General features: G+C 39.5%; 3 protein-coding genes across 5 annotated transcripts in view; 2 read left to right on the forward strand and 1 right to left on the reverse strand.

Moving 5' to 3' along the window:
- The window catches only part of ankrd55 (ankyrin repeat domain 55), a 25,198-nt gene extending 6,220 nt beyond the window's left edge, over window positions 1-18,978 (reverse strand). Inside the window, exons 1-8 of the mRNA XM_079861731.1 lie at window positions 18,700-18,978; window positions 17,704-17,823; window positions 14,854-14,984; window positions 12,376-12,485; window positions 11,433-11,493; window positions 9,756-9,884; window positions 9,051-9,235; window positions 6,790-6,957 (exon numbers count right to left, since the gene is read on the reverse strand). Of these exons, the coding sequence (XP_079717857.1) occupies window positions 6,790-6,957; window positions 9,051-9,235; window positions 9,756-9,884; window positions 11,433-11,493; window positions 12,376-12,485; window positions 14,854-14,984; window positions 17,704-17,823; window positions 18,700-18,739 (944 nt within the window). The 5' untranslated portion in view covers window positions 18,740-18,978. The remainder of the gene's footprint in view (window positions 1-6,789; window positions 6,958-9,050; window positions 9,236-9,755; window positions 9,885-11,432; window positions 11,494-12,375; window positions 12,486-14,853; window positions 14,985-17,703; window positions 17,824-18,699) is intronic.
- Window positions 18,979-52,902: 33,924 nt separating this feature from the next.
- map3k1 (mitogen-activated protein kinase kinase kinase 1, E3 ubiquitin protein ligase) lies at window positions 52,903-120,448 on the forward strand. Of its 2 annotated transcripts, none has more exons than XM_079862157.1 (20): window positions 52,903-53,332; window positions 91,071-91,221; window positions 93,116-93,310; window positions 94,622-94,816; window positions 96,119-96,235; window positions 96,312-96,460; window positions 96,678-96,799; window positions 98,221-98,302; window positions 99,173-99,368; window positions 100,184-100,432; window positions 104,959-105,080; window positions 105,615-105,706; window positions 106,355-106,547; window positions 107,552-108,809; window positions 109,649-109,801; window positions 110,066-110,228; window positions 112,908-113,039; window positions 113,413-113,555; window positions 116,036-116,167; window positions 118,907-120,448. In XM_079862157.1, the coding sequence occupies exons 1-20, from the start codon at window positions 52,950-52,952 to the stop codon at window positions 119,054-119,056; spliced, it is 4,377 nt and encodes a 1,458-aa protein (XP_079718283.1). In that variant the 5' UTR covers window positions 52,903-52,949; the 3' UTR covers window positions 119,057-120,448. The 2 variants fall into 2 exon arrangements, with proteins under 2 accessions (XP_079718283.1, XP_079718284.1); XM_079862158.1 differs by lacking the exon at window positions 52,903-53,332 and adding an exon at window positions 89,043-89,181.
- Window positions 120,449-124,901: 4,453 nt separating this feature from the next.
- On the forward strand, window positions 124,902-140,982 carry hmgcs1 (3-hydroxy-3-methylglutaryl-CoA synthase 1 (soluble)). 2 transcript variants are annotated; one of them, XM_079862192.1, is made up of 11 exons: window positions 125,771-125,952; window positions 128,675-129,132; window positions 129,911-130,036; window positions 130,217-130,381; window positions 132,165-132,333; window positions 132,615-132,785; window positions 132,886-132,992; window positions 135,330-135,455; window positions 135,557-135,705; window positions 136,601-138,700; window positions 139,941-140,982. In XM_079862192.1, the coding sequence occupies exons 1-10, from the start codon at window positions 125,942-125,944 to the stop codon at window positions 136,685-136,687; spliced, it is 1,569 nt and encodes a 522-aa protein (XP_079718318.1). In that variant the 5' UTR covers window positions 125,771-125,941; the 3' UTR covers window positions 136,688-138,700; window positions 139,941-140,982. The 2 variants fall into 2 exon arrangements, with proteins under 2 accessions (XP_079718319.1, XP_079718318.1); XM_079862193.1 differs by lacking the exons at window positions 125,771-125,952; window positions 139,941-140,982 and adding an exon at window positions 124,902-125,046 and having other exon boundaries at window positions 136,601-136,796.
- The last annotated feature ends 3,197 nt before the right edge of the window (window positions 140,983-144,179 follow it).

A 144,179-nucleotide genomic window follows, 5' to 3' on the forward strand; every position in this document is an offset into this window, starting at 1 on the left:
AAACTCCTCGGCAGTCATCATGAAGCGGAATTATGCTTCAGGAAGCCAGAAAAGAATGAAGAGAAAGGAAGAGGAGGATAAGAAAAAACAAGATAGTGGTAAGTAGGGGTGTAACGATACACGTATTCGTATTGAACCGTTCGGTACGAGGCTTTCGGTTCGGTTTTCGGTACGCATTTTCAAATCGAACGGTTCGTTGGACCATTTTTCCTGCCGACCAAAATTTCGTCATTTCAAATGTAGGCTCATAATGTAGAGACGCCGGCGCGACCACAACATTGCCCAACATCATGGCAAACGTTATGCAAGTGGAACGAAACTGCTCGTTATTGTGTGGTTGACGGACCGTTTATCAGTTTGGACCAAAGCAGCGCGAGCCGATCTTGATCAAGCGACACTGTTACACAGCGCTAATAAGAGATCCAGTAAAGAAAGCATTTGAATTCGCCACAGAAGTAATAACATCGCTGCGAGATCTATAGTGAGAAACATTCACATAGTTTGGCAGGAATAGTAGGCTATAATGCCTTCAAGTAACATTACGTCGGTTTTATTTTGACATTATGAATACAATGCCCTCAAATGTTAATCTGAACTAAAATAAACATTTGTTTATAACTAGGCTACTACAATATTACATTTCATTTTTTCCAAGGAGCTGTTTTGTTTTATATGCTCCTAAGAAGAGTCAATTATAGCTCCAGAATTGCTCAATATCATATTTTATGATGTTAGTTTTAATTAAAAAAAGAAGAAAAATAAATAAATCAAGGAAATTTCTCTGGCATTTCTTTCTTTTTGCTGTATCGAAAACGTACCAAACCGTAACACAAGTGTATCGTATTGAACCGAACCATGAATTTTGTTACACCCCTAGTGGTAAGTGATAAATTACTCTGGATAAAATAGCTCCACTTGTCTTGTAGCCTACAAATAGTGTAATTTTGCAGCAGGTAGGCTAGAAAAAATATGTTTATGTTAGCTACCTGCCTGACGGCAAATGCTGCTTGTAACAAACAGTTAGTGCAACTTTTTTTTCGAACGGACGGAATATGGTTACATATATGTTTTTTATTGGGGGGGCCTCCATGTCCATTTTGCTTGGGGCCCCCAAATTCCTTCAAACGGCCCTGATTACACGGAACGTGAAAATAGAGACACCAGCCACCATAGTTACATGTTTGCCGGGAGCCATTGCTAATCGTAAATTCTCTAAGATTATTATTCACGTCGGCACTAATGATGTTAGACTCCGCCAGTCAGAGATCACAAAAATTAACATTAAAGAGGTGTGTGAACTCGCAAGTATGATGTCAGGCACTGTAATTTGCTCTGGCCCCCTTCCTGTTTGTCGGAGTGATGAGATAGTTAGTAGATTGTATTCACTCAATGGCTGGCTGTTGAGGTGGTGTCCGCAAAATAATATAGAATTCATAGACAATTGGAAAAGTTTTTGGGGCAAACCTGTCCTGTTGAAAAGAGATGGTATTCATCCCTCCTGGGATGGTGCTGCTCTTCTCTCTAGTAATATGGCACATAGTCTTAGAGCTCAAACATGACAATCTGGGGCTCAGGTCAGGAAGCAGACAGACTGGCTAAACCGACCGTCTGCTAGCGGCCTCACGTCACCAAGGTCAGATAAATCCCATCACATAGAGACTCTTTCACCTAGCTATCATCATATAGAGACTGTGTCTGTTCCCCGAATTAGGACATACCAAAAATTCCTAAACCCATTCAAGGGTAAAAATTTAATTGATGTTCAACAAATAAAAAACAGATATAATACGGATGAACAAATGATAAAGCTCGGGTTGCTGAATATTCGATCCCTTACTTCAAAAGCACTCATTGTTAATGATATGATTACAGATTATAACCTAGATGTGCTGTGTTTGACAGAAACCTGGCTAAAACCAGACAATTATATTACTTTAAATGAGTCCCCCCCCCCCCCCCGCAAGATTACTGTTATAAAAATGAACCTCGTCTGAAAGGCAAAGGGGGAGGTGTTGCTGTAATTTATAGTAATATCTTCAGAATTACTGAGAAGTCTTGTTTTAAATATAATTCTTTTGAAGTGTTGTTGCTAAATGTAACACTATCTAGTGTAAATGATAAATCACGTTTAACATTTGTGCTGGCTACTGTATACAGGCCACTAGGGCACCATAAAGACTTTATCAAAGAATTTGCTGATTTTCTATCAGAGTTAGTATTGGCTGCAGATAAAGTACTAATTGTTGGTGATTTTAATATACATGTAGATAACGAAAAAGATGCATTTGGGATTGGTATTTAAAGACATTCTTAACTCTATTGGAGTTAGACAACACGTGTCAGGACCTACTCATCGTCGTAATCATACTCTAGATCTAATATTATCACATGGAATAAATGTTGATGGCGTTGAAATTCTGCACCAGAGCGATGACATCTCAGATCATTATCTAGTCTCATGTATACTTCATTTAGCCAAGGCTGAAAAGTCGACTCCGTGTTACAAATGTTAGACCTATCACTTCTGCCACTAAAGATTGCTTTATTAATAATCTTCCTAATCAGTTTCATCATCTCAGCATCCCAGATAGCTTAGAAGAACTAGATATTGCGACAGAAACTTTTAACTCTCTCTTTTCCAGCACCTTAGACACAGTTGCTCCTTTGCGCTTAAATAAGATAAAAGAAAATAGTCCAACGCCGTGGTACAACGAGCACACTTGGGCCCTTAAGAGAGCAGCCAGAAAAATCGAGCGCAACTGGAAGAAAACAAAATTAGAGGTATTACACATTTCATGGAAAGAGAGCTCGATTGCATACAGAGAGGCCTTAAAAGCTGCTAGATCTGCTTATTTTTCAACCCTATTAGAAGAAAATAAACAAAACCCTAGGTATTTATTTGAAATAGTGGCTAAACTAATGAAAAATAAAGCTTCAAGCCCAGACGTTTCCAAGCAACACAGCAGTAATGACTTTATGAACTTCTTTACTAACAAGATTGATAATATCAGGGAGAAAATTATAACTATGCAACCGTCTACTACAGTATCGCATCAGGCAGTGCATTGTAGTCTCCTTGAAGAAAAATTTGATTCATTTGTTGCTATAGGAGAGGAAGAATTTACTAAACTCGTTAAATCATCTAAATCGACAACATGTACGTTAGACCCTATACCGACTAAGCTACTGAAAGAGATGCTTCCAGAGGTCATAGATCCTCTTCTTAATATCATTAATTCATCTTTGTCATTAGGATATGTACCGAAAACTTTTAAGCTGGCTATGATTAAACCGCTTGTTAAAAAAACGCAACTTGATCCTACAGAATTATTCAATTATAGGCCAAACTCAATTCTACCTTTTCTGTCAAAGATACTAGAAAAGGCAGTATCCTCACAACTATGTTCCTTTTTAGAAAGAAATTATATCTGCGAGGATTTCCAGTCAGGATTTAGACCGTACCATAGTACTGAGACTGCTCTCGTTAGAGTCACAAATGATTTGCTCTTATCATCCGATCGTGGTTGTGTTTCTCTATTAGTGTTACTCGATCTTAGTGCTGCATTTGACACTATCGACCACAACATTCTTTTAAATAGACTCGAAAATTATGTTGGCATTAGTGGAATTGCACTAGCATGGTTTAAATCATACTTATCTGACCGTTATCAGTTTGTAGCAGTAAATGAAGAGATGTCTTATCGATCACAAGTTCAGTATGGCGTACCACAAGGCTCAGTACTAGGACTGCTGCTGTTCACTCTGTACATGCTACTCTTAGGAGATATCATTAGGAAGCATGGCATTAGTTTTCACTGTTATGCCGATGATACTCAGCTCTATATTTCTTCACGCCCAGACGAAACTTACCAATTCACAAAATTAACTGAATGCATAGCTGATCTAAAAAATTGGATGACTCGTAATTTCCTACTACTTAACTCTGAAAAAACAGAGATTCTAATTATTGGACATAAAACGTCCTCACGTAATAACCTAGAATACTGTCTAACACTCGATGGCTGCTCTGTTAAGTCTTCGTCGTCGGTTAGGAACCTGGGTGTGCTCTTTGATACCAATCTTTCATTTGAAAGTCATGTGTCTAGTATCTGTAAAACCGCATTCTTCCATCTTAAAAATATATCTAAATTACACCATATGCTCTCATTGACAAATGCGGAACAATTAGTTTATGCATTCATGACATCAAGGCTAGATTATTGTAATGCTCTACTGGGTGGTTGCCCTGCACGCTTAATAAACAAACTACAGCTGGTTCAAAACGCAGCAGCTCGAGTTCTTACCAGAACCAGGAAGTATGACCATATTAGCCCAGTTCTGTCAAAACTGCATTGGCTGCCTATTAAACATCGCATAAATTTTAAAATATTGCTGATTACTTACAAAGCACTAAATGGTTTAACTCCGCAGTACTTGAGCGAGCTCTTAACGCATTATAGTCCTTCACGTCTATTGCGATCTCAAAATTCCGGCCAGTTGATAATACCTAGAATATCAAAATCGACTGCTGGCGGTAGATCCTTTTCCTATTTAGCACCAAAACTTTGGAACAATCTTCCTACCATTGTCCGGGAAGCAGACACACTCTGTCAGTTCTTTGTCTGGACCCGATGACAACGCAGTGCTGAAGTGCCAACTAGTCTCTCCCTATGGAGGATCCCTTTACCACTCTACAGATAAAGTGCTGTCAGGAAATTCGTTTCGCGTACCTACCCCAAAGTGACAAAATAAAATAAAATTCTGTATCAAATTTTATAAGGAAACGCCAGTACTTTGTTTAGGCTTGGTTTGTAGGGAATTCCAAACCTGCGTATATTCAAACGCACATAACTATAGAACCAATTCTTAATGCGCATGTGAATGCCATCAGCGTTTCTCAGGTTCGCGTTTAAAGTCTGTGTAGAGAGAATGGTGTCGTCTTAGCGGCCCCTAATTTAATAACAAATGATCGTTGCGACGGAAGCGAATCAATCAAAACTAACTTTAGCTGGAAAATAACTTTATTAAAGAACTGCTATAAAGCCAAAACAATCTCTGTTACCATAAATTATACATTTATCTCTGTAAAGATGCTTTGAAACAATCTACATTGTTAAAAGCGCTATATAAATGAGGATGACTTGACTTAATATCTGCTAACACTTTATTGTGATGCTCCTCAACAGACATCAGTAACTTTGCAAGAACATGTCAACTTATTCTAACCCTAACTATCGTCGCTTTATTAGAAATGATAACCACCAGTTTCCTTCCAGTGGTCTTAAGGCACATTTACTTTGGCCCCGGTCTTGAGGACTACCGAGTGAGTTGGGCCAGTTTTCCGAGTTTCCCGGAGGATGGTAAGGTCACCAATGCCCCTACTTCTCCCAATGCCTGCCTCCCCACTAAGGCTGTCAAATCAAAATTACAATTTTGAATATTCGTCAAATAAAAAAATGTAAACAAAAAAAATTTGCATTCGAATTTTCAGTGTGTCAAGAAGCACGAGACATGATGATGACGTAACTGAAGCAGTTTATGTTAGCTTATGTTAGCTTATATGTTAGCTTATCCAGTGCAGTGCGGCTGCGTTGTTAATTAGAAAAATGGCGGGAAAAGGCTTCCTGCGCAGCTGGCAAAGACACACTTGACCATACCTGCCACATCGGTTAGAGCTGAGCAAGTTGAGCATCTGGTGTTTTTGATGAGCACTATGTAGATGTAGTGAGTGGAAATGGATTGTTTCTGAATGGCAGTTTGCTATTTTGTGTTCATGTAGTACATTACGCTGTTAGAGTCACAGTTTTACAGCTGTCACACTGTTTTATGCACTTTCGTTACCTAATTTTCCTTGCATGCACATTAAGGAAATTACATTTCATTTAAGAAAAATAGTTTGAAAGGTTAATGCACTTTAAAAAGCGAATGTCATTTAATTTCAATAAAAGATGCAATGCTTGATTTGGCCTATATTTGCTTATTGCGCTCACTTGCGCCCTCTTGTGGGCATAGGACTAACATTAAGTATTGCCTTTAGAATTCGAGTATAATTCATATTGTGCTAATATTTAAGAAGGAAATTCAAATTTAGGGAGTTTTTGGCTGGCTCCGGGTGAGTGGCGTCACTAGTTGGAAGGGTCTGTGGTCCCATCTGTGGTGTGGACCAATCACAGGAACCTCAAATACATCAGGTCAGCCAAAAGACCAAATTTGAGGCAGGATTGATGGGCACTTTTCTTTGGGCACTTTGACTTGTGTTGTATTATCATCCGGCTGCAAAAATACCAATCCAGATTCTCTCTCCCACTTCCTGATACCATTTTGCCTTGTGTGGTGGGAGCCGTCCTCTGTCCCGCCCTGCTCTCGCTCTCCAGCTCTGCCCGGTATTCAGTGTGCTCTCCCTGGTTATGACACACTGCCATTCTCTTGATGTCTTAATGGACTATTCTCTTGGCTCTCAGTTGTTTCTCAGAATCCCATTCCTCTCCGCCAACGTCCGGCTTTGTTTCGTTCTCTATGCCTGGGGATCTGCCTTCTGTGCGCTTTTGCCTAACTTTTCAATAAACTATTGGGGGAAGTTTTGCTAAATAGTTTCGCCAAAATTCCTCAACAGCAGTGTGAAACTACAGCGGTTACTGATGCTAATGGGGGGGGGGGGGCAGTTATTGACACTATAAGGGGGCATTGCTTCCTTTAAAAAGTGTCAGTATGTACTCAACATTTTTTTTACATTTTTTTTATTGCCAACAAAATAGAACAAAATTTGAACAAAAAAACTAAATGACCAACCTGTTTTCAGTGGAGAGGAGTTTGATGCATGCAGTATGACCACAGTACATGGCGTATGTGAGTGGCGTATTCTCGTTAATATCTCGGGGGTTGGGCTCCACTCCCAGCTCCAACAACACCTGCACACAATCATCTTTACCTGCAGCGGCGGCCCAGTGGAGCGGGGTCCTGACACAAAAACAGAAATCATGCTGTATGATTATAAAGAACATGGGCGTGTTGGGCTTATGGTTAAGAATGTGACATCATTATGATAAGTACACTCAGGAACTGCAGCTGTTACCCATCACTAATGTGCTCTAGAAGTGAAGTATTATCAACTAAGTATACTGTAAGTAACTTTGAAAAAAGTGTTCAGATGTAAAAATGCACTATGCTTACTCATTTTTAGGTACATTTTAAAGGGCTACCATAATTAGATTCCTTTAGTGTGTAATGTTGCTTTTTGAGCAGGAAAAAGCTCTGCAAAGTTCAAAAGCACAAAGTCCCTCCCGCGGGAGTTATTCTGTATATCAGTGTCACTGTTTATGAACTCCCTGAAACGCCTCCATTGTAGTCTTGAGTTTTCGTCGGGGAACAAATACGTCACAATATTACTCATTATAATAATTCCCGACCAAGGCATACGCAGAATAAAGGGGCGGGGCCTGGTTCAGTTAGTTAGTAGTGTGTTCAAACTGGCGGTTATGGTAAGGGGCGGGACATTTCCCAAACACGATCAAAGCGCTTAACCAATCACAACACACTGATCCAGCCGACCAATCAGAGCACAGTGTGCTTTTCAGAAGGAGGGGCTTCATAGAGACAAGAACTAAACAGGGGCGTGTTTCCCGAAAGCATTGTTAGCCAACTATGGTCGCAAGTTCTGTCGTTATCAGCATAGTTCAACCAATCTGTGTTTCCAAAAACTATAGTTCTAATGAACATTTGCAAAACGCATCGCAAAGTTGTGTGTTTGGAGCGACAGATCTCGACCTGTGGTTAGAAGCAGAGTTTCTTGTTTGCATGACATGTGGACTTAATAAATCCTTATCTTGAGTAAAATAAGCAAGCTGACATTCAGTACAATCTGTATTTTTTATTTAGGATGCATACAAATGTCATTTACGTCTTTTAGTTTCTCAAAAGATTAAAATAGCCGTTTTTGAAGAGTGTGCATGTGCGAACGTGCTCTAGAGTCTAGAGCGTAAGAACGAGCCTATGATTGAATCTGGAAATAAATCAAAACTAAGAAAAATGAGAAACAGTCCTCAGGTGCCATGTCTGAAATTTACAGCAAAACATCTAGCATTAATTCGATCTCAAACGATTTATTAAAAGTAGTTATAACTCCACCACCTGTGTGACATCATTAACCAACCTGGTTGAACGACCAATTTGCGACAATATGGTTTCGGGAAACAGTTGCGACTATCTAGTTGATTTCTTCAACGATGCTTCGTACTATGGTAGTGAAGCAGCGAGTTACGTTGTTGTTCGGGAAACGCACCCAGAGCGTTACTGACAGACTGGGAAGAGACGAGCTGCAACAAAGTCAAATATGTATAAGCATTCAAGCATAGACCCCAGAAACAAAATCAAGACTTTGAAAATGCAGCAGTGCGATTTCTGAAAGGATGTAAAAAAATCCCCTTCTGGAAGACCTACATTGGCTGCTAGTTAATTATAGAATCAAGTTTAAAATCCTATCGCTTGTCTATAAACCTTTACATAATCAAACGCCGAGCTATCTGTCTAATTTACCCATCATGAAGCCTAAGATCTGAAGATCAAAACTTACTCCAAATTACAAGAACTTGCTTAAAGTGAGATTTTTCTGTGGCCGGTCCCAAAACACATCTCTTTTCGTTGGCTTTTAATACATTGTAATGTCTTGTTTTATCTGTTCTCTTATGGTCTTTTTATTTTGTGTTGTACAGCACTCTGGTCAGCCTTGCTGCTGTTATTAAATGTGCTTTAGAAATAAACTGAAATGAAATTTAAACTGAAAAAGGGCATAATATGTCCCCTTTAAGAATTTTGACATTTTAATCAAATTTCTGCCACAATGCTTCTATGGTGATACTAGAGTTTCATTCTGCCCCATCACAGATAAAAGTGACATGATGTCCTCCAAACCAATGGCAAAATTTCTCTGTTAAACACTCCTTCTAGCAAAACCAAGTTTTGTCTTAGCTGTTCCTACGGTGAGCAAGATAGCACTTGAACGCAGACTCACTCACACACCGCCACTCACATATCACACAACACGTTTACTGTACCGTTCATCCACGTCTAAAGCTTGCAAGTTGGTCTCAGGAATTCGAGACAGTTCATAGATGATGTCGCTGAATCCTGCAGCGGCGGCGATGTGAACGCAGGTCTTCCCATTCTCGTCATCATAATTGATCACAGAGGAGCCCAGATTATGGTCAAGAATGAGGGAACACATTAACTGGCTGCCACTCTGCCACATAGTTATAAAACAATGAGACATGTAAATTAATAATCAACTTGCACGTATAAAATGTACATATAAAACATTGTTTACAATGAATTTTTAAGAGATAAATAGCATTAAATTGCATGATGAAACTTTACATTTTTCTACCTTACAAGGAAATGAAATTTCTGCTATTACAATTGAAGAGTTCAGATGCAAAAGCCTCTAAGTGCCATCTGAAATTTTCTTCAAGAATGATCATTTTTATCAAGCTTGTATATTTAAGTTCAATAATTTCACTTAAATGGCAATGCAAATTACCTATTAATTGTCATTTAAGTGAAATTACTTCACTTAAATATACAATCTTTATAAAAATGATCATTCTAGAAGAAAATTTCAGATGGCACTTAGAGGCTTTTGCATCTGAACTCTACAATTATAAATATATTATGTAAATATAGATCTCAGTACATTATTTATAACAGAGTATGAATTAGTTTGCTATAATATACCATTACAATGTTATGTTTATGATTTGTACCTGCACAGCCCAGTGGAGCGCTGTTTTAAAGTCTTTGTCCACAAGTGTCGGGTCGGCTCCTTTCTGCAGCAGGGCCTGCACATGCTCCGGTCGGTTGTGGAAAGAAGCCCAGTGAAGAGCTGTCATTCCCTGCCCAACAACAATCAGAGCGTTACACAGGTTACACAAGTGCTCATGGCTGTTCATTTATAGTAGCAAATGGAGCATGAGTTGTTCAAAATTAATCGGATCAGATTGGATCAAATCTTGAAAATTCTGAAAATAAGATTAGATCATAAAATCCAATCTTGGTTTTGATCTGGATCCAATCATCAGTTTGTTTTGTTCAAAATTTTTTAGTAAGATCGGGATACCTTTGATCCAAAAAACAACAACATCAGGATTATACTGATCCCATCAGAAGGGTGGATTTCAGGAACAAAAATGTAATAAAACTTTAAAACTGGTCAAAAAATACAACATTTGAATCATGTAATATATATATAAATAAATACACACACACACACACACACACACACACACACACATTGTTTTATTTTGCTCTTGATTATTTTAACTGTTGAAGTAATAAATTAGAAGTAGACATTAGGGTACATAATAAGCCTCAGTAGCCTAACTGTAAAGTAGAAAAAGAGATTTTGGCACCATAAAACAATCCCCAAACAGCTATAAATATCAAACAAAAATTTATATTTAATTTAAAGTGTTTTTTTTTTTTTTTCATCACTTTTCTGAAAAGCATTGAAATATGTAAGTGTGTATGTGATCAAGGTGATCCAATCCAATTTTGCTTTGAAAAAGTAAAATGGATTATTTGATCCTGGATAGCAATGATGTCCTAGTACAAACCGCAAAAATACAACAACCCTACTGTTATCTAAAGGCCAGAATGACAGTACAGCATGATACAATGATGACCATGCTTTTTACAAATAGATGTAAGTGTATGAAAAGCATTTTTATTGCTGCAAGGGTGACTCTCATCAAATCCCAGCAATATGCATCCAGGTCATCAGTATTTGTCACCCTACAACCAAAACAAAGGAAGAAAAAGAAGCCTATTATAGACGTTAAGATTTTTTGCCTTTATGAAAATAGGTGGGTTTGCCTTAAATACACCTATTCCATAACCGCCAGTTTCAACAAACTACTAACTTACCGATCGTTGTATGACATCAAAGTACCACGAGAGGGATTGGACAGCACACAGAGCCGTCTGTTCTCTAAATGCTCTAGCGGTACTTTAATATCATACACCAATCGGTCTGAACAACGCCGCTTCAGCCAATATGCTGTCTTTAAAAAGAGACCAAGCTCAAAGCCTAAAGTGTACTTCGCCGGTTTGACAGTTGAAGTTGGAAACTTAATCTGCAGGTCCATGCTCAAAAGGATGCTCATGGTTATAAATGGAGTATAACTACTTCATAAATATCATTTAGTACCATAAAATCCTCTAAAAATACCAAATATTACATTAAAATATAGTGCATTCATTTCTTTGAAATGAAAAAAAGAATTCAGCCATTTTTGACTGCCACGATAGGGACACCAGAGGGTTAAGTGTTCTTAATTATGTTTTAAAAAAGTGTTATTAAAGTATATCACCTGCAATTAGTTTTTTAAAATAATATAAATTTGTAAGATTTGAAGTACACTAGTCGTAGTGCTGTGACTCACCTCATTGTCTTGATGATTGATTTCACACAGTGTTGACTGCTGTAGCAGCACAGCCATGAGCCTTCAACAAACAAACAAACACAGCAAGTTTATAACTCCATAAATACACCATTTTAATTCCATCATAGAATGCGAACCAGATAATCAATGAAAAAAAAAAACGTAGGCCCTGATTTTCTAAGTCAGGAAATGATTTGGATGGTGGTTGGGAGGGGTTGAAAATTAAAAGTGATTGGTGACATCAGCTGAAATCGAGCATTCATTTCAGAGGCAGAGCACATTATTCTCACGATGCATGTAGTTTAAAATCCCAAAAACGATGTGTGACGCAGAAAGAACGATAAAGATACTTTTAATTGAACACCAAGACCAATAAACAATGCACATTAAAGATTGACAGTGCAGAACAATGACAGCTGATAAGCTGATTAAATACACAATGAATGATAATCAATGGAACCAGGAACAGGTGTGAACTAATCAGAAACCATGACAACCAACAATCAACAAGAACTGGAAGTGAAAACTATAAACAGAACATGACAATGAACCTAAACACAACATGATCGTGACAATAATTATTATTTTGAAGAAAATTTAAATTTTCCTCCTTTTTTTCAGAATAATGTGCACTGATGAATCAAGGAATGGTCATTAAGAAAATACATTTTTGGTTTCATGTTGACTTTAACAACATATCGTAACTCATTATTTCCAGCACGTTATCTACTGATGGATGTTTATAGCAAGAATATAATAAAAAAGAGGTTTTAGTTATAAAAATCCACATTTTTTGTTGGCTGAGATTTGATTTCCTCCTGTTTTCTAATTACCATCTCTTCATCTTGTCAAATGCACAGCAAGTAATTTTACTGTACTTCTCGCTACCTCTTGTTTCATTAACCTATTTGCAATAACAGCTTCTGTTTATTTTCCTTGTTACCTGAAGTCAGTTTCAGCAGTAGCAGCATGAATCGGCAAGCGTCCGTTCTTATCGGGAATGTTCTGCTTGGCCCCGTTCCGAAGCAAACACACACAGCCTTCCAGCCAACCCTGCAGAAGTTAAAAACAACAGATTACAGTACAAGTCATACACAACAATAAGCAACCATTTCATTCAGCCAAAGAAATGAAGGTCACTGCAACTTTGTACATGACAGCTCATAAACATGCTGAAGAATCACAATTCACTGACAATAGCGCACACAAACAAGGCAGAAATGTGCATTTTTAAAGATGCTTTCTTCCATGTTCATCTTTCTTTAGTCTGTGTAATGTTGCTGTTTGAGCAGGAAAATGCTCTGTTAAATTCTAAAACACAATATTCTCTATATCAGTGTCACTGTTACTGAACTCTAACACTCCATTGTAGTCTTGAGTTTTCTTCCGGGAACGAACACGTCACAATATTCCGCATTTAAATAATTCATACGCAGAATAAAGGGGCGGGGCCTGGTTGAGTTAGTTAGTAGTGTGTTAAACCGGCGGTTATGGTAAGGGGCGGGACATTACCAAACACACTCAAAGCGCTTGACCAATCACAACACACTGATCCAGCCGACCAATCAGAGCACAGTGTGCTTTTCAGAAGGAGGGGCTTCATAGAGACAGGAACTAAACAGGGGCGCATTTCCCGCACAATGACGTTATTCGCTGCTTAATTACCATAGTACGAAGCATCATGAAGAATTCACTAGATAGTCGCGACTGTTTCCCGAAACTGTATTGTCGCAAATTTGTCGTTCAAGTAAAAACGTCTTTTATTAAGTCCCGCTGTGGTGAAAATCAAGGTTTTAATGTCATTATTATGTCTATGTGATGTTTTTAATATGCTTTAAGACAAACCATGTGTAAATTCATAAGTCGACACCATTGCTGATTATTTTCTCCTTAAAACTGCAGTGAACTAGACTGGGTAAACCCAGCCTGATCTAGCGGCGATTTGATTTCGCCCTGCAGCTCAGGCTGGACACCTGTATATTCATCTCTACTGCTTCCTTTACAAATTTGCGGGAGCCAATCACAAACTGGCTTATCCACCTGGTGCGTTATTGGCGGGTTTAATCAAATCCAATTCCAGAGCCGTTACGGCTCTGTCCAAGTCCTTTTAACCTCTCGACGATGCTCAATGGCTTCTTTTTAGCAAACAACTCGCTCGAGTGGGTGTAAATACCACTAACTTTCATGTTTTTTTTTGCACAACCTGCTAAAATCGCTGGATTCCATCACTGCTTCTGCAAACCGCAGATCAACACGTTTGGTTACACATTTCCTGCCTGGAGTTTTCGCGTCGCTCTGCAAAGTACGTCACCCTGACGGTCTGATTGGTTGAAGGACTATCCAGTTGCGTACAGAGTCATCTGAACTCTGCCCGTCGATCACGCCTCTTGTGCAGTAGAAAATACAGAGCAGAATCCCAGACCAATGTTCAGTCTTAACAGATTGAGCTTGGTCTGGTGATAGCCAGACTAGCATTGAACCAAAGACAGTCTCAAAAACACGCTTTGAAATCGCTGGTGTTTCTGACGTCACAAACTACCTTGTAACCAATCAGATCAACGTGTGATCGTCAGCGAGTGGATCTCTGAGCTGAGTGAGTGAGTGGAGACGGGGCTCATTTGCATATAGAACCGCGCATACTAAATAAGGCAAGGGTGTCGAGTTACATTCAAGCTGTATGAAGACATTTCTTTTAAAGAAAAAACTTTTAAATATGTAATTTTGGTGATCAAAGATGAGTTTTAAAAGATAAAATTATTGACTACAGGGGGACTTTAATGAATCTATTCGAGATTGAATTAATACTATATTTTTTGCTATAAATTACAGATATGGCATCTGAAGACTATTATTTTGCTTTATTTCCAGATTCAGTCAAAGGCTCGTTCTAATGTACTAGAGCACGTTTGCACATGCGCACTCTTCAAAAACACAGCTTTAAATCTCTTGACAAACTAAAAGACATAAATGACATTTGTATGTATTCGAAAAAAAAGACACAGGTTGTACTGAATGTCAGCTTGCTTACTTGGCTCAAGATAAGGATTTATTGAGTCCACATGTCATGCAAACAAGAAACTCTGCTTCTAACCACAGGTCGAGATCTGCCGTTCCAAACACACAACTGTGCGATGCTGTTTGCGAATGTTCGTTAGAACCATAGTTTCGGGAAACGCAGACTCGTTGAACTATGCAGAGAACGACGGAACATATTTGGCTAACGCCGCTTTCGGGAAACACATCCCAGAGCGTTACTGACAGACTGGGAAGAGAGGAGCTGCAACAATGCCAGACATGGGGAAAAGAAGGTGTTTTTTGAACATTCAAGCATGAAAACATATTCTAGTACAAAATCAAAACTTTGTAAAAGGGCATAATATGGCCTCGTTAAAGGAAGTGGATCCTGAGAGTGTTTCCATACAAGGTATGTGGCTAGAGAGAGGGAGGTCCGTCCACAGGCGTCTTGTGTATTGATAGAAGCTCCCATCTTCAGCAGCAGTTTGACCGTATCCAGCTGTCTCCCAGACACAGCATGCATCAGCGGCGTGGAGCCTGTCGTCAGAAACACACACCTTAACAGCAGTTCTCATCAAAACTTCAATGTAGGTTAGCCCTACTGTAATCTGTTTATGATGGTGGATTATTTCTGTCTCAGAAATATTTGTGACTGATTGTTTGACAATGATCAGAGGTTTTCAGATTCTGAGTGATGAATGCTCTCATGAAATATTTTTTCCTAATTAGGTTTGTGGGTGGGTGTCTGCCAGCTGGTGGCTGCTCGGCACAGCAAAACACCCCACCCTCAATCACGTATCTCTAAGTATTGCACAAATGTAAAAGCACAGCTCTCCTCAACATTCTGCTTTATTTGACGTATCTCATGTGAGCAGCATTAACAAATTATGCATCAAAGTTCAATACTTAGGCTGAGGGGTTTGTTCAAATTGGTAACCCTAACTATGAGCAACATGATAGTTGCCTTGTCAAACACCATTAATAACACAATCACAATGGCCAACTTGCATCTGAAATACCACAGCCTTTAGTTTCAGGACAGTGTTGTATCAACCCTTGTGAAAAAATTAAAAGAGAACTTATTACTGTAATAATAAACTTTTAAATATATACAGTACTCAACTGCATGTTTTTGGACACAACTGAAAATGTATTATAGTTTACATTTATATTAAACTAGCTTTAGAGTGCTTTTTTGACCTGCTTAAGAATGCATATTCATGTAATTTCATAATTACTTCTCTGTCATTTCTTTTGAAAATATTTTTGTAATTTTATATTTGCAATGATGAAGTTGCAATTTAGTAGATTTAAAATATATTAACTTAAAATGTAATATTGAATAACATAGTTAAATTCTAATCAAATACTTTTAATCAAATACATATTTTAGTATGATAGCTAAAGTTTAGTTAGTAAACTAAACTTTAGCTATCATACTAAAATATGTATTTGTAATTCCAACGTTTTGAATGGAATTATGGAAATAAATCAACTTTTCCATGATTTTCTAATTTTTTGGAAAGGGTCTGTATGTTCAAACACCATGTAAAACGTTAAACTTCCATAGATTATAGATTCAGGGCCCACAACTTCAACGATTTCAAGTATTTAGTTGTTTATTTGTACATAATTTGGGCTTCCAGCTCATAAAACCCACGAAAACAGGATTTCAAAAAATTAGAATATTACATGAAATCACACAGTAATTACACAGTGATACCATGGTCATTGAAGCAGGTTTTGGTTATTTTGGCAGTGTGGGCAGGTGCAAATCCTGCTGGAAAATGAAGGAAGCATGAAGTGCTCTGAAAATGTCCTGGTAGACGGCTGCGTTGACTCTGGATTTAATAAAGCACAGTGGACCAAAGTCCTCTTTTCTGATGAGAGCAAATTTTGCATCTCATTTGGAAACCAAGGTCCCAGAGTCTGGAGGAAGAATGGAGAGGCACACAATCCAAGATGCTTGAAGTCCAGTGTGAAGTTTCCACAGTCTGTGTTGGTTTGGGGAGCCATGTCATCGGCTGGTGTTGGTCCACTGTGCTGTCCACTCAACGCAGCCGTCTACCAGGACATTTCCAGAGCACTTCATGCTTCCTTCAGCAGACAAGCTTTACGGAGATGCTTCCTTCATTTTCCAGCAGGATTTGCACATGCCCACACTGCCAAAAGAACCAAAACCTGGTTCAATGACCATGGTATCACTGTGTAATTACTGTGTGATTTCATGTAATATTCTAATATTTTGAAATTCTGTTTTCGTGGGTTTTATGAGCTGGAAGCCCAAATTATGTACAAATAAACAACTAAATACTTGAAATCGTTTAATTTGTGGGCCCTGAATCTATAATCTATGGAAATTTAACGTTTTGAATGGAATTATGGAAATAAATCAACTTTTCCATGAAATTCAAATTTTTTGGAAAGGGTCTGTATGTTGTGTGTCAAAAAAAAAAGTGTGTACACAACCCCCTTATAATGGTAAAAATCCATCTTTTTAATCCCTATAAATCGTGCAGTGGCTCAGAATAAGCCGTTTGCAGATTTTGGCTTTTGTGACGTCACATTGTCCAGGCTCCGCCCAATTAGCATAAACCCCGCCCTCAGTGAGCTGTACACAGTCCGCCATGTTTATCTCCTCACCAGAGTGTTTAATAGCAGCACTCACATAAGAAATATAGTCTTATTAAAGCTACTAAAGTTATTCAGTCAAGAGCAGTGAGTGATTTTCTGTTTTTCTTTTGTTTGATTCATATTTACAGTAGGTACTGTATATATTACGCTGCTTTCACTTTAATACACAGATCTAATATACACATGCGATTTCTTTACTTGCTGTTTACGTTCACAGACATAACTTTGCATTTAAAGATACATGCACGAAAACAGCATGTTTTTCCTTCCACTCAAAAAATGGGCATTTATAACATGGTGTAATAAATGATCTGTAGGGTATTAGGAGCTGAAACTTCACAGACACATTCTGCGGACACCTGAGACGTATATTACATCTTGTCAAAAGGGGCATAATAGGTCATCTTTAGGTACACTTAAGTGGCCTTTTATGTCATCAATATACATGTGTAAAATATACTTCTGAGATATAAAATATACTTTAGTAAATACAATATACTTTTAAGATTTAAAGTACCCTACAAGGGCACATTCAATACAATTAAGTGTGGATCTTTTCACAAGGGTAGAAGAGTTATCTTGAGTATATGGCAGAAGTGCAGTGTGTGGTGTGAGAGAACACCTTCCCCATCGCAGCACTCGAGGATGGAGGGGTCTTCTCGGATGGTGGCGGTCAGCGTGTTGACGTCTCCGTTCGCTGCCGCCTGGTACACCACATTCAGATCCACCTCCTCCGCAGCTTCTGAGAGGGAAACGGATCAAACGGATCACTCAACAACATCTGTTGGGTGTAAATAAAATGCGGTGTACTGACACATTTGAGCTTGAACATTTCAGGACTGAGTTACAGAAGAACAAGGGGAAGTTGGCACAGCTTCACATTAATCAACGTACGCTACAACTATATTTCCACTCCTAATAAATCAACAGGTCGAGAGAAGCAGGTGTTTGACGCCATGGGCTTTCCTATTGAAAAGAATTTAGATCTCTCAGATGTTTCTTCTAAAAACCAATGAGATTAAATAGACTGGAGATTTTTCCTGCAATCAAAAGTAGAGAAATCTCAATATGAATTCAAACGTTTCTCTCCAAATTCTTCCAAAATAATATTGTATAGGTCAGTACTCTTACTGTTGTCAACAACTGGAAAATTAATTAACTCCTAAGGAGATATGGAGACAACGTTGATGAATATACTGAGAAATCATTACGGCTTTAACAACCACAGAGAAATCCAATCATGTTCCTTTGAGCTTATATATATTGTCTGGGGAGCTTGTTGGGTATATTGCAAAGGAGGATCCGCTGACAGAGACCTCATCAGACTACAACAGAAACCCCTGGGGTTTCTCATGAAGCTTTTGGATGTTGACCCTCACCCTCATGTTTTACTCAACATAATCATAGTCGCCAGTATTCTTCATTCTGGTGGGTTATACCTACACACAAACAGATGGCAAGATAAACAAATGATGGGCTATGGCAAACCCCACTGATAAGCATTACCATGGCAACACCTTCTTGTTATCAGTTCGTGCGTGTGCGTGTGCGTGTGTGTGTGTGTGTGTGTGTGTGTGTGTGTGTGTGCGTGTGTGTGCGTGTGTGTGCAGTGCTTTACCTTTGTGCTGCTCAAATACGGATGAGGTGTTGAACTCCATAATCAAAAGCAGCTTTCAGAGAAATCCCTCCAGTGCCCACGACATGATGATGTCCCTCGGCTCCTGATTCCAGCACTGTCCGCTTACACACACACACACCGCGACTCGACCCGCTCGCGTGGAGAACCCCGACGCGACAGCACGGACGCGCAGAAGACGCTGCGGGGACGCGAGAGGCGAGAGCGCGTCTTCAGGTGTCGCAGATGCGCGTGCAGCGGCTCCGTTTGATTTTGCGGGATGTGATGATGGGGGAACACACTGAGCATGTGCAGAAGCCTGCTGGCATCACTAGTGTACTGCCTGTGTGTGTGTGTGTGTGTGTGTGTGTGTGTGTGTGTGATCACTTCACAACACGCTGTAGAGACAGGACTGTTGCTGTGTGCTCTTCACTCTAGCAGTTTTTTAAAGGGTAGTTTATCCAAAAATGAAAACTCTGTCATTAATTACTCACCCTCATGTTGTTCCGTAGACTTTCATTCATCCTCGGAACACAAATGAAGATCTTTTTGATGAAAAGCGCTTTCTGTCCCTCCACTGACAGCTATGCAACTACCACTTTCAAGCCCCAGAAAGGTAGTAAACACAGTAATCAATGTGACTCCATGTTTACAAAATATTATCCTCCAACGCGCGCTCACGCTGTTTTCGCGTCATCACAGCACGCATGCGTCGGGCTCTTGTGAATGGGCATTGGAGATTGATATTTTGTAAATAAAGTGGTAAATTATGTTTGTTTGTTTTTTGCACAAATTAAGCACTTTCGACGCTCCATAAACACCTGTAGTCACATGGATTACTTGAATGAAGTCTTTACCTTTCTGGGGCTTGAAAGTGGTTGTAGACTGTCAATGGAGGGACAGAAATCTCTCAGATTTCATTAAAAGATCTTCACTTGTGTTCCGAAGATGAACGAAGGTCTTACGGGTTTGGAACGACATGAGGGTGAGTAATTAATGACGGAATTGTCATTGGGTGAACTAACCCTTTAACCAGTGATTCCTTTAACCAGCACAACCCAGCGAACTCAAGCTAGTTCCAGGGGACTAAAGTATTAATTAGCAACTTTTTATTATATGCTCATCATCATTTTTTACATTCTTCTGTTCTATTCTGTTGTTCTATGTTCTATTCTATATTATTTTATTATGTCCTATCTTAATTTTTACATTCTTCTGTCATTCTGTTGTGTCATTATAGTAATTTCATGAATTGTCAGGTTTTAATGTCAAGATTAAACCGGATTAAACCTGTTACGATCTTGTCAAAACAGAATCACCAGCACCAGTCCTTCACACATATTTTCATTTCATTCATATGTATCATGCAGCCTGTCACCATGGGAACCCTCGAGGACATCACGAGAGGCAGTCATTGAGCAGCAGTGAGTCCATGTCCTCACACACTGATTCCAGAGATATATCTCACGACCTCCACATCACAGTTCTCTGTAGGAATCAGTCACATGTCGAATAAAGCCCGTTTTTGACAGGGTTCCAATTCAATCCAATTGTGATTCTAATTACACTCTGTGACAGTGACGTGACGTCAATGGATAGAATGAAATGTTTCATTCATAACAGCAGCAGCTGCATTCTGCCAGTGGAAGGGGGCGTTCCAGAAGTGCGCGCGCGCGCCCCAGTTTGTGTGTGGGTGTGTGTGTGTGTGTGTTCCTATATTTTTGGGACAAATGTGTACCCAGAAGTGACCAAACTCTCCAAAAACCTCCCTTTTGGGACGTCCTCATTTGTAAATCTGGTGTAAAAAAAAAAAAGTAATTAAAGTTTTTTTTTAATGTAAAAATGCAGTAAGTTTTCTGTGATGGGTAGTTTTAGGGGTAGGGTTAGTGCAAGGGGAGAGAATACAGTTTACGTCTATGGAATGTCCCCATTTAGATAAGTAAACGTGTGTTTGTGTGCGCGTGCGTGTGTGTGTGTGATTTCTTTCAGATTAGGTTTTTTTATTTTTTTTATTTGTGCAGATTTTTTTCTTTTTTTTTCTTCTGTTTAATAAGAAACTAATTTGACCTTGCAGCATCTTGCTACCATTATAATAAGCTACTCTTAATGCAGCTACTCAGGTAACTGGACACACACACAAAAAAAACTATGATCTTAAAAAACTAAAAAAAAAAAAGTCAACAAATGAATTCTTTACGCAAAGGTTATTGGCATTTTAGCTGCCATTAAACAACGAACGCTTTATAGTGCAGAAACCGCATGATCCCCTTTGGGCCAGCAGCTGGCGCAATACACAAGCAAATAAATATAGGCCAATCATGTCAAATGTCAATAGATGATATATTCTGACATGGCTATGCAGCCGTAAATAAAACGTATTATTCAGAATTGTATTCCCCATATCAGCATTTGTCTGTGTGTAAATGAGCCCGAGGTTCTTTGCAAAACTCATGGCTGAAGTTGCTTCAACCCGCCTTTATGAGCACACTGGAGGTTTGAGCAATTATGGTGAATAAACATTGTCATATAAACAGATGAAATCAAAGAACACCAGAAAGTACAGAAAAATGGTGTCATTGTAAAAAAAAAGAAGAAAAAAAAAAGAAGAAGAGAAGACTGATATGATATGAACAATCCGTAAACATATAATTTTACAATTTTTTCATGGAGACACGCTGGTTGAAATACCAGTGAATCTAAATATCCTAAAAGGGAATCAATAAATAAAAATATTACAAATTGTTTTACAAATCCAACAAAGATCCAATATCACAACTGCTAGGTCTTGAATAAACTGTATAAACTGTAAGAATTACACTTTGATGAGTGTGAACAAGGCGCTATTGTGAGCATTTTTTAGCAAACAGTAACTAGAAATCTTCAAAACACTGCATAAGTACTGCGCACTGGAAAGAGACTTTGAGACATGTTAATGTTTTCCCCCTTCCTTGTCATATCAAAGGCTCTTTCATCTTTATGAAGTGAATTATTAACACATTCCTCTACAGAGGTGGGGGTCTCTTCGTGTGGACGTGTTCCTCTGGGTCTGTACAGCGAGTGGCTCTCTGCCAGGGCCGGTGTCCACTGGAGCACTGCGGGCCGGCTGCACGTCTGTGCCGGCTGTGGGCAGACGCTTTTGTTCCTTGGAATTTGAAATGGGAACGTCAGTTGTGTGGGAGATGTCTGGCTTGTCCCAGATGCCAGACGGAGCAGGGTGGGTGTGTTTTAGGGGGATGGGAGCAGCACAGACGCTACAGTGGGTTTACAGTACATGCATTTGTGCACATTCAGTATGTTTTTACAGCAATAGTGATAAAACTCCATTATGTGATTAAACTTATTATGCCTTTCCCCATTCTCCTGGACATTCATTCCTGTGCCAGAAATATTTACATGATGAGAGTCTGAAACTGACTTTCTAAATAATAATAAATAAATAATAAAGATAATAAATGAAAATAGACAACTGTCCCTAGTGACAAAGTACAATTTAGCATACTTTTAAAATGTATACTTTAAAAAAAACATTAGAAATGCCAATGCCTTGCCTTGCCTTGCCTATATAATATACATTTTTTATAAAATAATATGCTTTTGTTCAAACTGAAATGAAAATGAAATATTACAACATTGAATATTAGATAATTAAATGCAACTAGTTCAACAAAGAGCTATTAAAAGCTACTTAAAAGTAATTTCATAATTATTTAATTATTTTTTTTAATGTAATTAATTTCATGGTAAAGTAAAATATACTTTAATGTAATTTCCATTGAAACACGTATGTCATGCATTTAAATATATTGGTAATTATGCATTTGTAGTGATGAAGTTGCAATTCAGTACATTTAAAATATATTAACCCCAAAGGTACCAACGAATAACACACTATACAGTTAAAATGTTAATCAACTTATCAAATTAAGTGTACTTAAAAAAAAATGTAAATTGCATTTATTCATGTTTTGTCTGGGGTATCATAAGCATTTCAAATTATTATTTTGTTTTTAAAATAATTTTACATTATACAGTATTTTTACAAAATTTGTATCTAATCAGTGCTCATCTGCCTGATTCTTCAAATAAATGTAAAGTATATTTTTAAGCTCTTAAAGGGCCTTGGGGTCTCTCAGATGCAAACCAGAACATGAGAGTTGAACAAGGAAGGAATGTTCCAGTGTTTTGCATCTGACCAGAGTTGTTTTTCAGAAATGCCTTTGATATTCCCTCTCTAAGCATTTTTTTGAAATGGCAGTGCCAGCACCACTGGGACGTTTTTGGATGCACATCATAAAAAAGCTTCCAAAATGTCTGCCAAGTGAAATGGGGAAAACTCTTGATCAGGAAGTGTGTGGAGGGACGTCCTGCTGGTGGATGTAGCAGCACACATCCTCTTCTCATTAATACACACCCCACTCTTATCTGCACAAGGACATGCACATCCATGGTCACTATATCGGGGGAATGTTTATGCTGTATATGAGTATGTATATGAGTTTCGAATCTGAGGTTGAACAAGATCTTTGATCTCTCAAGTTGAATTTGAACTTACCTCACTAACTGTTCATCAAGTCATATTTCAGGGGGAGTTTCTATCTGCTAACAAAATACTAAATATTCATAGCCAAATTAGCTCAGCATTCAGTCTTGGTATGTCTATGCGCATTCAGAGTAACAAGTAAATCTGGTGGTCATTCACAGAACCTCAGTTACCTTTATAACTAGTGCTCTGTTTCATTCTTCCTGACCACCAGAGGCAGTGTGTAAGCACTAGTGGAGGATTCTTACCACATGTTGAGGAACGCCCATAGACAGTAAAAGAAATGGACAGAGTGGATTCAACGGAGAAAAGTGAAGTCAATTAGAAGCACTCACTTCCTGATGGCTGAGCGTACTGCGCAGACTCAACCTGAGCTTGACGACGTAGATGTGACATGAGCAACCTGTCTGTCTTCTAGTAGCTGTGCCAAGAGAAATCTGAATCATTCCCTTCCGAATCTTGCAGAGACGGAGAGCGTTTTGTAGGAGCTGTCCAAGAGCTAGGAGCAGGAGAAACTTTTGCTAAGTATTCTGATGAATTATTTTGTCATTTTGCCTCCACATCCCCCCGATTGCCCGCGAGCTTCTCCTCCTGTCCATACGGTAATCTCTCTACTGTGTGACAGAGAGTTGCATGGTTATGACGCAATCCTTAGCCTATTTTTACATAAACTGCTTCTACGGGGCCATAATGTAAGATACAAGGTAATGGAGCCTTTTATAAATTTTCGTGTTTCTTTAGAAATAAATAATGGACAAATGGAGTCTTTAAACACCTCAGATGTAAAGTTATTCGCTGTCAAAGTGACGCCAAAATGAATGGGAGTCAATGGAATGTTAACAGCAGAGGAGGGAGCGAGGGTCTGTCCATATAAACTTCCCTCGTCCACTTCACTTCACGATCCGATCGACCAAAACTCATCTTAATACCAGCTGTAAACAGGGCCTTAGAGAAGCAACAACAACAACAAAAAACAGTTTTCAAAGCTGTACACTTTATACACTTAAGGCTATCTGTATGCAAATGCTCAAATGGTGACAAAGTCAAGTATAAAAGGTAAATCCCACCCAGGAAAATGGGGGCTACAAGCTGGCCTTAACTGCTTCACTCCCTTTAAAAAAAATACAATAAGGAGTATGAGAACCAAGAAAAGAACAATTCATTGGTACATGATACGCAGAAATGCCCACAACATATGCCTTTAATGTGGAGGCTGCTTTGCCCGAATCTAAAAGTTGCTGCAAAAGACTCCGAACTCTTGGAACTTCACAGTGTAATAGGATCCAGCTCATGATCCTTGCACCATGAAGAGAAGAAAATCCAATGTACTGCATAGAGCAGACGTGTAGATGCAGCTCTAACACTAGTGATGGTATGAACAACGGCAGGTTCACAATCAGTTAAAAGAGAGTTTTGCACCCAAAGCTGCAGGCAGGCTGGATCCGGGTATCAAACAACGCCGTCCATCTGTGACAACAAATGATTCCAGAGCAGAAGCAACCATGGCCTGCCCACCAATAGTCTCAGACACATGAGAAACCAAGGCCTGGATGGCCTCAGCATCGGGCCGGTTGTCTCAGTTCTCACAAACCACAAGCGACAGTGAGTTGCTCGACCCTGGGAGGTGAACTGCCTTCAGCAATGCTAGTCGAGGAAGAGATCAAGTGAGAATCTTGTGATTGAAATGCAGGGACCTGAGCAACTTTGTGCAACCTTAATGGTTCAGGTTAAACAGTGGTTTTGTCAGACCGAATGAGCACATGACAGCCTGCCAGAACAAGAAATAATGAAGGGCTGGGAAAACCACACTCAACTCCAGTAGGCTGATGTGGTCCCTGGACTGAACTGGAGACCAATGGACACAAGCCCCCACTGTGATTCCACCCAAGGAGAAAAGCGTTGGTTGTGACCACCTCTCAATAGGCGCCTTCACACCGGAGGAACCTTTTCATAGTTCCTAGAACTATTGGCGGAAGTAACCGGATTTTCTCGTGTTCGCACCGCAGGAACTGTGAAAGATTTTAGCTCTAGGAACTCTTTTGGAGGAACTAATTTACTCCTACTTCAGAGTCGATCTAAACCAGCGCTATAGGAACTACAGTGACTTTAGTGACGCTGACTGGCCGAACGCACGCGAAAGACCAGCACCCGCCATTTAAAAAAAAGCTGTGTAAACACACCTATATATTTACTCCAGAAACTAACTCTACGAACATGGAAAACAGTGATAGATGGGTAATACCTTTAAACATACTGTCTACTCTATATGTATAACAGTTCTATCTAGTAATGTATTAGACAGGACTGTTAGACAGATCGTACACTAATGAACTCTGTGAGCGCTGTGAGCTCAGGCTCTGACATTCTCAGAGCTGTCAAAATAAAAGTCACAACAACAAGCGCGGCTTACGTCACTTCAGAGTTCCTACTGGCGGTGCGAATGCAACCAGGAAAATGTTCCTAAGGGAACCTTTAGTTCTCGGGGAACTGGTGGCTAGTTTCTAGAACTAAGTTCTGTCAGGACCACTATTGTCAAATACGATTGACAATTACATACATTTAGCGGTATGGTACAACATAATTAGAGAACTTTAGCCTGATTCAGGGGGATCCGGAATGCCAAACGAGAGGAGGAGCTGGGGATGGAGAAGGGTAATTGGCTCCTGAGAAACACAATAGCTGCTGATAATACTGAAGGAGCTTATATATGTATACAGTGATAGGTGTCATATTCCTATAGGTAGACGTGGATCAGCTGAGAGTCACTGATGCGAGTTGACTAACGTGACCTGCCAGAACTGACGCTACGCTTAATTTCCTAGAACTACCCGGTTTAAAAGCCCCTTATGACCACTAGGGGTACACCAGACATCAGAAACTCTCAGTGATTCTGTCATGTCAGTGGCTGAATATGACGGTGTGAGACAACAATCAACCGACAGCGTTGTCTGGTGGGGTTCAACCACAAACTGTTGTTCCACCGCTGGAGAAGCCCAGTGGAGTCACAGGAGTTTCTGCAGTGTTAGTAATTGTTAGGCCATTGTTAGGTTGTTTGTAAGAGTCTCCTGTGTCCCAGGTATTAGCCCACCGCCAAATATATCTGTGTGTTTCTTACAATCCCTCCTTTCTTCCACTTTAATTCAGTTGGAGACACTCTGGGGTTCAAGTTAATGGAGTTACTTATTATTTGGCTGAACCCAACTTTTGATCTGGGTGAACAAAACAAGGCAGAACTCCTATTTTCCTTTGTGCTGTTCACTCACCTTGTAACCCTTTTGAACCCCTTCAATCAACTTGCTTCACCTGGTCCTTTTTCCCTTTTCAATGGCTAACTGATGGCTAACTGAGCCAAGCTTTTCATTGACAAGGTGTGCTTCTTTTGTGTGATTGTTATATCCCAACTCCACTTACTTGTAGACCCACTACCATTCTGTACATACGTGAATGGCCTGATAATAAGTAGATTCCTTATACATTTGTTTGTTCTCTCATGAAAACACTATATACTATGTATTCATTGGATATTTTATTGCAGTGATTCCCAACTTTCTTGACTCCAAGGCCCTACGCTGTCCAAAACCTCCAAAGGCCTCCAAAGATATTTCTGGTACTCCTGCTGTGAAGACAAAGCTGCTCATTTTGTATTTACAGAAACTATGACTAGCAATACTTTAGCACAACAATTAAATAAAATAATTATGATTCATTAATTAAAATACATATATTTTCCTAGCGTTAGTCTCGTTCATTTGCAGGGTCCGCTTCATTGGAATTATCTGCAAATACGTTGGATTTGGCACTGGTTTTATGCCAGATGCCCTTCCTTACACAACCCAGCACTGAGAGCAGGTTTACATTTTACATTTAATTAATAATAGTTTACTCAAAAATAGCAATTTCTTCCTGCTAAAATATTTTAAAGTCTGACGTAACTAGAAAAAATGAATACAGAAAATTCTACTGTAGTATTCCTTTATATTAATGTCCATGACATTTTCAGGTCTAGAAATCACACTTTTTAATTTCCCTCACAAATCCAACTTTTCCAAGACCGTGGGAACTAAATGACAGATGTTGAGGGAACACGTTAAAATAAGAAACATGCTTTTGAATCTTAATTTTTAGCTGTTTTACACTGAAAAAAATTGTAACCTAAAAATTGTAACATCTAAATTAACTGGTTGTATTAAAATCCAAAATAATCCCAGAACCAATCAATTTATACCAACAAAACTCATTTTTATGGGAGAGTCAGGTAGAAATAATTACCACTTTTTACAGTGTAGCCTTTTAGAATTTAAAAAGTTTCTTTTGTCTGATTTTAAATGATTTAAGCGGGGGTCCCAACTCTCTGTTTGAGAACCACTGTATAATTGGTTTTGGCATATTTCTTCCATGACTATACCCTTGCTCAAGGCGGTCCTGCTCCTAGAGGGCCTCTGTCCTGCAGAGTTTAGTTAATTAAATGCTCTTGAACCAGCTAATCAAGGTCTTCAGGATCAGAAACATCCAGGCATGTTGGAGCTAATCTCTGCAGGAAGGCGGCCCGCAGGATCGGACACCCCTGCACTGCACTTACTATATGTCAACAAGTGACTAATTCATGTCCATTTTTATTTCCCATAAGAAATTTGAAGAGAAACATCTAAAACTAAGTCAAGGTCTCCAATAAGTCTAAGCTTCTGAGCCATAAAAGTTTCCTCAGGGAGGATCTCAACTCTTAAGACATTGTATAGTTGCTGTAGTTCAATAGCATCACCCTCAGGCCAATGAAGGGTCATTATCTCACAAATGCAGCCGTACCCTCAACCTGTGGTATTCTCCCTCAAGACAAAGAAGAAACTGATGTCTGCTCGTTTTACATGACCTGACCTGAAGCTGCCACTTTTTTGTGATTTGTGTTTCAGAGAAAGAAAGGCAAGGGGAGGGAGGAGAGAGCGTAGGCTGGGCGTGGAGGAGAAAGAAAGGAAAAGACAAAAGGAGGCTTTGAAAAGGGCCCTTTTCCCCTGCAGTAAACTTTGCCAACCTCTAGATGATTTGCAGTCAACAGAGTACAAAGGCTGCTTAGGGCAGCACAAAATCCTGCAATGAAAGACAGAGATTTAACGAGTGGTCATATCGATGCAGGAAAGGCTATCATTTCTGGATGGTTTTCTGGGTGAATGCTTGGTTACACTTTATTTTGATGGTCCACTTTAGACTTTTTACAAGCTATAAGTAACTTGTCAACTACATGTCAACTATATCTCTCAGTACGGTATTAGACTGTAGTAGACTGTTAGTAAACTGTTATATTATATAGGGCTAGGTGTAGGGTTAGTAGAATAAGTTGTAGTTAGTAGAGTGTATAAAGTGGACCATAAAGTGTAACCAATTCTTTTCTATGTATCATTGCAGTAGCTGCACACACATTGTAAAGGTATATCAGCATGAAAACATGGCCTGTGGCCAGAGTAAAAGAAAAACATAGAGATTATAGAAAGCAGATGCCGTCAGAAGTACACACTGGCATGCTTGTTTACTTACAGACAGTTCATTATACAACTAGACATTGCCAGACACTTTCAGTGGTCGAATGGACCAATGGGTTGTTGGTTGAGACGTTTGGTCAGGTCTGGTTGTGTTGCTACAAAGGCTGCCACTTGATTGAAAGGTCGTTTACAATATACAGACACAGCCCCACTAATAGACTACTAGAACCAAAGTCCCCATCAAGACAAGTCAGTTCACTTGGAGGCCATCTTGGAAACGCACTTAAAGTACAACTTCTAACTAATTGAATGGGGAAACACCAACATTTCAAAGCTATAAACATATTTAAAATAAGCAATTTCATATCAAATGGTTATTAGCTCTTTTATTTTGAAGGTGGGACTTAAAGGAGCTGTATGTAAGAAATGTATTTCATTTAATCATAAAATGGCCCTGATATGTCACTAGACATTAAGAAATCATGTTCATTTCAAATACTTATATCACTGACAACAGTAGTCCGGCCAGGATATTGTCATTTAAAAAGTGAAGTTGCAGCCCTCAACTGATGTTGATGTTGTCATCTTGTGTTTTGGCCTGAAGCGCCGCCCTCCACCTATCTACCAATCACGAAGTCAGTTGTGTTTCAGCATCCGGGTTGCCAGCTCTGCTCTAGTTACCACAGCTGCATAGCAGCCTACTTTCCTGCTGGATCCTGCAGCCTATCTGGCAACCTCGAGTCAGGGGGGAGGGGGAGGGGATACACCACTCTACAGTAATTTGAAAGTGATTGCAGTACCAGTTTTGGCCACAATCTTACATACGGCTCCTTTAACTAAAGCCATGATATTGGGCATTTATCCCAATCATTGTAATTCCAGTGGTCTGCACTGAGCTCTGTCACTGGCTTCCGACTTCAAGTAATGCGACTTGATCATTTCTAGTTAGGAGAGTGGGGTGATTTGTGCCAAGGGGGAAGTAGTTCCACCCTTGTTTCTGGAAAACCATAGAAGAAATTGGTCATGTGACCACATAATTTTGAAAAGCAATCACTTTTACTCGTCCTCCAAAGAAGAGAGACACATGGCATGAGAGTTAAGCACATTTTAGTGCAAAAAACTGTTTTTTCCCTTTCAAAGTAAAAATTTCTATGATTAAGGTTTTTTGATTGTAGTGTCTGAACAATTATAGACAAGTTTGAAAACATTTCACACATGTTTTAGTGCTTTAGTAGGCTACACAATGAGTCTATACAGTTAGCATGATGTTAGATCTTAACTGCTGGATCATGCTAGTTTTTCAAACTTGTGGGTCTGGGGTGATTTGTGCCAAAGGGCCTGGGTTAAGTTGTGCCAGATCCAGACCAACTAGACCTACATACTCACAGGGGATAATCTTGAGAAGTGAGGAGATGGGCATGCCTCATCATTGTTTGACTTAGGCCTGCCTGCTATTTGTTTAATTTAGCTAACACTGATTTCAGTTTTGAGTTTGCACTATGTTATTAAAGAGAAGTTTTATTCCGTTTTTAAGTGGCCTATGTCACAATAGGATGTTTAGAAATTAGTCTAGTCACTTTATTCTTATATGTTACATAATTGACAGCGCTATGTCAACAGGCATCTATTGCCAAAGCCTTTTTGCCTGAAATGATTCACAAATATCATATATTGTGTTGCTATGGTGCTCTAAATGGTTGCTAGGGCGTAGCTTGATAGCTTCACAATGATCCTGAGAGACTGATTGGCCGTCTGAGTAAAATGAGCCCGCCCCCTTGTCTCTATGACACTGTGATCCAGAGTTATGTTCAATACAAAATCCCTATGCAATTGACCATAGTAGGAAAAACGCATGCTATGGTATTCCAGGGTGACAATATCTAAATAAACCTTAAATTAGTAATTTTGTATTGAATTTATCTTGCTTTCATATAGCATTACGGTTCATAACATTAAAATGTTCTGTTTTACTTCAGAAATCACTGGCACAATTTACCCCCAATGTATTCCCCCATAGGCACAACTTCCCCCGCACCAGGGGCAAGTTGTGCCATGAGACCACTTTTTTCCCAAGAGCTATATTTCTGAAACAATTTATTTCAGATCCAAAGTTATTGTTCTCAGGGAAGCACCACATCCTGAAATATATGTACATCCTTAAGTTGAAGGCATTACTGCCATGGCCTCACTTTAAAGTCACTTTGAGTAAAAACTGGCACAACTCACCCCACTTTCCCCTATGTATGTTTTGGATGTGCTGTAGTTGCCTAATTTCATGAACACCACTTAAAATGAGTGTCCGTAAGATTACTCTGAATTCTCTGAACATTACTGTGTCCAACAATTCAATAAAACATGAAGTTTTAATCCAACCCAAGCCAATCTGAGAAAGAAGTGGCTGGTAACCATTTCACCACAGATCAGTTTGAAGCACAAATCACATACATCTGATGAAGTCCATTGCAGTCTCCCCTAAAATCCCCTAAAATCTGGGAATCAAACCCATGACCTTAATTAGCATTGCTAGAGTCATGCTCCACAGTTTGAACTACAGGAACACTGACCTAACACCACTAAAAAGTTTTCTTCATGTCCAACAAGTAATACCAGTAAAATGGCATACGTTTATCTTATAATAAAAAAAAATAAAGGAAATGTTTCCACTCAATGAAAGTGTTTTAAAACATCGCTGTTTTCTCCAAAGCAGCTTTATAGCTGAATTAAAGGGATACTTCACCGATTAGCATTAATGAATGTATTTCCTGCAAGTACAGATTTTTTAATATACTTTTAAGACTGTAGTGCACAAGTGCACATTCAATGCAATTACCCACCTGTATTGCACTTGTGCTCATCAAAGCTTTGCTACTAGGCTACTGTTTGCCACTGCAAACTTTTACCACAAATCTCATTAGCATGTGAAAATATGAGCTTGCAGGAAATTTACCAGAAATGTATTTTTTTATAAGGGAAATATAAATGTAATCCTACAGCAGTGTTCTCTGGACATCTTCTAAACTGTTTTGTTAGTGTATGTAACAGTCGTGGCAAGTGAATAAATCTTCCATTCTTATAGACCATTCACAAATAAACATACATGGTGATGCATTTGTTGACATTGTATTGTAAATACACAGTTAAGATAAAAAAGACCTGCCATTGAGTGTTCATGTACACTTTTGTTCCTTTACCGTTAATCCATTAACCCATTATTATTATTGTTATTCCAAAAATTGCTTACATCTTAAATAAAGCTGTAACTTTTTACTTCAGTTGTCATGCAAATGACCTGCATCTTTGAGAAGCGCCACTAACTCTGAAGTTTATTAAATCATGACACCCTCTCATCAACTACTTTTTTATTTTAAAATATGAAACTAACTCTCTCTCTCTCTCTCTCTCTCTCTCTCTCTCTCTCTCTCTCTCACACACACACACACACACACACACACACACACACACACACACACACACAGAATTTTATAGCTTTTCCTCCCATAGTGTCTTTCTGTAGCAGTGGCTTATTTCACAGCTGAACAAATAAAAGCTGTTTTATGTGCTAGTGAGAACACTGTATTTTCCAGTTTTTCATCAACATCCCATAAAACCAGCACAGGTGTTATCTTAGCAACAGAAGGCCAGAGCAGTTTGCTTAAGCAGAAAGCAGAGTTTGAGCACATATCTTGGCATAGCAATAATTCAGCATGTTCCAGTGGTGTATGGGCCAGAATGAATAGGTGATAACAGCCATATAAAGGTCTCTTGACCTCTGCTGTCACTCATGATTATGATAAAATTGAGGGATTCATCGCTGTATAGCAAGAGTGACTCATCATATGCATACACATAATTTTATCATGATAACTATGTATAGGCTATTTAGTGAATATCAATGAAACGTGGTGAGTTTAAATAATCTGTTATCATATAAAGGTGACATGAAATACACTTTGAAAACTAATAGGTCTATATGATTGTGTTGCACACAAATGCAGTTCAAACTGCCAATATAATTAGGCTATATATCAGGCATCCAGTGCTGCTCTTGACCAGTATTCCACAATTTCAGAAATCATTTCACCATTACCATTGCAAAAACAATTAAGATTCAATAAAGCGTCACCGACAGTGTTTACACTGTTCAGGAAAATCCTATAAATGTCATACTTAAAGCTGTCTGAGCCCTATTCAGATGGGATTGAATTTCATAGAAGATGTTAGAGAAATTTGTGTTTCACAGGCGTACTTTGACCAGATTTACACAGCTACAGAATATGGTTGTCAGTCCAGCATTTGAGTCCTTAATACGGTTACATTCACACACAGTTCAGTTAACGAGTTTGTTTGCCCATAAAATCTTTAAGATATTAGGTTAAACTTATTTGGCTTGCTGTCCACTGATGAGGGGCTCTGCAATGCTTGGCATTTTTCAAGACAAGCCATGACCAAAGTTAATGTAAGAGATTTCTTTGTAGCCACTGTTTCAATCCCGCATGTAATGCAGCTCACAGTCACCGAACGTGTCATTGATTGATGATGTAAAACTCTGGACAAATTTTCTTGTTTGCGTCTGTGTTTAACGTGTCTTGACTGTCGTGCAGTCTGACATTAATGACAACTGAGATCTTACAGTGTGACATGACTTGTCATGTCAGCGATGATCATGTTCGTACAGTCTGACAAGCAACAATCGTAAAGGACTATTATAAATCGCACAGTGTGCCCCTGGCTTTAGACCCCAAAAGGAGGTGGTTTGTTTGCGAACCCGTTCAGTTGTAGAGCACCTCTGGTACCCCTTTTCCACCAAAAAAGAACTGGTTCGGAACTGGTACTGGTTCAAAGTTGGTTCAACTTGCGAACCTTCTCAGAACCTGTTTGTTTTTCCACTGACTAGAGAGCCCAGCGAACGACGTCGTTACGTCACTGTGTACGTTGCCATACGTCTTAGCTTTCCCAGAAACGCTTGCGCCAACTTCAAGCATAACAATTACAATGGAGGACTACATCGTTTCTCAACAAATGTTTCTCCTGGCTTTGCGATCCTATATTGGGGTCAGAAGAAGACGTTTAGAACACATTTGTGCTGCTCGTCTGGATTACTATAGTTGGAGTTACGTTCAAGAAGAAGTTCGACAATAACCCCGCCCCCAGCCCCCGACGTAAGCATGACGTGGTAAAAGAACGGCTCTAGTCCAGCAAAGAGTTGGTGCTGCTTTGGAACCAATTTCCCTGGCCGAGAACCGGTTCTTTGGCTGTCGAAACACAAAGAACTGGTTCGCGAGTAGGCACCGGCTCCGAACCGGCACCAACACTGCCTTGCTAGAAAAGGGGTATGGGAGTGCTGGAGTCTAGAGACAGAATCATACTGCAGGTTTTACATGGTTTTAGCTAGCCCTCTGCTCGTGGAGCGTACGTGATCTGCCTCTCTTCAGTGTCGAGGCAAGATGAAGGAGAAGCTCCTTTTAGCAGTCAGCAGCAGTTCTACCTCTAGGGGGAGCAAATACAAGGGTTGCATTTAGAATCATTATTTACCACCCTCGTCACATAGAACTCCAACCCCTAAGGAACTGCAGGGAAGCTTCAGCTCTTCTACCACAGAACAATCGGGGGGGAAACGCTCACACCCTGCCTGGACTCATCAAGGATCCCAAGACTCCAATCCCCTGCAAAGGTACCTGATAACAAGAAGGATGCCATAAGGCAAATTACCTCCTTCGATACTGCTGCCCTTTTAAAAGAGAGCCACCGGGGAGCAACCCTACTTAAAGCCTACTGGGGGCAAGCCTACTAACCCTATTGGGGGAGGCAGCTCAACCCTCTTAACACACTCATCTAGGGCCAATACTTGATTCAATTAGCTCAACTCCTTTAAAGAGGATGCATCACCTTGAGAAAGATAGCCTGCAAGCGTCTCTTCAATAGGAGACATCCTTACACATCCCCATTCACACAATCCCTCCAGAATCGAATAATTTAAATGCTGAAAGGGATAGATGTGAGCTGAAAATGGACTCTTCCACGACTTAAGGAAGGCAAGAGAATGGGGCCAAGCACAAACAGAGCTTACTCATTGTGAATCTCTCACAACAGGCGCATTCAGATCCCTTGAGAACTGAATGTGTTCTCCTCACCCAAACACATAATACACAGGTTGTGTGTGTCCTCCGGTGTCAAAAACCTGGGACACGTGGCACACACTTCATGGACTGTCGTCGGCCAGTAAAATTGTTGTGTTGGCACAAGTTGTCACTGATTCACCAGGCTCCACCCTCACTTCAGCACACGTCCACCAACTCCTGAATACTAATCACATGCACCTGTCCCTCATCAGCACTGCCATCAACCACAGCATTTAAGCACACACCTCAGTTGCACTCATTTTACCTGATTTACCTGTATTTCCTCCAGCATTTCCTGATCCAAGTGTTCCTCGTTATTTTCCTCTGCTACTCCCAAAATTCTCCAAGTCATTCTCCATCTCCATTGTTACTTCTCCAGGGCACCATTCACTCAGTCACTTACCTGGATTTCACCTACCAACAGCAACTGAGGTGTTTGCGCTTCCATCCAGCTGTCACGATCTCCAAACCAACCTGCAAAGATAAAAGACTGATTAATCCATTTGAATGCACCATTCAACCTGCTCAAACTCACAGTCATTTACATGTTTGTTTGTGCTCCGCTTTCTATAAATGGTTAAACGTCATCTGTGCATCTCTTCTCTGAGTATACTTATCGCTACACACATGCTTCAGACACAGGTCACGATGATGGCATCCCTATAGAGTCGATCCAAGACGCAGTGTTGAGTTACACTTCGAAAGGGAACACACACTCCCACCTCTGTAATCAACAAGAATAACAATTGTAACTCAAACATTGTTTAGAAAACTAGTCCCGGCAGAAAGTTTAGGTGCATCGAAAACGACACACTTCACCCTTAACTAAAACCATAGAAGCAACTGTATTTGTTCTTTTTCAAAACTGTTTCAGCGTGGGATTGCAGATAATGAAATAATCAAATGTAATGAGGGTATCAAGAGGTAGTTGTTAAGAAGCAAACTGCCTTAGTCAGGTTTCTTTTGTGTGAGTTTTTCCACTTTGTGGCATTCCAAAGTTTTGACGTCTTTGCTAAGATCAAAAATAAAAAGGTCTTTAAATTCAAAACCTCAAACTTAGGCTGTAGATTGATGCATGTTGTAACTTAACCTCCCAGGACAACTATTTAAAAACTTCCTGAGCCCATGATCTCTGTACTAAACATTTTGTGAACTATCATACTGATTCACATGCATTGACGCTGAAGCAGCTGTTATGTTTGCATTCAGCAAACCAATCAAACAAATGCTATCAATCTACAGCTCCCTTTCTGCAGGCACAACTGGACCAACCAGTCAACATCTTTAACCACCAGTACCACCACAGTCTGATGTCATGTCTTGAATGGCAAGATTTAAATCAGCATGCTAAGTTTACTTTCAAGTTTTCGAGAAGTACATCAATCCAAACAGCTTGTAAACAATGCATACCAGGCACACTGAGTCACTTTTAAGTGTCTGCCAAATGATACAGTAAACGTAATTTAATAAATAGACAAACTGCATAACCACACAATACGTACATGAGCATGCACTGTAGTGAAATTGTAACAAGATCATGTCACTTCACATGAATTGATGGAGCTGTCGAACACAAATTTTCTTTTATTCTGAGAAAATTATTCAGTCACATAAAGTTTTTGAATATGAATGTAGTATTTTATCATAGTTTATGTGCATTTCTTCTTATCAAACAAAAACCATATCCACCTCAAGTGAATGTAAGTTTTTTTGTTTTTTTAATGAGCATTTTATTCAAATCTTGGTGTTTTCCATCGAAGTGTACAAGTATGTTAGTGGAAGTCACGAAAGTGTACTGTCTTTAAGTACACTTAAGCTGCCTTTTATTTCATTAACATTATATTACCTACAAGTCAAGTTTAAAAAAATATGTTTAAGATTTAAAGTACACTAAAAGTGCACAATCAGTAAAATTAAAATGTATTATTGCAGTGCATTTTGGGATTGAAAGAGTCCGCTATGGTTTTGGACACCACTACAAATGGGCGGCGATTTCAGACACAGAACAAGACAATGCAACTAAACATGACTGTGACAACTGCCTTCTGTCTCAAAGTTCCCGCTCTGGTTCTGTTAGGACTCAGAAAAGAAGGACAAGGAAGTCCTAAGTAGTGTACTTTAAATATTAAATCTAAAAATTATATATTTTTTTTTTAAAAACTTGACATGTAGATGATATAATATTAATGAAATAAAAAGCAACTTAAGTGTACTTAAAGAGGGTACACTTTAATATTAAACCAACAGCACCATCATTGTCAGCTCAAAACACATTGCTATGTCAATATGAGGCCAGACCAACTCCTCAGGAATAGATACAACTTTTACAGATGCAGAAATATAGCTCATTTGCTGTATCTCCTGATTGTAAAACTTTTTTCCGACTGCCCAACATTTCAGCCTGTTCAAACATGTATCAGCAGAGTTCCTCTATCAACAGTGCACAACTTGACAAATAATACTCCTTTTATTGCATCAAACAATGATGTCATTGACGACTGCTGTGGAATTAAAACCTGCCCGACATATATGGCCCTTGTTTTGGGAGAAAATCTGTCTGGACCAGTTGGATAAGATTAGTTTGTCGACTAATTGGCCGAGCCAAAAGAACACGCTGTCTGTGGGGTATGAGTTTGAATCTCCCCACCGCTGTGATTAAAGCTGATTAATTGCAGTTCCCACCTAAACCCAGGCAGCCCTTGAGCCGATTCACTCTCTCCTCACTGATCCCGTCCAATTACACAACATCTAGAGACGGACTGAAACTGCGCTTGAGTTAAGTTTCACAGAAATACTGAACAGTTCAGGAGACAATCAGTTACATTTTAGGTTTTGAGAGTCAGTTATTCTCTAAATATTAGAGTAAGTTTGTTTGTTTGTTTGTTTGTTTGTTTGTTTGTTTGTTTGTTTGTTTTTTGCTTAGTGGCATTTCTTCTAAAATTATCAATCAGTGAAAAAAATAGCATTCTTATTACTGTGATAAAAGAGAGAGAGAGAGAGAGAGAGAGAGGGGGAGAGAGAGAGAGAGAGAGAGAGAGAGAGAGAGAGAGAGAGAGAGAGAGAGAGAGAGAGAGAGAGAGAGAGAGAGAGAGAGAGAGAAAGAGTGAGTGTGTGTGTTTGTGTGTGTGTGTGGGTTAAATCTACATTGTGCAGTCCACAAGGAAAGTAAACCTGAAATTACACTCAGTTTGCAATATTTGTTTTGCAAAAATCTAAACACATTTTTCTACATTAGACACATCATACAAAACAGCTCATTTGTTTTATTTGGAAAACGCTGGTGTCATGGTTCATCGATCCGTGTGTTCATTTTGTGTATCTGTTGGTTGTTATGGGTGTGGGGTCTGAGTGTGTAGTCTTGTTTGTTGCTTAGTAACTAGCTGATCATTTAATCAACCCGCAGCTGCAGCTAGTTAATTCTGTTGTTATCTGCCTATATCTAGCAGGAGTGATTATTGCCTGGTGTCGGTTCGTCACTCTTGTTTATGCTCTCTTACCCAGTTCCGGTGCCTGAGTTTCCTTAGTTATTGAGTTATTTCCTCGATCTCGTCTTTGTTCCCAGACTTCTGGAGATCGTTTGGAGTTCTCCTCATTCCAGTTCCCGTTTGGCATCCACACAGGATTATTCATATCACTCATCCTCTCCGGTGTATTTGTATCCTGGTCGCCCGCCTGCTATACGTGGTGTTTTGTGTATTATCATCTGTTCAACCTGCCTTCAATAAACTGTTTGCTTGCATTTGGATCTACGACTCTCATTCTGACAGCTGGCTTTCAAAATGACACATTCATTTACCAATTACTTACACAATGCTCATTTGCCAACTTGTAAACTCCACTAATCTAAAATCATTAAGTGCTCAGAAAGTGCTTCTGTGTTCTTGGTTGTTGTTTTCTTCTTCTTCTTCTTCCATTTATTAAAATCTCTTGCAATTAGATTCACTTTTCCAAGTCAAGTCAAGTCATCTTCATTTATATAGCGCTTTTAACAACGTAGATTGTTTCAAAGCAGCTTCACAGAGATAAGCGTATAATTTAAGGTAACAGAGATTGTTTTGGCTTTATAGCAGAGTTAAGTTATTTCCATCTAAAGTTAGTTTTGATTGATTTGCTTCCGTCGCAACGATCATTTGTTATTAAATTAGGGGCCGCTAAGACGACACCATTCCCTCTACACAGACTTTAAACGCGAACCTGTGAGAAACGCTGATGGCGGTCACATGCGCATTTAGAATGGGTTCTATAGTTATGTGCGTTTGAAAATACGCAGGTTTGGAATTCCCTACAGACCAAGCCTAAACAAAGTACTTGTCTTTCCTTATAAATTTTGATAAAGAATTTTATTTTATTTTGTTGCTTTGGGGTAGGAATGCGAAACGAATTTCCCGACAACGCCTTATCTGTAGAGTGGTAGTGGGATCCTCCATAGGGAGAGACTAGTTGGCACTTCAGCACTGCGTTGTCATCAGGTCCAGGTGAAGGTCCTTCGTCAGATCTGGATACGGCCCGGATCCGGCAGGCTGCAGGAAAACCTCGGGATAAACACAGACACTAAAATTAGCGTAGATGCCATTCTTCTTATGATGTAACGAGTACATCAGGATTTATGGGAAGTGTTCCCGGTTCCGGCTGACCTAATCTATGCAGCCTAACATTAAATTATAGAAGTCTATAATGTATTATGTGAATGCTAGGTCAAAGAGATGTGTCTTTAATCTGGCTTTGACAAGCCTTCCTTGCTCTCCTCGATACAATAATAGTTTTATTATCATTCAGTCATTAACCTTTTCAGTCATGTCTGACTCTTGGTGATTCTGTGACCATCTCTTGCCAAAAGCGAGAGACTCCATGAAATGTTTTGGCCATGATTTTTTCCAGGGTAGGTTACATGGCTTGGGACTCACACACACTCACACCTACGGACAATTTAGCATCTCGAATCCAGCTAACCTGCATGTTTTTGGACTGTGTGGGAAACCAACGCAGACTCTGGGAGAGCATGCAAACTTCACACAGAAAGACCTCCTGGCTCAGTTTTATTACAATCTTGTTGAAAAGATATGCAATGTTTTGCATGTTGTGTGTGAGAGTGGGACAATGAGTAAATGTAATGCATAGGAGCCCCCACCCCATGTGTTTGTTTTGGGGTTTTGTGTGTAGAGTTTAAAGAAGTTCTAGAAATCACGCCTTGGCCATTGTCGAAAGCTGTAAAAGCAGAGCTATAGCACACTGCTGTGTAGCCACTGTATAATCTGTGTGATGCCGCTCTACATGCTCCACTGGTTGTTCTGGTAACAGGCTCTGGTGGAGGACAGAGGAGTGTGTAGACGAGGCTCGGCTGTACCAGGCACTGAGCTGGGGGGGGGGGGGGGGGGGGGTGCATACCACTGCTTTGATATTAACCTCCCCTGCAGTCCCATACGGCAAACAATATACATAGATTTTCACATGGATTTCAAAATATATATAAACAAAATTTTGCCAAAAATGTATTGCCAAAGTAAAAAAACAAACATATTTTCAATAAGTTTTAGTTACTTATATTTCCTCATATAGGCCTATTTTTGGGACATTTTTATATATTGTCAATACAAATAAGTGTTTTGCTGTTGTTGCTGTTGTTGTTGTTGTTTGTTTGTTTGTTTAAATATTAATATATTTAGGGGGAAAAAAATATTTACATATATATTTTTAAGATTATAAATGTATTTACATGCCCATTGAATTTTATAGTATATTTTGATATTTGGTTTAAACAAAATATATTTTATAATATACATGTTTGAACAGGCTGAAATGTTAGGCAGTCTGAAAAAAGTTTTACAATCAGGAGATACAGCAAATGAGCTATATTATAATATTTTGCTGTTTTTAAAAATATATTTTGGACAAAATATATATATTTTTTTTCATATGGTTTGTCACAAAACTGTAGAATGTATATTTTTTCTCTTCTTGTTTCTCTTAGTTCACGGTAATGGAGTCAACACAATCAAGCACTGAAATCCACTGTTGCACTCACTGGCATGGGGGAGTTCGGTTCATCTTCCCCCATCTGTCATCATGGCCTTATTTCCACGAGCAGTAAAAGAGCAACTGCTGTTATTATATAAAATGCCAGAGTCTCTCATGTCCTCAGAAGCTTTTCTGATACGAAATGAGCATGAAATGAACTTTTTGCTTCCAGTACAGGCTGTCCTGCTCAGACAATTTAGTTTTCATGAAAGTGCAGTTGTCCATTTAGATTAGTAATTTACGGATGAAACCGAAACGCCAGTCACAGAGTGTGTTTAAGTCTTCCTGGGAAGCTCATATTTACGAGTTGTGAATTCATAATTATGACTTCAGGTGTGTTTTAATCAAATCAGTGAATTCTTTGATTATAAATTACAGAACTGCAAATGATGCATATATAAATGATTTTCTGAAGAGAATCCTAATGGTAAATTGTGATGCTAAACTTGTCATCCTGCTCGGGTGTTGTGGGCAGTTGCTAACAGAAGAGCCCAACCCCAAGTCTTTAAAGTAGTTGTACAGGCGAACAATCAACATAAAGTTTGTATGTGTATGTGGCTAATCATTTTATGTTTGTGTAAAGTTACTACACAAAAATAGCATTTTTAGAAGAGTTAATATAGTTTTGAATGAAGTGTTTGCTTTTGCAAGAGATGAGTGGCATTTTGCATCTTGTGTGTGTGTTTTGTGGTTTTGTGTGTAGAGTTTTGAGAAATGGTGCCATAATTAAAAAAAAAAGTGTGTAATCATTTTTGAAATACTGTAAGACACAACATGAAGTCCAGACCTGGTCCTCTCTCATCCTTCAATAGGCGCGTTTCCATTACAGATTTTGTGCAAAACTTTCGACAAATTGCGCAAAACTTTTCGACAAAATGTCGACAAAAAACCATTGCGAAATGACGGCGTTTCCATTAACCGACGTTATTCGACTAAAACTACATTTTTTCCTCTCGCGATAAGTAAAGTCATTCCAAAAACCATGTCAACGGACGTTGGTAGGTTTATGTACTATATCCCAGCCACTGCACTAGCCATTATTATTAATGGAAGGAGATGTATGTGTGTTTTCCAAGCATTAATGGTAAGCAGCGCCGGACAGTAACTGAGTACATTTACTTGAGTACAGTACTTAAGTACAATTTTGAGGGATCTGTACTTTACTCGAGTATCATTTTTGGGGAGTACTCATGACTTTACTCAAGTACATTTGAGAGGCAAATATTGTACTCTTTACTCCACTACATTTCTATCCATAACTGTGAGTACCCATTACTTCTTCTAAAAAAAAAAAAAAAAAAAAAGGAAAAGGAAAAAAGAAACATCTCGGAAACCCTCTCAAATGTGATTGGATTGTGCAGGCGCCACTGATTGGGACAGCCTATCAGCAATCACCTTCAGCTTTCCGCCAAAGTCAACTCCATGGTCAGATTTAGATAAGAGAAGAAACCATGGACGAAACAATGGATGAAGACGCAGCAGGTCCATCCTGGGAGCGATATTTTTTTTCCCAGGATGGTAGGGGAAGACTCATGAACATTCATTAGGGAAGTCATCCCTGATTGGTCTTAACCCCAGTGACGGGTAGGTTTAGGGGTGGGGTTAGGGGTAGGTCATCAGACCAATCAGGGATGACTTCCCTAATGAATATTCATGAGTCTTCCCCTACCATCCTGGGAAAAAAATATCGCATCCCGGGAATGTGCCAAGCCGTGGCCCCACCTTGCCAGACTATTTCAATTTTCTGAACAAGTTAATGATAGTTTTCGCTTCAAGTGTTTGCTGTGTTTACCAATGTAAGCACTGTGGCAGTAGTAATGCAATATTTAGAAAATGTACTCTTGTACTCTTGATACTCAAGTACTTTTAAAAACAAGTACTTTAGTACTTTTACTTAAGTAGACATCTGACTGTAGTACTTTTACTTGTACTTGAGTAAAATTTAGCAAGGGGTATCTGTACTTTTACTCAAGTAATGAAGCTGTGTACTCTGTCCGCCTCTGATGGTAAGGAACAACCCTTATTATACTTGTGAGTGGCACAAATGAGGTGTTTCTGGGTGTTTCTCCCTCAGATCTGCTTCGAGGCCTTGATTGTGGCATTTATTTGAGGTTTAGAATCCAGTATTCCTGTAATTCTTTTGCCTTATATGAATTTATATGAAGAACTCGGTCTCGTCTTCTGTCCAAACACACCGCGTCATCTACGTCAGGTGACTGTAAATGCGCAAAAACTGTTTCCATTGCAGTTTTGCGAAATATTTCTTTTTCGAACTGCCTGAAAAACCACCTCATGCGAACGTAAACAACTTTTTTTGCAATAAATGGGAGTTTTTGTGAAATTGACGTGTTTCCATTGGGCGTATTTTCAATTCGTAATTTCAATTTGCGCAATTTGAAGGGTAATGGAAACGCGCCTACTGTCGTCACTCCTCTTTTTCTCCTTCAGGAGCTCCTCCGTGAGACTCGAGGCCGGTGTGGGGCTCAGCTGACGCTCATTACTTCTCACGGCTCTCAGGCTGCCCTGCTCGACACATGGACCTCTTTAACATTAACCTCAACTCAAATCTGAAAACCAAACTGAAATAAGTCAAATTAAATAATTAACTAACAAAATACAATTTTATAGAATTATCTTAAATTAATCTTTTGTGCTATGAACTAAATGTCCACATTTTTAACAATATGTATTGCAGGGGTTCTCAACTCTGGCCCTCAAAATCCACTGTCCTGCAGAGTTTAGCTCATTCATGCGGTTTCAGGCCTCGTTCATACAGGTATGTGGAAATACATCTGATATGAATCGAAGACGTGCATTTGCATCTGCCATGTAAGCAGACAGATCTGATATTTCCGTCAATGCGAGTTGTACGTCATTTAAAAAAGCAACGGTGGTCCAACTCCGTGGTCACATGACTCTTTTAAATGGCACAGTGGAGGACAAAGGCTCAACCCAATGTTTTGCTGACCTTGAAAGATGGTGCGGAAAGCAAAAGCTTGTATTATCATTTTGTCTGCGTCCATTGCAAATCGCACCTTTTTTACTTCCTTCCGGATAGAGTCGACTGTAAAAAGTGTTCAGTTTACTTACATACATTTTTTAGTAAACCCGTTGCCTTAAAATTATTAAGAAAATAAACTTAATGCTTAATTGAAAAAATTAAGTTATGTGAAATTGACAATTCCACATTACTTATAAAGGATTAGTTCAGAATTAAAATTTCCTGATAATTTACTCAACCCCATGTCATTCAAGATGTTTATGTATTTATTTCTTCAGTCGAAAAGAAATTAATTTTTTTGAGGAAAACATTCTTTTTCTCCATATAGTGGTTCTCAATGGCAACCAATGGGTTGAAGGTCCAAATGTCAGTTTCAGTGCAGCTTCAAAGGCTCGACACGATCCCAGCCGACGAATAAGGGTCTTATCTAGAAAAACGATCGGCCATTTTCTAAAAATAAAATAAAAATGTATTTACTTTTTATCCACAAATGCTCATCTTGCAGAACCCACGCATTACGTAATTACGTTGGAAAGGTCAATTGCGACGTAGACAAAAGTACCATCCGATATTTACAAAGCGAACGTGCAAAGACTAAGTCAAATGCCCTTTTCAAAAAAGGTAAAACAACAGTGTCGGACGATTTTAAAGTTGGAGGAGAAAATTATATGGGAGTTTTTCACCCTACTGCGGTACTTCTGCATACGTCATACGTGACCTTTCCAACGTAATTACGTAATGCAGGGCGCATCGCAGAGAGACGAGCATTTGTGGTTAAAATGTATATACAATTTTATAATTTTTTAGAAAATGACCAATCGTTTCTCTAGATAAGACCCTTATTCGTCGGCTGGGATCATGTCGAGCCTTTGAAGTTGCACTGAAACTCACATTTGGACCTTCAACCAATGGTTGCCATTGAAGTCACTATATGGAGAAAAATAATGTTTTCCTCAAAAACCTTCATTTCTTTTCGACTGAAGAAGAAAAGACATAAACTTATCGGATGACATGGGGGTGAGAAATGTTTATTCTGAAGTGAACTAATACTAAATGTAAAACTAATAAAAAAAAAATATATATTTAAAGTTAAGTCAACTGATAACTTTTAACAGTGGGGGCATCAAGACCAAGTGCAGCCATAGACATGATGTTTCATTAACAAAGTTCGGGAGGAGCATGTTCAAATGATCTACCCAATCAGTACGATTGGAGGCCTATATAAATAGCCGACTCACTTACGTTCCTCGACAGTTTTTTCTGCATCCCTCCTCCACCCCGACTCCTCACTCTCGGCTGGTTCCTATCCCAGCCAGGTATACGGGGGAGTACTCTGGGTTTGGGTCACATTCCCAGCTCGGAGCCTCCCTCGGACTGCATGCCAAATACGCCTACTCTTTTAATCTATCTGATGATTTGTAAGTGTGAACTCATGAAATGCTGATATGCGAGTCATAAAGGTGCTCAGAGGTCACTGTCTGTAGAGGAATATGAAAAGATATTTGTGTCTGGACCTTCATGCAGCTATTCAAAATTAGACAAGCCTTTTTTCCTGACAATGCTCTGTTACGTAATTACAGGCAATAATATAAAATATGAATTCTCACAATAATTTGAATCATTCATATTACAATCAAGATAATAGATATTAGTAAGAATTACAGTCCAGGTGATATTGGTATTTCAACCATCATGATTATCAGACAAAACATTGATATTATCTTCATTATCTTGACAACCTTGATATGATATTAATTTCTCACTAATGAAACCGTTTTACTTTATATTTTTAGTATAATGCACTACTTAAATTGGCCTGAGTTTGAATCACTTAGTTATGCTACCAGTCTGATGGAGTCTCATTACTCTGATATTACAGACACATTTCACCCATCAGGGGTCCAGTTTAACCTTCCAATTTATGAAGAGTATCCAAAACTATCCCACAATTCTTCATGAATGTACAACCACCCACTCCGATTCACATCATTTGCGTCACACTTTTCCTTTCATTAGCTGGAAACAATAACATCTATCCACAAAGCTGTTTCCTGCCTTTGACCAAACTGGCCTCCTATTCCTTTGAATGCTTTTGTGTATTGGTGCACTGTTTAACTTATATTCCACAGGAAGATTTCCATTTTTTTATTTCCAGTTTTTTTCATGTGAAATTCACTTTCACATCAAATAATAACAGGTGGATATACTTGGTGGATACTCTGTGATCAGTCAAATGCTGTAAACTGCTGTATAGCTTCTAAGTCCCAGTTAGTCTAGCACAGTACTGTCGCTTGTTCATGTGTTTTGATTCATGTGTGCAGTTCTGTTCTAGTGTTAATTGGTTCAGTCTTCCTCAGTACCCTGTCTGTTTGTATCCTTGGTTAATGATTGAGTTAGTTAGTTCGGTTCAGGTGTGTCTCTTGTTTGCTGTGTATTTAAGCCCCGTGTTTAGTTTAGTGTCTGTTGACGTATATGTGAACCTGTTAATGTCTAGGCTATGTTACCTGATTTCTGTTATATTTGGGATGATACCACAAGGTGCCGTTCACTTGCAGAATGCAAGGCTCTGAAGGGCACATGTAGATGGAGAAGAGAAGCGGTCCCAGCACTGAGCCCTGAGGCACCCCAGTAGCCAGATGTTGTGTCTTATGCCCTTCGTCATGAGTGTTGACAGGAGGATCTGCTGGTTAACTGTTACAAGCAGCAGACAGATCCTGAAGGATGAGTACTGAAGATGTGGAAGCTGCTCTTGCCGTCTCAGAGCTTCAGTAACCGAGAGCAGGGCCGTCTCAGTTGAGTGATCTCTCTGAAACCAGACTGTTCTGTGTGAGAAAGGCAGAGATTTGGTTGAACACGACTCATTCAAGTGCTTTAGCAATGAATGGAAGAAGGGATACTAGTCTGTAATTTTCTAAAAGTGATGGATTTAGAGTGTGTTTCTTAAGCAGTGGGGTTACCCGAGCTTAAATGCTGTGGGTGTTGCTCCAGAGAGGTGTTGATGATATGAGTGAGTGCGAGAGTGTGTGTGTTTGCTGTTAAGATTTGTGTTTGTCGGTCTGTGGCGTGGAGAATTGGCCGCTGATGGTTGTTGTTGTTGTTGTTTTATTTATGAAGAATGTGGCAAAGTCATCAGCTGTTACGAGTTGATGAAGGAGGAGGACAAAGGAGAAAGGAAAAGTTTTGAAAAGCATGTGAGAGTCAAAAGAATTGTTAATTTTATTGTGGTAGTAAAGTTAAACTTTTTCAGTCATACTGGATGTAACTTAAAGTCATCATGAAATCGAATTTGCAACCTATATTTTTAGGTGCACTCAGTATGAAAAAGATTTAACCCTAAAGAAATAAGTTGTACTTTTGAAAAGCATTATGAAAATATTATACACTCAAAAATTGTACTAAGAAAACTCTAGAGTCTAGACTTTATTACAAGCTAATCAAGTGAAATGGATATTGAAGAGGGGGAAAAATCTAGGGGAGTATTTGGTATTATACATTAGTTTTTGATTGGATTGTCAAAAGTGAGTGTTGCATATTGAAACTAAGGAAGGTTTCAATGTGATTGGCTGAATTTAGTGAGCCTCGCATAGTGTCATATCACAGGAAGAGCTAGTTATTACACTTTGATTACAAGTTACGCAGTCCAAAAATAAAAATAGGCTAATAAAATAATAAATGAACAGATGAATTGCTCACAATAAATAATGTCAGTTTTTATTTCATGCAGAGCTTAACAATACAAACTGACACCAATATGCAAGTAAATTTGAGCCCATTGCATCTTTCCATCTGCAGTAGCATTCAAATGTCATTTGTACTTCTGCATATTCACATTTTAAGTATGCCAGCATTTCTGATTAGTCTAAATACAAATTTAGTTTGAGAGCTACCGTAGAGGGGAAGATTTCAATTAAAAATTGTTCTTTTCCTCAAAAATGAAGCTATTGTATGTCTTCAGAATATGGAATATGTAGTTGATTTCAGTATGTGTATTACTGCAGAAATCTTGCATAGATCCTGTTAAGGAACATTTGCTTCAAACCATCAGATTACCATGGCAGTCAAGCCAGCTCTTTGTTTGCAGTCGAGTCGTTTACTGTGGGAAGTCCAGGAAGTCTTTTGTCTTTTTTTCTTTTTGCTGAAATGGCATTGTATTTTACTTGGACAGTCATAGAAATGTAGAAATCGAAGCAAAATTTCGTTATTAAAGAAAAAAAATCAGAAAGGTTGAAATATGTTTAGTGTAACCTTTTAGAACAGGCCTAATAATTTTTGGCAGTTTTCTCTGTAATTCAGTGCAAACAAACCTCTAAAAGAACTGTTATGCATAATTTATGCTTAATTTTTTGTTTAACTCATTTTGTTCAACTCTAATTTGGGATTAAACTGCATTGCAAGTTGGGGCAAAAATATTTTGTGTCGTGGTCAGCGTGAACAGGAAAACACAGAAGCTGCAGGAAGCCTGACTGGCTAAGAATAACACTTACTGATGAAGTGGATCTACTTTAACAGGAAATTGCTTCCTCTAGCAGCCCTCCCCCTAAACCAATGCTCTGCTTACTTGTGTTCAGCCAACAGAAGCCCGAACCACTGGACTTCTGCTTTAAAAGGCTCATTTTTGCTGATTCAGGGACTTGCTGATTGCAGTTAAAGTGATTTTCCACTCTCTCGATCTGGACTGCTTGCAATTCAAACACGTACAATCAATTTTTAACCCAGAAGAAAAGGAGGGATTCCGTTTTAGGTTTAATACCTATACATTAATCTTCAAAATGTGGTCTCTTTCACGAGGTGGAACTGTCATTAAAATGTATTTGTCATTAAAATAATGCTACATTATATATACTTGTGTGAAAAAGATGTCTTCTTAAATTATTGAATGTGCATTTGTCGTGTACTTCAAATATATAAAAGAAATATTTATATTTAAAAAAACTGTACTTGTAGATAATTGTCAGGATTATGTTTTGTTCTTTGTGTATGTTTCTGTTCCTGTCTTGCCTATATATCTTATCTGTGTTCGAAATCGTCTCCTATACCCACATTCACTAACCCCTACATTACTCAACTAATATAGTCCACTTGAAGGAGTGAATGAAAACGAATTCGGACACTCAGTGCGCCAGAAGGGCTGATACTTTTGCATTGTTTGTGCTTGGTGTTTAATTATTACTTGATACTTCATGCTCCAGTAGTAGCTAAGATCTGCTTCCTGTGATGGTAACCGCCATCTTGTGTGTGTGGACCATTCACACTTCATCTACTCCTCAACCCGCTCATGAACTCAGTCTACTATGAAATGACCACGGAGGTCGTCCCTGTCCCTGTGCTCTCTATCGGCCCTGTCACGACCACAGAGGTCCCCTGGAACTCGTAGCCTGTTCTATTATGACCACAGAGGTCAATCTGGAGCGCCCTGCCCTGTTATGGCCACGGGGACCGTCACTGAACGCCCTGCCTGTTTCGCCTCGGACATCTCCCCTGTGAAGACCTCCTTCCCTTTAACTCTGCACAGATAAAATGTTGTCAAAATAATTCCGGTTCACATGGTTACGCGGAAGAGTAACCTCCCTGATCAGGGTATATGGCTGACTGCTGAAGTAGGGAGCTGTTTGTGACGCACCCATAGAAACTTCCAGACAGGTGTGTTGAGGCAAGTTGGAGCTAAAAGGGGGTCGCACACTAGACGAGAAGCGCAGATCCAAATCATAAACACAGATTATTGAAGTACACTCTTAAAAATAAAGCTTCCAAATGGGTGTTTTAGCATCAGTGCCATAGAACAACCATTTTCGGTTCCCCAAAGAACCTTTCGGTGAACAGTTCTTAAAAGAACCATTTTTTCCCCTTAGTGTGAAGAACATTCTAAAAAACATGAGAACCCTTTTCCTCTATAAGAGTCTTTGTGGAATGGAAAGGGTCCATGAATGTTAATAGCGGTCCTCATATACAGTTAACACTTAGGGTCTTTGGGGTCATTTAGACCCCAAACTTTTACAGAGCGATTGTATAAAAAATAAATAAAATATAATAATGCAAATGAAGAATCACATTTTCTATTTACTTCTTAACTATACGTTTGTGCTGTGTTTAAAAAAAAAAAAAAACTATTTACCGCAAAATTACTCAACTAGACCATTGCTTTGCTTATGCAATATAGAATTTGTATGCATAAAGCACTTTAATGTTGATTTAAAATAACAGTTTTTCTCAATCGATTTGACGCATTTCTCCAAATGAATGTAGTTGCTCTCAAAACAATTATTGCAGCAAACTAAACACACTCTTATGTTGGCAAAACAGTATTCACTTACTGCATATTAATGAAGCACTGCATTTTATTCTAGTAATGCGTTTATCAAAAATAAATACTAACATCAAAACTACAAGTGTGCTCTCTTCAGCTGTAATACAAGAATGAAAATACATGTTTTTCGTGTTCTTTAATCATGTTCTTCAAAGTTCTGTAATGACGAGTTTAGTTGTATAACGATGAGTTTTCGACCCCCCCCCCCCCAAATAAAATAAGTAATTAAATAAATGTACTGCAATCATTGAATCAATGAACTTTACAGATCTTGACTCTCATTCTCTGCCTCCACTTCTCCACAGACCTCTTCCATCACTTGAAGACTTGGTAGTGATCGTATTCTTTCCATCTCCAAGAGGAGAATGTGCTGGAGGAACACCATGCTGAACTGTGAGTGATGCGCCAGTGCTGAATGGTGAATTTGGACATTGTCCCAAACAACTACACAATTTGGTGCTCCTGATCACCCTGCTAAAAGTGGATTTACTGAGAGTTTAAAAACATTGAGGAGCCTTCAGGACTGCAGCATCTGTACAGGGACATTGACTGTGAGCCGATGTTTATATTGGGCTGAACTCTCTGTCCTCTCTTTTCTCTCAAGGAAAGACCATCATTAAAGACATGGTAAATTGGCTCTGATTTAATTTGAAACCCGTTTGTACCCTATCCTTACCTCCCCTGCCCCCCTCTACCATCTATTCTCCCTCTACTTTCCCCTCTTCTCCTCTTTCTACATCTCAGCTCTTCTTGCTTCCTCTCCTCTTCCTATACCATCTGTTCATTTCTCCTCATCTCTTTCTACCTCTTCCTCTATTCTCTCCAAAATATCTTACTCTTACATTTCTTCATTTCCCATTCTTCTCCTTTTTTTTTCTTTTCCTCTTTTATAGGAACTCATCAGAGATTTAGTTGGGGCTGATTGAGGACATTCCACGTGCAACTGAGAATTTAACAAATAACAGAGTTTTGTTTGTTGTGTTTGGAAAAATGGTGCACAAATGATTGTGATTCTTGTGAAACCAGTAAAAAAAGCTGCAATTGTTTTACTGATATATTAAAGTTTTGGCTGGTTGTATGAACTACTGTGAAAACATTTGAGAATTTTGTGCAGAGTTTTGAGAAAATGATGCATGTGATTTGTAATATGCATGAAATGGAGGACAATTTACAACTTGTTTAGGACAATTACAAGTGTTCAGGTTACTGTGTTAACTGCTTTGAGAACAGAGATCTGAGTTTAGAGAAATGTGTCAAATCGATTGTTATGAGCAAATATGAGTTATTTCTGGATATTGATCCAGGGGCAGAAATCTGCATCTGCTGATTAGAGGAAAACCTGTAGGAATTACAGTTGTAGAACAAATGACCATACAGAGTATATCCAGCAGAGGCTCATAGAGATCCATTCATTTATCTGGATGTGGCCAACTGCTCCTCTCACGACTTTTGTAATATATTTTGTGAATATATATTTAAACATTTAAAATACATTAAAATCAGTATTTTTTCAAAGATTAGAATTAGTTGTTGTTGTTGTTGTTTGAGGTCTTTTGAAGTGTCTGTTTTTGCAATAATGCCTCATAAATTTGCAGAAATGCCACATAAGTTGCCAGTAAAAGACAAGACTTGATTGTAATCACATATTATTTGTTTTAATAATTCAAATGTAAAAAAATCATTAACTTTTGAATAAGAAATGAATAATAAAAAAGTAAATAAAACCAACAATCAGCAAAAAAAAAAAAAGAGTGTGCATGTGTGTGTGAGTGTGTGTGTGTGTGCATGTGTGTGTGTGTGCATGTGTGTTTGAGTGTGTGTCTGTATGTGTGTGTGTGCATATGTGTGTGTGTGTGTGTGTGTGTGTGTGTGTGTGTGTCTGTATGTGTGTGTGTGCGTGTGAGTGAACATGTTCTTTCCACATTGCATTTATGCTCTAGTACCAGGCCTTTATTTCTTTGTGGAAATTGTCTGATTTATGCTGGATTTATTTTTGTGTTTTTCTGACAAAAGAAAAATAAAAAACTCTTTCATCTTTCCCATTCATTTTAAATGTGGGGTCATTTTGATGTGGGACCTTCAGAACAACCAAATCAAACCCAGATGTTTTGTGTGTTTATAGATAGGTATGTCGCAAAAATACAAACTCTCATGCCACTGAGATGAAGGAAACCATGTTTTTCAAAAAGGACAATTCAAATGAGGTCAGCCTGATCCCAAAGACCTCGAAATGGTCAAATGTTCTTCACAGAACCATCAATGCCAATAAAAAAACTTTATTTTTTAAAAGAGTGTACATTTTACAAGAACATGTCATGTTTAATTCAATGTGTTACTTGCCATATCTTTGTAATTATTGCTGAAATTTACAAGCAATATCTGAGTGAATTTTTGTGAAAGTAAAAAAAAAAGTCAGTGTAGTTTTCAACTTTCATCTTTAAAGGTCAAGAACATTCGAATTATATCTATTTTTTTTAATAATGCCAAGGTATCAAACATATAACTAGGCCTACATAGCAAAAAAGTAATAATTACATAAATGATAAAGAAAGCAAAGCATCTCATATATACATACACATGGTTTATAGCCTATATACACAAAACAATTCGAATTATTATGACATGGCCCTTGAAGTTGTATGACACCATGCACGTAAGTTCCCAAAAGAGGTCCCTTGGCCCCTCCCACATTGTATACGACTCCTCCCATCTATCCGGAAGCCCCTCCCTCTCATCCTCCCCCAAATTCCCGCCACTCCCTCTCACATAGAATCTATTAAGTGGCAAATATTCAGGTCAGAAAATGGCGACGGCGGGGAGCCGGACGTCGTCGTTAGGCGGATTATTGGACCCCAGTAGCGGCTCAGGCACCGGGACCGGAGCCCAGGACAGTCCCAGTGGCTCCAGCGGGACCAGTGTGTCGACCAGCAGCGGGAAGGCGAAGAGGAGCGCGGGCGAGAGCTCTCAGTGGAGGCGCAAGGTGAGGAGTGTGGATCTGGATAAATGCGAGAGCGGCTCGGTCCAGTCCGCATTACTGCAGCACAGCCTCGGCGACAGAACCAGCTCTCATCTGGGTGATACTAATGGTGCTCAGGAGTGGATGAGGAGCTCTTTAAAGAGTCCGAGCTCCGCGGATCATGGAGCGGCTTCTGCTGCGGTGGACGTGAACGCTTCACACAACAACAGGTAAAAATAACTGCGAAACTACTTCAGGCAAACGGGCTTCCGTTCTTCGTGCATTTGGGGAAACGTTACAAACTTGAATTATTAGCGATATACATGAGCTTCTCTCTGGCAGAGCTCCTCCGGTGTGGATATGGGTCAAGTATTAAGGATATAGATGTTGCAAAATGTGATACAAACTTTATGCAAGTGACACTCATAATGCAAGTGTTTTTAAAAAGTCGGTTCCACTTTATTTTAATGTGTCCCTGTTACAGTGTAATTATGCATTTTAGTACCGAGGAATAATAATTAACTAAATGTACTTTTAGGGTTAGGATTGGGGTTAGTTGCATCATGTAATTATGTATCATTTATAGTTATTGCTACAGTAACATGTAAGGTGTAACAAGGACACTGTAAAATAGTGTTACTAAAAATTCTTAAGACACTTAAAAAGATATTCATACGGTTGATTTGTTTTTGCTTCTACTGAATTAACGCCTTAGAAGTGCAAGCTAAACTAAATAAATTCTAATCACAAGTTATGTAAATTATAATTACATACTCGAAATAGTTATTTAGAAAACAATAACTGGAAAAAAACATGCGTTTAGTATGTTTTCCCCTTTGATTTGAACGCATTTCTCAGTTGTTCTCCTGTATGACATTTGTTATGATATTTTGTGTTTCTGATGTTGTATATTTTCAGTTCATATTTGAGTGTGGTGTTGAAAACAGAGTCTTTAGGTTAGACCTTTAAAGGATTTTACAGAGGAGATTTTGGATATCTTCATATATTCCTTAAATCAGAATATACTGTCAAAACCCAGAAAAATGTCCTCATATTTTTGGGTATAAAATGCATAGGCTAAAGTATAAAATCAGGCAAATGGTCGCCTATATGAACAAATTCCTCTGTAAAATACCTCCAGAATATGAATAAAACTGTAAAGTTTGGTGTTTGTTAGAGCTGCTGAAGTGGAGATATCTGAGAGAATGCCTTTAAAGATATGTGTTTGTAATTTGACACAAATAGGTAGTGTAATAAAATAATTGTTTATTATTGTTGAGTTCATATTTGAGTGTGGTGTTGAAAACGTTGTGCTCCTCGGCTGAGTGTGTGATGATGACGATGTGTGAATATTATGGTGTGAGAAAGTTCAGCGTCGGCTGGTTGAATGGCAGTTGTTTTCAGAAGGAAGACTGCGAGCGCAGTATTTGATGCAATATGAGCTGCAGGCTTTGAGACTGTGAAGATAATGAGAGATGAATGGAGCTGAAACCTAAAGAATCTGCTGGAAAAAACCTGCATGCCTGTGAGAGCTCTGCTTTCCCCGAGAATAGTTGAGTTAATGCACACACAGAGGACGTACGTGGGATTTTGTTTCATGTTTCACAAGCATTATTATTATTTTCTTCTTCATAAATAACTAGGCATGACGCATGTTCGTGTATCCAGATTCTTCAGCATATTAATTTTGAGATTGATAATGAAACCCATATATCACAGTGTGTGCCTTTCAGACTATAGATATTTTTCAGGTTAGTTGTCTTTCGTTGAGTGTTTATGAGCCATTCAGGGATTCTGTGAGTTTTACGTCATTGAGCTTATTCATTTCCCGCCGTTCCCCCTCAGGTGCGAACCGGAGCGTCACGCGTCGTGTGTGTTTCATGTGTGCTTGTTAATGGAGTGAAGGTTACAGGCAGAAACAGTCCTGATGGCCACAGCAGGTGTTGAGCAGGTGTTGAGCAGGTGTTGAGCAGATGTTCTCCTGCTTGACTAAGACGCCTCATCCTCTCAAACTGGTTTTGTTAAGAGATCAAAGTAGTTTTCTTTCAGCGTCTCTTGAGCTGTTAAAGGAACAGCTGAAACAGCGGAGAAGTGTGCAGTCTAGGGGTGTAACGAGACCCTCATGTCACGATTCGACACAGATCACGACACTGAACTCACGATACGATATTATTGCGATACTCCAAGACATATGATAAAAGGTTCACAACAAAAAATGTACTGTTGATTAAAATGCTAAATTTGGTGTTACATTGAGTGTGTAAATGAACAGTCTTGGACTTGGTGCTGAAACCCAAAGCTCAGGACAATCGAGACACCAGAATAACAATATTCATGATTCTGGAGCTGAACATACAGAATTATTTTAGACGAATATACTTGCACTCTTTCACTGACTAGATATATTTATAATAATGTAGGTCACTTTTACTGGTAACATCAGACATACTGGCATTATCAGGACACACAGATATTCCCCCATTGCATTATTACACATTATATTCAACGTAGTAGTTTAATGTAGAACTGACACTAAAACTCTGTAAACTTGAATTTTTTTCTCACACCGTAATTTTTATTTTGGGGGAACTATCCACAATACATATTGTTGCATTTTTGTATTGCGATATATTGTGACACAATGTATTGTTACACCCCTAGTGCAGTCTCTCTGTGCCACTATCGGCACCAAATGAAATGAAAAAAGATTCTCGAACTGGTTTTCCAAACCCTCTCCCAGTCTTGAACTGAATGCTTCTGCCTCTCGCTCTCGGTCGAGCTGATGTTGTGTCTGGCTGGTTGGGATTCTCAAACAAACTGAGTAATGTTTTGCTTGTTTTCAGAGTCGCAGTGTTTTGACTTTTCACGGGAATCCGCCTGGCTGACTTAGTGGGACAGGTGAAAGTATTTATAAATACTTGGAAAAAAGTGACATATTTCACCTTGAATATTTTGGGTCCAGGGCTTGACATTAACACCCGCCAACCCTCCAAATGCGGGTCCATAAAATACAAAGACTAATATTGGCTTGACACCTGTTTAGCTCACAGAGAAAGCCTTAAAGTGCCCCTGTGGTCAATCATTTTATCCCTTAAAACTCCTCTTTCATTACGAAAATGACATATTTAAAAACGTTTTTTCCTTGAAAATTCTTCATGCCTTAAAATATCCTGAATGTAACTCGACACCCTTGCCTCATTTAGTATGCGCGGTTCTATGAATATGCAAATGAGCCCCGCCTCCACTCACTCACTCACTCAGCTCAGAGATCCACACGTTGATCTGATTGGTTACAAGGTAGTTTGTGACGTCAGAAACACCAGCGATTTCAAAGCGTGTGTTTGAGACTGTCTTTGGTTCACTGCAGTTTTAAGGAGGAAATACTCAGCAATGCTGTCGACTTATGAATTTACACATGCTTTGTCTTAAAACACATTAATAACACCACATAGACATAATAAACAATATTAAAAGCTGGATTTTCACCACAGAGGGACTTTAAAAGCTTGTTCAGACTATGATATCGGCACGATTTTCGCTCGATATGTTTGGCGGAGGCCGTCATGGTGATTCCTAAACGACAATGGTTGTCGGGACGCTGAATCTGTCGGATTATCTCGTATAGTGTGTCATAATGGATGACTTCACCACGTCCAACTGTCACATCTGTGACCAATAGGAGCACAGAAGCTCTTCCGTACGCGGCTTTCAGACGTGCTGAGACGAGAGAGAGGCGATGGTGTTGGTGCTGCGGGGTGGGATTATGCAATGGAGGAAAGTTTAGTGCAGCAATGGCAACAATACCTCTTCCTTCAATCCAGGAACATGTCCACTGTTGGGGTCTTCTTTCTTTTGGGGCTTTTCTGATGACAAGACGGCAAGTACAAAACCCGACGCTTCGTTTACGCTAGTTCTGCCTTTTTGGTGACATCAAGCACATCGTTAAAGACCGCAAGCAATAATTGGTCGGGGAGCAACGTGTAGTCATGTTTCTTGTACATGACAGACAAGAATTAGCTGAGGAGTCAAAATCGCTTAATCTGACGCAGTGACACTAGTAACAGACAGAAATGTTGTATAGTCTGAACCCAGCATTAGGTAACGTCACTTTGTGATTTGTTTACATTGTTTCTGCGAACTTTGCTGCTTTTAAACGAGTCTTTGGCTAATGCTTGTTTGAGATGATTTCCAAAATTGTTCTTTTTTAAGTCAAGACACCCTCTGTGAATTAGCTTATAAAATATGCATACAAATAATTATCAACATACTTCCCCATTTGATTGATTACATTAAGAATTGCAAACAAGTTTTCTGAAATGTTAGGTGTAAATATGATAATGAGAACTGCGTGTGTGTGTGTGTATATATATATATATATATATATCTCGAGTTCTCAAAATGGGTTATGTCCATATATATATTAGTGTTCTCAAATTAGTCCATGTCCATATATATAATAGTGCATGAAATAAATGTTTAGCCTGTGGTGTCTTGCTGCCCTGAGCAGAAGTTTTGGATGTGATCTATTATAGTAGTCATTTGCTCTGTGGTTTGTGAATGTGGACTGAATTGCTTAATATATCTTCGCAGATCTGCCATTGGAGCTTGGCATTGTGAAAGAGCTGTGTGGTTTTTCCATCATTGTCCGGTGGGCTCCTGTGTGAGTGTGACACAGTTGGTGTGCTCCCATTGGGTGTTCCCAGCCCACAGAATCGTAATTAATTTGTTTGCGTTTCTAGCGGATGTGGCGGGGTTTGCCCGTTCTCGTTACGCATAGATGGCTGGTCCAATGCTGGAGAAGATACTACCCCCAGAAAAGAAAATGACACAGGCCTTTCATCTGATAAAACGATAGCATGAGGTTAAATGTGTTTATGTCAGGATCAAGAAAGAGCAAACAGCGTTTGAGGATCTTATTGTGAAATATTGTGTATGCTAGGGCTTAATTGATTAATTTAGATCTATATCAGGTTCAGTAAATGGCAAAATTTCTCAAGGAAAAAACCCTCAATACGGTAAACAATTCAGGGAGTGAGTTAGTACTACATTAATGTAATACTAACGATTAAAATGAACTGATTTGTATTCAAACACTTATCCTAAATTACACTCAAGGCAGTGTTTATACAGTTATAATACTAACTTTAATTACATAATTATGTTTCTACTCATTCGTTTTTTTTAAATCTAAACCGTGGCTGTCGTAACTTGTTTTCATGACAGATTTATTCTTAATTAAAGCCTATAGAAGAACAGGTTAAGTGAAATTATAATGAATATGCCAGTGCATATATTTAGCAGAAGTTTTCTTGAGCTATGGGCATTGAATAGCTTTTCTGAGATAAATGTATACGTTACATGACATGTTTACAAGTTGTTGAAACACTGATTGAGAAATGACATGAGTCATTATGCGGATTTCGGTAAGCTGTATCTGTCAACACTCCTCCTGATCATGTTCATTCATGTTATGCTGTAACTAGTAGGGGTGCACGATTCAGAAAATGTCACGATTCGATTCGATATCGATTTTTAGGCTCAAGATTCGATTCAAAAAAGATTCTCGATTCAAAAAAACGATTCACAGTATGTAAATGACATTTACAAATTTAAAAAAAATAATTAAAACAGTTGTATGTTAAGAATTGTAAACTAATATAACTTAAAAACATACAAGTAAGTAGCAAATAATAAAGAGGAGCATAGAAACATAACAAACAAACAAATAGTGTTTTCAGTTGCCTATTTAAGATTATAAACGTTTTCCATTCAAGAACTGTGAGTGATTTTTCTTCATCTTTACTGTTGTTTTTTACTATGACTTCATAGACTGCGGGAGATCTGCATTCACGCACGGATCTCTTTTGAAATACAAGAAGTAAAGTGGTTTGTCCTGTCCGTTTAATCCCTTAAGACATAACTGGCTGTGTTTACGTTAATTTTGCACAAGTATATTAAACCACTTACACGGAGTCGCACAGCCTCAGTCTACACAAACAAAGCGCGCGTCAGCATTTGAAACTGAAAGCAGCCTCTGTTAGTGAGGTTCATATTTTATACAAGTCCACTGCATTCCAAACCACATAAATGATGACTTCGTAGAGCATTTGTAAGGAAAATACCGAAAGGCGAGACAGCACGCTTCAAGTGTAACGTGACATCAAACAAAGCGCGCGTCTCTCACAGCGCATCCTGTGCAATGAAGCCTGTGAATGTCCTTGTGATTCGCTTCAACCTTTCCGAACTTATGAAAGGTTATTTTACGGAAAGTTTGATTGGTGTATGTATATGTGTGTGTGAGGAATTGGAAGAAAGCAGATTACGGGTGTTTCTAAAGCAAACTCGGCGTCATCGCATATCTGGTTAAAAACTAAGCTCAGAATCGATCCAGAATCGTTGGAGAGAGAATCGCGATGGATCGATTGATCGATTTTTTTCTCCCACCCCTAGTAACTAGTAAAACTGAAGAGATGATCGGTTCATGTGCCGCTTGAATTGAGGCGCTACAGCGATCCGTCAAACCACATTAAAGATTGCCAAAACGGTGTTTATTGTTTGAATTTTGTAATAAAATTGACCGAATTTGAGATCTGAGACTTTGTTTCATATAAAAAGTAGGCTTGCTGCGGTAACACCGTGTTCGGCCGTAGGCTACACCGATTACACTACTTGCCCACCGCGGCACAGCCTCCACTGTCGTTTAGTTCTTTATAGAAATAAAAACCTTTTAGGTTGAAGTGGACAAGATGCTACAGTTATAAAGTGAAAGCGTGTGCTCTGCTTCATACGGCACGAGCTGCAGAGTCGCACTGATCACGTGACTGACGAGACGATGGCGGAGGATTCGCTTCCCAACAGATCCTGAGCTTCATCAGCAGAAATATCGGAAATATATGGATTCAGGATCCTGAAGATGTTTCCAAGTCTCCATTGTTAATTAAAAAATGTCACTTTAGCACTAGCCATAGTGGCATGGACTGGTTTAGAGAAATTATTGGAGTAGCGAGAGAGGCCAGGACAATTGTGTGAAATTGCTTTTATATACAAAGTTAATATTGAGTAACTTACATTTTACACACAAATATTGCTAATTACTTTGTCAGCTTTTACTTTGTAAAACATACAGAACAACCTTACAGTTTAAAAAGGTTAAATCCAAGATTTCTAGTGAATTAGCATAAACGCACTGCTCCTTTTAACATGTACTGACAAACACAATAATAACATTGGTAGTAAAGAGAACTGCAAATTCTCACATTTTAGTTTGAAAATTATTTTAATCTTGAATTATCATCAGCTCTTGAGGATTAAATTTAAAACCCTCTATTTTGAATTAACAAACGATTGAGTTTGTGAAACATATCTTGAATATTCACACTGTTCTCTGTAGTTTTCTTAGCAGGTGAAATAAATATTGTGTGATTGTGCAGCACACGTCCTGGTTTTGTGAAGTATCTAATGTTTCATTGATGCCCCATAAAGAGCATGCGAGTAATCTCTCAAACGGACCTTTCCAGGCCGGCCCTCGAGTAGCATGACAACATCTGGAGCCAAACCGGCTCCTCAAACGTTTGCTCTCAAACACGGTCCTAAATGCTATTGTTCCTGTTGGGAATGTGCCCTCGACAGGCTCACGCTTGTAAGAAGACTCCCAGAAACTCATGAGGTCCTCTGGAGCTTCATCGTGACAGATATAGCCTCCCCGTGGGAGACGGCGAAGGGCTAAAATAAAGATCTGGGGTGTATGTTCATCTGTGGTGTCCTGAACGTGCGCTGAGGGACTGACTCGCTGGCGTTTGAGTGTGAAATGTGACACTTCTTAAAACGGCAGTCTTGCGCTTCAGCTATAGAGGATACATTTAGCTTTCTCGTAGTATTTTCTGTCCTAGCGCATGCTTTTCTGTCAGAGTAAAAGCCTGTTCACATCACACCTAATGCAGATATTCTGTGCCAGGAAACGTTCGGGTAGAAAGAAACAGAGTGTGTGTGTGTGTGTGTGTGTGTGTGTGTGTGTGTGTGTGTGTGTGTGTGTGAAATGCTACTCATTCTGGTAATACTACAGATTCATATATTATACATACACACACACACATATACACACACACACATATATATATATGTATACACTCACCTAAAGGATTATTAGGAACACCTGTTAAATTTCTCATTAATGCAATTATCTAATCAACCAATCACATGGCAGTTGCTTCAATGCATTTAGGGGTGTGGTCCTGGTCAAGACAATCTCCTGAACTCCAAACTGAATGTCAGAATGGGAAAGAAAGGTGATTTAAGCAATTTTGAGCGTGGCATGGTTGTTGGTGCCAGACGGGCCGGTCTGAGTATTTCGCAATCTGCTCAGTTACTGGGATTTTCACGCACAACCATTTCTAGGGTTTACAAAGAATGGTGTGAAAAGGGAAAAACATCCAGTATGCGGCAGTCCTGTGGGCGAAAATGCCTTGTTGATGCTAGAGGTCAGAGGAGAATGGGCCGACTGATTCAAGCTGATAGAAGAGCAACTTTGACTGAAATAACCACTCGTTACAACCGAGGTATGCAGCAAAGCATTTGTGAAGCCACAACACGCACAACCTTGAGGCGGATGGGCTACAACAGCAGAAGACCCCACCGGGTACCATTCATCTCCACTACAAATAGGAAAAAGAGGCTACAATTTGCACGAGCTCACCAAAATTGGACAGTTGAAGACTGGAAAAATGTTGCCTGGTCTGATGAGTCTCGATTTCTGTTGAGACATTCAGATGGTAGAGTCAGAATTTGGCGTAAACAGAATGAGAACATGGATCCATCATGCCTTGTTACCACTGTGCAGGCTGGTGGTGGTGGTGTAATGGTGTGGGCAGGGTCCGAAATTAACTTTTTGGCTCACCTGCCACGGGGACTGGTAGATGAAAAAATCCACCAGCCAAGCATATTTTTTACCGGCCAAAATAATAAACAGCCTTTTTTTTTTGTCACATTGTCACATTCATTTCAGTACATTTAATTGAGATAATAAGGTATTATGTTGAATATAAACGTAAAAAAATTGTCCAGAGCAAAATTTGAAATGTATAATAAAAAAAAATCTATATATTGATCAAAATGAGAGAAATATATGAAATATTACTATCATTGGGGTGAAATAAAAAAAAAAATTGTCAGTTTTGTTACCTGACTCATGTGGAAGGGAAGGCAGAACGTAGCCTACTCGGTTACTTGCGTAACCTCGGTTCCCTGAGAGATAAGGGAACGAGTATTGCGTTGCAAACGCTATGAGAAAACTCCTTTTCGTGAGAAAAAACAGCCATGGTGTGTAAAGCAGAAGCAGCCTGGCCAGCGGCGGAGTATGCACGATCCGCGAGTGCTGAAGACGTTCTGCGCGGCTTAGATGGGTGTGCGGCCTTTGCTCTCCGCTTCTTCCAGTGGCGGGAGCTTCACATATCCTTTTTCCTCAGCGCCGTCAACAGATGAGAGCGCGTGCGCGCTGAATATTTCATATTTTGGTATGAACATTCACCCGCCAATGTGGCGGATAGCCTTTTGAGATTTACTCGCCAAACGGAAAATCTACCCGCATTTGGCGCTTGGCGGGTGTTAATTTCGGACCCTGGGTGTGGGGGATGTTTTCTTGGCACACTTTAGGCTCCTTAGTGCCAATTGGGCATCGTTTAAATGCCACGGCCTACCTGAGCATTGTTTCTGACCATGTCCATCCCTTTATGACCACCATGTACCCATCCTCTGATGGCTACTTCCAGCAGGATAATGCACCATGTCACAAAGCTCGAATCATTTCAAATTGGTTTCTTGAACATGACAATGAGTTCACTGAACTAAAATGGCCCCCACAGTCACCAGATCTCAACCCAATAGAGCATCTTTGGGATGTGGTGGAACGGGAGCTTCGTGCCCTGGATGTGCATCCCACAAATCTCCATCAACTGCAAGATGCTATCCTATCAATATGGGCCAACATTTCTAAAGAATGCTTTCAGCACCTTGTTGAATCAATGCCACATAGAATTAAGGCAGTTCTGAAGGCGAAAGGGGGTCAAACACAGTATTAGTATGGTGTTCCTAATAATCCTTTAGGTGAGTGTGTGTATATATATATATATATATATATGTGGTAATGTTCACTTTTACAGCTTAAAAAACATATTTGTTGTTCTTATGAGGATCTTGCTGTTGTATTTTAATTGCTCAGACTGAATCATGCTGACTGCGACCTCTCACTGTTTGTGTTTGCCAGTCATCTGAAAGCCAGATGAAGATGAGTTTGTTGACCACATATTTCACAGGAATGAATTTGCTCTTCATAACAATATTCATGTAACGTGTGACCTTTCAAATGCAATTCGTCTTGCATTTTTATCTTGAATTTGGCATGAATAGACCTCAGTGCTGGAAGTGTCTCTTGTGGCACTCTTAGCTCACTGTCTCCTTGATGAATTGCCTGTTTTGTAGCATAAGCCTTTAAATAATAAAGAAAATAAGTGGATGATGAAATATTTAAAAACAGTATTACTAGAATTTCTGAAAGTGAACAATATCATATTGAAAAAAGTCTGACTGTCTGAATGATGTTTTTAAGCAGCGGTGTAAAACGACAAACATGCTCAAACTTAAACATGACATCTTTAGTTGAGTGTCATAATGTAACAAAACAAAGTATATGTTGCAAATACTATTACTAGCATCAAAGTACATTAAATACAACTAAAAAAAACAAGCTAGTTTACTTAGGCTAATTTAGTTTGTTGTCGTCTGGTCTACGATGCTAAAAGCAAGAGTGTGTAGCTGTGCACTAAATGAACTGAGCCGCTTCTCAACAACCTTTGTTCAGCTAGTCTGTAATTTCCCTCCTAAACATTTTAATTTTAAGAGCTAGTGGCTCCCTTGTCATTTTATTTTTCAGGCTGGATTTTAAAGTATTAAAATAACTTTTAGCCCTAATATACATATTTGCGATATTTAGATATTTATGTGGGTGCAGCCCAAACTATGATTGATTTGTGAACAAATGAACGTCAGTTGAGCAGTTGTTGAGTTAGTATTGTATATATCTGTATCTGGCCATAAAATGCATTTAAAAATTGCCGTATGTCTTGCATCCCCAGTCATTTTGAGTATTTAGTTGACATCTGTGTAGTAGCTGCACTATTTTGGATACACTGAGAATCACGATTTTATTGTTAGTTTCAAACAGAGATCATGATTTTCCCGTGATACTGAAGAGACAACTAAACAAAATAACATCTAATTTACTAGAGGTTCTGACAAAAATGTTAATTGCAGCAGTCTATTTAATTTGAATGAATTATAAAAAAAAATCTGTTTGAAAAAATTATTCAATGACTCATTCGTTTAAAAACACTGGATGATTCAGTGTTTTTGAAAAAATCTCTTGAATGAATGATTCAATGACAAAAACATTTTAATAGAGCTGTCGCGATAACCGCAATATTGCAGAACCGCATTACTGACTGGCCAACCGCAGAGGAACGGCGATATTCGTGTTTTCTTTTTTTCATAAGGCTATACCCTTCTTGTTTTGAACTTCGTGCGTGTGTATTGAATGTAAAATAAGTTAATAATGATAACAAGGCTGTTTATCATGGTGATTTGTACAGAGGATTTGCACTTAAGCCTAAACAGACAGTGAATGAGAGATCGACTGAGCACGTGCGATGACCTGCGTCTGTCTTTGAGGCCAAGTCATATATAGCCGTGTCCAAGGAAAGCGAAATATTTGTTGTATCACCCTTTTAACCTTTAAGGGTATTTAGCATGAATGGCATCAGCGCTGGTCAGCACAGCGCGAGGAAGCTGTGGGGAAAATAAATTAGCGAGTCACGCATTGAATCAGTGCCATTGGTCTCTATTAGTGAAGCTTCAGCTTCAGCGTGACCAGCAATGCGTCACATGGGTAAGCTGAGCCTTGAAAAGTGGAGCTCAAAGTTAAGGATAATTAACACCTTGTTTCATTACATCTATCTTTTATTGAATCAGCGTAACGATGTCATGATACAATCATTATTTGAAGCATCAAGTTACTTTCAAAAGGTGATTTACTGTATTAAATACCCCTGCAGGTGTCTTTGAGTCATTACTTTAAAAGTTGTAGCAACAACATCATGGCATGCAAATTATTACTTGAACCTCTTTGAATGTCATTGCAATTTCTCTGCATTCCAAGGACCAATTTTCATGTAGTTTTCATGCAATCTGCAGGCCGGTAGAGCAGTGCCGAGTCTCTGAGGCTGGTCTCTGTGGAGTGTTTTAGCATGTTTTGTCTAATGAGCGGAGGCCTCTCCATGGTCACCAGGAACTGCATATTTAAAGCCCAGGGTTAGCTGAATGATCACGCCTGGACGCCGGACACAAAGGCCCGGATATTTCTATACCCATTAGGCCCTGTCCGCAGGCACAGGGGTCCCCCCCTCTCAGGTTTTGTTTAGTTAACAGCAGGACGAGGCAAGCTAGAGATTACATGTGAAAAGTAAACACATGGGAGCATGACTAATAAGACCCAGATTACTGGTTAAAACAACAGGTCTTGTGGCAGGCCGAGGCTAGACACCCACGTATGAGCAAACTCCCTGTGAAACAAACGATATGTCTTGGAAACCATGTCTGAATGCAGTGTGTGTTCATATTCAGAGGTTTGGGAAGTCAGACTAATCTAACTCTCTTCAAAATGCTGGGTTGTTGGCATTAATGCTGGGCATGGTTGTGGCCAAGAGAATCACATGAAGGGATTGGAAAGCCACTGCTCCCCCATGTTTGCAGAGATGGCTTACTAAGATGGTCTCTGTCTTAAACCTTGGAAAAAATAGGGTTTAACGAAGCAAAGTCTCAAGGTCTGGGGTCCCTTCCTCCAATAGTAGAACTTAAAGATTTTATCGCATCTGCTACTGATTTTTTTATTTTTTTGTGTGCTGATTTTGATCCCCCTCTTTACGTGATTTCAACTTTGGGTCAAATATGGACAAACCCAGCCGTTGGGTTACATTTTTAAATTGCATTTTTAACCCAACCTTTTGGTTTGTCCATATTTGACCCAAAATTGGGTTGAAACAACCCAGCATTTTTTCGAGTGAAAGCCGTCCTCTCTGGATTGGAGCGTGTTGATTGTTGTACACGGTCCATGTCCAATAAGAGCTGTTGACACACTGTGTGTTGTAACGGCATGGGAAAGGGCCATCGATTTTCCCAGCGTCTCGTTGGCCTCCGGGGACCATCAGCGGGAAACTTGATCCCGCCTGTAAATTGGGAGTGACTGTCAGTTGATTGGCGCTGTTGGACGGGCACTGAATCCATGGGCTTAGAAGGCGACACAAAGAGAAGCATTGTGAAAGCCAGCGCTGTTGTCATAATGAGGAGGATCCCAGCTCCGGCTCCGGCACTGAAGGGGCCAAAATAGGAAATGGCCAAGTGTCCCTTCTTGACCACCGCGCATCCCTCGGGCCTTCCCGTGCCTCTCACTTAGCTAAAGTAAAGTTCAGATCGAGTAATGCTAACACGTCCATCCGGGCAGCTGTCTCGGGCCGCGCGTCCCCCGGGACTTTCTTCCGCCTTTGTCTTTTGTTTTACTCTGTTCTTTTGAGGTTGGATTTAATCTCAATTGACCTTTTTCCTGAGTCTCTGCCCTTGTTTGGTGGAGAGCGTGCAGAGACTTAATTTCCTATTATCACTGTAAAGCTGCTTTGAAACAATCCGTATTGTTAAAAGCACTATAGAAATGAAGGTGACTTGACTTAATGAAGCTTTTATTTATATAGTGAGTCTGGAGAGGCTTTTTCCTACAGGAGATGGACTGTAGTAGTTGGTCTTTGGCACAGTGAGCATTAAGTAAGGATCCTCATGACTCCGACATGAACTGTAATCTGACCTCTCACCCACCAGGCCCACACCCAGACACTTCATTAGGGACTGGATTAAATCGTAAGAACTAATGTGTCTCTCTGTTCTTGTTTTTTATTTATTTTTGTATTATGCGCTCACACCCCTTCTTTAGAAGTGCATGTGAGTGTACTGGGGTGTAACGATAGCCTCATGTCACGATTTGATACTGATCACGATGTGATATTATTGCGATACTCCAAGACATGTGATAACAATAAATGCACTGTTGATCAAAATGCTAAATTTGGTGTAGCATTGAGTGTGTAAATGAACAGGCTTGGACTTGGTGCTGAAACCCAAAGCTCAGGACAATAGAGACACCAGAATAACAATATTCATGATTCTGGAGCTGAACATACAGGATTATTTTAGATTAATATGCTTGAACTCTTTCACTGACTAGATATATTTATAATAATGTAGGTCACTTTTACTGGTTGCATAAGACCCACAGATATTCCCCCATTGCATTATTATACATAACATTTAACATTATATATAGTAGTTTAATGTAGAACTGACACTAAAACTCTGAAAGCTTGAATTTTTTTCTCACACTGTCATTTTCATTTTGGGGGAACTACACACAATACATGTTGTTGCATTTTTGTGTTGCGATATATTGTGACATGATATATTGTTACACCCCTAGAGTATACTTCTGGAAATATATGGCCCTATATATGTGTTCTATGTAAATAAGTGTAATAAAACCTCATTATAGGGTTGCACGATTTACAGAAAAGAACTGCAAATTGTTGTTTAAAAAGATTTAAATAATTTGGCCAAAATTGTGTAATTATATATCAATATGGATACATAAAATTATTAATAATAATAGTGATGAACTGTAAAATAAAGCATTAAAGAAAATAATTTATTCTACAATACAACTTTAAAATTGCAATGCTAAGATTTAATTCTTAATTTCGTAATTTTCAAACGTTAAACCTTTATTTATTTGTTTTTAGATAAGCGCTTCTCATTACAAGCTTTGAAGATGGTTAGTGCATTTTGTGTTTCCAAATGCGTAAATAAGTGACCCATCCCTGCAGTTTCACTGAGACACGGCTAACGGCTCATGAGCGGCTCGCACACGCGTGTGGAAGAACAGAGCTGTGCTTCACTCTGAAACACGCAGCGCACATTCAATCAAATCACAACCTTTGTGTTTTGATATTGCCGTATTTAAATTTTGGTTTAATTTACACTAATAGTGCAGCCCAAAGTCTTATAATTGGACCTAAAACCATTTAAATCTTAAAAAGCCCAAATGTGCTTAGATGCGCGTCAACTGATTAATCTAACCTAAAATTAACCTAGCAAGCAAAGGAGATTGTTTTAACCTTGCTGTATTTGACTATTTGTATAAAGGTGCAAAGTCCCTCTGTGGTGAAAACCGAGTTTTTAATGTTGTTTATATGTCTATGTGGTGTTTTTAATATGCTTTAAGACAAAGCATGTGTAAAGTCATAAGTCGACAGCATTGCTGAGTATTTTCTCCTTAAAACTGCAGTGAACCAAAGACAGTCTCAAAAACACGCTTTGAAATCGCTGGTGTTTCTGACGTCACAAACTACCTTGTAACCAACATTAGGAAACTGTTTTAGTGTCGAGAGGAGAACTTAGTGGAGCTTCCTGATGCCGTGATCGGCTGGAGACACACACACACACACACACACACACACACACACACACACACACACACACACACACACACACACACACTCTGGCTGGCTGAAGTCCAGCAATAGAAGAATACAATAAGAAAATACAGGCAGAGGACGGTGTCTCTGTAGACACAAGCGATCTCATGTCACTCTAGTGGATGTGTTTCTAGTGGATCACGAGAAATGATTGAGAGGGATTTTGTTTGAGTCTATACTTGAATTTTTCTTGGGAAAGTCTGTGTAGTGCACCTTTCAGTTCATTGATGCTAAATGTCATTTTTATTACAAAAAGCTCAATGTTTTCTGCAATTTATTTGCACTGTTACTGCATGATTTCCTCCCTACTGCAAGAAGAGTAACTTTCCTTCGAGTCAAACCGTGATTTAACATTATTTGATGGGAAGTCAAGTAAATAATCTTATTCCAGTTTCTCAGTTGTTAAATGGATAGCAGTGTTGACTGCATTCGTAAGTCTGAACCTTTAACTCTCTTACTCAACAAATATTGTTTGTGTAATAGAAACCATGACAACAGATAATAACAAAGTGAGCCCTCTTTTGAAACATGAAATATTGCTGTCCGGATATGTTGTTTTAGTTTTGGTGCAAACCTTACAAATGTGGATTCATAAATGATGCCGTTTTTCCATGGTATGATTGACTTTTTAATGCAATTTGACAGATTCCACTTTGTCTTTGGAAGAAGGACTTCTGGTCTCTATAACCTGTGCTGTGCTGATAATGAACCAGCAAACACGTGTTGGATTGTTGTGGTCGCATGGATTTAAGATTACTCTTAGCTTTATGCCAAATAAGAAACTGATCTGCGTTTCATTGTTTTCCTTTGTGGGAGAACTAGATGTAGCATGTATGGGAGATCAGGGCTCCTAAAATAGTCGCATTTGCAACCGAAAATATAAATTTGCATGTGATTATATGAGATTGCCACTGGTGACGATATGAATGTAGGTTAGGATTTAGTCATTCGCATGTGGATAAACCACAACAGGGAAACACGTCAGCTGCGTGGACGATTCACACACTCTCAAGATCTTTTGGCTGTTTTCTGTTGATGTGTGAACTTCACATTATTTATAACAACTTACTGAAAGGTATCGTCTCATGTAATCAATCAATCAGTGTTTTAACCACCGGAAGACGTCAATAAAACAGCTTTTAGACAGTGTCACGTAACGTCACATTCACCTCAAGTAAAGCCATTCAATGACCATAAACTTTAGTTGGCTAGAGAAATAACTGTAGAGAGGAGCATTTTGCCAAATATATTACATATTTATTATATGAATAATTGAGGCATTGAGGAGGCCAAACTACACTCAATGTCCAGTGATGCTGGCATTATTATGGTCTGTGACACTGGCTCAGCTTCTGTGAAGAACACATCAGTTCCTCAGTTCCCGGGACATCCACGAGCCGGATGAAGAGCTGAGGCTGCTGATGTACATGTGAAGGAGGACTGGAATCAAGCGCTTAATAAATGTAAAACATGTTTATTTATATGTGGCACCTAAAAAAAATAAAGATTTTTTTCCTTATAGAAGCCAATGGCTCCTTACTTGATTTTTTTTTTTCAAGTACGCCTGTTAATAAATAATGTACGCACTGTTTAGTTTGTTATTGGTCTTGTGTACCATAAATCATACTTTAGAAATGGCACCATTAAACCTTAATGCAATTTTTGTTTTTACTGAGCGCTATCCCCTGAAATCCTAAAAATGATCCGAATGTCATCAGACGTGAAATATGTTTGGACTCTGTGGCCTAGAGAGTGTTCAATCTCGACCGCCGCGCTAAACGGCTCTGGAGGGTTTAGGCGAAATATCATTTCTTTTTTTTTCTTTATATATATCAGTAATTTAGTTGTAAGTTTCTAGAAAGTTTCACGTTGTCAGCATCATTGACTGACACATTTATTAACGAGGATGTTGACTCTAAAGTTACTTTTTACCTGAATGTGAAACGGACCCGAAGGCAATGTTTAACGTGTGTGTGTGTGTGTGTGTGTGTGTGTGTGTGTGTGTGTGTGTGTGTGTGTGTGTGTGTGTGAGTGCTGCTGAAACCAGCGCACATGACATCATGTGGTCACAACGTCAAATCTGCACTCATCATCATCATCATCATCATCATCATCATGGACTGGACTGGGATTTCCATTCTATATGTGTGATTGATTTAACATGTTTGAGAAAATGCCATTAGTCAATGTATGATGCAATACTCTTGCCAAAGTGTCTCTCTGTGAGCTTTGCTCACCCCAAACAGGCCTGACTACTTCTTAAAATACCCGTTTCAAATAAAGCTGAGGGCGTTTGCGAGCTGGAAGTCTCATGGGTGGATGATGGGTCATTCTGCTTTAGAAATGTGTTTTTGTCAGCGGTATTTATATGTCAGTCGTTGGGGTTTCTGCTCAAAAGGTCAAATATCCTGTGACAACTTTTAATGTTTAACCTCAAGATAGTCAATGATTCAGCGTGAAGTGTTCTTCTGTGATGTTAATACACTGACTGGTAGAAATGTGTCCTTTTATGTTAGTGGATCATAGTCTTGTTTAATACAGCTAATGCTAACAGGCCTGAATGGAAAGTTCTGCTTTTATAGCGTGTCCAGTGTGTGTGTGTGTGTGTGTGTGTGCAGTTACGCTCCTCACTCCTTCACCTGTGTGTTTCATGAGCTCTGGGTTCATCCTCGGCCCTGCGCTCCAGTTCCAGCGCTCCCGTCAGAGATCGCGGCTCAACCGGCCTGACATTAGAGGGGTGTGTGTGTGTGAGAGAGTAGAGGGGGAGGAACACAAGTGTCATGATGGGGGTGCAGGAATGTGATCAGAAACGCTGTTAGTAGCTGTCCTGCGCACCGAACACACAGCACAGCTCTCGTTTGCTAGCGCACGTGTTCAGGGGCCGATGATGTGCTCTTGTAGAGTGTGTGTGTGTGTGTGTGTGTGTGTGTGGGGTTAGAGCAGGGGGCCGGTGGGCAGATTGTGGGGTCGTGCTGCTCCAGTTGGGATGTGTGTGTGTGTGTGTGTGTGTGTGTGTGGCGTCTGCTGGGAGGAATTTCCCTGCATTCCTGGTACATGCCAGAGCAATGTGCAGATTGAAGGATATAAAAACACAGGGAAATGCACGACTTGGCTATGCTGTGCATGAGAAAAAGGGTGAAAATGTCAACTTTACAAAAAAAGGGAGAAAAAAAAAAAAAGAGTAGAGTAGTGAAAATAGTGAGAAAAAGAAAGTGTAAATAAAACAGCTTAGTCCACTGACTGAAAGCAACAAGACTGTTTAAATATCTAAGTGTAGCTCCCAATGAAATTATTATTATTATTATTTTTCAATTACAATTTTTTCCTCAGTTTTCATTACATTTGAGTGGTTAAATTAAATTTTAGTAATCCAAAAAAAAAATCTTTAAATCTTGAATACAAGAGCCCTATGAAATCTTTTATTTACCCCAAATTCTTTTTTTATTTTTCAGTTTTAATGGGTTAATTAAATCTTAACCATTTAAAGGGGCTCTTGGTAACTTTTTAACCTTAACTGAACAGCTTCGGAGTCAGTGGAATGGTTATATTACTTATTTCGGGTTGAATGGTGGTGGTTTCGCACCCCCCTGGTGCCCGAGAGCGGAAAAAACTCACTTGCAACTTTGGGACGCGGGTCGGTGTCAGGAAGTATCGCGTGATATCAGGTCTCGCGATGTAACGAATTGCTTGACGGCACTGCACACGTAATTACACGCCCCCATTCAAGCACCGGCTAGCTAAGCAAAGGGCAACGATAGATTTAGTTATGGCTGAGCCTGTAAAAAGAAGCAGAAAGCTAGGAAATCTTTGTCGGAGGACCAACGAAAGAGGAAACGGGAGACTGACCGAGCAATAAGTCAGACTCGAGTAAATATATCGGACCGGCTTTTTCAGAATGGTGAGAACTGAGAGAAACAGAAGCCTGCAAAACCGATGCTGACCTGGCCTTATTGCTGTTGCACTTGTAAGTTAAGTATCTTTGGAATAAACTGTGTTTAATATTTAAATTTCAAGTAATTGTGACCTCAGGATGTTTGCTATTGTCTGTATTGTCTGTCTTTTTATTATGATCGCTGTCTGTAAGGGGCTTACTAGTAACGTTACGCTAGATACTATAACTTTGATGTTAGCATTGTCATAGCAAACACGTTTGATTTCTGTAGTTGTTTGGCCGTTCCTCTGTCGGTTTTATTTGTGTAACTTACACTTTTATTTTATGTCACTAAGTCAACGCGTCTGATAATAGGCAATAAACATGTTGCACATATCATGATCGAGCTAGAAAAAACGTTCTGATGTTTTCTTAGACAGGCAAAGGTAACCGTCATTCTACTAGATGAACCTTGCTAATATAACTTTAGACAAATATTATCCTCCGATATATATATATTTTATGCTCATGCCCACTCTCCCAAAAACAAACAAACACGAAAGCAGTAGTTCGCCTCGTTCATATCGTTCGTTCCCGGTAAAAATACTAGTATGCATGACAACACAATAAAAAAAAAAAAAAATCGCCATCAGTTGGAAAGAAAGTATTGCTTTACTTGCCTCGGTAGACATAACTGGTTTTGAAATAGCCGGTTCCTCTGCTCAGCTGGGTTGACAGCTGATCAGCTGGGTTGCTCGTGGCGAGGGGGGAGGGACAACAGTTCGTTTTTACGACAGAGTGTATGAAAGCATTTACTACCAGACACTAGGGGGAGCTTCGTAGAGAAAAAACACTCAAGAGTTGCCTGGTGTCCCTTTAAAAGCATGTCTAATCAATTGAATTCATAACATATATTCATAACAATATTTTTCTATAATAATAGGGCCCAGTAGAATGTTTTGTAAATTCTGTTCCTTTTTTCAGATTTTTGATTTAAGTACAAATGTATTATTATTAAAACAATGTGATTTTTAAGTGTTATCAAATTAAAATTGAACAATTCCTGTTAATTTTTTGGTAAACAATGATATTGAATATGAAAAAATAGATTATTATTACTACTACTACTTTGATAAGTATGAATGCTATGAATGCACTTTTTAAAAATACAGCATTGAATCATTAATCCAAACAAATCTCACTGTAAATCAAATTGAATCATTCTGATTTTGCAAAAAATAAATCTGAACCGAAAACCTATGAATCGATTCCCTGTCTAGCCAAACATTCACAGACCTGCTATGAAGTGTTAACTGGTAAATAACACACACACATTCACCTGTATAGACTCTCTCTAATGAAGGCAGCCGGTCATCATCAACACATCTGTGTGTTTACTGTGTGTTTACTGGTGCCTGTGATCCTACAGTAAGCTCAAACTCTGACCTGTTTTTCTTACTGTACTCAGGGCTGTGAGAGAGATGAAACCCTAAACCCTTTCTATTGTGGACGTGCTGGGACTCTCTTCTGCGGTTTCAGTTGCAGTCCAGTTATGATATTGTGAGACAGTGGCATGTATTGAGTTTTGACGTTTTGCAGTGGGTGTATCAAATTGTGAAGGATTCCCAACCTAGTTTTTTCCCTCTGTTCTCTTGCTAAGTCACACAGAGTTTGTTTGTTCCAGCCCTCATGAACGCACACACACGTGCGCACACACACACGCACACAAAGATGCTTTTTATACAGTCTCTCTCCCAGCACAAACAAGCCTTCTCCTATATGTATGCATTATTTTCACAAATCTTAATGCATTCTTCAGTTCTTGCAAATGGTAATTATGCTAGTTTTTGATAACATTTAAGTCAATTTTCATTTATTTTATTCACTTTTTAATCATCTAAATAATTGTCTGATTCCTCTAAGAATATACACTATTCAAAAGTTTGGGGTCAGTAAGATAAAAAAAATAAGCAAATAAATAAAATAATACATTTATTCAGCAAGAATGCATTAAATTGATCAAAAGTGACGGTAAAGTATTTTATAATGTTACAAAATATTTATATTTCAAATAAACAGTTCCTTTAAACTTTCTATTCGTCAAGGAATAAAATTCACGTTTTATACAATAAATGCAGTAATATTATGAAATATTATAACAATTTAAAATAGCATTTTATATGTGAATATATGTTAAACTTAAATTAAAATGTATTCCTGTGATCAGAGCTGAATTTTCAGCATCATTACTCCAGTCTTCAGTGTCACATGATCCTTCAGAAATCACTCTAATATGATGATTTGATGATCAAGAAACATTTCTGATTATTATCAGTGTTAAAAACAGTTGCACTGCTTTATATTTTTGTGAAAAATGTGGTAGGCCTACATTTTGTTTTTCAGGATTCAGAAAACTCACTCACAAAAACTTTTGAAAGTTACTCTTCTAAAAGGTTCACCTTGTGTACATGATTCATCTGTAAAGGGTGCATATTAGTACCTTCAATTTAAATATTAATCCATACTTTGTTCCCCTTGCACATTTTAGAGTAATAGTGTTGTCATAAAAACAATGAAGCAGCACAAATAGAAATGCGTAGTAAGCAAAAATGAGAAACTAAACCCTTATATTTTAGATTCTTTGCAGCTCACAGCAATGCACACAATCTTTCAAACAATTTCATGGGGTGGATCCTGGGATTAGTGTTTCCCACAGCATTTTGTGAGACAATGGTGGGTGGACCCAAGTTAAAAATATCAATATGGTGCACTTTGAGTTCAGAATGAAGCGCTCCAACCCATTTTCATTGTCCAAATTGAACCGAGTAAAAGGTCTGCCTTGACGTGTACCTTCACACTAAAGTGGACTCAACCCTACTTTTAGTTGATGTAGTGTCTCAGTCTACATTCACACTGCTGTTTTAGGAAGTCCTTTAGGAAGTTATTCCTATGACAGTAATACCCATATATTGTAAAACAAATGCACTGTAAAATAAATGAAAAGGAATATTTCAGAAGTATATATTTTTTTGCTTTACTCTACACTAGGGAAATTACAATATTTTTGTCCTAATTTCTACACATGCAAGAGATAACTTGAGCTTTTATTTTGACGACAACTGCAGTTGAGCTTTTATTTTGGTGGAAAAAAGTTTTTGTAAAAAAAAAAAAAAAACAGGTTTGCAAACGTCTCATTACAAATCGATGCTGTAATCATCTGCCCGTTAAAATGTTGGAAATGATGCAAATGCCGGCTAGACTCAGCACATGCAGAGATGGAGTTCACTGCGTTCATCCACTGTGAACCAAGCCGTTCTGAGCTAAACACACGGTGAGCAACTGCTTTGAAACGTGCAGCGCAAACAGACTATATACTTAACTAAATTACAGTCTTTTAGGGTTTGTAACGGCACAAAGCCTTATCGCACTTTCATTTTATTTCGTTTGACAGATGCTTTTCCAAAGCAATGATGCAAACCAGATTAGAGACCTTAGCTGTGTCCCATTCAGAGGCTGCATCCATTGTTTAAATGTGTTTACCGTGGTCCATTTATATACATAAGAGTATAAACTATATAAAATCACATCTTAGTAAGATATGTCAACATTTGAACCTTAAATTTTAAGCTTTAAAGGTGTTTTTTTTTTTTTTTTTTTACATTTGTATCATTATATATTCAAGGAAGTTGAAAACCCAATTCTTACACAAGTGTAATCCGGCACTAAAAAAATCCTGCAGTCTCCAGCACACGGTGGATCTTGAGCTGGGCTAGGCCGTGTGGGATCATCTTTTGGATCCTTCATGGCCTGAGGAACAAAGGATGCATTTGTAGGCCTCATCTGAAGGAGCCTTGGACTTGGGACGGCCCGTGTCGTGCCGCAGTGAAGCACCCGGCCTCGAATTCAGCCTTTGAAGGATGCAGTCTCTGAATTGGGATACAGCTTTTATGTTATTATGGTTCATTATGAACCTGTGGCAGCACAGATTAGACTATGACAGGCCGCCAGAGTTTAGGCGATTAATGGGAAACACTGCTGGGTCAAACCGTTTTGCCGGTGCTTCTTCTCTTACTAATGTGCTTTTTCCTTCATGTAGAATTTCTTTAACTGTGTGATATTGGAGGGTCTTTTTACATAAACTGCCCACTTCAAGTCCCCCACATCACTTCATTTGGATTGAAATTATAGACTTGGGCCTTGACTTGGCCACACTTTCATATTTTGGTTCATCATATTGAAAGGTCCCCTTATCATTATCATGTTGGAAGGTTCATCTTACATTTTTTTGACACTAAAGGCCAGTACACACACCGCATAGACAAACACGATCAGTGTGTTAACCCTTTTGTGTCGTTTGTTTTCACTGAAACGTTTTCATGTTCAGCGTTTGTTTGTGTTTGTTGGTGTCTGTTGGCGCAGTGTGAACATGACTATTATTTTTAATAAAATTAAAATACCAAAACTTTCTGGCGTGTTCGTGTAGGACAGCAGGAACTAGGAATGATTTTAGCTCTAGGACCTCTTTTGGAGGAACTAATTTACTCCTACTTCAGAGTCGGTCTAAACCAGCGCTATAGGAACTACAGTGACTTTAGTGACTCTGACTGGCCGAACGCTCGCGAAACACCAGCACCCGCCATTTAAAAAAAGCTGTGTAAACACACAGATTATAGCCTATATATTTGCTCCAGAAACTAACTCTACGAACATGGAAAACAGTGATAGATGAACCTCTTAATCTTTACGCTGAGGAGAAAATCCAACGCAACTTTGAGGATCCAAGAGAAACATGTATTTCTGCTCAGCAACACTGGACATCAAACACACGGCATACGCTAATAGCTTTTTATATACTATTTCTATGTATAACAGTTCTAACGTGTTAGATGGGACTGTTAGGCAGATCGTAAACTAATGAGCACGGAGAATGCTAGCGATGTTTGTTTGCTCAGGCTCTGGAGATCTCAGTGCCGTCAAAATAACAAGCGTGGCTTACGTCACTTCAGAGTTCCTACTGGAGGTGCGAATGCAACCAGGAAAACGTTCCTAAGGGAACCATTAGTTCTCTGGAAATCACCCTGGTGGCTCGTTCCTATAACTGAGTTCCTACAACTACCCGGTGCGAAAGCCCATTATGACATAACGACAACACTATTCTCTAATGCAGCTCAGCCGGGCCTCGTGAGATTCATGACGGATGAAAACAAACATGGATGTACAGGAGCTGACGCAGTAGATGTTGCGACTCTGTGCTCTGAGTTGCAAAAAAATGAGGCAAGCACATTTGGATATGGTCTTGTGTGGATAGATGTGGTCTTGTGTGGATAGATGTGGTCTTGTGTGGATAGATGTGGTCTTGTGTGGATAGATGTGGTCTTGTGTGGATAGATGTGGTCTTGTGTGGATAGATGTGGTCTTGTGTGGATAGATGTGGTCTTGTGTGGATAGATGTGGTCTTGTGTGGATAGATGTGGTCTTGTGTGGATAGATGTGGTCTTGTGTGGATAGATGTGGTCTTGGCTGGGTAATGCGGTCAGTATGGCCTGTGCAGATCACAGTGGGAGCTGGAGGTGAGCTGCAGTTATAAGGCACGTCACACACTTTGATGTGTGTTCTGCAACCGGCTCAAAATATCAAACATGTTAGATATCCTTCAAATGGGTGAATTATAGTCTAAAGTTAATCTCTGCCCAAGGTTGTGTGCGTATTTCCTCTAAAGCTTGCTTGAATTTGTTGTAGAATAGATCATTAGACGTGATGTTATGGTGCCTTGAAAGCTAGTGTGAAAGCAGGTTCACAATGAGACACACACACACACACACACACACACACACACACACACTTACACACACACACTTACACACACACACTTACACACACACACTTACACTTACACTTTCTGTTTGGCCATTTCCAGACGGTTAAAGGCTGTCGGTGGAGTTTGCTTTGACATGTCTGCTTGTTTCACTCTGTAGACCAAATCTGAGGAAAACTATTCATAGAAGAACAGACCCATAGTCATGTTCAGCTTCATCATCTCTAATGCCCTTTCTCCCTGGGAAATGTACTAATGTTCAAAGCAAAATTTGACTTGGCATTTTCACTGGAAACTCTTCACTAGCACAACCCGGTGTATAGAGTGCTGATCTCACTCCTGGTCCGTTCTATATTAGGAAATAATTTATTATGAGGTTGACATCTCAGATGACTTCCAAAAATAATACTCACGTTCAGCCGGATGGACCTCTGCAGCCGACAACCAGTTTGATCTACTACTGATTTTAGCTTTTAGTACTACTTTTGCAACCTGGTATAGAATTATACTATTTAAATGGAACATAAGTCTATTATTGAAAATGTAGGCTAACTCTCACCAAAATGCCATTTTTACTTTAACACTAGAACTACCAAGGCAATCATTTTGACTGTTTTAAAATTTTGCAATAACTTTGTTGAAATAAAACCCATGTAACTATAGGACCCTGACCCTAAATGTGTCTATTTTATTCTATCATTGTTATTTTATTAAAATTTCAAGACACAAAAGAGTTTTGAGTATTTCTACCTTGAATGGCCATAACAGTCATACTGACCGTGTGACCGTATGCATACAGTTTTCATTGTAATTTTACAGCATGATATTTTTGCTCACTAGAACAAATATTGGTTACTAAATCAGTTTGTTTTCTCGCAGTTTACCAGTGTGGGGCCTATGCATTTCATATGTGCCCATAAAGGTTTTACCTATGCATTGACATGCATATTGGCGACGTTTTTGTAAGTTATTGTATTCTAATATCCAAGGATGAATACATTTGTTTTCATTTTACAAAGAAAATAATAGAAAATTGATCACTTTCGACTTTGTATCTGTACAATAGCTATTGTGGTTGTTGATTAACTAATACATTTTTACATACATTAGAATTAAAATGTAGTGTTCTGATGTTTAATATTACCTATCCTAACATTACAGATCCATTTATTCTTAGATTTGATAAAGCTTATTGAAATTATATGCAAATAATGTATGAGCGCTCAGAATGACTGCTATGGCCATTATAGTAGTTGTAGACTTCCGGTAGTTCTAGTGTTAAAGCTGAAAGAAAACAGAAATCTTGGCTAAAACTAAATATGAAACCGCTATTTTAGCATCCAGTCAGTATTTTTCGTATGGAGAAAAGCAGCGTGTGTGTGAAATGACCAATTAAGTTGCATTTGTAAAAGCTGGCTGCTGTTGGACGATTTCTTGAGGAAAAAGAGCTTAAATTTACAGTTGTTGCGATAAACCGGCCAGAAGCTTCTGTTACTAAATGACCAGCTTTCCTCTATAAAGGTATAATGAGCCTCTCTAAGCGCTGTGCTGCTGTTGTAGGGTGCAGTTCTGCTTGCATTGGCCAAAAGATTTATTATTGAGGTTTATTTCGAGATCATTGGGCCTCATTCATAAAACACAAGAATTTTTGTGTAAATTGGTCATATTTTCAAAACGTTGGTGGTGTTTTAGACAAATTGATGACACTGCGTTTTGATAACACTATTTACCATAATTATATATTATAACAAAGTTAATTAGTTAACCATTTAGTTGATTTAAATGTGAAAAAAAATCATAATACTAAACGGCAATGATTGAAAACAGCTGTAGTCCGTTTATTGTAGAGTACGATTACTCTAAACACCAGTGGCATTTGTCTGCAAGCTAAACACTTTAATTGAATCACTTTTGATAGTCGCATGGTTAATTAGTCTCTTTTGCATGTGTGCAGTATAATGGTATGAGACTCGGGAAGGGACTCATGTACCTGTAATTCACGCAGGTGTCATTTTTGGGTGCGGATCATGTGCATGAATGATTGGAAACCATTAAAATACACACGTTTAACTATCAATTCTGAGGTTTAACATGCATTTTTCTATTTTATGCACTATTTTGAGTTACTTTGCACTGTTTATAAATCTTTGTAGTTAGTGTATATTTAAATATACAGTATTTCCAGTAGAGATGCACCGATTACAATTTTCTGGGCCGATTCCGATTTTTCATTAAGTTTGACCTGCCGATACCGATTTTAGCCGATTCCGATTTCATTTTTTCTAACCACTTTACAGCACACACAAATATTTATTTTATATCTTTTCTGTAATAGAACATTTTACAATTTGCATAGTACATATTTTTTTGAACAGATAAACGCTATAAAATAGAACTATATAAATTACTCCAGGTGTGGGTAATTCAAACATCTAAAGTGCAGTGTTATGGAAGAACCATTTCCTTTTCACATTCAATATCCAATAATTTTTTTATATATGTATTTAGCAAACTAAACGTCTGTATGAAAACAGGGAATGGCAATAAAATAATATATAAATAAAAAATAAATAGCCTTGCAGTATAAATATATTTCTCAAAGCACTCACACACAGGCCTATTGCAATTGTACAAACTGAATAATAAAAGTTTAAATGGGTACATTTTCTATAAATATTAGTCTTCGTTTTCTTTTCTGACATAGCCTACTCCAGTTCTTGTTAAAACACGCAAATTCTGTGCATTTTGGGCGCTTTTTTGTGAAACCCAATTTAGGCTATTTTGTCCATCAAAAGTGTGCTTTCCCTTTAATTGAGCGTGAGCAGTGCACTGAGTGCAGCAAATAGACTCGGCGCCGAAACACGCGCTTCACTGCTCGCGACGCTCCTGCTTGACGCTCACGCGCTGCTCCCGCTCCCGTTGTGAAAGCACTCATCGATTAACATGCACGCTGAAAAAAAAAACAACGCGCTTGCGGTCTGAACGGACGTAATTCACGAGATTTCCTACATGTGTGTTCCGTGTGCACGTGTGATTCTGATGTTGCGCGATGTTAATCATGCGGCGCCCGAGTGCATTTGACCGGCATACAATCGGCATTTGTCAGACTGACCGGCCGGTCGCCGGTCACGGCCGATCACGTGAAAATCGGCCAATTCCGGTCACCAGCCGATCAATCGGTGCATCTCTAATTTCCAGCTGTTTGAACCCAGATGTTCTTGAAATAAGGCCAACTGAAGAATAAGCTTAAGCACTTACTCCAAAACAAAACCTAAAAATCCTGGACAAACTTTTTGTTTTGAAGCCAAGAATTTTCATTTTAGTGCAAAATAAGCAAATCAGACAATATGACTGAAGGGATGACTTTACCAATCAGCGATTGGCTCTTATTTAGAAGGCGGGACTTATTCCGCCATATTGAGCGTTGCACTTTTCCCCATTCAAAACAATACGAGTGACGCGTCTTGTGTTACTCTACAGTCTATGATATTACATCCTCAAACGTCCACGTCACAGTGTGAAATATTAGCATAATTCCCGCCCAAAGGTTTAAACGCTTAAACGATTGGCTCAGCTGGCCAATTTGTAGAAATCAGTGCGTTTCAGACAGACCGGGAACAGAGGAGCCGCTATTATGTTTTTTTTGAGCATTAATGCATGTTGACCTATCCTATTACTCCCAATAATCAAAATAATGAGCTTTTAAAATAGCATGGCTGGCACCAGTGTGATCACAGATATATTACGTTTCCTAGATGGTATAGTTCTTGTGGGCTTTCCCACCCGGGGGTTTTCTCAGGTGTACAGTAAGCCAGTGTGTGCAGTGATTGAAGCTCTCCTAGTTTCACAGTGTGACCCAGTTAGCCTGTGAGTGTGGTGATATCGTGTTAGCAGTTAGCAGCTCTCTCCGTGTGCTAGTTCACTTCACAGCCGGATCCTGGTGGACGAGCGGGACACAGTTTGGTCTCTGTTACGCCCCTGTCCTGCTTAAAGGCAAGAGACCTGATTAACTGCACTATAGCAGTACATTAATACACCATGCCTGTGCCGGTTCCTCAGCTGGGCTGGTCAGAGATGTTGGCAGGACAGTGATGTGTGCTTTCAGAAACATGTATTTCCCAAGGCTTCCTGCAGCCGGGGCAGCGTGTGCCGCCAGAAATGCCCTGTTCGTGTTCGCTCTCTCTGCATGGCTCTGTTAGGATGGGGCAACGGGATGAGATCATGTGATTTAAACTTCAAAGGACATTTGATGATAATGTAGCCGCTTTTTTAGTAGTTTGTTATAGGGCTGGGATTTGACAATTTCACGAGTCTATTTCGATTTGATTTCATGCCGGATTTATTCAAACATATATTTAATATTGAAGATCAAGGTTATGTAAAAATATGAGTATGAAATATAGTGCAAATATTTCTTAATATTAATACGCTAGATTTAACACACACGATTTATTGATGTGGAGGAGCAAGTTTTGTGATCTATTATTGCGGGAACGCGCTGCTCACGTGGTCAGTCACATGATTGTCTGCTGTCAATAAAATGTCATACGCTTTGAATAATAAGAATGAATTGATATTTATCTTAATAATAGGAAAATAATCTCCATCTATTATTTGATTATTTAAATCTCTTGTTTAAAAATAGGAAGAAAGACGCACTATAGTTAAAATGGTTTTCTGTCTTGTATTTTACCTCAAAATGATGGATGTTATTTTAATATAAATGTGGGAATTAGCAGAAATAAGTTAATATTATTTACATGAGGTAAACATAAATCTGCTTGGTTTATATTGTTAATGTATATAATTTCTGCCATTATAATGGCCCATTTCAAATGTTTACGTGCTTTTCTTCTCTAAATCTTTTGAGCGGTGATGAAATATTGTTCTTGTAAATACTTTCCAGCATTTCAGAAATAAAAGCCAGGAATAGATCTTTAAAATGCATCTAAATTACAACATTTACCATACAGTGCTCACTGCTCAGCAGTCGTCAAAAAGGGTTTCAACAGTGAATTTTTAATTGCTCTATTCTTGTAAACTCAGATATGGATCCGGACAGCAATTAAATTACTGTACGACTTTGGTGTTTGTCAAAAAACAGTAATTCTAGAAAAAACGTCATTCATTCGAGAAAAACAGCGATGAGATCAGATCATCTACTGGCTCCTGTAAATGTTGAAAATACCTCACGACCCCTTGAGAAACAATTACTGTCCGCATAGGGCTAGTGTTTGCGTTTCATTTTGATATGAAAAAGGCTCAGCTTTCAAATCATAAGTAATAAAGCACAAAGCTTATTGTGATTATTGGATGGCAGGTGCGCAAGTAATGTTCACTGTTCAGTTCACGCATCACGCAGTAAAACATCAATTCTTCTGATTTTAAAAGTCGGTATCGGTTGATCAAATGAAAATCAATTAAAAACGATATTTTTAACACAGCCTTAGTCTATTGTGCTTGTTTTTTTGTTTTTGTTTTGTGTTAATGCCTTTTTTTGCATTATTTTCCTGTTATGTTCAAGTCATTTTGACCCGGAGAGGATTTTCCCGTACCCGAAAATGCTAGTTAATGAATAACATTTGCAATGGACTAAAATTGACTGACTTTACTCACCCAGAGTCTAACGACTTTAAAATGTTTTGTGGCCTATACATTTTATAAATAGCTTATAAATCTCTTATGCTGTTTTATCACAAATATTGGATTCAATCTTAGTTGACAAAAAGATTGAATCCAATATTTGGTGGTAAAATAGCGTAACGAGTGATTTTATGTTTTTTGTTGTCATTTTTGACCGGGAACACCACAAGTGTTATAGGGTTTTCAACACATCACAAGGGTTAAGAAAAACTAGACCTATATTGCTTAAGTAGAGCCCGGATGGGCATCTTCAGACCTGGAGGGCCGTAGTCCTGTCGAGTTCATCTCCAACCCTCCTCAAACACCCCTCATCCAGCTCATCCATGTCCAGACTGTGCCGAGCCGGAGTCTAACCGAAGGCTTTGCTCTGTGTTTGGTGATGGGTAAAGCTGAGAGCGTTTCACGATACGCCTGCCGTCGCTGTTTATCAGTCATTTTTGTTTTGTCTGTCTGATGGGTTAGTTTATGGCTTGTTGTTTGCTGGTTTAGTTAGTTCAGTGTATGTTTAGAGTGGTGACTGAGGTCCGAGCGCTCGGCCCCTCCGGCGCACACATTGTGCTGGCGTAACCGGAGCGCTGAGAGCGGGCGGCCCGTGAGAAAGGGTGTGCACCGCTACAGGCCTGCAGTCTAGGCTTACGTGGAGCCCGAGATGCATTCCCAGCGCTGGCTCCTCCACAGCCCACCTGCGCGGCCCACAATGCCTCTTTGTTCCTGCCCCATGGCACTGTGGGATAGCTGTTATCTGAGAGGCAGGGGTTGGCCACCACCGACTTTCCCATTCAGAGTAAAGATGGTGCATTCCTGCTCTCCGGTTTCGCTTCGGCTCAGGCTCGTGAGAGCTGCTTTCCCAGTGTGGGAGTGAGGCGCTGTGTTGTGCGCTCGCACGCTTAGTGTGGCCGTCTGCGGTCGCGTTGAAGTCGCACAGTTCTCGCACTGAACATTGAGTGCAAGAATTGGTGTTTGAGTCAGTAAATATACAATGGAAAACTTGAAACCGTCTGCAGTTTAATGTACAATGTTTATCAGAACTGTCTTGAGCAACAAGATCAATTCCTCACTGTTTATGAAGGCGAAATGAAGTTTATTCTCAAACGCTGGTTTCTGCATTTCATGATTCACCATAGCAGTGCTGTTACCACATGCTAATGAACACGCATACTTATTTTAAAGGGTAAATGTTCATGTAAATATTAACCATTGAAATTACAAATATGGCATGCAAGTAATAACGAGTAATAACGAACCAAGAAACGCATTACAATAAATAATAAAGTAAACCCGTTAAAACAAGGATACAAATTAAGTGCATGAGGCTTGAAGTTTTTCATGAATTTAATAACATCATTAATTATTCAAATAAACATCTAAAATAAGCAAGGAAAATAATAATGGTATTATAAAAATAACTAAAATGGCAATCTCCAAACTAGGGATACCAATTTTTAGGCCTTTTGTATATAATATTTAATATTATTATTAATAATGTTTTAATAAATGTCGGGCTGGGATAAGGTATAAAATAACTATAAATCCCAAACTAAATGTGACATTTAATTTCTGTAGGCATTACTATGTATGTGTTTGTTACTAAACGTTATGGTTCATTAGGGCCTGTAATTGTTGTTAATAAATGACGTATAAAATGTTAATGATGGCTTTCAAATAAGTTTAATGGCTAAAAATACTGTTTAATAGATGTATTGGTTGCACTTTATTTTACAGTGTACTGTGTACGTACAGTGTACTTACCCACAAAAGTACTGAGTAGAGTAAGGTAACTACATGGGTTAAGTTGAGGTTTAGGGCTAGGTTCAGGGTCAGTACGTATAGTTGTTACCCAGTTAGTGTCATTACTACAGTAAATAGGCCTATATAGTATACATGGGGAACAGGACTGTAAAATAAAGTGCTACTGATGTACTGGTAATCCTGGCCTTTTTTATTTACAATCTAATACCTTTGTTAATTTTATATTAAAGGTGGGGTAAGCGATATTTGAAAAACGCTGTTTGAAAGTTGGTCGGACCGACATGACACACAACGTGTGTAGCCAATCAGCATTAGGGGCGTATGACGGTGGAGGAGAGAGAGCGAGCAGGAGGGAGATCTGAAGAAAGACTGTAGAAAGGGAGATGGCTGAGAGACATTACAAAAGAGCCTGAGGCTCAGAGGAATATCACTGGGAAATGAAGCGTTATGATCAGGAAAGAGCTTTAGGATCCGCATTAATACTAGACAAGCTGTCCAGCGCTGGAGAGAGCTCAGCGGGAAGGCCTGATAACAGGTGTTGCTTTGATTCGCTCCACACGCGAGGAACACTGGGTTTGGGCTTTGGGGGCGGAGCAATGAAGGGAAGGGTGTGTTTGTTTGGGTTGATCTCAAATATCAACAATGTTCAGCAACGACTTTGAGGAAAAACATACTGCACCTTTAATTTGGGTGTTCAGTGTCAGTAATTTTTACTGTTAAGTATAATTTAATCCCAGAAGCCTGTGTGTGTAATTACTCAAATGTAATCGATTCAGAGCCTTCGTTAATTACATACAGGCACAGATATGACTCCCTCATTGCATCATGTGACAGACAGCTAGTCCAGCACACTGTTATCAGGAGAGATTATAGTTGTGACGGATGGATAGATGGATGGATTAAAACTTGTACTTGAGTGCTGGTGAGAGGGGTTAATAGTTATTCTTTAAATTTACATATTAACATCTTTTTCCCTTCCATTTCCTCATTGATCCCTGTTACAAAACTCGAAACATCATGTTGTGTCATCGTGTGAACTCAATGGAAAAGATCACTCAGAAAGTGTCTCTAACGCCTTTCTGCAGATGACCATAATTATCTTTTACACCGCTGTTATCGTCCTGACTTTCTGTTTTGAAGCCACGGCTGGCCATGGTAGAATACAGCATGTCAAGTTAAAAGAGTTACGTTGAGATGTTGAGATTCTGTGCTCTTTTACATTTCAGTTGTATCTAGCAGTTTGAAAGGGGGAAAAAAGGTTTATAAAAAGTGTTGCATTGACCTGAAAGTCACCTTGTGTGGTTTGTTTGTGTTGCAGTGTAATGAATCAAACCATAAGAATCGCAGAAAGTTTGGCCCATCGTTTTTATGGTCGATCATTAGTGCCCATCCTCCATTATTAACCACCGTTAATTGACCATCTGACCAGTCCAGTGAAAACCAAGGGGCAACATTCTCATCTGAAAAATGAAGCCTACCCGGAAGTGCGAAAAACTGCAATACATCGAAAATCCGCTAGGGGAAGGTCCCAAAAGGGAGCAAATCTCCATAGCCCCCATCATGTTAAAATGTCCGTTTTCACAGCATAAATTCATGTTTTTACAGGTTGGTCCCATGGACTTTTATTGTATTTTTCAATAGGTTCTGAGTGCCTGACAACGGCGAGGGTAGTGAATTTTTTTCTAACTCGTTAGTTTAGATAATATTTAGATATAAAATGTATGACAAATAAGGGCGTGGTTAACTTTGATTGACAGCTTGATTGACAGCTCAGACTGCGCCAAGGAGAATGACAACATAAGAAGTGCCATTTTTTTAACACAGTTGAAATATAATACTACTGTTTCTGTATCATGAAATGTAGTTTTAAGAGTTTTTCAGGCGAGAATGTAGTTATTTAAAGCTCAAATCTGTGGTTTATTTAAAGATTTATGCTCGGCGCATGTACCCCGCCTGGAACAGCTTTTCCTCGGCTAGTCGTTCGCCGCTGACCCTGGGGTCTCTGTAGTGGTTAAACATGAGATATAATTTGTCTTGTGTATATCTAACGGGCGATTTTTGGTCTCGTGAAACTATAATTTGTTCCCTGGCCAATCGTTTTGGCTGAGGGGAAATTTCATAACTTTATAAGCTATTTAACTTTACCGTTGTATGGTTAGACTAGATCGAGCGCTGACTTTGTGTGTTTGACTGAATTGTTTGCTTTATTTGTATAGCTTCTTATACCTTTTACTTATACTTTTATAATGGCTAATATTGATACAACTGAAATTTAACAAAAAGAGACTGGGTTGAGTTTTGTCATTTTAAATTTTAACACAACGAAGATGATCTGTAATGTTGTTTACTGCAAAATCTGTTGTTTAGTACAAATGCACATATTGCCTGGACCATATTAAAATGTTTAATATTTTTATATTATATTTAAACGAAAAGAAGCATGGTTGTGTTTTATATTTCGTTTAGTTATAAATAGGCTAACGTTATATGCAGTGAATATAATCAATACGCGATGCCTGAACCACATTTGTGTGGCTATAATGTTAAGATTTCTTTAAATGAAAACGAAAAGAGTTAGTATGGTGTTTTATAACATATTTCGTTGCCTAAAATATACACAGAGATAACCGGAGTAGCACAGCGAGCTGAGTGCGTCAGAAGGTGGGCGGGGTTAGGATTTCCCAAGATTTTCCAAGATGGCGCCGCCCATACCCCCCATAAACGGCTTCAAAACTGTTCTGCAGAAAGTCTATGGGTGACGTCACAGACGCTTTGTCCATATTTTTTACAGTCTATGGTGAAAACACAAGCAGCTGTCGTCATATTTCTGCTCTTCCATTTCCATTCATTTTCATTATAGACACAATAAACCATAAGCAGTATTTTATTCTTACTGTCAGTATTCAGAGGTTGTATTCTGCATTAGCGACACTACCGAAAGTAACATCAGCAGTTTTTCTGTAATGTTAGAGCCATGATTGAAGAACAGTGTTTGAGGTTAAAACGAGCTTCAACAATCAGTTGGTCAGCCGATACGCTTCTGCAAAAGAGCCGAGTTTGACGTCAGCGCACTTCCTCGTGTGATGTGGCAGGAAGCCTGGCTTTCCTGTCCCGGGTTGTTGTTGTTTTGCAGCACTCGTTGCTGCTTGTAGAGGATCCTGAAAGAGGTGAAGGGACACCGTGATCCGCCTGCTCATTACAGCTGGAGATGCTCCTTCCCCATCCCGCCTCCACATGTGGACACGCCGCTCCAGACGACTCTCTCTCTCAGGCTTCATCTCGCTGTCGGGCGGTTCAGGGGCTTTTCCAACATCCACTTTAATGATGTCTAATCAGACCCTCAGTCGTGATCTTCATCTTGTGTAAATTGATGCATGACTGGTAAGATGGCAAGAGATAACGCAGTTTCCTCCATGCACTATACAAAAATACTTTTTTTTTGTAACATGAAATCTTTTAAGAACCATTTATTGCAAAAACTCTTTTCTGCATATTTATGTTGAACCTCACTTTGTTACACAAACGTTCAGAAGGGGTGTAACGATTCATGCATATGGATCAAGGCATCTGGCAATTGACTAATGATATGATGTCGATGCAACGTGTCAATTAAGTTTAAGATGCATGTTTATTTTGACACTTTCATGCATGCAATGTCTGTTGAACGCTCTCTGTATTTTTGTATATTATTTTAAAAACTAAAGTGCTTTTTTTTTTTGATGTTCCAATTGGGACACATTATTGAGGAGAGTTCAAGTAAATGTAAAATTTTGGTTGCATTTGTCAAAATAGGCAAATAATGTCGTAAAATGTATGGCCCTCTAATTGAATAAAACCATAACCGTATCGTGGCATGATATTGTGTCAAGGAGAATGATTGTCGTGGTGAACCAATCACATCACAGCATCTCAGACTCAGGCGTTTCAGAAAGACCAAACCAACATTTGTCATCGGATCAGAATGATTTGGTTTGATTCCCTCCAGAAGCGTCTCGCACGATTGCGTTTCCGAACACCAGCATCCGAACGCAAGAGAGCATGACAGCGGTTATTGTGTTTCGTCTGATACTGAGACACACTCATTTATAATGGAGGAAGAAAGAGCCTGATTGCAGCAACAATATTTATCCGCAAATGCTTTGATGCGATATTCCAATTTTACCCATAAGATAAATTCACAACTTTGGATGGAAACAGCTACTGATGGTTCAGTGAGTGATTTGATTGGTTCATACAGGTGACCTTTGGTTCATACAGGTGACCTGTGAGTTTGATTGGTTCACACAGGTGACCTGTGAGTTTTTCCTGACCGATTGATTTTTAAGAGTTGTTTATTTGTGGCTTGCATGTCTGACTGCATATGATAAATGTCATGTGTTGTTCCTCATTTGTAAGTCGCTTTGGATAAAAGCGTGTGCTAAATGAATGCATGCGCTGCTGCAGACAGCCAGTGAAGCCAGTGTGGTGTTGAAGCCAGTGTGGTGTTGAAGCCAGTGTGGTGTTGAAGCCAGTGTGGTGTTGAAGCCAGTGTGGTGTTGAAGCCAGTGTGGTGTTGAAGCCAGTGTGGTGTTGAAGCCAGTGTGGTGGTGTTGGCTTATTGTCATTTTTTGTTGTAACCAGTCTTTACGTCTCATCACATTCAACTTTGGCTGCAAACAAACAACACATTTGTGTGTGAGTATTTCTTTTGCTATGTGACATGTACAGTGTGCAAATTCTGTGAGAGCTTTGTTAGGACTGCAAGAGAGATGCATCAAGATGGATTTTCTATGCTGATAATTAGCATATTTATTTATGGCATCCGCTGATGAGTCTTGAAGTGCTGAGAGCTTGAATTTGACAGCCAGCGCAGATGCACATGAGCTTCATTAGTCTTCTGTTGAACAGTTATGGCTCATAAACTGTGTAAAAGTGGCAATTTGCCACTTTCTATTTATTTTCAAATAGTTTTTCTAATTTAGTATATATTATGTAAAAAAATATATTAATTTGATTGCATGTGTTATTTACTTTTTAAATAGATTTTAAATAACTAAATATATAGTGTGATATCACATTTATCGTCTTTATATTGGCCATCGGCCACCTTGCTCTCGACAGTTTCGGCATTGGCCATAAATGAGTCCATATTGGTCGCCCGCTAGTGTCTGTGCTGCTTGCTGGGAAATATCTGTTGGAAACTGTGGAAAAGGGATAGATGTGGTGAAATACACGTTCACGCACATGCTTGTTGACCCTCAGACTGATGCTAGTGTGTTGTCTCCCTGCAGCCGGGACATGGAGAGCAAGGAGACTCTGCGCGGGCTGCAGAAGATGGAGGACCGGCCGGAGGAGCGCTTGATCCGGGAGAAGCTGAAGGCCACCTGCATGCCCACCTGGAAGAGCGAGTGGCTGGAGCGGCGCAGCAGGAGAGGCCCGATGGTGCGAGCACACCACACCAGTTATTGCACATCACGTCTAAAACAGGGCAGTTTTTAACACGGTGCTGCGCTACATCCAGCTGTTATTGATGCAGGAACATGTCCCGTAACCAGGCTAATTATACCGGGCTTGCTTACGACCTTAAGATCAGGCAACTAGCTGTTCAGGCAGTCCATTGCACACATCCATTACTGTTATGCTCATGTTAGATTCAGTTTATTTTGTGTTCATTACTAGTATTTTTCTGCGCTAGTGTGACAAAAGGTTAATAAAATTATATTGGTAACAATTATAAAGTTTTAATTAGTTGACTACATTAGTACATTTCAGTATTTCTACAGCATTTTATTAATCTTAGTTAATGTTAATTTCAACATTACTATTACACTTTTTAAATCAAGTTTGTGTAAGTCTGTTAATATTAGTTAATGCGCTATGAACAACATGAACAATTGAATTTTATAAACTAACATAAACTAAACAAATAAACAATAATTCTTTATACAATTAATCTTTGTTAGTCCATGTTAGCTAATGTGATTAATGTTTACAAATGAAACTTTATTTTAATATTACTATATTACTGTTTTATTATAGTAATAATAGTTATATTAAAATATTAAATATTATTTTAGAATATTAAGTATTATAATATATAAAATAAAATATTACTATATTATTATTAATAATATTACTATTGAGATCTTATTTCTTTTTATTATTTCTCACATACATTGCTTATAATGGGGCTCATTTTGAGGAATACAATATGAAAAAATTCAAACTCTTTATATTCTAGTTTTAATTGTTTTGTTTTAGCTTGAAGTTAATTTTATAATGCTCTGAATTATGACGATTTTTTCTATTTTGATTAAATGGTGTAAAGTAACAGACTAATTGAGATTGAGATTTTTAAATATATTTATAAAAATAAATATAAATGTCTAGTCAGAACACATTGTCACCATTTTCACCAGTTTTATTCATATGGCATCATTACTGATTCTTCAGTACATTACTGATTTCTACATTACTACAGTTAACAATTAAATCACTGGATTAATTGGCTAGTTAACTATTGTTAACTACTGTTAATGGTTAAATCGTTGGATCGGATGCCCTGTTACCAAAAATAGCAGAAAACCGGTTGGAGTAAGGAACGGGAAATGAGGAGTTTTGCAGGTCTCCTCCTGAGAGCCGCAGGCCTTCCTTACGCAAGCATTATTACAGCTGACCCTGTTGAGGAACTCCACACTGTGTGCTCGAACGCTCCACCGCAGGGGCCGCTTATACCACAGCTTTCAACTAAAAGCTGAAAACTTTTTGTCCACTTTAGCTGTTCATTTACACAGTAATGGCATTTGGGGGCCTGAAAACGCAAACTTTTGAAAACAATACCATTATAGTCTCAATGTAAACTACGAAAACATGAATTTGTGAAAACATCATGCGCATGTGTATTACATGTTCAGTCTATAGACGCATAGTGTTTCTTTACAAAGTGGCATTCACTGATCAGTGTGAATGGAGAATGGAAAAACTTTTCCATTTTTAGTTCATCGTTGTCGTGTAAACGTACCCTTAACTAGTGCTTTCTCACTGGAAATATCAATTTTAGTAATACAAAGCATAATCTCAATGTCCACATATTGGCCAATATGACTCATCCCCACAAGACAAAATCAAAGATCAAATGAAGGCTCGATGGTGTTTTATGCCCCCAATGGCTCCTTAGAGGCAGCTAACCCTACCCTCAACCTTAAACCTACCCATCCCCTCGCTGCCTGGAAGGCGACGTTGGGGGCATAAAACACCAAAGACCCAAATGAAGCTCAGGAAGCGGGATGGAAGCATTGTTTGATGTATGTGTGTGTGTGTGTGTGGTGTGTGTCAGGTCGTGAAGCCCATCCCTCTGCGAGCCGATGGCACTGAGGCGGGCAGCGACGGGCACAGCTCGTCCTCCTCTCACAGCAGAGGCCATCGCAGCCCTTCTCCTGGACCCTCCTCATCCTCATCCTCCTCCTCCACAAGGACTGCTGGGAAGCCCGATTCTCCTGGTCTGCGCAGGCGGAGAGGCTCCCCAGTTCCTGTGAGTTTGTCACATTTCCATTGTCTTCTGCTGGCATGAATTTTGTTGTTGTATAGATGAGTGTTTTGGGTTTCTGCAAGTCTAGTTCTCACACAAGTCATCATGGATATAAATGTGCCGGTGATGAGCATGCACTGTATTATTATGAGCACTTAGAAATACAGTGAATAATTCTGGATACCTTGTTACAAATTGTTTAGATTTTTAGAATGTGTTTTTAGAATGTGTGTTTAGAATGTGTTATTAGAATGCTTCTTTCCATCAACCGGGTAAATTTAACAGCAATGCATGGATGATGCGTAAAAGAGGCATGAACGTTCAGTATTTCAGAGTGTCAGATTTCCCCCTCTGACCTTAGACCAGTGACTCTTATATTCATAAGTGGCAGATGGAATGGGACGAATGCCACAGATTTATGTTACATGAAATAAATCCTAGTATAAAGGGGGTCGCACACCGGACACGCAGCTCAGCGCCGCGCCACGCCACGCCACGTCTAGGACAACTCTCACCTGAAAATCCAATAACATCAGTAATTTTCTGATTTCTGTAAATAAATATAAAACTAAATGTATATTGCAGCACAGGGTAAAGTCCGTATATACATTAACTACGATTTGAGACACATAAATATAAATTTAATATAAAACTATGTAAATGGCGCTCTGTGGCGCGGCAGGATTTTGAACACGGTCCTGAGCCGTTGCTGGGCGCCGCGGACAGACGCCGCCGGTGTGTGTACTCTCATAGAGAATAATGTGTTCGAATTTAAAAGACGTGGCGCTGCGCGGCGCGGCGCTGAGCTGCGCGTCCGGTGTGCGACCCCCTTAAGGCTTTCCTCAGTGATTTCAAATCTAGGTATGATCAAGTTGTTTTTAGGTGCCATTTAGCTAATTAGAAATTCACACATGGTTATTTACTAAAAGGTGAAGAACCACCATCATGGCTTCCTTGTCAAACTCCAGTGAGTGTTAAAACATTTTACTGGACTGTGCTGTTTTAAAAAAAAATGTAAATAGACACATTTTTATTCAGAAATATGTTTAACTGATGCATTTACAAAAGTATCACCTGAACGTATTTTATAATCTTTGTCTTGTATTAATCTTTTTGTTAATTGTATGACTTTTATTCACTTTGTTCTTGTCATAAAGATTTGACATGACATTAGAAATAAATAAATAAATAATAATAATGATAATTATATTTTTATGGATTAAATTTAAACATAAAAATTACAATATTTCTGGGAGTTTGTGAAATTTTCCATTTATGTGGTCTTAAATATGTGGTCTGAATGTGTGTTTACAGAGCGGCAGGGTGACACCCCCCCGCAGAGCTCCCTCCCCTGATGGCTTTTCCCCATATAGTCCTGAGGAGACCAACCGCAGGGTCAACAAGGTCATGAGAGCCCGCCTCTATCTGCTGCAGCAAATAGGACCCAACTCATTCTTGATTGGCGGAGACAGTCCTGACAACAAATTCCGGGTGTTCATTGGTCCACAGGTATGCCATGTCCCTATATCCAACGTGTATAAGTCCTGAACAATGCACTAGTCAAAGAAAAACCCTTAAAGGTTACCAGGCCCCCGACACATCGATTGCCATATCAAGAAGTATGATATTGATAAGTTAAAATGATTGCATTATGTGAGAAGAAACACATAATGGAACTAGGGATTGAACTAGAACAGCTAGTAGGAAATTGGTTCCCTGAGACAAATACATATTTCAGTGTCGTCATACATCAGTACAGTAAAGGAAAAAAAACTGAGATTGTCAACTGTGTTCATGGAGTCTGAAGTGTGTTGGGACACCACAGGGGAAACATGTTTGAACTGCCGTTTTACTATGGTTGGTTTTAGTAAATGTATGGTATTTGAAGGGCTTACTAAATGTTAGTCAATCAAGATTTTATTAGTCGGTTAGTCGCAGAAAAAAACTCAAGGAATTGGTGAAGTGATGCAGTCTGTGACGGACAGATCGTTAACGGCGGGGTCTTGTGGTAATTACAGTATGTCGGGCAGTAAATCCAAACGTTCACCTATCATCCATCAACCTCAAATATGGATTATCATTTGAAACATGAAAGTAGTAGCAACTTTACATAACTCTATCATTATCCAAGATAAACGTGCGCTATTATTAGGTGCACATCCAAGAGTTTGAGCTGAAGTAGAGTGTGCTTTACTGCATGACATGGAGGCGCCGGTGCAATCACTTGCATTTTCTCCTGATAACAGCGGAAACAACCAAATATTAATTTTGTCCACTTGCCTCACAGACATGAGAAATATATCTATAGAAAGCTTAAAATGTCTACAAATGCTCTCTGCTTATGTAATCCACATGAAAGGTGCATTTCTCTCTAAAGGTGTGTCCACTTTACTGCGGAGATGAGAGTCCGCATCGTCAACTTCATCTTTGCAGCGACACTGACTCAGAAAACACTAGTTTATTAATAAACAATTAAAATGTCTCCAACACGTTTATAATCATTACTTTTGCCGATGCTTTGCGGCGAGCTTTATGTGTGCGCTTGAGCGTGAAATAGGCATTTAATCTGCCCCAGTATATATTTAAGCAATTCAATTAATATAAACATGAACGGCTTAAATGAACGGCTACTAGTCGACTAGAAACATCTTTAGTCGGGGGAAGCCCTGGTACTTAGGAAAATTGGTAGCCTAAAGATTTTTTAAAAAATGGTTCTGTTTCCTCACTGCTTAATATAATATATTAATGTCGCTTACATTAATATTTAGTTATTCCTCATAATATGATTTCCCTTGTGTTGTGTGTGATCAGACCTGTAGCTGTGCGCGAGGGACGTTCTGCATCCACGTGCTCTTCGTGATGCTCAGGGTCTTCCAGCTGGAGCCGTCAGACCCCCTGCTGTGGCGCAAGACCCTCAAGAACTTCGAGGTGAGGTGACCGTGATCCAGCCAGAGCTCTGGGCCTGTCCTCACGCTCAGATCACTCATGCTTTGCTTTCATTCAGGTGGAGAGCTTGTTTCAGAAGTACCACAATCGGCGCAGCTCACGCATCAAAGCTCCCTCACGCAGCACCATCCAGAAGTTTGTGTCCCGCATGTCCAACTCGCACACGTCATGCACCTCCAGCGCCTCCCCATCCAGCAACGAGAGCAGGTCGGTAAAGCTCGAGAGACTCTATCCTGTTGAACTGTGTGATGTCAGGCTGTCCCTGACTGTGGATCTTGTTTTACTTGCTCTTTTTAAAGAGGTCCTATCATTCATGGTTTAGGGCTGTCACTGTATTTTAACATTTTGATTGCAACAATCATCGTGTTGGTTTTTTTTCTTCTACCTCTTAAAACTGAGCCTGTGTGTCTACTGTTGTGAGCAGTATGAAGGATGAGGAGGAGCAGATGTGTCCCATCTGTCTGCTGGACATGCTGGATGAGGAGAGTCTGACGGTGTGTGAAGAGGGCTGCCGAAACAAGCTCCACCATCACTGCATGTCCATATGTAAGTACCAAGAGAAATATCAGTGGTCATATCCCAGATCACCTACTGTGATATTTAGAGTAGTCACAGGAACTAGAATGGACTTCTGAATCTGGCCACATCACAAGAGGGAGACTTCGAGAGCCTTTCTATGTGTACTTTTACAATATCAGCCCAGAACACTTTAGGCCTGGTCCGGAGTGAGCGTGTTTAAGCCTTTTCTGCCCATTTCTTTCAGCTACACTAATGCTCTAGACATTAACCAGGCATTTAGGTGCACACATTTGATTGCATCTTCTCCAAATCTATGTCTGCTAATAAAGACAGTAGCTATGTTTACATGGACACCTTTTGTTTCAATCGGAATGAATCCGAATGTAATGTTTACATGAACACTAAATAAAGCGATAAATGTGCGCATTTATACGTCACAAGCTTCAAGTTTCCGATGTTTGCGCATACGAACTGTTCTGATTTTCTTTGTTTTAAAGAGCAGACATAACATTAATCCTTTCGGGTCCTAATTAGGAGACGACGAGCACATGAACCGTTGTGCCGTGCTGCTTATATTAATCAAACCGTTAAAAACGGCCCTTCCCGCAGCTAAAACAAGGCGTCTGTGGATGAGAGTCCGAAACAAGGACTGATGGGACGTTATGGTGCTCCACTTCACAGACGATGAGTGGAAGGAGAATTGTAGAATGACGGGACACTCATTTATGACACATTACGTCCTTACACATGAGCAGTACTTCCAGTTTCAGTTTTCAATCAGATCAAGTGTTCACATGTGCTCTCGATCGGATTAGGAAAGCTTTAAATCACCCCTTATAATCCGAATGAAATTTTAATCGGATTTGGCTGATTCATTCCGATTGATGTGGTAATGTGTTTTTATTTTTATATTATTTTATTCCCACTGTGCTTCTAGTCCAATTACAAACAGATTATTAGGGTCCATGTAAACAAGGATATTGCTAGGGCAGTAAATATTAAGATACTGTCAAGAATAAAGGCTTTGGAAGATCTTTTAAGTCTCGTTTCGCAAATGTTAAATGCTCATTCATTGCCTCTAATACAGAGCTCTTTAAATTATCTCCCCTCGTGCTAAAACAGCTAACAACTCAACAACCAGAGATTGTTGCATAAAAATGCTGAACTAATTAAAAAAAGAAGTCATGCATGAACACCTCCTTAGGGATATTTGAGTTACCAAATGTAGCCAATTGGGTAATGCAGTAAATAGGCTTAATATTGCACAAATCTGTCATAAATACTTATAAAAGACAGATTACATGTAATAACATGAGGATTCCTCGCAGGAGATGATTTGAAGTCTGACTAGTTGTTTGTTGAATGAGCATCCTAGCCCTATATCCCCTGACAGCCTTCATGTAATGATGAGTTATGTGAACATCTCTTGTGCCCTGTTTGTGTTTCAGGGGCCGAGGAGTGCCGGAGAAATCAGGACACGTTAATCTGCCCTCTGTGCAGAGCCAAGTGGAAGTCTCATGATTTTTACAGGTAAAGATGTAGAAGCGTGATCGAAGCTTGGAGAATTCAGCCGTTCATGTTTAAAGTGAAGCTAGAGGCTTCAGTTACAGATGTTCCCTACATCAGGAATATGTTCATGACCCATAGACTGAGATGAGATCATGTGGAGGTCAGGGTGGGCAGATGTCGAACTCCTCTCTGGTGGTTAGGTGAGCGAGACAGCCCGGCACCAGCCATGTTTGTGTGTGTCTGCCCGGGATTGACATGCTAGCGGCTAGTCGGTTTTTGGTGTTTTCTAGCTTCCCGCAAATCATCCAGAGATTCGCCCCACACACAATGATGCCCGAAACCAAACCCTGCTGTTTCTTCTTTAGGAAACTGCAATTATTCTAATTTCATGAAGTAAATCCCCTCCATTTGTCTTGGCTGACTGTGAGATGGCACATTCAGACAGTCAGTGCATTATGGTCTTGCCATCTCCGCTTATGAGGACACAAACCACGGGTTCGGTTTGTTGCCTTTTGTGATGTTTTTCTGAGCTATTAGACCTTAAACATGCATGCGTTTTGTCGTGTTATGAGACACAATGGCAGCCATTAGTATAAGCTGTCCTCTACAGTCAGTCATAAATCATTCTGATATGATGATTTGATGCTCAAGAAACATTTCTGATTATAATCTGTTAAAAAAAAGTTGTGCAGCTTTTTTTTTGCTTTTTTTTTTTATGCCATTAATTTTTTTTCAAGAGAACCACATTTAATTGTAATCGAAACTGTCAATTTTGATCAATTTAATGCATCCTTTTTTAATAAATGTTTAGTTAAAAATCACACTGTTTTGAACAGTAGTGTACAGTGGATGTTGCCTTAAAGAGCTGTGTCTTTTTGTGTTTGTGTGTAGTTTTGAGGCCTCATCTACAGTGGAAAGCACAACAAACCACTCCCAGAGTCAAACCGCCGCAGCTTCTTCTTCCTCGTCTTCATCTCTTCAGGCCGAGAGCTCCAGATCGGGGCAGGAGGGCGACTTCTCTCTCCCACAGTACGGAGTGCAGCACATCCCGCAGACTTACACCGAGCTCGCCGAACCCTGGATCAAGGTGCCGTACACACACACAAGATCCTGCATCAGGTCTTCAGACAAAACTCATTAAAGTGACCATTCATGAACAAAATGAATATGGCTTCCATGTATTCTTGAACCTATATAAGAGCCAGTAGTTCACCCCAAAATAAAAATCCTGTCATTAACACTTTACTTTTCAACACATCCTTTACTCAACCTCAAGTTGTTCCAAACCTGTATGACTTTCTTTCTTCTATGGAACACAAAAGAAGATATTTTGAAGAATGTTGGTAACCAAACAGTGTTGGTTCCCATTGAATGTCAAAATAATTAGTGTTCTGCAGAAGAAAGAAATGAATACAGGTTTGGAAGAACATAAGAGTGAGAAAATGATGACGGGTTTTTGGCTGGACTACGCCTTTAAAAACGTGCAGAACAGAATAGATTTTATTACAGGCCATCAATATCATAAAAATAATTTTTGGCTGCCAGTATTGGCAAAACTCACTATATTTTAGGGAATCTCACATAATCTGACATATTTTCCATCTAAATTCTCATTACTGTAGTGCAATGCCCCCCAAAAAAAGATTTAAATGCAGTCGTAAGAATGACAGTGTTACCAAACATTTCTATTTCAATTAAATGTGGTTCTTTTGCATGGTAGTATTTTTCTTTTATCATTTAATTTGAAACAATAATATAAAACAATGTATTGCAATTGTTTCTATTTTATTTCTTTTTCAAAATTGCAGTGAAAAAAGTGACCCTGCTGATTCTTAATGTTATATTATCTGGCGTGAACGGTCCCGCTGACGGTCTGTTGTGTGTGTTCATGCGCTCCCTCAGGTGTTTGGTCTGGAGCTGGTTGGCTGTCTCTTTTCCCGTAACTGGAACATCAGGGAGATGGCCCTCCGGCGGCTGTCACATGACGTGAGCGGGGCGCTCCTGCTGGCCAACGGGGAGCACTCATTGGCCGGGGCGGGGCCGGGGGCGGGGCTGGGCACGGTGACCGGAGAGGTGGTGGTGGAGTCGTGCTGCAGTGTGCTCTCCATGGTCTGCGCCGACCCCGTCTACAAGGTCTATGTGGCAGCACTGGTGAGAGGCTTTATAACACTCACGCTTGCCACTGATACAGCATCTGAAGAGATAGGGTTAGCACACTGAATAAACACACAGAACAACATCACTTCAGTAATACTGTCAGTAGTGTATTATCTATTAGACATGACGGTAACACTTTACAATAAGTAACTACCTTAGTTAACGTGAACTAAGAATGAACAATAGTTCTTCAGCATTTATTAATCTTAGTATTAATCTTGTATTTGTTAACATTTGTTAAACTAGCATGAACAAACAATGAACAGCTGTATTTTATTAACCAACATTAACAATGAGAAATACATTTGTTACAGTTTTTATCAGTCTTTGTCAGTTCATGTTAGTTAATACATTAACTAATGAACCTTATTGTAAAGTGTTACCGACATGACAATGAATAAGTGCTTCAGTCGAACAGACTGCACAGGTTAACAGTGGTTCCCAAACTCTTTCTGCTCCACATGAACCCACATAAAGACACGCTCAGACAAAACATTGCTTGCACAATCCGATAGGATTTGAAACGTTGTAAATGACACAGAACTAAACTTCTGCAGGCTTCTCTCTGTGTTCGTGATGAATCTCGAAGTGGCGTCTTAACTTGTCCGTCTTCATACTGTCAGAAGCTAATGTTTTCAGGCCCAGTCTCTCTTCATTACCCACCGCTGCTCTGGTGAACCCGAGAGCTATGCCTCGTCTCTTGTCTTCACTGGACGTGACAAAGCAAGCGTTGCAATCCATTACTATAAGTCCAGTACTATATTCCTGCAATACCGGAGGGGCATGAGTTTACTCTCGGGGATTTGTCGTGTTGTGTCGCGCCGCATCCAGTGTAGACAGCATCACTGATTATAATGGGTTCTGTCTGTTTTTGTCACGCTGCTCGCGTCTGGTGTAGGCAGTGTTTTGGCAGCTGTGACATTCGAAGTAAATTCATCGTCTGCTTTGTTTACCTGCCACTGGCAGTCCTTTCACAAAAGTGTCCATGCTTAGTGCAGAACCGTGCGTCATCCATTTATATTTTCACACGGCTCCCTGCAATACTCTGATTCTTCAGTCGCTCCATCTAGGGGTCTGTTATTACACGACAACCTCTACAACCCGAACAGACCACTCTGTCATCGTGAGGTCATAAGATATGTCAAATTAATTTTTTGTGTTCAACTATTTACTAGTGGCAATAAGCAGGATCATTTCACATTGGGGTCTTTTATAACCCTGAAGAGTAATCTTTTGCATAACAATCTGCTGACTGTACACGTTTTATAACTCCAGGTCACACCGCCTCAGTTTGGTAACCACTGGGTTACATTCATTCTTTATTATTCAAACACTCCAGCCCTAATTATGTCCATGCAGAATGGTGAAGTGCCGTCACATGTGAGCTTACTCGACCACTGTTTCACATGCCTGACCCACTGCTATTATCATGTGACCACTTCACTTGTCGTGTTGACAGCGTGTGATGCTTCTGTTGAGATCACATGATCGCAGAAGGAAGTTGCACAATCCTGCACGAACCAAGAGCTCCTACAGTCATCAGGGCTGGTTAAACCCGAGGACTGGCTCATCGTTTTGGCTTGGTGGCCTTTGCTCTTTCATTTGCTCTTTTCATTTAGCTTCATTAACACCACAACTCAGGACAAAGGAGAATGTTCACATGACCCGGTCAGAACGGGTGACTGAGCCACACTGAGGAAGATGTGATCACTTTGGCTGGTTTCAGTGTCCTCCATCATACCACGGGTACGTCCAAATTGGACTGGGCAATATAGATACAAATCTCAATATTTTTAATAAAAAATAAAAAATAATCCAGGCATAAGTACCACTTACTGCTTTTTACTAAATATATAATATATATAGTATTTTTTATTTTATTTTTTATTTTTATAGGTACCAATATAAAATATAAAGAAAATGTATTTAAAAAATGTGTGGTTATCGCAACAAAGCAAGTTCTTCGAAGAATCCCAGGTCATTAAAAATCCCAAATTTGCCCATTGGCCTCTGTCCATCATCATGGCTCCTCCTAATCATCCCCATACACACTGATTGGCTTCATCACTGTCTCCTCTCCACCAGTAAGCCGGTGTGTGGTGTGTATGTGCCAGCCGCATATGTAAAGTGTTTTGAGTGCTGGGTAAAGTGCTATGTGACTAATTATTATTTTAAGTTAGTGTTCCTTTAAATAGAAAACATTGACTCTTTTCACATAGCACTTACACAAATACTTATTCCTTAATTTTAAATTGCAAGCAAAGTGATGCAATAATACCAGTAACATCTGATCTCCCAGCCCTTCACCTATAGACTGTTCTCTCAGTAAAAATGTCAAAAATCCCAAGAAATAAAACAGAAATGGCGCAAAATACCGTTTCATGGCCCTTAATGCTTTTTACTTGCCATTGGCTGGTGTGCAAAAACATCATCATTGAATACGATATTTCTTTTCCTTTTGTCAACTTTGATCTGAGGTTATCTGAACCGGGCCAGAGTGCTAAAGTGCAACAAACCACGCTGGCTAGTTTTAAAGTTCACTTCAAACCAGGAAGTCTGGAAGCAGCAGGGATCCTCAGACTGAAGCTGGGAAAGAAAGGTTTATTTTTTTCTTTCTTTCATAACCTATTTTTCCTCCTTAAAAACAACAAACAAACCAACAAAACAAAACAATAGCTCTTGCTGCTCGGACTTGGTGTCTTTCCCTCAGGCTCTGTGCTCCAGCGAGCCGCCTTTATGAAAACAAGCAGCGTTTTGTCCGTTCGGGGTTTTCCAGCAGTTTTCCTATATTCTTCGAACACGCACCAGAAAAGAGGGCTGTCTCTATGAACTAAAAATACTACAGACAAAAGCTTTCAGGACGTTACCTTGTGTTAGACTGCTCTGTAAACACTGCAGCTGTGTAGCGCTTCGGCTGATCTGAAGTCTGCTTGTGAACTAAATGTGGCGAGTTCAAATGTCATAATGTTTCACTATTTATACTTGACGTGGAGTTATTTTTTGCATGCAGAGGAGCATTATTTGATCCTTTTAGTGTGTGTGTGTGTGTGTGTGTGTGTGTGTGTGTGTGTGTGTGTGTGTAGGCGGGTGAATGTGTGTTTGTGCTCGGGAGGGGTGTGTATGCTGTGTTAATCAATGCTGGGCCGCGCTCCAGTGCACTGTGCTATCAGTCACCACTTCCCAGCTCTCTCTGGGAGTCAGGGTCAGGGTGAACTCTTTCTCACACACACACACACACACACACACACACAAACACACACACAGTGTAGCACTGTTAATGTACTGTAGTCAAGCCGATCACAGGACTGTTCAGACCTCAGGGAGAATACGCTGGTAATGCAAATAATTAATGAACTGCAACTAATCACATACTTGTGTTTGTGTATAAAGGCTTTTAAAATAAAAATGCGTATCAACTTTTAAAATGGAGGAGAAAAGACGTCTTGTTTCTTTTCTTGTTGACGTCAGAGCCAATCAGACTCGGTCACTGTGTAGAAGCTAGCCGTGTTCGGCAGATGCCAACATGGACATTTTCTAATTCAAGAGACTTTTAAACACAACACTAAAACAAACAAACAAATAAAATAAGTGAATCCACATTTAAATGTTAACATTTTTACTTTTGGACAGTATTTTGGTACTATATTTGGCCATCACATGATGCCCAGTGTTGGGATGCCTTATTTTGTGATATTTATGATAAAAATTGACAATTTATTTTTTGATGATGTTGTTTTAAAATAATATAATCTCTTTTTGCTTTGCTTGTTTGTAGCACAATTTGACCACACATGTTGTAATTGTATGTCAGTATGGCAATAATAATATAAATAATATTATTTTATTATTTTGTTAGTTATTATTACTAAATATTATTATTATTATTATTATTATTATTATTATTATCATCACTAAGTATATTAAACAAAATAAAAATAGTACTATTATAATTTCACTGTAAAATAAAAAACTAATATTTAAGAAAAATAAGAATTTTATTTTATAGTACAACTAAATTTCCAATATTAATATTTATTGCCGTCTTAATTTTTTCATTTTTAAATGTTAAACAATCACGCTTTTATTTGAGGAATAGTCTTAAAGCTTCTCTTTTGTTGACAACACACACTTTCAGGCCTGATTTCACAGACAGGGTTTAGATTAAGCCAGGATTAGGTCTTAGTTCAGTTAGGACATTTAAGTAGCTTTTATAAACGTGCCTTAGAAAAAAACATAACTGGTGTGAAATTCTTGAGACAAAACAATGGCACTGACATATTTGAAGATATGCTTTCAGTTAAAACAGCTCAAACATGCATTTTAATCCAGGATTAGACTTGAGCCTTGACTGTGAAACCGGGGGTAAATATTTAAATGAATCGTGCATCCCTCTGTGTCCTGAACCACACTGTCTTGTGCTCAACACCGTACTAGAGAATCCACAACACAAGCCACAGTCCTGAATTTGGCTAAATTGTTTGTGATCTGTATTAAGAGTCGATCTTTGCGCTGTGTTTCAGAAAACCCTGCGAGCGATGCTTGTCTACACCCCCTGTCACTCTGTGTCAGAGCGGACTCGCCTACAGCAGCTGCTGCGGCCCGTGGTGGAAACCATACTGGTCAAGTGTGCAGACGCCAACAGGTACAACTCGCTGAAGAGCGTCTCTGATTGGGCCCTAGACGTCATGCGTAGTGGATAAATGGGTGTAATTGGCCTGATCCAGGATTCCTCCATTATTCAAAGCTAGCCAAAAGGGGAATGATTACAATCAGAAGATCTGGTATACATCAAATCATTTCTAGGCTGTCGTGAAGTTAACAGGCTATTGCCACCTAGTGGACGGGCACTGTAGGCACAGACAAATTATTGCTGATGATATTGTTATTTTGTTTCAGAGAGTTGTCAGTATGAAATCAAATGTTGCTGTTACTCCACCACAACTCCCTGGTCTTACTGTGAATGATTCATTGGTGCATGTTATTTTAAAGAAAACGATCTTTCATCAGAATCTAGTAACTGAAAGCTTTTCACTGACGTCCTCTTTTCCCCATCCAATCAATTCTTGATGTATAATCACGTGTTTATTTTTAGTATCCCTTTTGAGTCCTGTTGACTTTAAATGCTCTTTTGAAGTGGGTTTGCTAAGTGTGCGTGTTTGTCTTGTTGTGCTCATAGTCGCACCAGTCAGCTGTCCGTGTCCACGCTACTGGAGCTGTGCAAAGGTCAAATGGGGGAACTCGCTGTGGGCAGAGAAATCCTCAAAGCAGGTACAAACTTGTAATCAGCAAATCTGTGTAATAATGAAATATCCTGAAGTTGGCTTTTTTAATTTATAGTGCACCCAGAAAGGCAAATTTAGTTTTTGTGGCTGGCAATCTACAAGAAAAGCATCATAAAAGTAGTCCATTTGACTTTATTAACGATGTTCCATGTTGTTTGAAGTTATTTATGTTGTGTCCCAGAAGACACACTATACACTATGTACTCAACTGTCTAGTGCAGGGGTGCAAAACCCCACACTGCTCCAACACACATACCTGTAGTTTTCAAATAAGCCTGAAGTACTTGATAAGGTCTAGTGTATAAGGTTTAAAAGGTTATTTTGTCAACCATCACTGGAGTCTGATAGCATCTCTCCATACGCTGTAAAAGGAAAGCTGTGACAGAGTGCAAGAAATGTCAAACATTCTACACTTTTTTTATTTATTAGTTACGTTTTGACATTTTCAGTGTGAACACCCTACTCGCACTTTATATTACAAAACCGCATAGAATAGAGCATAAATATGAGAATTGGGATGCACCTATACTTTAGTTTTTTGTGAGGAATAAGAAGCTTACATTATTGACTGATAAATGTACATACAATTGTTTGCTTTTCAATGGAAACATGTTCATCTCTGATTTTCCATTAGGCTCTATTGGTATCGGTGGAGTTGACTATGTCCTGAACTGTATCTTGGGCTCTAAAACGGAGGCCAATAACTGGCAAGCACTGCTGGGTCGTCTGTGTCTGATCGACAGGCTCTTACTAGAGTTTCCTGCTGAATTCTACCCTCATATTGTGTCAGGTGGAGACTGCAACCAGGCCCAAAACCTTGTGGAGAGGTACAGAAATACATGCTAATCTCACTGAGCTTCTGTTCTCTGTTTATGAACCTTTTATAAAAGTTTGGCATTTTTGCAATCCTGTAAACTATTTTTAGGACATGTTTGTGTGATTGTCATCATTTTCTAGTGATACGATTTTAAAATTATACAGTTAAAAACAAGTACCGGGATTGTAGATTTAACCTAGGATAATATCTTTCATATGTAAGCAAAATGGACATTATAACTCTAATGAATCAGAATCTAATCAAACTGAATCGAGGTCAAAATCAAATCGTATTGGGACATCTGTAGTGTTACCCATCACTCAGTAAGAGTTTGCTAGATTGGTATCTGTTTACTTTTTTTTTTTTTTTTGGCAAGCCACCCAACAGCTGATCAGCCAAATTTAATGTATTAAAGTTTTTTTTTTCTACTCTTGTCTTGAGCAAAATGCTTCTGGGAAGAAGAATTTATTGAGAGTGGTAGTGTAACACAGCGGTTGATTATTTCATGTCTCATCCTTCTTAAAGTCTTAGCCAAAGGTTCTGTCTGTGCAACCAGACCTTTATATCTGGTAACAGATGACATTGTTTCACTAATTGTATGGCCCATTTGGGTCACACCTTTGCAGACACAGTAACGCCCAAAGTATACTTCGGCGCGCACATGTGCAAGTGACTTGAGCACTTGAAAGCAAAGTCCACTGGATAGTATGCATCCGCCGAACGCGACTTTCCGTGCTCATGGCCAATGGAGTGTACTTTGAAAATCTAGAATGCTCAACTGTGTGCGAGACGGAGCGCAATGTGGAAAACGAATTATACCCGGGCCTTTACTGTTGACTGCATCTCAGACCTCAGTTGTACCAGGGTTGCAAGCAAAGCATCGCTCAATATTCATTCAGTTCTTGATAATTGAAACCGATTTTAAAAGTAAAGGAAAACCAGTTTTCAGCCTTTTTGTGGAAAGTGCTTTCCTGTATTGGCATGGGTTTTAACTCCATTATTTTGCTTTTGTAGGTACCAGAAGCTGCTACCTCTTCTAAGTTTTGCGCTGCAGTCCATCGATAACTCTCACTCCATGGTGGGTAAGCTTTCTCGTCGCGTCTTCCTGAGCGCTGCCCGTATGGTAGCTCGTGTGCCTCATGTCTTTGTCAAGCTTCTGGACATGCTCAGCGTCACCAGTTCCACTCACTACGCCCGCATGCGCAGGCGTCTTCTAGCCATCGCTGAGGAGATGGACATCTTGGAAGCCATCCATCTGGGAGTGGACGACCTACAGACCGGTCACAGTTCGCTCTCCAATGCCTTCATCGAGCCCACCGCCCCCCATAACTCCCCGTGTACGACAGAAAGGAACTCGCCCACCCATGGTCTACAGCAGCCGACCGCCAAGGTGCTGCTTTCAGGTCAAGCCAGTTCAACTCCTGTAGATGACATAACAGAGAGACTCTCAAACATTGTCACAAGCCCTGCTGAGTTTCCAAAGCCCCCTATTCAGGCCCGAAACAGACCAAGTCAATGTTTGAACTCCCCCTCATCCAGTCAACCCCCGAGCCTTCCTTCTCTGTCCATGGCCAACGCCACAGCCTTCCCTCCAGAAAACCACAAAGGCCTTCCACAGAGTTTTATTCCCAACAAACTCCCCCAGTCCTCACTGAGTTCCCAGCGCAAGTTGCCAGTGCAGAAGGGATTAAGTGGAGGTGCCTGTAGTGGGAAGGAGCCAGAGAAGCTGCCCTCCCCGGTGTTCACCCAAGCTCGACCGCTTCCCTCGAGTCACATCCACTGGCCCAGACCTTCTCGACCCTCTCCATCTGATGGAGCTAAAGCTTTAAGCCCAGGGACAAAGAGCAACATGAAACTGGACCTTCAGGAGGGCAGGTCCAGAGACGAGGTGTGCTGCAGTGGCGGTTCTGCTCTCATCCCCAGCGAGGACACGGTCTTCACACCAGTCGAGGAGAAATTCCCTGGCATAGACGCTTCGGCCGATCTCAGCTCCAGCATGGAGGACCTGTTGGAGGCCTCCATACCTGCGGCAGACAGCACAGTCACCTTCCAGTCCGAAGTGGCAGTGCTGTCACCAGAGCAGGCCAACACCAACGACGACACCTACAGCGAGGACATGACCCAGAACCAGAAGTGCAAGGAGAAGATGGAGGCTGAGGAAGAGGAGGCGCTGGCTGTGGTCATGGCAATGTCCGAGTCTCAAGATGCCCTGCCTATCATCCCGCAGTTACAGGTGGAGAAAGGAGAGGACGTGATCATTATTCAGGTGGATGTAAGTGCATGGCTATTAATATCATTGTAAACTCTGCTCAAAAATAAAGGCGACTCCTGTACACTGTCAGAAATAACAGCTTGTCACTGGGGCAGTACCCTTAAAAGGACAACTTGGTACCTTATTTACCCCAAAAAGGGTGCATATTAGTAGATTAGGCCCTGTTTAGACCTGGTATTAAGACCTGTTTTGGTCGAGAGAACATGGTGCTTGGTTGATTTTTCATCTTCAAACCAAACTTGGGTCTTCAGCCGACAAAGTTTAAATCCTGTCTGGCTAGTGCGCTTCCCATAAAGTTTACGCATCAGGTCAGTAGGCGGAGAGCATGCGGTCTTTTGTGGATGTTTGAACACATTCGATCGACCACATGAGCGTTTACACTACGAAAGCAATCTGGTCTAATGCGTTTTCGACTACCTCTGGAAGTGGTCAAAAGTGGAAAAGCTCAAAAGGTTTTAGACCCCATTTACACCTGTATTAGCGTCGTCCACTTGTGATCCGATCGACCAAACACATCTTAATACCAGGTGTGAACAGGGCCTTAGTGTAGTAATATGTACCATTAAGGTTCCACCATGAAATACAGTATAATAAGGTTAGGTATGGTGGAAATAAGGTAGAAAGATGTCCCATTAAGGGCACTGCCACAGTTACAAGCTGTTGTACCTCTAAAGGTTTTCTGAGAATGTAGAAAGAGATTTGACACCAATAACATTTAGGTTTTAAACCTTGACTTTTTAATCGTTCTGCCTGACGCAAGCACTGCTCATGTACAATTTTAAGATCAAAAAGTTTGTTTGGCTTCATTTCTCCCTGCCTTTTTTCCTTCTCATGGTCAGACACCAGAGACTCTGCCTGGTCATACCAAAGCAAAGCAGCCATACAGGGAGGGCAAGGAATGGCTAAAAGGGCAACAAATTGGCCTGGGTGCCTTTTCGTCATGTTACCAGGCTCAGGATGTGGGCACTGGTACTCTGATGGCTGTCAAACAGGTGAGAATATCTGTTACACACACCACCCAATACTTTTTCCTAACACTTTATGGGGGATATGTGTGTTTGGATGGTTGTAAACGCAAATTTATGAAAACTATCCGAAAATGCTGCGAAATTGTGTTGACGGGTCACTTACTCAAGGTTGGGCACCCCTGGGGTATACAAAAGCACTAAATATGGACACATGGGGGCTGGGTTTTTTTTGGCAGCTATTACAGAATACATACAGACACGATGCTTGATTGTGATTTTATTCATCAGGTGACGTATGTGAGGAACACCTCCTCAGAGCAGGAGGAGGTGGTGGAGGCACTGCGAGAGGAAATTCGCATGATGGGTCTCCTTAACCACCCAAACATCATCCGAATGCTTGGGGCAACTTGTGAGAAGAACAACTACAACCTTTTTGTGGAGTGGATGGCAGGTGGGTTGTCCACAAACTTGCAAATAGTAAAGGTGTGGTCAACGGGTCCAGTATTACTAATAATACAGCGTTTGCCTGTGTGTACGCTAGACTACATTGCAGCCTATATGGGACAAACTGAGTTTAATATGGAAAGCTACTTTGATGTCTTAAACTTCACATGCTTGTATTCATGCCTATAAATCAGGGATGGGCAACTTCGGTCCTGGAGGGTCACTGTCCTAGAGAGTTTAGCTTCAACCCTAATCAAACACACCTGAACAAGCTAATCAAGGTCCTCAGGATTACTAGAAAATTACAGGCAGGTGATTTTTTCAGGGTTGGAACTAAACTCTGTAGGACAGTGGCCCTCCAGGACCGAAGTTGCCCATCCCTGCTATAAATGAATCACTGCTTAATGGGACGATTCTGTATTATATATGCCACATTGGCAACCCTAGCTAAGACTTATTATTAATAGCCTAATAATTAATATGCCAAACCTTATAATAATTAATATGCTACCTTAGAATTCCAGTTGTAAGCGAAACTCGCATAATCCCTCTTTCTGAAGTGACATCAAACCATCTCACCTCTCTTTCAGCGGTCCTTAGTTTGCCAGGTATTCTTTCTGAGGATCAATACACATTAGTAAAAGGATCCATTTTAATTTCTTTGTCTACAAAATAACTTTTTTCCGCGACCACCACCTTTGTCCAAAGCGACTTACAAATGAGGACTAAAGCAAGCGAGTCATCATGAAGAGGCAAAAACTACGCAACAAGTGCTCAAAATACAAAGTTCAGGTATTGCTTAGTGTAGCATAAGCCAGACAAGGGAGGAAAAGGAAAGTTTTTTTTTAAGAGATTAAGTGCTCACAGAAGAGATGAGTTCAGCTGTCTTTTGAATGTTGTCAGGGATTCTGCATTCCGGATGAGGGAGATCATTCCACCAGCAAGGAACCGTGAATGAGAATGTTCTGGAGAGTGATTTTGTGGCTCTCTGTGATGGCACAACGAGCCGTCGCTTGTTGACCGATCGTAGGCTTCTGGTAGGCATGTAGACTCGTAGAAGCGAGTAAAAGTAGGAGGGAGCTGAGCCTGTGGTTGATCTGTAAGCAAGCATCAATGCCTTGAACCTGATGCGAGCAGCGAGAGGTAGCCAGTGCAGAGAGATGAACAGAGGAGTGACGTGGGCCCTTTTGGGCTCGTTGAAGACAAGATGAGCTGCATCATTCTGAATCATTTACAGGGGTTTAATTGCACATGATGGAAGTCCAACCAGAAGAGCATTGCAGTAATCAAGCCTAGAGATGACCAGGGCCTGGACGAGAAGTTGTGTTGCATGCTCAGTTAGGAAAGGCCTGATCTTCCTGATGTTGTGCAGTGCAAACCTGCATGATTGAGCTGTCTTTGTAATGTGGTCTGTGAAGGTCAGCTGGTCATCAAAGATTACTCCAATATTTCTGACTGGCCTTGATGGGGTGATTGATGATGAATCTAGCTGGATAGTGAAATCGTGCTGTAGAGACGGATTGGCAGGGAGGACGAGAAGCTCAGTCTTTGCCAGGTTGAGCTGCAGATGATGTTCCTTCATCCAGACAGCTAGAGATTCATGCAGCTACTGTGGGATCATCTGGTTGAAATGAGAGGAAGAGCTGTGTGTCATCAGCATAGCAATGGTAAGATAAACCATGTGCCTGTATGATGGGTCCCAGTGATGTGGTGTAAATGGAGAAGAGGAGGGGTCCAAGCACTGAACCCTGGGGAACCCCTGTGATCAGCTGATGTGCTTTGGATATTTCAACTCTCCAGCCAACCCTGAAAGACCTACCTGTGAGATTAGTATTCAAATCAGTTAAGTGGAGTTCCTGTGATGCCCAGTGATGAGAGGGTGGACAGAAGGATCTGATGATCCACAGTGTCGAAGGTAGCAGACAGATCCAGCAGAATGAGATCTGTGAATGAGAATCGTGATTCGCAGGGCTTCTGTGACCTACAGTAATGCAGTCTTGGTTGAATGGCCTTGCTTGAAGCCAACTTGGTTGACATCCAGCTGGTTATTCTGAGGCAGGAAAGATGATACTTGGTTGAAAGCAACTCGTTCAAGTGTTTTCGCTATGAATGGTAGAAGAGAGAAAGGTCTGTAACTCTACAAGTGACGTGTTTAATGTGGGTTTTTCAAGCAGTGGAATTACCCGAGTCTGCGCGTTGAATAGGAGGAGAGAGTTGAATGTCTTGAGAAGTGTTCGTGTGTTAGAAGCGCTGTTGATCTTGTTGTGGAAATATAAAGATTTCGCACCATGAACATCAACAGAAAAGGAAGACAGCAGAGATTGATACATACTCTGGTCAGATGGGTCTTTTGATTTGCACCATTTCCGCCAGTTCACAAAGAACATCAAATAACCAGTGGTTGGAGGGAGTAGCACGTGCTGGCCTGGAGGAGAGAGGGTAGATTTAAATTTAAAATGTAGCCCAAAAAAAATGGGCTTTTTCCCCCACCTGCATTTTCTAAATAGCCCAATTGTGCGGGAAAACCGCGACCCTGGCAACACTGGATCTCACAATGCATTATCACATTAACAAGAGGCCCTTTTGGCTATTTTCCTCTTTGCAAGTAACAGTTTTCAGAATGACTGTTTTACCAGATCTGTCCTGGTCCATAAAAGTCATACTTGTAACTCTCTGTTTTCCTCAGGTGGTTCAGTATCTCATCTCTTAAATAAATATGGTGCGTTTAAGGAGGGCGTGGTCATCAACTACACTGAGCAGCTCCTACGAGGTCTCTCCTACCTCCACGAGAATCAGATCATACACCGCGACATCAAAGGTAAGCTACCGGAGCATGGCTACCAAAAGAACTGCTATTGTCTCAAACTGGGAAGAATGGTTTTCAGTAAAATATTTTTGTGTGTTATAAGCTCTGTTCCAAACCTAAGCAGGTTCCTACAGCCTACTGAGATAGCATCATACTGTAGGTGCGCTCCCAACTTTTTTTTTTTTTTTTCAACTCTGTTGCAGAGCATTGGAGCTCTATTTGTGTAAAGTGGGGTTGTTGCCCAATTGTGGCGTTTAATTTTAGTTCTGCTGCCTTAGATGTTAGCTCTCTACATATGCAGTAGACAGCAAGGCAGCTCACTAGGTTGTGGAGCAGAGCTTTAGGGTGTGTTCCCATATTTATGGTCTCCTTTTAACCTGTGTAGGTGCCAATCTACTAATCGACAGCACGGGCCAGAGGTTGCGGATAGCTGATTTTGGGGCAGCAGCACGTCTGGCTTCAAAAGGCACGGGTGCAGGGGAGTTCCAGGGTCAGCTCCTGGGAACCATTGCCTTCATGGCTCCTGAGGTAAACATTTGAACTTAAAAATACAAAACCTGCCTGTTTACTACATAAAACATGTGTGAGATTGAAGTGTTCACCCTGAAGTGTTTAAAGGATTAGTTCACTTCAGAATTAAAATTTCCTGATAATTTACTCTCCCCCATGTCATCCAAGATATTCATGTCTTTCTTCAGTTGAAAAGAAATTAAGGTTTTTGTGGAAAACTTTCCAGGATTTTTCTCCATATTGTGGACTTCAATGGGGTCCAACGGTTTGAAGGTCCAAATTGCAGTTTCAGTGCAGCTTCAAAGGCTCTAAACAATCCCAGCTGAGGAATAAGGGTCTTATTTAGAGAAACCATTGGTCATTTTCTAAAAAAAAAGAAATATTTATATACTTTTTAACCACAAATTCTCTATATAAGACTCTTATTCCTCGGCTGGGATCGTGTAGAGCCTTTGAAGCTGCATTGAAACTGCAATTTGGACCTTCAACCCATTGATAACTGTCCACTATATGGAGAAAAATCCTGGAATATTTTCTTCAAAAACCTTATTTTTTTTTCGACTGAAGAAAGAAAGACATGAATATCTTGGATGACGTGGGGGAGAGTAAATTATCAGGAAATTTTTATTCTGAAGTGAACTACTCCTTTAACTTCAGTGTTCATGAACGTCCATGTGGTATAGCAAGTCAGACACACAATATCAAAACTACTTTTCACAACTTGCATTCAAATTGGACAGTATGTAGCAATGGCAAAGTTTCTTTTGTTTGCAATATATATTTGATGTATTAAATGCAAACTTTACAGCCACAATATGCTTCTGTTTGGGCTTTAAACTGAGGCACACAATACTCACTTTGCTTGGGTCCAATTAATTCAACTACTTAAAGATGTAGAAGTTAGCTCTCTCAGACTCTGCTTAAAGCTTTTGGTTGGAAATTGAGAGACTGAGAGAAAGAGACCTTCCCAGACAAAAGAAAGCTTGTTCATTTTGAAGAGGTTTCAGTAATGAATACCCTGCTGGGAGAGGCAGGGCCAGCTGAACTGCTTCCTAATTAAACAGAGTTTGGGCACACAATAACAACAACGACACAAGGGGTCGGCCTATTGTGGCTTCCACAAAAGAACTGCAATTTACTTTCATTTCAAGTTACTCAGAGATCTAAATCCACGTTGTCCTATTTTCCTGACTGGCCACGCAAGTCTGAACACCACACAGAGAGGTCACCAGACTTGACCACAGTTTTATGAAAGGACAGTCGCATTTAAATGTCCAAAGCTTAGAGAGCAAGTGAAGTTGTGCACCTATGGTGTGGCATGCAGAACACAATACCAAAAAAAACCAAAAAAAAAAAAAAAAACCTGGAGTCGCTGCAGAAATAAAACCTTTGGATTGTGTCAGGTGACCATTTGTATATCTGACTGGTGTCTTATGTTGTTTGTTTTGTTTGGGTCTTTTATTTTAAATGTACTGTTAGTAAGTAAATTCTTTAGCTGGTCACCTTGGAAAACAGTAGTGTCAATTAGTGCATCAGGAACAACATTTTAGAATACTAATATATATATATAGTGGCTATTGTATATAGCCAGAGTACTGAAAATGTGCCAGTCCATCAATTTGTGGTCCTAATGACAAGTGGACTTGGGCTCATTTGAAACCAGATACTGTGGCAGCAAATAATGCACCACAGACAGAAGCTGCAGTAGGGCTGGGAATCTCTCGGCACCTCACCATTCAGTTTGATTACAATTCCAGAGGCCTGCGATGATCAAACTGTTATCGATGCATCTTTTTTTTTTTTTCTCTACAGGATTTTTTTTTTCTCACTGTGTGACTTTCAAAGCAAAGTATCAGTAATGGTCCATAATAAATTTACTCCCAATTATGGGTGGGAATCTTTAGGCACCTCACGATTCGATTCTGATTCTAGGAGTCAATCCGTTTCCAAAATGATTCTTGATCTACATTTTGTTCTTATTAATTAATTAGTTTACCGACTTAAAATCAAAAATGTTATAAGACTAATATATCTGCTGCTGTCTATCATTGATGTTAATCAAACAACAAAACACACATAAAATAACTCACGGCTCTTGACTGAATCACTTTTGTAACTTTAATAAGGATAAATCTATATATTTTGGCAGAGCAGGTAAAAATCAGAACCGGCCCGCCTTGGCTAGTAGGAAAAATCCTTAGTTTTGAGCCCTGATATATTAAAAGCACTGCTAAATGTGACATTTATTATAATAGGTTTATGTGAAGTTCACTTAAATTAAAAGTTATATTTTTTTTAAATATCCATCTCATTGACCTCATTTTCTAAAGATGTTGAAATGTGTCTTGTGACATACAGCGACAAAATTGTGTGAATGCTGCTAAAGGGCCAGCTGTTTTATGGGTAGAGAGCTTTATTGAATGGTCTCGGCATTACTACACTACTGACTGTGAACTGGTGTGATTTAAGCGTGTGTGTGTGTGTGTGTGTGTGTCCAGGTGCTGCGAGGGCAGCAGTACGGGCGCAGCTGTGACGTCTGGAGTGTGGGCTGTGCTATTATAGAGATGTCCTGTGCCAAGCCTCCCTGGAACGCTGAGAAACACTCCAACCACCTGGCACTCATTTTCAAGGTGAGGATTGAACTGCATGCGTGCACGTATTTGCACTTTATGAGCAAAACAATCAATGTAGTCATGTTTACCGAGAATTGAAACCATTTCTAATACATGTTACCATGAGTTAATGTAAATGACTTCAGGTGAGTTAAGTACTTGACATATATGACATTTCCTTAAAAGTTTTTGCACAATCATTTTCATGCTGAACAAATAATAAAATTACTAGTTAAAAACATGTACTAAATCAGTACTCAGTAGCTTCAGGAAGTAAAAAAGCATATTCTTGCATTATAGGGTTAAGTTCAGGTGGGGGGGGGGGGGGGGGTGATGTAAAAAAAAAAAAATCTTGCATCACAGAGTGTATTGTGATTGTCAAAACATTTTAGTAACTAAACTGAATTTTATTAGGTTTAGTGACAACATGTTACAATGTTTACATGGTACAATTTCTGGTAAGCTACGCTTTTTTTATTATTGCTTGACACAAATTTAACGATTTCAGTTCTTGTGATTTGATTTAATATTGACTCATTGGATAAATATTAGGTAGGCCTACACAAGATAGGCGTTAATTTTTCTCAAGAAAAAAGAAATCTCACCTAATGCTGTAAACATACAGAGAGCCCTATCAGCTGGCAGTATTATATAAGGTTAAAAATAACTCAAATTAAATATAATGTGTTTTTTATTATAATAACAACTTTATTTAATGATATAGCTTAGTAAAAATATAATAAATATGTAATATTGTACACATATTTAGCAAAATACTCTCTATAGCTCTTTTTTTCTAGCCAACTAACGTGCTATAGGCTAGCCTATATTATGGTCATTAAATGGCTTCCCTGAGGTAAATGTTATGTGACAATTGTTCTCCAGCTGTTTTATTGACCCCTTTCCGTGTTTTAAAAACACTGATTGATCGATATTATGTATGAGTAATATACATTTCGGTAAGTTGTACTGTATCTTTCAACAGTGTTCGTGTTTATTTACTATTAGCTAGAGATGATCGGTTCACGTGCCGCTAGGGATCGGTCACGTCACATTTACAAGCGCCAAAACGGTATTTATTCTTTGAATTTCGTAATAAAATTGACAGAATCTGATTTTTTTTTAATATCATAAGTAACCTGCTCTGTCTAGTCTGTCGGTCTCCGTCTTTGCTTCTCCATTTTTCTGTGCGTGAGTAAATGGATGTGTGGCGTGAGAGCGTGTGAAAAGTGTCAATTGCGTGAGTCTCACGGTGAATGCGGGAGAGTTGGCAGCTCTGTGGTATTAAGATGCGTTTTGGTCGATCGGATCACAAGTGGACGACACTAATACAGGTGCAATCGGGGTCTAAAACGTTTTGATCTTGTCCAGTTTTGACCACTTCCAGAGATACACATTTGAGCAGATTGCTTTCATAGTGTAAACACTCATGTGATCTAATTTGTTCAACAGCCACTAAAGACCGTCTTCTCTCCGTCTACTGGCCTAACGCATGAACATTATGGGAAACGCTCTAGCCAGACGGGACTTACACTTTGACGGATGGAGACCCAAGTTTAGTTTGAAGATGAAAAACAAACCAAGCACAATGTTCTCTCATCATTGCTGATTTCTAACACACACTCACAGCGCTCAGCGTAATCTTACAGCTGACAGAACCGAAACTAAAGCTGATGTTCTCTGAGTGCGTTCATATGTAAATTGTAAGATTATATTTTGTCCATTAGATCGAAAGATCTGGAAAAACCCATTCATTTACCCGCCCAGAGACCCTCACCTCAAAGAAATCAGGACAGAAGTGTTTGAAAGTGGACAAAAGAGATGGTAAACGTAAATGTTTCTCCCTCGTCCACTTGTGACCCGATAGACCAAAACACATCTTAATACCAGGAGTAAACAGAGCATTCGCTGCACCCAGACATCACTGATTGTTTGTCAGCTAAAGTCCACCGGAAGATGCAAATCGAGTGATTTTGACTTGACCGCTACAGAGCTTTTGTTAAAACATTTTAGCATTTTTGTATTTCAACCCACAGACAGTCGGATCAACAGAGAGGCGGCACCAAAATCAAAAGTGGTTCAAGTTTTTGGCAAAAGGGAACATCAGCTCTTTCTCTGTCTTTGATGATGGGCTGACATTTGACAAACACATAAATACAGTGGTCAAATCATGCTGCTTTTAAGCTTTGACTACTAGTAAAAGTAAAACTATTCTATTAAGAATTTTTTTTTGCAAGAATAGTTCATGCTTTTATTACATCTAGATTGGATTACTGTAACTCACTTTACTGTGGGATTAGCTAGTCAGCTTTATCCCGCTTGCAGATGCAGCTGCAAGACTCTCAACCAGGACTACACGGCCCACATGACGCCGGGTTTACGTTCTCTGCTCTGGTTGCCTGTGCGTTATCTTATCCAGTGAATTTTAAAAATCTTCGTTTAAATCTTTAAACGTTTTGGCTCCTCCTTACCTCTCGGATTTATTGACTGAACATCGTCCAGTTGTGTCCAGAGATTGTTATGCATTCGTAAGTCTCTGCCCGTCTGTGTTCGATCTGCATCATCACATTTTTAAATCGAAGTTTAAAACCCTTTTTTTTGTTTTTTTTGGCATATAATCAATGAGGAAGTTATATTGCATTGTGTTTGTTTTATAATTATATTGTATTGTCTTTTTTATTGTGTGTAGCTCATTGGTCAACCTAGAATGTGATAAATGGTGCTAAACACTGAGATTCTCACTGACTCGTCCCTCAGATCGCCAGCGCCACCACGGCTCCGGGCATCCCCCCCCACCTGTCCCCGGGCCTGCGGGACGTGACCCTGCGCTGCCTGGAGCTGCAGCCCTCGGACCGGCCGGCCTCGCGAGAGCTGCTGAAACACCCCATCTTCAGGCACAGCTGGTAGAGACGGCGCACTACTGAAGCCTGCTCCTGCTGACACGCTCCTACTGCTAGTCTACACACTTCTGTCTTTCACAAACACAACACACTCATCGCAGAGGGCCCTGAGTGCTGTATCCTCAATACATGACGCAAAAAACATGATTGCACATCTGTTTCAAGTTTAGATCTCTGCTCAGTCCGTTCACCTTCTGGAAGGCTGAAAATCAGGTCATCCTTAGTCGAATCCAGCCTGAGTGACGGCGTTCAGTGGCTCGTCTGTTAAACCCCCCTCACATTTAACACATTTGACTTGAGACGGATCTTCATGTCAGGCCTCGTGTGTTTTCACACCATGAATGTGTGTTGGTGAAAGACAAATCTCTGCTAGTTGAACTAGCGCACCGCTGAATGTGAATGCTTATGATGCCGGTATGGTTCACTTTTCATTTCTAAACGGAGATCTTGTTGTATAAATGTCTGATTTTACATGTTTTAGCTTAATGGGTGTGATTGGGATCCTTTTCAAAGCTATCGCCCAATTTTAGACTGTGATGTGCGTCTGTAAATCTTGTTTAAGAGTCTCACTGGAACATCGTTTCAGATCTCCAGCTCGATTTCAGTTTATATGTCGTGATTTGACTTATTTCTTTATTTTGGGTGTCGACTCGTCATCATTCAGTTGAAATTTCATTTACTCAGCCATGTTATTGGTGCTGTTCTGTTCACGTTCACGAAAACCCAAGACGTTTTGTAAACGATTAAGCTTCCTAAAGGAATATTCAGCTCGCGTAACTGAATATTTCCTCGTGTGTTATTTACTCCATTACAAGCGTTGAACATTTCGGTGGAGGGATCATATTTAGCTAACGACTCTAGTGCTCGTAAACACTGTTTTTTTTCCCAAAAACCTTTAACATTATGCATGTTCTGAAAACATGTCAGGTGTCTGAACTGTAGCTCTTCAAGCGTTGTCGCTTTTTAGGTTTTCTTCCATTTTTAAAACCATTTTAAAAGAATATTGACGACCTTATTTGGAACTCCGTTCACACAAATCTTGAGTTGTAAACGTGACAATTTCAAAAATATTTTTTAAAAGTAATGTTATTTAATGCAAGTTCTACTGCTTTATGTGGAAAACAGGCTGATCAAGCTTGAAGAGTTAAGATGTAAATATGAATTTTGGTAGCTAAATGTATTTTACTTGACTCCTGCATTTTTAAAGCCACACTTCTCATCATAAATACGTATTTTGTTCCTGCAATGTGTGTTTTTTTTTGTTTTTTTTCCTTTTCTTTCTTTTTTTTGTTTTTTCCTATGCCTTTATGAAAGCTTTAAAGTTATGCACTCTGTCTTTTTATATACTGGAAAGGTGTCTGTTTCAGTCGGCTTGATAAAATCTAATCAGTATTACTTGAGTTTTCCACATCTTCTGTCGTTTCTTCAGTTCTCCTCATCTCACTGCGTTCTGCTGTTGGGTTGTTTCATGGGCTTTTTGTTCTGGGCTGAACGGACCTGTATGAAATGATGCTGTTTCTCGTCACTTGGTGGTACTTTTTATGTGAAGATTGTCTATTGCTGTTTTATTCCAGTCTTTTCTACCTCAGGTGTCCTCTAGAGTTTTCTTCTACCAAAGTTCACTTTCTCAATATATATAAATAATTATATATATATATAAAAATATATATTCTTTTATTATAATTTTATATCTCTGATTCTTTGTTTTTTTTTGTTTTTTTTTTTCCTCAAAGATCTCCAGGGCTTAAGGGCTAACTTATATTAGCACCTTTTATTGTGCAAATAAATCTCTGGGTTCAGCAAAAGAAAATGAAAATTGGCTAAAGCTGTATCTTTTAATCCTGTGTAGCTTTTGTCAAAAATGTTTTAATTATTAGGTTTTTACCCCATTTGAAGCATTTTATAATGAAATCTACCTATTTTGGTCTTTATAGCAAATAAAACGTATAGGAAAATCAGTTTGTTGTTGTGGGGTTTTTTTTTTTGTCCTTTCATATTTGGTCCTTTTATTCTCAGTCAATACAGCAGCACTGGATGTGCTGATTACATGCGGCTCAATCAATCTAACTATGGTTTCAATTACATCTGTAAGAAATATGGTCGTCTTAACATACTAAACTTTCTGTAACTTCCTTTAGTTTAGCTATGGCCTGTTTTACTATGGTTATGGAAACCAGTAAAATCCTATACACCTTTGCCTTAAAACAAGTTTGTAATGTTGTGATCCACCTGGGAGGTTTTTTTTGTTTTGTTTTTTTCACTATAAAACCCTTATGTATATATATATACAGGTGCTGGTCATAAAATTAGAATATCATCAAAAAGTTTATTTATTTCAAGAATTCAACTTAACAGGTGAAACTAATATATTATATAGACTCATTACATGCAAAGTGAGATATTTCAAGCCTTTATTTGTTATAATTTTGATGATTATGGCTTACAGCTTATGAAACCCACAAAATCAAAATCCCAAAATATTAGAATATTACATGAAATCACACAGTAATTACACAGTGATACCATGGTCATTGAACCAGGTTTTGGTTATTTTGGCAGTGTGGGCATGTGCAAATCCTGCTGGAAAATGAAGTCAGCATCTCCGTAAAGCTTGTCTGCTGAAGGAAGCATGAAGTGCTCTGGAAATGTCCTGGTAGACGGCTGTGTTGAGTGGACAGCACAGTGGACCAACACCAGCCGATGACATGGCTCCCCAAACCATCACAGACTGTGGGAACTTCACACTGGACTTCAAGCATCTTGGATTGTGTGCCTCTCCATTCTTCCTCCAGACTCTGGGACCTTAGTTTACAAATGAGATGCAAAATTTGCTCTCATCAGAAAAGAGGACTTTGGTCCACTGTGCTTTATTAAATCCAGAGTCAACGCAGCCGTCTACCAGGACATGTTCAGAGCACTTCAAAAACCTGGTTCAATGACCATGGTATCACTGTGTAATTACTGTGTGATTTCATGTAATATTCTAATTTTCTGGGATTTTGATTTTGTGGGTTTCATAAGCTGTAAGCCATAATCATCAAAATTAACAAATAAAGGCTTGAAATATCTCACTTTGCATGTAATGAGTCTATATAATATATTAGTTTCACCTGTTAAGTTGAATTCTTGAAATAAATAAACTTTTTGATGATATTCTAATTTTATGACCAGCACCTGTATATATGTACAGTAAGGAAAATAAGTATTTGAACACCCTGCTATTTTGCAAGTTCTCCCACTTGGAAATCATGGAGGGGTCTGAAATTGTCATCGTAGGTGCATGAGAGACATAATCTAAAAAAAAAAAATCCAGAAATCACAATATATGATTTTTTAACTATTCATTTGTATGATACAGCTGCAAATAAGTATTTGAACACCTGTCTATCAGCTAGAATTCTGACCCTCAAAGACCTGTTAGTCTGCCTTTAAAATGTCCACCTCCACTCCATTTATTATCCTAAATTAGATGCACCTGTTTGAGGTCGTTAGCTGCATAAAGACACCAGTCCACCCCATACAATCAGTAAGAATCCAACTACTGCATGGCCAAGACCAAAGAGCTGTCCAAAGACACTAGAGACAAAATTGTACACCTCCACAAGGCTGGAAAGGGCTACGGGGAAATTGCCAAGCAGCTTGGTGAAAAAAGGTCCACTGTTGGAGCAATCATTAGAAAATGGAAGAAGCTAAACATGACTGTCAATCTCCCTCGGACTGGGGCTCCATGCAAGATCTCACCTCGTGGGGTCTCAATGATCCTAAGAAAGGTGAGAAATCAGCCCAGAACTACACGGGAGGAGCTGGTCAATGACCTGAAAAGAGCTGGGACCACCGTTTCCAAGGTTACTGTTGGTAATACACTAAGACGTCATGGTTTGAAATCATGCATGGCACGGAAGGTTCCCCTGCTTAAACCAGCACATGTCAAGGCCCGTCTTAAGTTTGCCAATGACCATTTGGATGATCTAGAGGAGTCATGGGAGAAAGTCATGTGGTCAGATGAGACCAAAATAGAACTTTTTGGTCATAATTCCACTAAACGTGTTTGGAGGAAGAAGAATGATGAGTACCATCCCAAGAACACCATCCCTACTGTGAAGCATGGGGGTGGTAGCATCATGCTTTGGGGCTGTTTTTCTGCACATGGGACAGGGCGACTGCACTGTATTAAGGAGAGGATGACCGGGGCCATGTATTGCGAGATTTTGGGGAACAACCTCCTTCCCTCAGTTAGAGCATTGAAGATGGGTCGAGGCTGGGTCTTCCAACATGACAATGACCCAAAGCACACAGCCAGGATAACCAAGGAGTGGCTCTGTAAGAAGCATATCAAGGTTCTGGCGTGGCCTAGCCAGTCTCCAGACCTAAACCCAATAGAGAATCTTTGGAGGGAGCTCAAACTCTGTGTTTCTCAGCGACAGCCCAGAAACCTGACTGATCTAGAGAAGATCTGTGTGGAGGAGTGGGCCAAAATCCCTCCTGCAGTTTGTGCAAACCTGGTGAAAAACTACAGGAAACGTTTGACCTCTGTAATTGCAAACAAAGGCTACTGTACCAAATATTAACATTGATTTTCTCAGGTGTTCAAATACTTATTTGCAGCTGTATCATACAAATAAATAGTTAAAAAATCATACATTGTGATTTCTGGATTTTTTTTTTTTTTTTAGATTATGTCTCTCACAGTGGACATGCACCTACGATGACAATTTCAGACCCCTCCATGATTTCTAAGTGGGAGAACTTGCAAAATAGCAGGGTGTTCAAATACTTATTTTCCTCACTGTATATATATATAAAATGATTATATGTAATCTGGATTACATAATCAGATTCCAAGAATTACTTGTAAATCGATTATTATACATTTTAAAATACTTTTTTTAAACGTATTGATTACATGATTACATTCACACAATGGTAGTAAATTATTCATCATTTATTTATTCTTCCTAATTCTTTTTTTAAATGCACAAATTCATGTAATTTCATATTTAAATGTAATGCATTCCCAATTGTTTTTAATTCCCAAAACATTTTTGTCATCCGAACCACTTTTATTAATATATTTATTTATATTTAATGTAATGTTAAATTCAAGTCATGTTGTTGCTTACAAAGAATAAACTATATTTTATTTCTTGTTTTATATATATATATAAAAATCATTTAAAATGTATCAAGAAAGTCATATTACCTATTTTTCTTCAAATCTTATAGATTACGTAACAAACTACGATTTTTGTAATGTAAGTCTATAAAGATTTATTTATTTAACTTTTGCATGTTACTTTGCACTATTTTAACCATTATATACTAACTAGACCACTTAAAATGTCTTAAGAGTTTATTTATCGTTATTGATTTATTTATTTTAGTTTCTGTTGGTCAATCAATCTCTCCCATTGCTATAATTTACATGTCATCTTAATAATCTAACTGGTAAGGAGGGGGAAAGTACAGACATTGTTATAGTTTCAAGTATTTTCAAAATCTTATAATACTTTTCTGAATATGTTCACTCTAAGGTTACCCAATATGTCATTTCAGTGAACGCTTGACTGAGATGTGATGATCCTCCGATATGATGCGTTTCATCGTTCAACCTCTTGTAGTCATGGAAACGATATTATGCTTCCCTGCCGATTCGCGCAGAAATGGCGAGCAGAATCAGTCGTGCGCTCTGATTGGCTGCTGCTCTCTCACCATACACCGTCATTCGCTCACACCATTGAACCACTATGCGCACCTCGTCTAGCGACCCTCCTTTCTAAAGCGCTCATTGGTTAAGAGCGTGAAGGGGCGGGAAGATGAGGACCTTCAGAACGCGTTCTATGTTTTGATTGGCTGTAGGGGAAGCGCTCCAGAAGCAGACGCGCGCGCTGCACAGGTATCGTCCGCCCGCCGTGTATAAATAGTATGTCTTTAATACCGTCTTTAACGGCTTTTTCACTCAATGACAAGCTCTCTTAGGAACTGAACTCAGTTATAAAGGTAAGTCTAGTCTAATTCTGTTTTCAACAACAATAATGTGCTTAATTCTGAGGTAAAGTTTATCTAAATGAATGTTATAGCCTATTTTATAAAGTTTCTGGCTACACTACATTAACTTCAAAATGACTGATGAATGAAGGACTTTCTCTCGATAGTTCAGCATGCACTTGAAAAGCTCTTTTTATTGATTTATTTTTATTTTTTATTTGTATTTTTTTTACTTTTATTAAAGATGAATAATTATTCTAAAATTAAAAAAAAAAGAAAGAAAGTGAAATAAAATATCGGCGCAACGCTAATAAAATCTCCATGACCAACTTTCTGAATTAAATTTAATATGAGCGCTTTTGTATAACTTTACAGATATTTATTTTTTCTTTGTGAAGCTAAAATCTCGTTTACTATCAGAGTAAGTTACTAGTGACTACTACTGTTAAATATGGGTGAATTGAGGGGACACTTTTGCCATTAAAAATTACAAACATCTAAAGTACATCTAAAATACATCTATTAACATACATCTAAAGTTTATTTGATGTTTACTGAAGAAAAAAAAATCAGAAAGCAAAATAAAACATAATATTGGTTGAAAAACGTTTCAGGCATTCATTACAGGTTCGTATTCACGCGTCCCGAATATTAGGATTAAAAAAAGCAGGAAATTCTTGCTTGTTAAGTTCTTACAGTCTATGGTTAAGTTACACACTGAGTGTGCGCACTGTGTAGTGCGCAGTGGAGACGCGCGTGTGTGGAGCGCGCTCCTCCGTCAGCGGAAGACGGTCCGTCGGCAAACACTGCTCGACCACACACACTCATCACACTTCTGACCTTATGAGATCTCCCACCGGACGGCTCTGAGCTCGCCATACTGCAGACTAGCTATAGAAGCTGCTATATGATTGTAAGGTAAGAAGAAGTGTCCTGTGTGAGGGTGTGTGTGTGTCGCAGTGATGAAGGTGTTCGCGGTCTGCGAGTGACACATGTAACGTTAGGTGGGGTCATTGCCTAGACCCTCTCCAGAATTATGATGACTACTGCTGGTGGAATGTGTATGTTTAATGTAAATGTAGGTTTGCGCTTATTAGTTACTTACTGAAATGAATTATTATGAAAGCGTTTCCACATCCCTGTGAACGACACGACAAACCCGAACGCTTGATGTATAGCACGTTATTTACTTACAGAATCAGTGAAATGATATAAGAGGCTAAGATTGTTACAGAGGAATGATCATATCATCCAAATCAAACCAGGACAACAATCTGTAATAGTGTATTTCATATTGACTAAAGTCAGCTAGTTGAAAGAAACATGACAAGTTAGCTGTTTTTACCATATATATGGATATATATATATATGTCTATGGTTTTAACCATACAAGACCAGATCACGTGATACCAAAATGCTTTTACTTCTGTTTATTGTTCAGATGAACTCTTTTATGCACATGCCCTGTGCGTAAACAAATCAATACCAATAGTGTTTACTGGGTTTTTTTCCTCTTTCTTTCACATTGACTGGTCAAGTGTGTTTACTTGACATGGAACAGGACAAGTTGCTCCGCAGAGCCATATCTATGTGGGTTAAAGGTAATGTCCTTTACCCAGTGAAGGGTTAATCTCATTAGAGGAGCACAGCTCCAGTGGCTCACAGGCTTTGCCATGTGCCTCTCACTACCTATGGCTCTCTCCGCTGGATGTTGCTCACATATATTTGTTTTCAGTTTTCAAAGGACTTGCCGCTCGTAGTATTTATGAAAACTACGGTCAAAAGTTTGGAATAATTAAGATTTTTTAAATGTTTTTGAAAGAAGTCTCTTCTGCTCAGCAAGACTGCATTTAATGCAATAAAAACAGTAATATTGTGAAATATTATTAAAATTTAAAATAATGATTTTGAATGAAATAATGAAATTGTTTTCTATGTGAATATATAGTAAAGTGTAATTTATTCCTGTGATCAAAGCTGAATTTTCAGTCATCATTACTCCAGTCTTCAGTGTCACATGATCCTTCAGAAATCAGTCTAATATGATGATTTGATGCTCGAGAAACATTAGAGAAAGAAATTATACTTTTATTCTCTAAGGACCCATTACAATTTATCAAAATTTAAATTGCTACAAAATTATGTTTTAAATTAATGCTATCAAGTTTTCCACAAAAATATGAGGCAGCACAACTGTTTTCAACACCGATAATAATCATAAATGTTTCTTGAGCATCAAATCATCATATTAGAGTGATTTCTGAAGGATCATGTGACTCTGAAGACTGGAGTAATGATGCTGAAAATACAGCTTTGATCACAGGAATAAATTACACTTTACTATATATTCACACAGAAAACAGATGTTTCACATTGTAATAATACTTCTGATAAAATAAATGCAGCCTTTCTGAGCATAAGAGACATCTTACAAAAATGATTAAATTAGGGATGGGCATTTTTCAAAAATATTGCATTCGAATATTCGGGCTCATAAAATTCGAATATTCGAATATTCGTTTATTTAAATGAGTTTAACGAAAAAGGTGTTATTTCTTAAGGTAATTTTTGTTGTTGTCACCATTTCTGAAGAAGCTTACCATTAGGCAATATACACAACAATCTTACAATATATGTTAAAGTTTTCTTTTAATTGAAAACATTAAACAGTTGGCCTATGTGTAAACAAAAAAAAAATATAAAGAACAAAAGGACTTAAACTCAAGCAGCGCGAACAGAAAAAACGGCTAATAAAGCAGAGTAGCAGATTGCGCCAGTTATCGTACAGAACGTTACACATACACTCGAGTCAGCATATGATTATCGTGTTTATATTGTTTCACGTTTATGTTGAGAAAAACAATAATATCCACATGGAGGCGCGCCGCCAGCAATTTATGCTCGAGTGAGAAAACGCGCTGCGCTGACAGATGTTTCAGAGACACAAAGATAACGGTGTTCTTGTTCTAAGTTTCTAACAGCACTTTGAGTTTTCTGTTCTTAAACCTCTCTCAAAGAAAACTTAAAGGAAGAATATGTCTCAAAATAATTTTGCTATTAGATAAGTTATCATCTCGGATCACTCGCACTACAGCTGCGCTAACCTGCAGTCGTGATGCAGTGATGGACAGCTGTCTTTCCTCAGTCGACTGCTGTTTGGATTTCATGTGATTTCTCATTGTGGTGATGATATTATAACTCCAGATTAATTAATTAATTTGATCAGAAGTAAGTCCATTTTGTAAGATCATTTAGTAACCTCTTTTTCGACTAGTAATTCCAAACTTCGCGAGGCAGACGACGACATTATGATCAAATACAAACAACTTGTTAAACACGCGCCACAGTGCCACCCAGTGCATTTAATTATAACTGCGAGTTAGTGCTTGGGATTCATCAGGGATTCACTGCATTTACGACCCGCAAAGTATTTACGGCTTCATAAATTCGATAAAATTCGAATCGTATTTTATTTTTCGAATGATAATTACAGATCGAATATTCAAAAATTCTAATATTCGTGCACATCCCTAGATGAAATATGTCCCTCTGCATCTCATCTAGTGGGGCCGGTTCTGGTAACCCTGCTTTCTGTGAGTCCGTGTGCTGAATCATGACGTCCTGCTCACTTTTCTCTCAGTCCATTCAGAATGCCTGGATCACTCCCTGCAGTGTGCGAGGCCGCGTGGCCTAAAGATGTGGGCATCATAGCGATGGAGCTGTACGTGCCCTCTCAGTTCGTGGACCAGGCCGAGCTGGAGGAGTACGACGGCGTGGGGGCGGGGAAGTACACCGTCGGGCTGGGACAGGCCCGCATGGGTTTCTGCTCGGACCGCGAGGACATCAACTCCCTGTGCCTGACGGTGGTGCAGCGGCTGATGGAGCGGAGCGGCCTGTCCTACGACAGCGTGGGCCGGCTCGAGGTGGGCACCGAAACCATCATCGACAAGTCCAAATCCACCAAGACGGTCCTGATGCAGCTGTTCGAGGAGTCGGGCAACACTGACGTGGAGGGAGTGGACACCACCAACGCCTGCTACGGGGGAACCGCCGCGCTCTTCAACGCCGTCAACTGGGTCGAGTCCAGCTCCTGGGACGGTGCGCTGCTCTCACACACACACATGCACACACACACACACACACACACACCTAGGTCGAGTCGAGCTCCTGGGACGGTGCGCTGCTCTCACACACATACATGCGCACACACACACACACAACTAGGTGGAGTTGAGCTCCTGGGGCTGTGCGCTGCTCACACACACGCGCACACACACACACACACAACTAGGTGGAGTCGAGCTCCTGGGGCTGTGCGCTGCTCACACACACACAACTAGGTGGAGTCTCACCACAACATCTAAAGACAAATATTCATTAATTAATAATAAAAAATATTATTATTATTATTATTTTTTGCCATTGTAACACCTTTTTTAGGACAGTTAAGCATGTCATTACTGTAATAAAAAAAAAGTGTAATTGAAATAATTTTTTACATTTATTTATATATATGCATACATACATCTACAGTAGTCAACATTTGAAGAGGATCAAAAAAGCTCATCAAAGTTGTCCTAAGACAAGAACGGGTATTGTTCAAAATTCATGTATATAATGGGAATTACATATTCAGGGTTTTAAAAAACTAAGAATTTAGGGTGGGAAATATCCTTAATTATTAGAGAATAATGTCGCAATGCAAAACATCACAACAGTCCTAAAACATGCTTCATTACCTTCCATGCAGAATATATTATATTGGGTTAGTTTTTATGTCAGCTCTTATTTTAGGGTGAAATGTGACCGGACCACATTCATTATAAAAGGCTGTATTTTGAGTATATTGAGTAACGGACTGGTTTTGATGGTGCAGGTCGCTATGCTGTGGTGGTCGCTGGTGATATTGCGGTTTACGCCACGGGCAGCGCCAGGCCTACAGGGGGCGCCGGAGCCGTGGCCATGCTAGTGGGACCCAACGCCCCTCTGGCCTTTGAGAGAGGTATGAGGCCTGCCTCACATCAGCTGTCATGACCTTTCTCACACTCACACACAGCTCTAACTCAACAGGGTCTGCGTGAGGCCGAGGTTAAAGTTCATGCAGAAATCGGCAGTTACACCTGTAATGCTCTGTATGCTTTATTTCATCAAGTAATTTAACTGTAATCACATATTTTCACAGGGCTGCGTGGGACACATATGCAGCATGCGTATGATTTTTATAAGCCAGATATGGTGTCCGAGTATCCGGTGGTGGACGGCAAGCTCTCCATTCAGTGTTACCTCAGCGCTTTAGATCGATGCTACTCCGTCTTCAGGAACAAGATCCACGCCCAGTGGCAGAGAGGTGGGCGAATATATATACCCTCTTTATATTAAGTGTATATAAGTGTATATAAGTGTCTTTAACTACTATGTACTTAAATTTGATACATTGCACTTATTGTGTACATACATGTTTTTACATTGTTCATGTATTTAGAAAGTGCCTGCATGTAATTACAGCTGTTATTAATTTCTGTAAAATAGTCACACTGTTGACCCGTTAAAGTGGAAATGAAGCAGTCAGTCAAGTTTACATTATTTAGTAAACTGATTTCCTAGCCTGGGTGCCAGCCCGAACCCCGCCCACAATATTTTTTGGTCGGGAAGTTCGGTCTGGACTCGCTCCGTTGAGGAGCTATTATGCCCGAACAAAAATAGTTCGGACCAATCAAATTGTCAGGGCGGGCTTTATACGATGATGGACAGATGAGCAACGGTAACGTAATCACCTACGTCACCAAAGAGTGCTTGATTTGAATTAGTTTACAACAAAGACGAGTGCAGCTGGAGAACTGAGATTTCACGAGTTCACATTTACAAATAAGTCAGATAGAATAAATGCTTATAGCCAATCAGATTTCACGAGTTCACACAAATAAGTCAGATAGACTAAATGCGTATATGACGTGCTGTCCGAGGGCTGTGGGCTCGGTAGCCATACTCCCCCGTGTTCCTGGTTGTGAGAGAACAAGACAAGAGTGAGGATTCGGGGTGGTGGAGGGATGCTGAAAACCTGTCAAGGAGTGTTAGGTAAGTTGACAGAGTGAATATGCTTCCTCATGCTGATATAGGGTAACGTTAGACATGGTATTGTTTGATGACAAGTTGATTGGATTGATTATTTGTACGTGCTTCTCCCGAACTTTGTTTATGAAACATCATGTGTAGATTCCGCCATCGCGTCTGTTATAGAAGATATCCACAGCGCATTCATTTTAAAAGAGGAACAGAGAGCCGCGACATTTTGTTGGTTGAAAATATGAATGAAGAACATGCGTCATTTACTCCGTTGCTCTGACTGGTTGTAGGTCTATCCAATTGAGTGCAGAGTTTTTTTTTTTTCCTGGTTCGGTTGAGACACGCCCCATAATCAAATCTCTATGGAGCAGTCTCAGACTCACATTCTGACTAGAATATGAGTATGACGAAGTCAGGCTACTGATTTCCACTTTAATTAATGAAAAGGGGATGTTTTGTTATAGCTTTTGGAGCAAGGGCGCTGTCATTTTGCAATACCACAGCGTGTGAGTCACGGGAACTTGACTGACCGCTTCATTTCCCCTTTAAACCCACTCACACCACTAAACCTGTCCTCACCTCACACGTATCCTCCTCACCAGCAGCACAAGAGTTTTACAACACAACAACACAATAAATACATTTTACCAAACAATTATTTATGATGTAAGTACATATTAAAGGCACCTAACATTGGAAAAGCATGCTAGTATTAAGGAGTCCCTTTATTCTCTCATATTTCCTCATGCATTACATGCTGTGTTATAAACCTTGATGATGGACATGTACCTGATTTCTAGTGTAAAGATTTGTGTTCACATTATCGGCCAAAATGTCCTCTTTCAGTTTTCACTGGCTACACTTTCAGTCCATCTCTAATAAATACGACTCATGCCCGTTGTTCAAGATCTTCTGAAGCTATATGATATCTCTGCGAGGAACATACTGAAATATAGGTTTCATCTTTTCTTCAGGATCTATAAATGCACATCCCAACAGAGCCACACACTGTTAGAGAAGATTAGAGGATTTTGACTTCTTGCTCATTTTTTGATGTTGTGTTTCAGAGGGGGTTGAGAGGCGCTGCAGTCTTGAAGACTTTGGCTTCATGGTCTTCCACTCTCCTTACTGCAAACTGGTCCAGAAGTCTTTGGCTCGCCTGATGCTCAACGATTTCATGTGTCATCCCAGTCCAAACACAGAGAGCGGCCCCTTCAGCGGACTGGAAGCTTTCAGGTTAGTAGGCTCCTTCAGCTGACGTTAAAAAGAGTCGCACCACAGGCATGCTAAGAAGTGCACATTTAACGTTAATTAATTAATCACAATATATTTTTATTTAAAGGAAACGTTCACCACAATGGAAAATTCTGTCATTATTTACTCATGTTTTTTGTTTGTTTTTACTCAAACCCATATGCTGTTTTTTTTAATGGAAGACAAAAAGAGAGATTTCGAAGATCATAGTGACCGCATCTTAAATAAACCAAACGTTTTACATTTCTTTACTTTTTTTGCAGAGACGTGAAGATTGAGGACACCTATTTTGACAGAGATGTGGAGAAGGCCTTTATGAAAGCCAGTTCAGAACTGTTTGAGAATAAAACCAAAGCGTCTCTCCTCATATCCAACCAGAACGGCAACATGTACACGCCATCAGTGTACGGCTGCTTGGCTTCTGTTCTCGCGCAGTAAGTGTCACGGGTGCCTCGTCTTATTTTCATACAGCATTCATGGTTATATTCAAAGCCACTGTAAACATGATTCTTATTATTTTGTGAATCTCCACAGACACACACCACAGCAGTTGGCAGGGCAGAGGATCGGTGTGTTTTCCTACGGCTCAGGCTTTGCTGCCACACTCTACTCCATCAGAGTCACACAAGACGCCACACCTGGTACACACACACACACACACACACACACACACACACACACACACACACACACACACACACAGAAGCGGTTTCTATTAGAGTGTCATTCCCCTAAACTAGGGTGGGCGGTACGACCAAGCTCACAGTCATGGTACAACACATTTTGTGTCACTTTTATGTGGAATTTCAACCTAAAAATGTTTAAGATACACTCACCTAAAGGATTATTAGGAACACCTGTTCAATTTCTCATTAATGCAATTATCTAATCAACCAATCACATGGCAGTTGCTTCAATGCATTTAGGGGTGTGGTCCTGGTCAAGACAATCTCCTGAACTCCAAACTGAATGTCAGAATGGGAAAGAAAGGTGATTTAAGCAATTTTGAGCGTGGTATGGTTGTTGGTGCCAGACGGGCCAATCTGAGTATTTCACAGTCTGCTCAGTTACTGGGATTTTCACGCACAACCATTTCTAGGGTTTACAAAGAATGGTGTGAAAAGGGAAAAACATCCAGTATGCGGCTGTCCTGTGGGCGAAAATGCCTTGTTGATGCTAGAGGTCAGAGGAGAATGGGCCGACTGATTCAAGCTGATAGAAGAGCAACTTTGACTCAAATAACCACTCGTTACAACCGAGGTATGCAGCAAAGCATTTGTGAAGCCACGACTCGCACAACCTTGAGGCGGATGGGCTACAACAGCAGAAGACCCCACCGGGTACCACTCATCTCCACTACAAATAGGAAAAAGAGGCTACAATTTGCACAAGCTCACCAAAATTGGACAGTTGAAGACTGGAAAAATGTTGCCTGGTCTGATGAGTCTCGATTTCTGTTGAGACATTCAGATGGTAGAGTCAGAATTTGGCGTAAACAGAATGAGAACATGGATCCATCATGCCTTGTTACCACTGTGCAGGCTGGTGGTGGTGGTGTAATGGTGTGGGGGATGTTTTCTTGGCACACTTTAGGCCCCTTAGTGCCAATTGGGCATCGTTTAAATGCCACGGCCTACCTGAGCATAGTTTCTGACCATGTCCATCCCTTTATGACCACCATATACCCATCCTCTGATGGCTACTTCCAGCAGGATAATGCACCATGTCACAAAGCTCGAATCATTTCAAATTGGTTTCTTGAACATGACAATGAGTTCACTGTACTAAAATGGCCCCCACAATCACCAGATCTCAACCCAATAGAGCATCTTTGGGATGTGGTGGAACGGGAGCTTCGTGCCCTGGATGTGCATCCCACAAATCTCCATCAACTGCAAGATGCTATCCTATCAATATGGGCCAACATTTCTAAAGAATGCTTTCAGCACCTTGTTGAATCAATGCCACGTAGAATTAAGGCAGTTCTGGGGGTCAAACACAGTATTAGTATGGTGTTCCTAATAATCCTTTAGGTGAGTGTATATTGTATTATATAATACATAACAATGTAGTCATGCCTATTTTTTGATAGAGTGAATTAAATGAAAAGTACTCCATCTTTATTTGGAACTAACCAAATAGTAATCAAAAGATTGCGCGCACTGAATCAGCTGAATTCTGTATTAATGTGCTGTATTACTGTAAAGCTGTAAAGCTGGATGGAAACACCAAGATTAACATAACTTCTAAAAAACAATTGTATGCGCTCAATTGAGGAGGACACATTTTTTAATCCGATAAGAAGACATGCACATAATGTGATTGGAGGGACAGCCAGCAGACCAGTGTCATCGCATGTTGGTCCTTCTGAAATATCTGAACTAAAGTCATCAAAATGGTTCTGCATAACGACTTCCCAGAACCATCTTACATGCATCAAAGGTCATTAATGATGGAGGGGAAAAGAGCCACAGTATCTTAGCCAGTTCCTGCGACTTTCATTCTTATTACAGATATTTTGTGCCAATTTCCCAGGAAGTGACGATTTTGTTCTCTTGAACACATGGGATGGAAACGCTACTATTTTCGTAAATGTTTTATGCGATTATTCTAATTTTGTGCATTCTTAACTAAAGTGTCTGCCCGGATGCAAGCTGTGCGTCACGTCAAAATCTGATGAATCCCATTACAATCACTGATGCTGTCTACAATGGATATGTTGTGTAGTGCCGAGTCGCAGAACGGGAAACGGCTCCATTTCAGATGTACTACTTCCGACAACATGACATTTGGATTTGGAATATTCTTTTTATAATGTTCAGTGTAGACAGCCAGTGTGGACCCAGAATTATACCTTAGACGCATGCGTCGCGCAGCATCTGAAGTTTCTATAAGAGGCTAGTCGTATCGCCCAGCCATTGTTTGCTCAAAGTTGATGACAGGCGGTCAGTTGTGCTAACGTACATCTTCATTTCAAGGCTCTGCTCTGGATAAGATGGTCTCCAGCCTGTGTGACTTGCAGGCCCGACTGGACTCTAGAAAGAAGGTTTCGCCGGGGGTTTTTGCTGAGAACATGAAGCTCAGAGAAGAAACACACCATTTAGGTAATCAAGCGTTTGCGTTCTGTTCTTCTCACATTCATTTTTGTCTTTATGAAAATCTTTCGGGTCCATTTGACAATGTGATGTTTCTCATATTCCCACAGCAAACTACATCCCTCAAGGCTCTGTAGAGGAGCTCTCCCCGGGAACATGGTACCTGACCCGTGTGGACGAGAAGCATCGCAGACAGTACGCCAGGCGCTCGATGAACGACCACAGGCCTCTGGAGGCGGGACTGCTCACTGCAGCTGAGGTGCACACTTACCTCTGGACCAGTTAAACATGTTCATTCAGCTAGAAGTGAAGCCCATTCACGTGTGCATTAGGGTATATGTAGAGCACGTGATGTCGATTTAATCATTTTTACTGTACGCGCATCCAGATTATCGACCACTACACATCCCAACCCTCTGGTGCTCAAAAATGACAGAATTTTTTATTTTTCAGTTAAATTAATTTACTATATTTTAGTTCAATAATGTTTTTAATTTAATATTTTGTATTTTTAAGGGATTTTATGTCACTAAATTATATTTACACTATATTTATAATCCATTTATTCACTTTTTGAGGATAGACCTGAGAAACTTAAACTGTCGTAAATTGTAAATGCTTTAGAGCTCAGACTGAGGAGCACTCTCTTTTCAAAGACGACATTCGGCTGATTATTGCTGAAGTGAAAAAAGTGAACTTAAAGTTACAGAATTTTACGTTTATTGTTAAAAAAAATTGCAAAAATACTATTTTCAATTTTTATATGAAATATATACTTTCAAAAACATGTTTTACTCTAAAACTGTGAGAAAATCAAAGCCGTAAATCTAAACAAGTTTGAGCCTGATATCTCAAAAAATTAGCTTTCTGTACGATTTTGTTTGGCCGCAGTACCAAAAGTTTCCACTAGATGAAATTCGTCTATGAAGTTTCGTACCATTCTGATAAAGAAAAAAAAAAAAAAAGTAAAATTTTTCGCAGAGCACCAGAGGGTTAATGCCAGGTGTAAACGGGGCCTGAGAGCGATTGCCGTGTTCATATATGCCTAAACAAACCCAACTAGTGGAGAAAACTCCCAGTTCTAGTCTTTTATTGTAGTAAATCAGTTCTAAGTGTTTTGTGTTTGGCTGATTGTGTTTTTCTGTCCTTCTCAGCATATTCCCAGCCCGCTCAAGAAGATGCCCCGTATCCCAACTACCACAGCTGGCCCTGAGGTGGTCATCAGCAACGGGGATCATTGATTACCTCTGTGAGGTGCAGGTCGCATTGAGGACACATGATCTGGAGAAGAAACATGCTAAAACAGACCCCAGGACTTATCACTCATCAATGAGTCAAATCAAACTCAAAGCTTTTTAAATGTCCCAGGACAGAATAAGTTAGACCGTCACTGTGTTGAAGATGAAGTGTTGGTACATGGGAAGGTTTCTCTGCTGCTCAGAGTCTTCTATGCAGATATCCTGACTTCTTTCATCCTTTTAACTTCAAATATCTACCTGTCGGCATCCACAAGCTCCACGTTGTCCATCCTGTCAGTTATAGCAGACGCTTTAGGTCAGCCGAGAACTCGTTTTTAATTGATCTAAAAGCTTCGGTTTTCACACTCATGACTGTATCGCTCTGTCCTCTCCGTCAGGTTTTGTGTTTTTAACTCTTTCTAGTCTTATCACCATGGCCATGTCAGGGAAATGTGCCTGGATCACATATTAATGAGCCATACATGTAAAGTTTTAATTACATACAGTAAGTTCATAATTGTTTAGTTGCTGCTAAACTGGCTTCTGTTGGCGTTTATGTCCTTTGAAACGAGAATCATAAGTAGATAATGTTCATTTATAATGAACCCAGACCAGGAAATCAAGTCATGATTATTGTTAGAGGATAAAAGATTGATGGAAACATTAAATGTTATAATCAGTCACACTGGTAACAGCTAATTAATTTTGGACAGTTTTAGGTATTGAAGAGAGAGAGTGAGCTGTGGACTCGCTCTATGTCACAACTTACCCTAATATTCACTTCCTTGTGACCTTTGATTGTTTCAAACACAGAGCACTTCTCAGCACTGATGCCGCTGTTTCAGAGATTTATGGGAGGAGAGAAGCAATATTAATAATTATACTACAATATTGTAGAAGTTTGCACCTTAAAGCCTTGATGTCAGAGGGCTTAAGGCAGATATTATAGGCTAAAAGCAAAGACGAGATATTTTCAGACAGAGATTACGCTTAATTGCACAAACGCTGATAGCAAGATGGCGTCTGTGGGTCCATGTTCACATCTGCAGAAACTGCATATGGGTGGGAGACATGACATGCAATTCTACCCGTCCATGATGTCATAACCTAATAAAAATGGGTATTTGTTAAAAATATATATCTTCATGCTGTTCCTCTGACAAGATATTATTACAGCATACCATAGCTGTAGTTGGTGTATAAAGACCTCTACTTCAAATTTTTATCTAAACATCAAAATTGTCATGTGGTGTGACTGTCCGGGATATGTGTGACCTTACTAATATGACAATATATATCAGCAAAGTATAAATAATTGATAGATTTACAGTTTAAGTAACAGAATTAGGCCATTTCAACAGACACAGAAAGTGTTGATGTCTGTGTATGATTTTAAAGCAAGTTCTGGCCAAATACATTTTGTCCGTAAAATGGGTGTCATATGGTGTGACACTGCAATCTATATTTTGAACGGGCAATAATTTGGAATCATTATGATGAAGAGGTCCACACTCAACCAGGAAGTTGCAGTGCCATCTCTGGGGTGGTTTGCAAGGTCAAGAGTTGAGTTCTGGCTTTTTAATTTTTAATTAAAAAGCTCTGTATCTGACATGCTCACTAGTGGTCAGTGTTTTGTGTCTTATGGTGTGACATTATTTACATAAAAATGAAACACTTTTATACGAATTTTACTTATTAATTCTTAAAAATCATTCCTGCCATGTGGCAATTTACATGCTAAGTATAAGCTAGCTGTTTTTAGTTAACCAAGAGATTATCTTAACTGAACAAAACGTCATATGGTGTGACACTGTATCATATGGTGTGACTGTTTTTCTAAGTCACACCATATGATATATTTGTCACACAATATTACATACACCTTTTTTAATGATAAATAAATAACTATTCAAAACATATTCAATGATAATAGTGAATGTTTAATAGTGAACATTAAATTACCTATACAATTAATGTATTTCTTTTAAATTTTATACTTAATTTAATGTTCTTGACGTGAGATGGTGTTTGATTTACTCATACACTCACCTAAAGGATTATTAGGAACACCATACTAATACTGTGTTTGACCCCCTTTCGCCTTCAGAACTGCCTTAATTCTACGTGGCATTGAATCAACAAGGTGCTGAAAGCATTCTTTAGAAATGTTGGCCCATATTGATAGGATAGCATCTTGCAGTTGATGGAGATTTGTGGGATGCACATCCAGGGCACGAAGCTCCCGTTCCACCACATCCCAAAGATGCTCTATTGGGTTGAGATCTGGTGACTGTGGGGGCCATTTTAGTACAGTGAACTCATTGTCATGTTCAAGAAACCAATTTGAAATGATTCGAGCTTTGTGACATGGTGCATTATCCTGCTGGAAGTAGCCATCAGAGGATGGGTACATGGTGGTCATAAAGGGATGGACATGGTCAGAAACAATGCTCAGGTAGGCCGTGGCATTTAAACGATGCCCAATTAGCACTAAGGGGCTTAAAGTGTGCCAAGAAAACATCCCCCACACCATTACACCACCACCACCAGCCTGCACAGTGGTAACAAGGCATGATGGATCCATGTTCTCATTCAGTTTACGCCAAATTCTGACTCTACCATCTGAATGTCTCAACAGAAATCGAGACTCATCAGACCAGGCAACATTTTTCCAGTCTTCAACTGTCCAATTTTGGTGAGCTTGTGCAAATTGTAGCCTCTTTTTCCTATTTGTAGTGTAGATGAGTGGTACCCGGTGGGGTCTTCTGCTGTTGTAGCCCATCCACCTCAAGGTTGTGCGTGTTGTGGCTTCACAAATGCTTTGCTGCATACCTCGGTTGTAACGAGTGGTTATTTCAGTCAAAGTTGCTCTTCTATCAGCTTGAATCAGTCGGCCCATTCTCCTCTGACCTCTAGCATCAACAAGGCATTTTCGCCCACAGGACTGCCGCATACTGGATGTTTTTCCCTTTTCACACCATTCTTTGTAAACCCTAGAAATGGTTGTGCGTGAAAATCCCAGTAACTGAGCAGATTGTGAAATACTCAGACCGGCCCGTCTGGCACCAACAACCATGCCACACTCAAAATTGCTTAAATCACCTTTCTTTCCCATTCTGACATTCAGTTTGGAGTTCAGGAGACTGTCTTGACCAGGACCACACCCCTAAATGCATTGAAGCAACTGCCATGTGATTGGTTGATTAGATAATTGCATTAATGAGAAATTGAACAGGTGTTCCTAATAATCCTTTAGGTGAGTGTATTTATGAGTTTCTTAACGTTTTAAAACAATGTTAGTATGTTTTTTGATTAATGTTAACTGAATTGAATTAATTGAATGTTGAATGCAAATAAAATACAGTTTTTTGCATTGACAAATTGTGGAGTGGTGCAGTTCATCATATAGCGTGACACTATATAATTTGGTGTGACATTCAGAATTGTGCCAGTAAAAATACTTTCTTAATTATAAATCATAAAAAAGTCAACGGAACACAAGAGAAATAGTATCAGCAAGAGTCACAAGCATTTTCATAGATTTATAACCGGGTTTAACATAATTAATCTAAAATATCTGGAAAGGCTGAGGAGCGATGACTTACTTTGCATGATGGTTTAGAAAAACAATACAAAATCTAATGAATCTGCACAAAATAAATGTTAAATCTTAAGATAGTAATGAAAACAATTTATGTTGAAGTTAGTTACTTAGGGAGAGTATATCCCATTTTCATTTTATATAGAATAATTTTTATGTCACACCATATGACAATTTTAGGCACGAATGCAACAAATTGGTGAATAAATCCAATTTCAAATACAAAATCTAAAAGACCACATATATTGTGGGAAATGCAAGAGTCAGTACAACACAACTCAATATTTTTTATGCCTAATATTTGAAGTAAAAAATAAAAACTTTTTTCAGGCTTATATGTCTCCCACCCATATCCATCAACTTTGAGAAGCCTTATTCTATAACCATGTACAAAACACAAGAGGGTTTCTTCTGAAGACTGTATAGAGGTGTTGTTCGTTCTTCACTCGGGTGCCAGGACATGCTGACTGTAAAGATGGAACTTGAAACAGCCGATGTTTACAAGAGGTTTCCCTGAGATCAGATCATGCCAATAATTGGCGAGTAATGTACAGTACTAACTTATATTTGCAGATGGGCAAACATTGGAATCTGGTCAGATGCAGCTTGTAGAAAACCAGCTGTACAGAGGACGGGTCTCAACTGTACATGGGGATCTGATCATGTATGAACTGAGGATTAAATGTTCTTTTGCTGACGTCTCTGCTTATGCTTTTGCATCCACTGAATTACTGCAGGGCCAGAGTGATGTTGTGGATCATAAACATTTACATATTTAACATGGGCACTTCGCCTAGCCAGCGCTTTCAGACGGGCTTGAATACACAGTCCAGTCCTGTGTGGACACGCAGAAGAACACACTCCTCACACACACACACACATATCTGGTTTAGTGCTGTCTACAAATCATTTATATTTTTGTAGGCAGCGTTATTGATTAATATATCCATTGATAAATGCTCCAAAATACGTATCACTTACTCCTACTGCATTTCATATGCAAGTATTAGTTATTTAAAGTCCTCCTGTGGTGTAAATCCAGCTTTCAGTGTTGTTTATGTGTCTATGTGGCATTTTTAAAAAGAAAAACACTTTTACAGTTATGCATTAGGCAGATGCTTTTATCCAAAGCGGCTTACATTGCATTTCAAGGTTCACATTTACATTCTTACCAGCTCTTACAGCTAAGATATAATCTACATAATATACATTATAAAAAATATATATAATAAGCTACGATATAGATCAGATATAAGAATAGAGCTTTATTGTCATTGTAAACAACGAGATTACAAAATGTCACCATTGCTCAGCAAACAACAAATATTAGAAAACAATAACTACACACGGGATTAACAGAATAAATAACAAAAATACGGGATGAAAAAGAGCAGCAATATACGATGATGAGATGAACAAGTTAGTCTGTGGACTGATATTATTGAACACTGAGGTGTGGTGGATTATGGGTAGCAGAAGTGGTGTTCAGGGAAAGACACTGTGTTTTGGAGTGATATCCCTGTGTCTCTCCCAGATGGCAGAAGGGTAAACGGCTGGTTTGGGTGAGATGGGATTTATGAGTCCAGATCTCGTAGCTGGGTTAAATCCTGGCTGTTATAGTCCGGTCTAGATGCTCCAGAACAGTGTGTGTAAAACCATGGAAATCGCATCATCTGTCGATCTGTTTGCCTTGCAAGCAAACTTCAGCTGGTCCATATTTGCAGGAGTGAAGTTCCTAATGTGCTTTAAGACAAAGCATGTGTAAGTTCATAAGTCGACAGCATTGCTGAGTATTTCCTCCTTAAAACTGCAGTGAACCAAAGACAGTCTCAAACACACGCTTTGAAATCGCTGGTGTTTCTGACGTCACAAACTACCTTGTAACCAATCAGATCAACGTGTGATCGTCAACCAGTGGATCTCTGAGCTGAGTGAGTGAGTGGAGGCGGGGCTCATTTGCATATTCATAGAACCGTGCATACTAAATGAAGCAAGGGTGTTGAGTTACATTCAAGCTGGAAAAAAAAAGTTTAAATATGTAATTTTGGTGATCAAAGATGAGTTTTAAGGGATACAATGATTGACTACAGGGGACTTTAATAATCGGCACATCAGGGGTTAAGCAGCTGGAAATAGGCTGTTAGATTTAGACATGGTTTATCTCTTGACCTTTACCCCAGAGAGGGCCTTCGGGACACTCCAGGATTGTGACATTCAGGGCTCCGACGTCCTGCCCGACAGCACTGAAAACAGTGGAGTTTATTGCTCAGGAACTACACTTAAAATGCCAACCACACTTTGTTCTCTAATACATTCACTGCTCCAGATCAGGTCATTTTCCGTTTCCTCATCATAGCCAATGACAATCCCTGACAGAATTATATTAATCAATATTTCATTATTTCTGTGGTATCCGCAAAAAGTTATTGACTGTAATAAAACTGAAAGCGATTCAGTGATGTCAAGGCTGTAATGTGATTGGTTATCAAGACACACTGTTAGGCTTTCTCCAATGATAGAGACACAGATCCAGCATGGGAAGCAGGACACATCAACTCGGTTCTGCTTGAGCACACAGCATCAGCAGCTGGAGATCACGAGCCACACACACACACACACACACACTGGCAGAGCGAGACTCGATGTGTGTCTGCTAGAGCTCCAATACAGTGCTGCGGGCTTGATGTATTCTTGTAGGAATCGAGCATTTCAGCACTTCCGGTTTCATCGTCATGTTTATTGTGTGACAGTCGTGAAATATGTCAACATACTTGTCTTTTTTTGCTGCTACTTTAAATTTTGAGGGATTTTCCTTTGGACAAAGAGGAAGTTATCAGCAACTTTGAACAGATGATTCCCAAAAGAAGGTTAAAAATGTGAGATCTAAAAGCATTAGTTAACTTCATTTGTCAACATTAACTAGCAGTGAAGAATACATCTAAAGCATTTATTAATCATAGTTAATGCTAATTCCAACTTTAATTAATCATGAACTAATAATGAAGTTGTATTTTTAACAACTAACATTAACAAATATTAATAACTGTAGCAAATGCACATGCTCATTGTTAGTTAAAGGGGTCATAGACTGGATTATTTTATTATTTTAGAATGTTTCCCTTATAATGGTGCCCTTATAATGTTAGTATGATTTTAACATCAAAAATTGTCATAATTTATAAATAAAAGGCATTTTTTAAAACCCCTTATTTTAGCTTATGATTTGAATGCTCTGTTTTAAGGTGATTGTCTGTGTGAGACTTCAGTGTAAACGCCCACTGCTGTGATTGACTGTGAGACTTCAGTGTAAACGCCCGCTGCTGTGATTGGCTGTGAGACTTCAGTGTAAACGCCCACTGCTGTGATTGGCTGTGAGACTTCAGTGTAAACGCCCACTGCTGTGATTGGCTGTGAGACTTCAGTGTAAACGCCCACTGCTGTGATTGACTGTGAGACTTCAGTGTAAACGCCCACTGCTGTGATTGGCTGTGAGACTTCAGTGTAAACGCCCACTGCTGTGATTGACTGTGAGACTTCAGTGTAAACGCCCACTGCTGTGATTGGCTGTGAGACTTCAGTGTAAACGCCCGCTGCTGTGATTGGCTGTGAGACTTCAGTGTAAACGCTCACTGCTGTGATTGGCTGTGAGACTTAAGTGTAAACGCCCACTGCTGTGATTGGCTGTGAGACTTCAGTGTAAACGCCCACTGCTGTGATTGACTGTGAGACTTCAGTGTAAACGCCCGCTGCTGTGATTGGCTGTGAGACTTCAGTGTAAACGCCCGCTGCTGTGATTGGCTGTGAGACTTCAGTGTACACTCCCACTGCTGTGATTGGCTGTGAGACTTCAGTGTAAACTCCCACTGCTGTGATTGGCTGTGAGACTTCAGTGTA

Source organism: Squalius cephalus, assembly GCF_949319135.1.
Source record: "Squalius cephalus genome assembly, chromosome: 24".
Lineage (NCBI taxonomy): Eukaryota > Metazoa > Chordata > Actinopteri > Cypriniformes > Leuciscidae > Squalius > Squalius cephalus.

Coding starts and splice junctions, on each gene's coding strand:
- map3k1 (XM_079862157.1), top strand. CDS start 52,950: ATGGCGACGGCGGGGAGCCGGACGTCGTCGTTAGGCGGATTATTGGAC. Junction 108,810..109,648: donor TGATCATTATTCAGGTGGAT/GTAAGTGCATGG, acceptor TCTCATGGTCAG/ACACCAGAGACTCTGCCTGG. Junction 116,168..118,906: donor ACCTGGCACTCATTTTCAAG/GTGAGGATTGAA, acceptor CTCGTCCCTCAG/ATCGCCAGCGCCACCACGGC.
- hmgcs1 (XM_079862192.1), top strand. Junction 130,037..130,216: donor CCCTCTGGCCTTTGAGAGAG/GTATGAGGCCTG, acceptor ATATTTTCACAG/GGCTGCGTGGGACACATATG. Junction 135,456..135,556: donor AGAAGAAACACACCATTTAG/GTAATCAAGCGT, acceptor ATATTCCCACAG/CAAACTACATCCCTCAAGGC.